At 39.8% G+C, this 140,000-nt stretch overlaps 7 protein-coding genes, 1 long non-coding RNA gene and 1 other non-coding gene across 9 annotated transcripts; 2 read left to right on the top strand and 7 right to left on the bottom strand.

Moving 5' to 3' along the window:
• The first annotated feature begins 5,640 nt into the window (after positions 1-5,640).
• LOC146314885 (uncharacterized) lies at positions 5,641-6,705 on the top strand. Its single transcript, XR_014771893.1, has 2 exons — positions 5,641-5,703; positions 5,928-6,705. It is a non-coding gene; the product is annotated as an uncharacterized LOC146314885 (long non-coding RNA).
• Positions 6,124-12,416, bottom strand: lgals8a (galectin 8a). The gene is made up of 9 exons (XM_084736799.1): positions 11,760-12,416; positions 9,538-9,626; positions 9,247-9,457; positions 8,481-8,600; positions 8,345-8,395; positions 7,781-7,807; positions 7,342-7,430; positions 7,031-7,199; positions 6,124-6,727 (listed from the first exon to the last, which is right to left on the bottom strand). Exons 1-9 carry the CDS (start codon positions 11,796-11,798, stop codon positions 6,578-6,580), a joined length of 945 nt encoding a protein of 314 aa, XP_084592925.1. The 5' UTR covers positions 11,799-12,416; the 3' UTR covers positions 6,124-6,577.
• A 493-nt stretch (positions 12,417-12,909) lies between these two features.
• Positions 12,910-19,714, bottom strand: LOC146314882 (ribonucleoside-diphosphate reductase subunit M2). The gene is made up of 10 exons (XM_084736795.1): positions 19,501-19,714; positions 19,191-19,259; positions 18,129-18,275; positions 17,502-17,618; positions 16,918-17,051; positions 16,736-16,830; positions 16,493-16,626; positions 16,284-16,388; positions 15,740-15,853; positions 12,910-13,487 (listed from the first exon to the last, which is right to left on the bottom strand). Exons 1-10 carry the CDS (start codon positions 19,588-19,590, stop codon positions 13,335-13,337), a joined length of 1,158 nt encoding a protein of 385 aa, XP_084592921.1. The 5' UTR covers positions 19,591-19,714; the 3' UTR covers positions 12,910-13,334.
• Positions 14,931-15,069, bottom strand: LOC146314883 (small nucleolar RNA SNORD94). The gene has a single exon (XR_014772000.1). It is a non-coding gene; the product is annotated as a small nucleolar RNA SNORD94 (small nucleolar RNA).
• Positions 19,715-27,915: 8,201 nt separating the features above from the next.
• LOC146314881 (palmitoyltransferase ZDHHC14-like) lies at positions 27,916-46,602 on the bottom strand. Its single transcript, XM_084736786.1, has 9 exons — positions 45,935-46,602; positions 42,353-42,513; positions 39,710-39,853; positions 38,507-38,644; positions 35,515-35,563; positions 33,552-33,654; positions 33,353-33,462; positions 29,907-30,051; positions 27,916-28,751 (listed from the first exon to the last, which is right to left on the bottom strand). Exons 1-9 carry the CDS (start codon positions 46,234-46,236, stop codon positions 28,314-28,316), a joined length of 1,590 nt encoding a protein of 529 aa, XP_084592912.1. The 5' UTR covers positions 46,237-46,602; the 3' UTR covers positions 27,916-28,313.
• Positions 46,603-47,752: 1,150 nt separating this feature from the next.
• Positions 47,753-51,921, top strand: tmem242 (transmembrane protein 242). Its single transcript, XM_084736805.1, has 4 exons — positions 47,753-47,869; positions 48,821-48,921; positions 50,836-50,973; positions 51,517-51,921. Exons 1-4 carry the CDS (start codon positions 47,785-47,787, stop codon positions 51,628-51,630), a joined length of 438 nt encoding a protein of 145 aa, XP_084592931.1. The 5' UTR covers positions 47,753-47,784; the 3' UTR covers positions 51,631-51,921.
• Positions 51,922-53,505: 1,584 nt separating this feature from the next.
• On the bottom strand, positions 53,506-99,632 carry arid1b (AT-rich interactive domain 1B). Its single transcript, XM_084736806.1, has 23 exons — positions 98,893-99,632; positions 91,619-91,810; positions 85,322-85,474; positions 83,723-83,836; positions 77,840-78,086; positions 77,643-77,729; positions 77,021-77,176; positions 76,581-76,938; positions 75,004-75,198; positions 73,125-73,270; positions 72,931-73,040; positions 69,744-69,884; positions 65,234-65,443; positions 64,705-64,924; positions 62,656-62,788; positions 61,747-61,934; positions 59,993-60,131; positions 59,259-59,372; positions 59,087-59,168; positions 58,057-58,852; positions 57,846-57,976; positions 55,956-56,661; positions 53,506-55,075 (listed from the first exon to the last, which is right to left on the bottom strand). The coding sequence occupies exons 1-23, from the start codon at positions 99,595-99,597 to the stop codon at positions 54,045-54,047; spliced, it is 6,354 nt and encodes a 2,117-aa protein (XP_084592932.1). The 5' UTR covers positions 99,598-99,632; the 3' UTR covers positions 53,506-54,044.
• A 10,937-nt stretch (positions 99,633-110,569) lies between these two features.
• Positions 110,570-118,499, bottom strand: LOC146314878 (interferon-induced protein 44-like). Its single transcript, XM_084736813.1, has 5 exons — positions 118,160-118,499; positions 113,394-113,552; positions 111,418-111,589; positions 111,202-111,302; positions 110,570-111,084 (listed from the first exon to the last, which is right to left on the bottom strand). The coding sequence occupies exons 1-5, from the start codon at positions 118,373-118,375 to the stop codon at positions 110,926-110,928; spliced, it is 807 nt and encodes a 268-aa protein (XP_084592939.1). The 5' UTR covers positions 118,376-118,499; the 3' UTR covers positions 110,570-110,925.
• Positions 118,500-133,856: 15,357 nt separating this feature from the next.
• Positions 133,857-135,938, bottom strand: LOC146314877 (claudin-20-like). The gene is made up of 2 exons (XM_084736800.1): positions 135,414-135,938; positions 133,857-135,266 (listed from the first exon to the last, which is right to left on the bottom strand). Exon 2 carries the CDS (start codon positions 134,982-134,984, stop codon positions 134,157-134,159), a length of 828 nt encoding a protein of 275 aa, XP_084592926.1. The 5' UTR covers positions 134,985-135,266; positions 135,414-135,938; the 3' UTR covers positions 133,857-134,156.
• Positions 135,939-140,000: the final 4,062 nt, after the last annotated feature.

Raw genomic sequence — 140,000 nt, 5'->3', positions numbered from 1 at the left:
TCTTTCATACATACATACATACATACATATATTCAGTGTCATACATACCATCATACATATATACATATCTTCATACATACTTTCATATATATGTACATACATACCTTCAAACATACATACATACATATGTCCACACATGCATATATATACATACATACCATCATACATACCTTCACACATTCTTTCACGTACCTTCATACATACATACAGAGATACCTTAATACATACATACCATCATACATACCTTCATACATACCTTCACACATCCACACCTTCAAACATACTTTCATACCTACATACATGCACACATACCTTCATTCATACATACTTTCATGAATACATACTATGATACATACATACCTTCAACCATATAAACCATCATACATACATACATACATACATACATACCTACATATATACATACATACATACATATATACCTACATGCATACATACATACATACATATATACATACATACATACATACATACATACCATCATACATACCGTCACACATTCTTTCATACATACATACATACATATATTCAGTGTCATACATACCATCATACATATATACATATCTTCATACATACTTTCATACATATGTACATACATACCTTCAAACATACATACATACATATGTCCACACATGCATATATATGCATACATACCATCATACATACCTTCACACATCCACACCTTCAAACATACTTTCATACCTACATACATGCACACATACCTTCATTCATACATACTTTTCATGAATACATACTATGATACATACATACCTTCAACCATATAAACCATCATACATACATACATACATACATACATACATACATACATACATACATACATAGATACATACATACATACATACATACATACCATCATACATACCTTCACACATTCTTTCATACATACATACATACATATATTCAGTGTCATACATACCATCATACATATATACATATCTTCATACATACTTTCATACATATGTACATACATACCTTCAAACATATGTACATACATATATCCACACATGCATATATATACATACATACCATCATACATACCTTCACACATTCTTTCACACATACCATCATACATACCTTCATACATACCTTCACACATCCACACCTTCAAACATACTTTCATACCTACATACATGCACACATACCTTCATTCATACATACTTTCATGAATACATACTATGATACATACATACCTTCAACCATATAAACCATCATACATACATACATACATACATACATACATATATACCTACATACATACATACATACATATATACATACATACATACATACCATCATACATACCTTCACACATTCTTTCATACATACATACATATATTCAGTGTCATACATACCATCATACATATATACATATCTTCATACATACTTTCATACATATGTACATACATACCTTCAAACATACATACATACATATGTCCACACATGCATATATATGCATACATACCATCATACATACTTTCACACATCCACACCTTCAAACATACTTTCATACCTACATACATGCACACATACCTTCATTCATACATACTTTTCATGAATACATACTATGATACATACATACCTTCAACCATATAAACCATCATACATACATACATACATACATACATACATACCTACATAGATAGATACATACATACATACATACATACATACTTACATATATACATACATACATACCATCATACATACCTTCACACATTCTTTCATACATACATACATATATTCAGTGTCATACATACCATCATACATATATACATATCTTCATACATACTTCCATACATATGTACATACATACCTTCAAACATACATACATACATATATCCACACATGCATATATATACATACATACCATCATACATACCTTCACACATTCTTTCACACATACCATCATACATACCTTCATACATACCTTCACACATCCACACCTTCAAACATACTTTCATACCTACATACATGCACACATACCTTCATTTATACATACTTTCATGAATACATACTATGATACATACATACCTTCAACCATATAAACCATCATACATACATACATACATACATATATACATACATACATACATACATATATACCTACATGCATACATACATACATACATATATACATACATACATACATACCATCATACATACCGTCACACATTCTTTCATACATACATACATATATTCAGTGTCATACATACTTTCATACATATGTACATACATACCTTGAAACATATTTCCATATATTCATACCATCATACATACATAGAAACATAAATAACTAACATTGTAAATACACACATACATACATTCAATCATACTTTCATGCATACATACATAGTTTCAAACATATTTTCATACATACATGACATCATACATACATACATGCCTTCATACATACATACCATCATGTATACCATCATACATACATACATACCATCATACATACTTTCATACATATGTACATACATACCTTCAAACATACATACATATATCCACACATGCATATATATACATACATACCATCATACATACATACATACATATATACCTACATACATACATACATACATACATATATACATACATACATACATACCATCATACATAACTTCACACATTCTTTCATACATACATACATACATACATATATTCAGTGTCATACATACCATCATACATATATACATATCTTCATACATACTTTCATACATATGTACATACATACCTTCAAACATACATACATACATATGTCCACACATGCATATATATACATACATACCATCATACATACCTTCACACATTCTTTCACATGTACCTTCATACATATATACAGAGATACCTTAATACATACATACCATCATACATACCTTCATACATACCTTCACACATCCACACCTTCAAACATACTTTCATACCTACATACATGCACACATACCTTCATTCATACATACTTTCATGAATACATACTATGATACATACATACCTTCAACCATATAAACCATCATACATACATACATACATACATACATACATACCATCATACATACCTTCACACATTCTTTCATACATACATACATACATATATTCAGTGTCATACATACCATCATACATATATACATATCTTCATACATACTTTCATACATATGTACATACATACCTTCAAACATATGTACATACATATATCCACACATGCATATATATACATACATACCATCATACATACCTTCACACATTCTTTCACACATACCATCATACATACCTTCATACATACCTTCACACATCCACAGCTTCAAACATACTTTCATACCTACATACATGCACACATACCTTCATTCATACATACTTTCATGAATACATACTATGATACATACATACCTTCAACCATATAAACCATCATACATACATACATACATACATACATATATACCTACATGCATACATACATACATACATATATACATACATACATACATACCATCATACATACCGTCACACATTCTTTCATACATACATACATATATTCAGTGTTATACATACCATCATACATATATACATATCTTCATACATACTTTCATACATATGTACATACATACCTTCAAACATACATACATACATATGTCCACACATGCATATATATGCATACATACCTTCATACATACCTTCACACATCCACACCTTCAAACATACTTTCATACCTACATACATGCACACATACCTTCATTCATACATACTTTCATGAATACATACTATGATACATACATACCTTCAACCATATAAACCATCATACATACATACATACATACATACATACATACATACATACATACATACATACATACATACATATATACATACGTACATACATACATACATATATACCTACATGCATACATACATACATACATACCATCATACATACCGTCACACATTCTTTCATACATATGTACATACATACCTTCAAACATACATACATACATATGTCCACACATGCATATATATACATACATACATACCATCATACATACCTTCACACATTCTTTCACATGTACCTTCATACATACATACAGAGATACCTTAATACATACATACCATCATACATACCTTCATACATACCTTCACACATCCACACCTTCAAACATACTTTCATACCTATATACATGCACACATACCTTCATTCATACATACTTTCATGAATACATACTATGATACATACATACCTTCAACCATATAAACCATCATACATACATACATACATACATACATACATATATACCTACCTACATACATACATACATACATACATATATACATACATATATAGATACCATTATACATACCTTCACACATTCTTTCATACATACATACATATATTCACTGTCATACATACCATCATACATATATACATATCTTCATACATACTTTCATACATATGTACATACATACCTTCAAACATACATACATACATATATCCACACATGCATATATATACATACATACCATCATACATACCTTCACACATTCTTTCACACGTACCTTCATACATACATACAGAGATACCTTAATACATACATACCATCATACATACCTTCATACATTCCTTCACACATCCACACCTTCAAACATAATTTCATACCTACATACATGCACACATACCTTCATTCATACATACTTTCATGAATACATACTATGATACATACATACCTTTAACCATATAAACCATCATACATACATACATACATACATACATACATACATACATACCATCATACATACCGTCACACATTCTTTCATACATACATACATACATATATTCAGTGTCATACATACCATCATACATATATACATATCTTCATACATACTTTCATACATATGTACATACATACCTTCAAACATACATACATACATATGTCCACACATGCATATATATACATACATACCATCATACATACCTTCACATACATGTGTACTGTATAACAGTGTAAATTTACTGTCCCCTCAAATAACTCAACACACAATTATTAATGTCTAAACTTCTGGCAACAAAAGTGAGAACACCAATAGGTGAAAATGTCAGAATTGGGCCCAATTAGCCATTTTCCCTTCCTGGTGTCATGTGACTCATTAGTGTTACAAGGTCTCAGGTGTGAATGGGGAGCAGGTGTGTTAAATTTGGTGTTAATCGCTCTCACACTCTCTCATACTGGTCACTGGAAATTCAACATGGCACCTCATGGCAAAGAACTCTCTGAGGATCTGAAAAAAAGAATTGTTGCTCTACATAAAGAAGGACGAGGCTATAAGAAGACTGCCAACACCCTGAAACTGAGCTGCAGCACGGTGGTCAAGAACATACAGCAGTTTAACAGGACAGGTTCCTGTATCTCACTTTTGTGAGATACTGTACGTATGTATGTATGTATGTATGTATGCATGATGGTATATATAAAGGTATGTATGTACAATGTTATCTGTCTGTCTGTCTGTCTGTCTGTCTGTCTGTCTGTCTGTCTGTCAATATGTTTGAAGGTTTGTATGTACGTATGGAAATATTTTTGACGATATGTGAATGATGGTATGTATGCATGAAAGTATGTATGTATATTTGAAGGTACTTATGTATATATGTATGTATGTATCGGAGTATGTTTGAAGGTACGTATGTATATATGTATGTATGTATCGGAGTATGTTTGAAGGTACGTATGTATATATGTATGTATGTATCGGAGTATGTTTGAAGGTACGTATGTATATATGTATGCATGTATCGGAGTATGTTTGAAGGTACGTATGTATATATGTATGTATGTATCGGAGTATGTTTGAAGGTACGTATGTATGTATATATGTATGTATGTATCGGAGTATGTTTGAAGGTACGTATGTATGAAGATATGCATGCAGATATGAAATAATACGTGAAGTTTCCATTCCATAAAGTTAGTTTGGCTTTTGAAAATCTTCATCTGAAAACTAACAATTAACTGTTGAATTACTGTAGTGGTATATAAATATACATACATCGTGTATAAACTATGTTCCCTTGTAGAAAAGAAGTCCAGCTGGTCCATGACAGGTTCACGTGGTTAGTTTATTTGATGTGGTTACAAATGAACATGCCAACTCTCCCATGATGCACTCTGTTTCCGTCTCTGAAAAGCCTTCACACAGCGATTAACATGAGCAAAGATTAATGAAGCACAGATTAATGAAGCACAAACAGTAAATATGATTCGCTCGTAGTCTGATGTGTTTCCAAACAGAAACTTGGTCCTGACTCGTTCATCAAACATTCATTTTACAGCTTCAGAGAGTTTGCGTGATAAAAAAAGTCACATCATGAACTCAGAGACGACGTAATGATCCAGATCCTTCACAACACCTTCAAACTCTTCTGGCTGCAGGAACATTAGATACAGTCTGTCTGATGTTGGCTAAACTGGTAACTGATGTCATTATTGAACTCTTGTAAATATGGATGTTAGGATCTTTGACATTTCATCTGTAGTGTGTTAGCAGTCAGACTTCAGAGGATGTGGACATCCTGCAGCGATACGTCTCCCTCCACCTCCACCTGTGTGATGCGGCTCAGGTCCTGGACTCTGTGTTTGTAGTCCAGCAGGTGTTCTCCGTTAACAGCAACTCTGAACTGCTGAGAGTCACACAGGACGATCACCTGCAGAGGACACACACCAACGTCATTATGATGACTATAATGATGATCATAACAATAATGTGTCGGGCAGGAGAAACTTAAGGCCTGGGGGACAAACACTTTCATACACTCTTTCATTTATCCATCATCCAATCAAAAGTCTGCCCTGTGATTGGTGGCCTTTCTGACCAACATGCTTTTATTTCCTATTTTTTTCTGCTGTACATTGACTGCATCGCTGCTCTGTGTGTGTGTGTGTGTGTGTGTGTGTGTGTGTGTGTGTGTGTGTGTGTGTGTGTGTGTGTGTGTGTGTGTGTGTGTTACCTCAAAGTACTGCCCTGTGGTGAAGGGGAAGGCGTGCGGGAGCTGCGTGTCCTCGGGGCCCCAGCACCCAGACAGGAAGGAGTTTCTGACGAAGACTCCTTTCTTCAGTCGAGGGTTCAGATGAAGGGCGATGTCGCTGCTGCCGGAGACTCGCAGGTTCACACAGAAACTGAAACACACAACATGAGTCTTAATGTTGTAATTTTACTGACCTCCGCCAGGACACCAGAACTGACAGCTTACTCTGGCAGACAGGTGTGTGTGTGTGTGTGTGTGTGTGTGTGTGTGTGTGTGTTGAGGTGTGTGTGTACCTCTGTGCTTCCTGATTGGTCTGTCCTTTAACAGTGATGCTGCGTCCGACGCTCAGTCCTTTAAGCAGCTCTCCTCTGAAGGGAACGCTCTGCACCAAACAAGATCTCATCAGAAACACTGTGAAGCAGGTTTCAGATCAGCTGAATAAAAAACACCAGAGAGGTAAAGACTGAACAAAGACAATATTCTCCTTCCCTCTTCAACTGAAAACACGAGTGCAACTAAACTGTCCTCTGATTAAAATTTACATTCTTCAGTTCATGTTTCTGCTCGTACTTTAATTTTATTCTCGTAAAATTTTAAAAACTGTTAATCATGAGGTCCACCTGTTTCAATCACATAAAAACAAACATTAAACTGTGATGTTTGAATCATGTGATCACACATTTACAATGTAAACCTGAACTACATCGACCATCATGCAACAGTCAAACTCACCAAGTCACCTGAAGAGGACATGATTGGCTGGAGGATGAGAAAAAAAACAAACAAACAAAAAACAATAATTAAAATTCATATCAATAAAAATCAATGGATTTCTCTGAGCTGTATGAAAGACCATTTCCAACAACGTGATGGAAAAAGAAAAGGTTCTCAAAATAATCAAAAATATATAAAAATAATGATTTCTTTTTCTAATTAATGACTTATTTCTATCAAAATAATCAGAAACTTTCTCAAAATGACTCACTATTTTAAAATTTTGCAAAAAATAGTGTAAATATCAAAATAAAGATGTTCTTTTTTTTTTTTTTTTTACTTCTATCAAATCAATCAGAAACCTCAAAATAAAAAGTTAGCGTCTGATAATAATAACTTGTTTATCTCAAAGTAAAATGATTTTTTTTTTTATCAAATTGGCTCCACATGTTTGCTGTTTGTCCTTGATAAATTATAATATTTCCTTGATAATTTATCAGTAATTATTTCTGCTCTGATGTCAGAATACGATTAAAGACTCTGATTGATAAATGTGATCAGACAGCAGGTTGTTGTTCTTACACTGATTTGTGAGTCCTGATTGGTCAGACTGGCTGCAGGAGAAACTGAACTCTGAAAACAACAACATCACAACATCACAAGTTTCATCACATGAAGAAGAAAAACCAACGTCCAGACGTCATGTGGAGGGACTCACGGAGCTCGGCAGGATGCCCACAGCCTGAACTTTGACCTTTCCAGACACACACAGAGTGTCGACTCGCTCCAGCTCCAGTCGGTGTTTGTACTCCAACACATGAGCTCCGTTCACCGCCACCTGAAGAACAAATACTCAACTACTTTACTCACCCAGAACTCTACAACAATGGAAAACAGAATATACATTTAAAAAAATCTGAAATGAGTCTATCAGCTGCAGAAAAAATAAATGTTAAAATATCAAACTTTAATTGTTTCTCTGATATTTTCCACAAGGATCCAGTTTAGATCCTCTGTTGTTGTTTGTTCATGTCCTCGTCCACATCAAATTTAATTAATGTGTTTTTTGTTTTATGTGTTTTATGTTGTTTATGTTATTCAGCTCTGTGTAAGCATAAAACCTTGCACTTATAAAACATCAAATATTTAAAAAAAGATTTTATTTACCTCGAAATAATGACTTAGTGTCTTAATAATGAGGAATAACAAGAAACTTTCTCAAAATAATGAGGATTTTCACAAAATAATGACTTAATTATCTCAATATAATTGCTTACTTATCTAAAATTAATGACTGAGTATCTCAAAAGAATGACACAATTACTCTAAAAACATTGATCACTTAGTATCTCAAAATAATGAAACTGTTGACTTTTTTTTTTAAATCAGAAATGTGACGTTGTCAGATTGTTGATTGTTGGAGCAGCGTGTTCCTGTCAGAGCTGCTCCAGGTGGAGTTTGTCCTGCAGAAGCTCGTCTCTCACCTTGAACGTGTCTTTCAGGATGAGGATGATGAGTTCAAAGACGGCTCCGGCAGTAAAAGGCATCTGGTAGAGGATCTCCTCGCGGCCCCAGCGCTCCTTCTGCAGCGTGTTGCACACGATGCACGGCGACCTGTAGAACCTCGGGTTGAAGTGGAACGCCACGTCAGCTCTCGGCTTCACGCTGCTGCCACACGTGAAATCCACCTGGAACCTGTAAGACAGCGCAGAGGGACGACAGGCGATTAAAAGACGACCTGTGCATCATTTCACAGGTGATCAGTCGGTCCTCACCTGTCGGCGTTAGACGGCACTGAGCCCTGAATGAGAACCATCTCCCCCGGCAACAAACCGCCCAGGATCGTCCCGGCGAACGGAATCGTCTGTGGGGACAAAAGTCATGAGACAGTCAGGAGACAAAACTGCACAGCTGGAAGCATCTGAAGAGAACAAGAGACAGTGAGGACACAAAGACAGAGACAGGGAAGACATCTTTTACATGAAAAATAATCAGCTGATACTGAAAACAGTCTTTAATTACATCCTCATCTGCTACATTAAAATTATTCCACTTTATTGAACTCTGACAGCTGATTATCATTAAAATGATTCTGTTAGAAGGACTGTAAAGATGAATTCTTCTTAAAAACAAAATTTAAAAAAATCACAGCTAAAAATGTGCTTTAATAAGAGAACAGATCAATATTTAATTCTGAGCATTTGTGACCAGTTTGTTAAACATTCCTTCGATGTTACAGTTTTATCAAAGTGATGAAGTCACTGCAGCGCCTCAAATCAAATACATCTGTAAAAGAGTAAGAAAATACATGTGGAAATATAAAGAGGAATAAATAAATATAAGAATAATTAGAAGCCATTTCATTTATTTTTCCCATTCATTTGACTTATTTCTGCATATACTGATTTATATTTTTGAAATACGTGTTTATTTTTGTCTTGCTTGAATGAAAACACGAATCCTGTCAGCATCGACCCGTCAACAAATAGCAAACGCAAAGGAGAAAGAAAAAAGTTACAAAGAAAAGAAAATAAATTACATAATCTATTTTTATGTAAAAATATACAATGTTAAAATAATTATATATATATATATATTATTTTAATATATCTTTTCAATTTTTAGTTTTTTGTCTTTTTTTTTTATTTATTCTACAGTGGACATAAAAATTAACTGATAAAAACAGAAGTAATGAAAGAGCATGTGAACTGAAAATACAGGAGTAAAATGGACATAAAGGACGTCACGGTGGTGCACTGGTTAACACTGGTTAACACTGGTTAACACACTGGTTAACACTGGTTAACACTGGTTAACACATTGCTTAACACTGCCGCCTCACAGCGAGAAGGTTCTGAGTTCGATCCCCCAGCTGGTTGGATCAGGACCTTTCTGTGTGGAGTTTGCGTGTTCTCCTCATGTCTGTGTGGGTTCTCTCCGGGTTCTCCGGGTTCCTCCCACAGCCCAAAGACATGCATGCAGGTTAATTGGTGACTCTAATTGTCAGTAGGTGTGAGTGTGAGTGGTTGTCTGTCTCTGTGTGTCAGTCCTGTGATGAACTGATGACTTGTCCAGGTTGAACCCCGCCTCTCGCCCAGTGTCAGCTGGGATAGACTCCACCCCCCCCTGACTCTTCGGGGAAAAGCGGTTACAGAAAATGGATGGATGGAAAATGGACGTGAAAAATGAAAAACAGTAAGAAATTAAATTATTTGATTCATTTAAAGCCAATTTGGTGAAAGCAAAGCAATGATTGATCAATGATCTTTTTTCCATCTTACATTCATCACACACAACATAAAATTATCATTTATTATTTAAGGAAAGTTGAGGGTCAAAGAAGAATTATTGGTGATGAAAATACATGTAAAATTAAAAAACAGAGTGATAAATTGTCAATAGACAAGTGGCAGTTCTGTAAGAAGGGCTTACATTTTTAAAATATTTTTGTCATTATATCATCATACCTAATTTCATTTCCGCCCCTCATAGTTTTGGCTCCACAGTGACTCAACATTTGAAAAAGCAGGAAGCGCCTACGACCGAAGGCGGCTTGTCGGACCAAACTCCATTAGATATTTCTAATGTTTTAAAATTTATTCGCGTATCTTTAAACGAAAACAAGAAAAATAACACAAACCAAGACTGAACACAAAGTACAATACGGCGTTTTTAAATACGGCTCCACTGAAACACGACAAACTGATCTCCTGTGCAAATAAAATGGAGTGTAATGAAATTACAGTTACTGTGTTGGACGAAACATCAGCAGAATTCATCAGGAACACCGCCGACATACCGGAAGTATTTTTGAACGTGTTTTATTAGTCACTTAAATGTCATATTAAAGATGAATTAACTGTCACTTTACGCAGCTGATGAGTGGAAATGAGCGCTGAGCTGAGATGTTGACCTACTTCACCAAATCATCGATAAGTCGATGACAACATGATGGAAACAATAAACTGATCTGAGATGAACACATGAAGCTTCTTACCGGGTTCATAAACGTCTGTCTCGGGTTAGAAACCGACATCTTGCTTGAGAGGAGCTGAACAGCTGCCGCGACCTGAGGCTGTTTGTTTGGAGTTTGTTTACTTCCTGGTTCTACGTCATCACGGCCGACGGCTACAAAGATTAAACAAACTGAAATATTCTGTCAACATTCACAGGATTAAATCTGTTCTCTGTTGAGTGTGAAAAAACTCAAACATTAGTTCACATCTACTACAGACTGTTTAAATCCTTCATATTAAAGTCAGATATTAACCCGTGGCGCAGTTTGATGACGCAACAGCTTGCAGCGGTTCAGGAAGGACAGGGAACAGTCAGTCTTATGATCCCAATCACGATTGATTAAATGAACCTCCGCCCTCACTGTTTACTCATGGTCACACACGAAGGCTGAATAATTATTAACTTATAACATAAAACAGCAAACTGAAATTACTCAGTCCAGAAGGCATGATGGGAAATGAAGGCCATGTTTTAACCTGGGCAATAAATTTTAAATGACATCACCTGCACCACTGATTTAATGGATTTGTGATTGATTTGATTTATATCAAAATTAAAGTTGTAGGTGAAATTAGAGTTCTCATTTCATCTCTTAAGGAACACAACAGTTATAAAGAGACAGTTGAATGTTTTGCTTCACATCTGAATGGAAAATATGAAGCTACAGTCAGCAACAGGTTAGCTTAGCTTAGCATAAAGACAAGAAACATCCAGTGCATTTCTGGTAACAAACATGACATTAACCTCAGAAGTCAGAGCTGAGAGTGATGTCACAGCCAAGTTGATGGTGTTCCAGTAAACAAGTTGGAAAGTCAAAAACAGAAAAGGTTAACCATCATTAGCAGGACTGGTCCACAGACTGGACAATCACTAGAACACGTCCACACATGAACTTTGACTGTTCTGTCTTCAACTGATTTAATGAAGACAGACAGACAGAAAGTTGAAGAACCTCAAGTCAAAATCAAAGAGTGTGTGTGTGTCTGAGTTCCAGTTGAAATTTCTGACTGGGAACATAGAAATTCAGATTTCCCAGTACAAAGTGAACGCACCATTAAGCTCATTAATATCTGGTTCTAAAATGTAGAAGTTCCACCTGATAAACTTCAACAGATGAACAGAACCAAAGATTTTACAAACAGTACTTCTGATTTTATTACAAAAAACTACATTACTGTACAAATCACAAACAACCTCAACACCACATTAGGTTTAGAAATTTATAAAACAAACTCTAAAAAGTTAGCTTACACAAAAAATAAAAATAAAAATCAGGTTCTGATCCAAACTTTCTGTTAACTGCTGACCTCAGCTCTGTTTGTTGCATATTGGACCGAGCAGTTATCACACTAGTCTCTGTGGACAGATCCCTGGACTGCAGTCTCCTGTCCCCACTGTCCCGACTCTGATTGGCTGAAAAGTTCATTATTATTCTTCCAACCATCCGTCAGATAAATAAAATAAAGTCTACAGGTGACCATCTCCACCTGTTGAGACACATTCAATGTTTCTGCTGGACACCAGCGTCCTCAAACCGCAGAGTCCACGTCTGTCCTCAGAAGTCGGCATCCAGCCTGAAGGTGTTGTCTGTGGAACCCGACATGACGCCCATCCTTTGGTACTCGCCCACCCGCTTCTCAAAGAAGTTGGTCTTTCCCTCCAGAGAGATGTTCTCCATGAAGTCAAAGGGGTTCTCCACCCGGTAGATCTGCAGACACACAGGACACAGAACCAAACTCAGGTCAGTGTCATGAAACAAGATCTGACTTCTGTTTTCTGTCCTAAAACGTCTTACAACAAAAGACATGTGCCTCATTTCTGGTGTCCTGCGGGAACATTCATGTCCTAAAGAACCTGAAATATTTAAACATTCAGTCGACTTTTGAGTAGAACATCTTTTTCTATCATTGAGTGATTTGTTTTTTAAAAACATCAGGAAGTATTAACAATTATAAAAATTACATTTGAAACTTTGTCTTATTTTCTTGTAGTTTGCAAGTTTTGTGCTGAACGACATTCAAATGAATCCTCAGATATCTGTATGATGATGTCATTATTTCCTTAGAACACTGTGGTTCCACCAACACTGTGGAACTTTCACTTCAGTTTTGAGACTTAGTTGGAACAAAACATTTCTGTTGACATGTCACAGTCCTGTGTGTTCAATGCAGCAAAGAAAAGAAAACGTTTCTATTATATTTACTGGCCATGAAATGACATTAAAGACTAGAAAAAAATGTCAAACTCAGACTTGAATGAATTTAAATGGAGTCCATCACGTCATTTTTATTTTTTTATTTTATTTTATTTTATTTAAAAGTTGTGGCATGTTGATTTACTCTGTCAGTTATGTGAAAATGTCACTGACCTGCAGTTAAACTACTTGACTTTTTGATCCAGCGTCGGTGCTGCCACATGTTCAATAATTATTGATCGTACAGTTAAGATTATGGCACAAATATGATAATTCCACACAAGGCTGAATGTAGAGCTCCTATATTCCTCCTCTGACAGTAATATCTTCATGTTTTGGACATAAGACTTTTGAGGATCTCACTGTGGGCAACAGTTTTAAACAGTTACAAAGACTCTTCACTGTTTTATGGACCACACCACTAATCGATTGATAATCAATTACTCGAGTAATCAACAGATTATTCAGTGATGTAAATAATCATTAGTTGCAGCCCTAGTTGAATCTACATTAATTTATGCATTTCCAGAAACCCACAATGAAGCCTTGTTTGAAAGCAGCCAATCCTATCAACAGTGCACCGATCGATCAGGTGGTAGAGCAGCGACAGTCTTTTATTTTGGCAGGTAAGAACAGAAGGATCAGCTCTGTGTGAAGTTTTAAACTGTCGTCTTGTTCAGATGTTGGAGTCTTGCTGTAATATGGAGCACGTGCTGTAGTTGTGTCATTCAGTGTTGTATCCTGCTCCTTCACAGGTCGTTTCTGGATGTACAATCTTTTTTTTTTTTTTTAAAGTCGCAGTACAACATTGCTGCATTTTACACAGAGTTCACAATAACTTACAGAGACACCAAAAAGTTTCCAAACTACTGACGTTAACGTGTGAAGCTGCTCGAGCTGATCTGAAGCGGCTCCAGTGGAGCCTGAATCATTCCATACACTCAGAGTTCAGTGAGGTCTGTTCAGTCAGGCGTCTGTCTCGTGCTGCTGTTGGTCTGTCAGTGAACCACTTGTCCTCCAATCAGAGCGTCAGCAGCAGCACTCAGCCCCCATCACTGGCTGAGGTCCGTACCCCTGCGCCTCTCATCACCACAGACCTGAACCTCACTACAGATCCAGGGCCTCGTTACGGAGAGACTTCAACTGTTTGTCCCATCTTAACCTTGTAACAGAAGCAGTTCCTAAACTCACGTCTGTCCAGTGTCAGACCTCTAAAACTATTTAAACAATCTTAACTAGAGCTGCAAACTTTTAAACAGTCACTCATCCTGTCACAACTGTCTGTGTTTAAAATGTACAGGAGGCTGCCTGTATCCATGACAACAGCTGTCTCACTTGTCAATGTTCAGCTGTTATGATGGACAAGAAAAGTCACGTGTCTGGTTTTAGCAATAAGGAGGGGAGACTTCTGTTTTGTTTTTGGGAAGTTTTCTCCATTATTCCAAAATAAAGATCTGATCAGACGACAAATCAATCAAAATTAATCATGTCATTTAAAGACACACCAACATATACTTTGAATCAATTCCTATGATTGAATGGACCCTAAATTCAGTCAGGAAGCTAAACCCCCATCCTAAGATAAGACAGGAGCTTTGTCCTAAAGAATCCCGTTTCTGTAACAGAAATCCTAAACTGAGATAAGAGAAGATTTGAGACTGAGGAAGTTTCTGTAATGAGGCCCCAGATCATCATCTAGACTTTAAAAACCATCTCCACCCATCCTGCAGCTTTACTGGGAGCACTGGTTTCACTGGGATGTTTACCTTGTTGAAGCCGAGCTCCAGCATCAGTCTGTCAGCTACGAACTCGATGTACTGCTTCATCAGCTCACAGTTCATCCCGATCAGCTTCACCGGCAGAGCCTTCGTCAGGAACTCCTGAACAACAACAAACACACATGTTCAAACCTCTGCACATCTGGCTTCAAACAGTTAAAATGCTGATATGACAGCTGAGTTTATCATTAATCAGCCACAAACTTCTGAGTGAAAATAAAGATTCATAACTATTAAAAACAGCTCATTGTGTCCAGACTGAAGCTGTGTTCTGGGAGATAAAGGACCGTTTTTATCATCATTAGCAGAGACATTTTGTTAGATTGTTTTATGGTTTGTGGAATTACTTGAGTAATTTCCGTATTAAATATCTGAGCACAAACACGCCCAATTCAACAGCAGAAATCAGGAAAGTGAACAAAAAGTCGTCAGTGGATTCAAATTAAATTCTAATGTTTAGATGTTTATTGTTCTGTACATGAGATCATAAATAACAGTTAGAAGGCTGTGATGTGACTTCACGATGACCAACCTGCTCGATCTCCACGGCGTTCTTGATGATGCTGGTGACGGTTTCTTTTGACGGCTTCTTCACCAGATGTTTGAACATCAGACACGCAAAGTCACAGTGAAGACCCTGAAACAAAGAGAGAGACACACTGTTAACACACTGAAACACACACACACACACACACAGTTACTCACAGTATCACACGGAGCTGATCAGCGATCAATAATCACCTCGTCTCTGCTGATGAGCTCGTTGGAGAAGGTCAGGCCAGGCATCAGGCCTCTCTTCTTCAGCCAGAAGATGGCAGCGAAGGAACCAGAGAAGAAGATTCCTTCCACGGCGGCGAAGGCCACCACACGTTCTCCTGGAGGAACCACAGAGTCACACCGTCAACACCCAATACAAGACCAATATACCCAATACAAGATCAATATTAGAGCTGACGAGCGGGAACACGGAGGTCAGGTGTTTACCGTAGTTTGCGTTCTTGTTGCCGATCCAGTTGAGCGCCCAGTCGGCCTTCTTCTTCACACACGGCAGAGTCTCGATGGCGTTGAACAGGTATTCTCTGAGGGTCAGTGAACACAACACCAGTCACACACCAGTACAGACCAGTAAGAGTCCAGTAAACCAGTGTCCCAGTCCAGTGTCTCACCTCTCTTTGGGCTCTCTGATGTAGGTGTCGATCAGGAGGCTGTACATCTCTGAGTGGATGTTCTCCATGGCGATCTGGAAACCATAGAAACACCTGGCCTCCGTCACCTGAACCTCCTGAGTGAAACGCTCCACCTGGTGGACACACAGAGAACGACAGAAACTGATCAGAGCAGATTCATTTAAGTTGGATGAAAACAAAAACAGGACTAAAACAATTATCTGATGATTGGCCTGATCAGCTGCTGCCAGTAATCAATACACACATTATTAAACCATTGATCAAATCAATAACAGCAGACAAACTGAGCAGACTGTAGCGGTTTCCTCAAGTTTCAGTCGTGGTGATAAAATAAACATCCCTGTACCAAACTCCCTTTAACAAATACGACATTTTAACAAATCATCGGGTGTCCATAAAAACACGTAACCATAGAAACACAAGATCAAAGACGTCACATGTCGACAGTCTTCTGATTAATTCAGCATCAATATAATCAATAAAGATTAGCTGTATTTCTGATCACCGACTCGAGTGACGCGAGTTCAATCTAAAGAACATCAGAACCCGCAGCCGTTCCTCACCAGGTTCTCGTTGACGATGCCGTCGCTGGCAGCAAAGAAGGCCAACACGTGAGAGATGAAGTACCGCTCCTCGTCCTTCAGAGACTCCCAGTGCTGCAGGTCCTTGGACAGATCCACCTGAAGACACAGAGGAGAGGTTCATATCCCATCAGCACCTCGTCTGATCATGTGATCATGTTTCATTCATCACAGCACATTAACACGTTCAGAAACATTTTACATTTAGAAACTCAACACTTCCTGGTAGATTTTTAAAATCCAGCTGTTAACATGTGGTGCAGTCGGAGCAGAGAGACGAAACCAAAAACTCAGGATACGATATTTATTATGATTGAAAAATGACGACTCCAGAGTCACAGCATTTCTATAGTTTTCCTTTTGTCTTCAAGTGCTTCTGCTTTTCTTTAATAAAACAAAAGTATCAGCTGTGACGTCAAGATGTGCAAAAAAATTGACATGAATAGTTTTTGATAATGAAGGTTTGAATTGTGTACGACTGCAGAACAAAACTACAGCAGTCCTTTTACAAAATAATCATGTCACAGTAATGTTGAGACCTTTTTTTTAATCATGATATAAAATTCTGTGTGTTTTATATTAGTATATATCAGGCTGGTGTCTCTTTACCTCCTCTGCGGTCCAGAAAGACGCCTCCGCCTTCTTGTACATCTGCCAGATGTCGTGGTACTGGATGGGGAAGATGACAAAGCGACGAGGGTTCTCCTTCAGCAGAGGCTCCTCCTCCTCACTGCTGCTCTTCTTCACAACTTTGGACTGAAACACAAGAAACACACACATCAGTACACATTTTACACACAGTTAGAGCTGGAATGATTAATGGGCGCATCACGGAAATTGATTATTAATCATTAATTAATTGATTGATTAATCACCAACTATTTTGGCAATCAGTTAATCGTTTGAGTAATTTTTTTTAAGGACAAAGTCAAAATTCTGTTTCTCTCCGACAGTAAACTGAATATCTTTGAGTTGTGGACAAAGTGAGACATTTGAGGACGTCATCTTGGACTTTGATCAACATTTTTCTGAACCAAACTACCAACACATTAAGTGAGAAAATAATTATTACTTGCAGCTCTAGAAATCCTACATCACACTCAACAATTTCACCATATTTCATATTGAGGTAATCCAAAACTAACAGTAATCCAAGTTACATTACTTTAACATGTGATACCTGGATTACATTAGTGATTACATATTTAAAGTAATCCTCCCAACCCTGCAAATGACTTTAACTGTGCATCATGCTGATGTTGTGTCTGATGGATCCAGATGTTAAAGATAAAATCACATTTACTGAAGCTCACGTTTAAAGCAGGAAGATGACGTCAAGAATCTAAACACTAACAGTTATGAACACGTCACAGGATGAAATTTATAACGTTCAACATTTTGGGTAAAAGTTACTTTAAAAATGCCACAAAGTCACATTAGTGCATAAATACGAGTTAAACACGAATCTGTCAGATATTCTGTCATGAAAGTATCGGGTGATATTAACAGTGACACAGTGACAGCTGATGGTCCATGTTGGCGCCAGAAGTGAACATTTTCGGCGCCACATGAGCTCAAACACCCCAACAGCTCATCACCGACCGGAACATCAACACTGATAATAACGTGTCTGTTACATGATGAAGGTTTGATCACATCTCATTCACTCACCGCAGGATCAGCGAAGATTTTACGCGCCGTTTTAGACGCCAGGATGCGGCTGTTGTTCAGACTCGGAGGCTGCAAGAGAAACCACCACAGAAGAAGAAATTAACTATCTCCTCAGTCAACAAAAACACTTTTTATACTGAATCAATAGGTTTGATTAGAGCTGAAATACACGTTTTATCAGAGTCAGACTGAACCGGCTCTGAACCGACTCTTTAATAACGTTAAACTGACACGTTAAACATCAGTTCAACATTTTATCTCGGTACTAACGTTAAAGTGACAGTTTGTCAGCTTTTCTTTCTGCTCTCACCGTGTTTTCTTTGTCCAGCGCCATCTTGTTCATCTCACTGCTGAGTGTCTTCTCGTTGTTGACGGACAGAGGAGAGCGGGCAGAAAGCATTTTCACACAAATAAAAGATAAGTTAACGAATAAAAGAGTAAAAAAGAAGAAGAAAGCGTAAACTAAGAGCGACGGACCGGACGGGCAGCAGAGACAGACTGAAGCGTCTTCTCTTGTCCGCTCGCCTTTTTATTGAAATCTTGGCGCTAGAACGCAGCGGGCCAATAGGAAAGCAGCTCGTGATGGCTCTTTAAACTGACGTTGCGACGGAGCCAATCGGGTTGCGAGCCGCGCTCATGTGCCGCCTGCACAGCTGCGGGAAATTCAAAAGGCTTTGTCTGTGCAGGGTTACAAAACTGTCCGAAACCGATGTTACAAAACTGTTAAAAATGAGCCTTTACACAACATCTCTCATTTAGACACAAAACACACAGTTATTTTACTTAAACCCCGTTAAACCGAGATCCTAAAACAGAGCAATACAGTTTAAAATAACAGCGAAAAGAAAAAGTGACTTCCGTAATGAAATATTAGCGCCATAACTGTTTCATTTTATTGAACATAAAATAAACATCACATGTTTGCGTCTCATCCGTCAAACATCCGTGACATGTTCAACAAAAACAAACCAAATACAAAATGACAGAACTAAAATCTAAAACTAGGATAAAATTACATAAAAGCATCTAAAACATCCAAATTATCACTTCTCATAACAAGTGTTGTTTCATTTGGATTTAAATCGCTGCACAGATTTGCGACACTGACAAAGAAAAACAAGTGGTCTTATTAGAGTAATTAAATGTTAATGGAATCAATTAGTGTTCATTAAAATGTTTATCTGTTGTATATTATAGTATAGATAGTTAAAACTGCTGCGAATATGAACATTATAACCGGTGTACAAACATGCATAACATACTGCACAACAACAACATACTGCATTAATAAATCTCAGGAGGCAGAGTATATTAAAGTGTTGTATGTAAGCCGTTATACATTTAAACAAAACTGTTGTCATATAAATATAAGGGCTGTAAATGTAAACAAGCAATGTAAACACAACAGCTGTACAGACATTGCAATACTAAATAACAGGAGCTACATCAATAAATAGACAGAATAAAGCGCTGCAAGCATAGCTACTATAAATGTTGACAAAAAAGGCGTCTAAATACTTCGTTGACTTTATTTAGAATTTAGTTAATTGCTGGTTTGTTTCCCGCTGCCGCGCTTTTTCCTTGTTTACTCTCCGAAGGCGTTGTCAGAGTAATAATTTGGCGCCAACAGTTATATGTCACATCACATTATTATTATAACTCAACATTTAAACGTGTCACGTGATGTCACCTATGAGAAACAGAATCAACAGTAACGATTTAACCGTAAAAACTGGCAAACTGTCAGACAACAAGGGCAAACATCCCGCCTTCGACAGAATAAACAGATGTAATGACAGAATTGTCGTGTTTTTCTGTTTCCTGTTTTATTTAACGAGTTGTACCTCACGTGTTCACGTTTCAGGACCTGAAGCAAAACTTTCAGCTTCATTTTCTCCTCTAAAATCAGACGTTTTTACATTCATCTCTTCTATTTCTTTTCTGTCTGCAGGATGACATTCACATAAACTATTTCCAGGTTACTGCTGCTGAAACAAGAGCTCTGATTGGCTGTTCGGGAAGACAACGACAAAAAACCTGTAAGTCTACGTCACTGTCAGAGACGCCACCTAGCGACCGGGATGATCACCTGTAACACCTGGGAGTGTTCAAAGGTCTTGTATTCCTTCCAAACAAGGGAAAATGGGATAGAATCAATAAATGCAATAAAAAGAAGAAATAAGAATAAGAAAATAAATACGGACAGATAAAGAAGAACAAATAAGAGAATAAATAATAAAAAGTGGATATATGAAGACAAAACAAACTAGAAAAAGAATAATTATAAGCATTTTTCATATTCTGTTCATTTATTTCTGTAGATAGTAAATATTTCTTTATTTTTTGAATATGACATTTTTTAATGTACACAATGTAATTTATTTATCTGTATCATTATCTTGTTCTCTCTTCTATTGCTTGTTCTTTTCTCAATTGAAATAATCCTGTCAGGATTTATTAAAGGAAAATCAACAAAGAAAAAAAAAAGAAATATTAAGATAAATACATAAATAATATATTAACAATATAAAAACTAAAAAACAAAATAGTAATTTATGAGGAATATGTGTGCACGTGTGTGTGTGAGTGTATGTGTGTGTGCTTTAATGGTATATAAGATACATGTTTATGTTCATTACATATAAATTACTCTGATTTTTCTGTACATTTTTTCATTTATATATTTTCATGTAATGCCAATTATTTTTATCCCTTTATTTTTCCCTATTTATAACAATTCAATGACATTACACAACAATAAATACTTTAAAAAAAAATTGAAAATTAAAAAAAGAAATATATATATATATATGTATATTCCCTTCGGGAATAAGCAGTTACAGAAAATGGATGGATGGATGGAGAGGTTTTTTTTTAAATTATTTGTTCATTTATTTATATTCATTCATTCATCTTCTCCATCATCCATCCATTTTCTGTAACCGCTTATTCCTGAAGGGTCACGGGGGGTGGAGTCTATCCCAGCTGACGTTGGGTGAGAGGCGGGGTTCAACCTGAACAAGTCATCAGTTCATCTCAGGGCTGACACACAGAGACAGACACACACTCACATTCACACCTACTGACAGTGAACCTATATGCATGAATAAAACTCTCATCATCATTATTATTCTTTTCTTTTCTTTCTTTTTTTTATGGCACTCATGTGACTCCATAACCTGAGTGAACCTTCACACTGAAAAAGACACAAAGAGACTCTTCCTTTAGTAAAATGTGTGTTTTACTGAAATCCACAGTTGTTGATGTGACAGCTGGAGGTGGAGGAGAAACTCTTGGCACAAAACCACAAACTGTGCACATTATGTTTTTTTTTGTTGTTATTATTAAACTGAATGCAAAGTGGCACACAGAATCAATCGTCCAATCAGCAGACACACGTCTCCCACACTGATTGGATAAAAATGTTCATTAATACATCATCACCAAAGTGAAGAAGACACAAAGTCCTGCAGCCGCCAGGCGTCCAAAGTCCACCTCTTCAGTCTTCAGCTGCACCTGAACTTTAAAGCTGTGCTGCAGTTTTACGCCTACATTTCCCAGATGGCAGCATTCAGGTGAACACTCATCACCTGTCATAAAGAAAAGATCACAACCGGTGTTTTGTCAAAAATCCAACATGTCAGTGATTATTTTCACTTTATCTGAGCTCCATTTATCGCTGCTGGGGGAAAAACACCTCATATCAAATCAATAGAAAATAACAAATAAGGCATTGATTGTTTTTACTGAAATCTCAGATCGCCGAGCTGCCACACAGTTTCTGCACAGAGAATTCAATTTAACACCTGGAACACAGGCAGGGACAGTAAGGCCTACAGTTATTTACTAAGTACACTCATTTCTTCTTATTTTTCACATTTTTGTAAGTATTTACCATCTAAACATGACAATAACTCATAGAAATATAATTAATCACTTAATGTGACCTGGATACAAGTAAATGGAGGGATGGGGAGATTAACTAATTAAAAAAATAATTAATTTAACTTGAAATGCAAACATTTATGAATCAGTGAGCTTCATAACTAATGTTACTGTCTAATATTAATATTCAAAAACAATTTTAACTACAGTTCAGTTTGACACCTGCTTGGTTTTTCTTTTTAGGGACCTGAATTCATTTTTTTTTAAAATAAGATTTTTAAGATCAGCAGATCTGCTGAGATCTCTTCAGATGTCACCTGTTTCCCATCAAATGTTCTTTAAATTAAATTTCCACACAACAAATGATCATTTTATTTTCTGACAAATCTGTTGATTACTTTATCAATAAATTCATGAATCTTTGAGATTAAGAAATGTTTAAAAATTGTGAAATATGACCAAAAATTGCCTCCATTTTGTTTTTATTTTTATATTTCCTCCTATTTTTAACTGTTAACTGTTCAATTATTGTCAGTATTTTGACAATTTTATGTCCCTATATGAGGATCTAACTGCAGTTTCTCACGCTGACAGGAGCTCAGTTCTGGTGGAGAAACACAGAATCATAAATTCATTAATTTCACTAAAAGTAGCAGAAAGTCATGGAGCCTCCTGGGGGTCAAATGTTAGAAAAAAACTACATCAGGAAATAACAAATTAAGACACCAGATAAACCAAAGCATCTTGAAATCTGATCTTCAGAATAAAAGCAGGGAATTCAAATTTTGCATCTCTGTTAGTGACGTCATGTCGTGCAGCATTTAACAGTCAAAGCAGAGAAATGAAAATAAACAGTCACAGTCTCCACTTCCTCCGGCTGAACAAAACTGAAGCCAAAATATTTTTATATCATCAAATAACTAATTAAAACCAAACTGAGGAGAAAAATGAACACTGGAACAAACATCAGCATGATAAGAGCAACCTAAACCGACAGAAAACATCTTTGGGAAACATTTATTTGATGTGAACTTTGATATTTTTTGCAGTTTGGTTCATGTCCCATCTGCTAACATAGAGGGGGCGGGGCTTATGAACTTTATTGTAGCCAGCCAGCAGGGGGCGATCCAGATGTTCTGACTTCATTCATGTTATCCATGTTTATATATGTCAGTGTTCTGCACTTCAAGTGAGATCTTTATTAGAATTTGAAATAAAGTTTTGTGGGTTTGAACAGTGTTGGATCCATCAGAGTAAAGGCCCGTTCACACCAGAAACTGAATTTAATCCATTTTAGTGAAACATTTGGTGTTGGACTTTGGTGACATAGTGACTCAGCCATGGATGTATTATAATGAACTATGCAAAGATGGCGCCCATTCAGTCCAATAAGAACTGTTTTCTAGTTACTTTACATTGTGATGTCACAGATTTTTTAAAAATTGCTTTTTAAGCCCTAGTTGAGTTTTACAAATATAAAAAGCCTCATGGTTCAAAAAGTCAGAATATAAGGAGTCATAACGTAACATTTTTTGTGGCAATACTGCGAGCGGCCACTGGGGAAAAGTGGAGGCAACAGTGAGGGGCAATATGCCCCATCTAGAGTTTTATAACACATCTAAGGACTAAACTCACAGGGCTGCTTAGTGAATGTCTGTGGCTGATGAGCTAAGCGCTAACTAGCACTGTTCAGTCACATCAGAAGCAGCTGTCTCCTACAAACTATGTATATACAGTACAAAACTGTTTCCCAGCTGTCCCTAACAAATAAAGGAGCCCCAAAAAATAATCTTAAAAAAAAAAAAAGATCATATTTTATGGAGAAACTACTTTCTGGTTTTCCCACCAATGTCCTCCGGCTGCTCCGCCTCAACGCTCAGTGATTTAATGACAGAGTTTCCTGATGGACAGTAGAGTTGGGAGTTTTTTTTGAAAATGTAAAATGTATTCCAGTACAGTTACTAATTGCCTGTTAATTCCCTGTGTAGCAAAAATGTAGCATTACAATAGTAATATAACGAAGGTAATGGAACTTGATTACTATCAGTTACATTTGGATTACCCAAATATAAAATATGGAGTAACTGTGTAGCCTAATATAATGTTTCATGTTTGTGGTTAAGTTTATTAGAAAAGTTGCGGTGTGAACGAGCCTTTACAGAGGTGAACTCCTGCTGAACATCTGGCAGTGTGGCTGCTTCGCTCCAAACAAACTGATGATCTCATTTCTGCAAATGTTTCTGAGTCACATGACCACCTGAAGACTGATCTCAGGTCAGGTCCTCCTCTGAAAATAACAGTCACTGTTCTTGTTATTCCACATTAACAGTGAAAAACATCACAAACAAGTTGCTTCAATCAGAGATCTGTTTCATCTGTAACAAAAAGAGTCGCTTTGACTTTGGTCCCGGCCCGACTGCAGCTGAAGGCGGACGTCCGTTTGGCACCGGAGTAGCTTATTCTGGATTAAACGTTTATAGTTTATAGCAGGCAAAAGAGTTTGACTTCATGGAAATCACAGAGGAGGGTGAAGTCGGGAGAAGGAGGAAGGATGGAGGAGGAGAAAATATGGCTTTGGTCCTGTAGAAATCGGTCAAAAAGAAAAGAGTTTTTTCTCACCACACCTTCTTAAAACAAAAAGAGAAAAATTAAATAAAAACACAGACTCACTCACAGCTCTGTTTTTGTGGACGTTCTTGTTTTACTGGGTTTGTTTCTTGTTTTTTTCTGAACGCTGGCGTCGACGTTTGTTCTATTTCTGTTTAAAACCCTCTGGAGTTCATGTGACTCTTTTATTTATAGCAACAGAACCTTATTTATAACTGCAGAGACAAACTGAGACAAACCAGTTCAAAGTGCTGATTTAAGATGCTCATTTATGTCTATTTCTAATCTCAAATGTTAAATTATTAATATTTTTCAGTGATTTACAGGCAGATGAAATTAATCTGGAATAAAATCACTTTATATGTTAATAGAAGAGTTGTTCCGAGTCCTAGGAGTAGCATAAAAAAGAAGAAAAATAATGAATTTTAATAAATATAAATATATTAGTATTTTTTGAAAACATTTATATTTTAATAGTAGGTTGATCTGAGTCATACTGAGTGCAATAAAAAGAAAATCCATCTGCAAAAGAATAAAAAAAAATATGGAAATATAAGGAGGGATCAAAAAAAGAATAAATAAGTGTGGAAATATAAAAAGAAATAGCAAAACATTAGATTAATTATAAGCATATTCATTTATTTTCACATGTATTTGTTCATTTATTTCTGCATATATTATTTTATGTATATTTGAAAATATGCATTTCTTTGTTTTTTGCAGATAAATTACTCTTTTTTAAAAAATCTTTTTGCATTTACTTGTATATAAAAATAAACATAAATAAATAAACATAAATAAATTACATTATATAATGTAATTTATTTATGTTTATCCATTGACTTCCCCTTATTCTTTTCTTGCTGCTTTTGCTTTTCTTTGGGGAAAAAATGATATTCTATTTTTTTTTCTAGTTTTGATCTCTTCTAAATAAAACAATATTTTTTGCAGCCTTGAATCTTTACAGCTGCCTGTGTGTCGTTCTTATGAAGTACTTATGACTGATTTTGTGCTAAAATGAGGACATTGTTCACAGGACGCTTTAAGATGTGATAAACAAAGACAAATGAAAGCAGAGAAACTCATCAAAAATTAAACAGAGAGAAGCTGAACTCCAGAGGGTTTTAAAAACCACCAGACTTTGTGTTTGTCACGCGGAGACGAATCCTTCGGACTCTCAAATATAAAACTGCACTTCTGTAGTCTGGAGTATTTTCATTTTTGAGACATTCAACCTTCCTTCAATCCCTCATCTGTATGTCAGAGAACATTTATATTTTACATTGACTGATATGTTTTACTGGTAACAAAAACAAAGAATCAGTCACTTGATTTGTGTGTGTGTATATATATACACACACACACACACACATATATATATATACATACATATATATATATATACATACATATATATATATATATATATATATATATATATATATATATATATATATATATATATATATATATATATGTATGTATATATATATATATATATATACACACATATATATATATGTATATATGTCATGCCGGGGGTCGGGGTGATATTCAGAGACACAAATCAGAATTTCTAAAATTAACTCATGGGGTTGTTCTTTGGTCAATTTGGTCACAATACAACAGATCATCCAATTAATTGATCTTTGAGTATTCTCTTGTTGATAAATCTGATTATAAACTATAATTTGATCGGGTCATCCTCTGCAGGTCTGTGGTGTGATGATGTCGATCAAACCTTGTAAAGTGAAGCGACGTGGCTCCTTCATCAAAAACATAGTAAATTTATGACTTAAATCTCAAGGAACATCCAGATTTTTTTCAAATAAATGTGTGTTTTTTATCGTAAATGTAAGACTTTATAATCTCAGAGGATATCCAAGTTTTTTCATGTAAATTTGTTATTTTTTTCTCGAAAATATACAACCTTATAATCTCTGGGATTTTTCTTTTTTTTCTCATAAACTTGTGTTTTTTTCTTATAAATGTATGAATTTATAATGACAGAGATTATCTGAGTTTTTTTCTTGTTTTTTTCTCAGACATTTCCGACTTCATAATCACAGAGAATATTCAAGTTTTTTTCTTGCAAATTTGAGGTTTTTCTTGTCAATTTATGACTTTACAATGTCAGAGAATATTTGAGTTCATTTAATGTAAATTTTAGAGTTTTTTTCTTGTAAATTTACGACTTTATAATGTCAAATAATATCAAAAACTTCTCTCAAAGTTTTTTCTTGAAATATTAGCCCCCTACCACGGTTCCATAATTATTGTTGTTTAAATCTATAGTAACTCTGATGCGTCATCATTACTTTCCATCTAAATGTCACACAAATTTTAACCAAATTCCAAGACAATCATCAAAAAGAAAATTCAGATCTGATGTTTTTTTGTCTCTTCAGTGGAAACCTGAGGGACATTTAAGTCACATGTTTTGTTCACGTCATCAAACCAACTTTTTACACAGATTTCGACATTTTAAAATATTTCTTGTGTTTCGACTCTTTCCTACGTGCTGATTAGAAAAACAGGTGCACGTAAACACGCTTCACGGCGATGAAGACGGCGGGTGTGAGGAGCTGAAGTCAGGTGGGTCATTAAATAAAGACACGGGTTGCTTTTGGTTCAGACGGAGCTGAGTTTGACCAGCCCTCTGACCGAGTCCTCGTGCAGGGCGTCCTGACTGGCGGGGTCGTATAGGGCGGCGGGGGCGGGGACGGATAGGTGCGGGTGGAGGTGCAGGTGGGCGGGGCAGGGCAGAGCACCCTGCGGCGTGGTGCAGGGCGTCTCCTCCGGGCTGACGAAGTGGTGGTGGTGGTGATGGTGGTGATGGTGGAGGTGGTGGTGGCAGTGGGAGTCGGCGGCGGCGTCCCTCAGGGTGAGGACGTCTCCCCCACAGGACGGCAGCGAGGGCTGGGACGGGGCCAGGTAGGCGCAGGGGCCCCCCAGCGTGGCGGCCTTCCCCGGCAGGGGGGCCAGGACGACGGGGTCGGAGTGGAGCAGAGGGGTGGCTGCAGCCTGGAGGACGAACTTGGTGCTCTGGATGCACTGATCCTGATCACACTGAGAACACAGAGAGAACTCAGATGAGTTCCTCACAGGAGAACACGTCTGCTCACAGAACACTGAGGCTCGAGTCCGTTAGGAAGTTTTAACTGATCTGAAGGTGATCTTTTATCTGAAAATCCTCTGCAGCTCACCCAAAACTGTAATCGCAACTCTGATCAACACACGAGCCGAAATATTTCTCTATTTCATGTTTCATAAACAGAACAGTTCTACGTGAACGTGGACAGAAGGTGGTGCTTATTGATCATCAACACACATAAATGTAACCATTTATAAACTAACATATTTTCCTTTTTAACTCTAATTCCACTGATGATGATGGCTTTGATTTATTAGTTCTTATTACAGTTTGAAAATATAAAACAGAAATCTTGTGAATTTGGACAAATCATATCCTACAAAGAAGTATTAATACCAACACTCTAATTCCCTCAAAAAATATTCTTTAAGGATTTATATATATATATAATATATGTAATTGGTGAGATGTATTAGTTTCCTTTAATGTTTTTAATTTCTAATATCTCTGTGACAGAAAACAGCCTTTTATCACACCAGAATTCACAACATTTTATCTAAAAATGTGTTAAAAACTCTCAAAATCTGTTTTAAAATCTTAATATATGTATTAAAATATATTTTTAAATGGAAATGTTGGCCCTTTAAAGTTGTGTGTGTGCTGAATAAATAACAAGATACATGAAGAAGACCAACTTCTGGTTTGGACTTCCGGTTTGGAGTGGAGTTATGGCGGCGTCCTTGTCCGCCATCTTCCCTGCAGACAGGTCTCTCTCGAAAAATTACAGTTTTAATTGAAAATATTACATTTGTAACATTTATTTTCACTTCAGTGATTTTTTTTTTTGAATAAAATGTTTTGAGTTTCTAAAATTCAAAGAATTGAACTTTATCTAAAGAAGAAAAGTAAATGATCTTAACTAAAGATAACAGTTTGGCAAAACTTTATTTCATAACTTCAGAGTTTAAGCTCAGTTCAAAACTCAAAACTCTGTTGTCATCCGCTGCTTTGAAATTTTTTTTTTCAACTTTTTTGTTTTTGATTTGACTGCATTTTCTCTTCAGTCCTGATGATTTATGTAACACATCAAGTGTCAGCATGAATCAGCAGTGATGTCATCATCCACCTACCATGTGACTGTGGAGCTGAGTGGAGGCATAGCCGCCGCCGCCGCCACCACCACTGCTGCTGCCGCCGCTGCCGCCGCTGGTCCCATTGGACTGGGAGACGGTCTGAGGTGTGTCAGACTGGATCAGACCTCTCCTGTCAATCAAACTGGGACACACAGAGACAGAACAACTACAGTTAATTCAAATTAAAGCTTTATCGACATCAAATCATTTCTACGCTTCGTGTGTGTGTGTGTGTGTGTGTGTGTGTGTGTGTGTGTGTGCACACGCACAGATGGATCACCGCCTGTCGTCCTGCATGTCAGCAGGTGGAACCAACATGTTAATAAGCTGTCAAACACACACACATACACAAACACACACACACACACACACACACACACACACACACACACACACACACACACACACACACACGCGCGGAGCAGCTGGTGGCGGTCTAACGAGCAGACCGTGTCATGAATCAGTCTCCATATGTTCAGTTCAGTCCTGGAAAACAAACATCTCCTCCTCCTTCCTCTTTTCATCACACACATCCTCCTCTTCCTCCCTGGCTCATACACGCTCTTATTTTGAAAATCCGTCTCTCTCCTCACTGTCTCCCCCGTCCTCCGTCATCATTCAGTCACTGGAGTATTTTATTCTCTCAGGTCACCTCAGGGAGCTCCTGCCACCCTCACTCAACCAATCAATCAATCAATCAATCAATGATCAATAATCAAACAATCTGTTTGTCAGGTCTGGACACAGCAGGCAGCTGTGACATGGGACTGTTTGGACCTCAGGACACAGGCTGAACTTAAATCAATATGACATACTGTCAGATGTAAATGTAAACACCATATGGCCAGAAGTATGTGGACAGCCTTAATCAAACTGATGCTGTCAGAGTGACACAATAATAAAGAAGAGAATCACAAAATTCACGGTTCAGATCATTTTTCAGATCAGCAAAAAACAACAGGTGAAAATTATTGTCGAATCATTTTAAAAAGACACTTGGCTTTGATGTCTGTCTGTCTGTAATTATTATCATAGTAATGTAATGTAATAATAATGATAATTATAATAATAAAATATATACAAAATAATTATATATAAAATACAAATTACACTGTAATAATAATAATAATAATAGACTTAAAATACTAGACTCTACTGTTTTATACAGTACTGTAGTATGTATATGCTGTAGTACATGTAATAGATATTATACACTGTACACCATAATACACTACTACACTCTGTAGTGTAAATGTCCCGCTAGCTGCACAGCTAACAGAGCTAACTAAGCTAACAGGACCTGATGCTGCACAGCTAACAGAGCTAACTAAGCTAACAGGACCTGATGCTGCACAGCTAACAGAGCTAACTAGCTAGCAAAAAGCAACAGTTTGTAGCATTTAGCTGATATGCTGCCACATATTTGTTTAGAGAACATATTGACATGAGGCCAAATCTTACATATTTACACCTTTAACACTAGAACAGCCAAGGAGGCTATTTCGACTATTTTCAAATTTCTGTGTGTGATAACTGTGTTGAATAAAAAACTACAAAGCTGCTGGTACCTGACTTTTCCTAAAAATATCTGTATTTTCATTTAAAATGTTTTTTCATTTAAACAAAAAGGTAATGATAAGACTTTCGTTCTCGCTGTCGCTCTGCTGCAAAGCTGACAGCGAGAACGAAACAGAGGCACCTGTAAACAAAATATAAATTTTTATTATCAAAATAGTAAAAGACTGATAATTTACACAATTACACAAATAATTTGTTTGCAATTTTCAAGTTTTACTGTTGAGATGACGGGCTATTTTCTTTTTGCTTCAGATAGTTTTATTCTCTCTGGTCTGCAGCTAACAATTATTTTAGTAGTTGAGCAATCTATTGATTTTATTGATTTTATTAACATTTTATTGCTTTATTGCTAACGTATTGTTGACGTTAGCTTGTTGTGTCCGGTCCGCTCTGTGGACTGGATGCACAGACCGAATGTTTTCTGTTGATGAAGATCTGTCCAGATGGCACTGTGTTTTCTTTATGTTTCAACTGATTTTGCAGTCCTCGCCTCACAACACGTTACACCTCACTGTGAAACAGAAATAACCATCTTTAACCATCAGTGCGGAGTTACTTTAGGATTTCTTTTCAGCCCGTTTCTCTCTCAAATTCTTATTTTTGTTTGATATTTTTGTTGCATTATATTGAAACAAAAATAATTCCTCAGCCCAACATGAGACGTTGAAGACGTGGCGCTGCCTCGAGGACAGAGAAACAAAGAAAGAGTTAGCATCAGTGTTGGTTTCTGCTGCTGGAACCAGCTGTTAATGAGTAAAGGGATGAAAGTTTGATGCTGAACTCGCAGCATTTCTTCCAGAGGGTGTCGGTAAACACATGCTAATACTGACAGTGGCTATATGTTGTTAGCTTATAAAGGAAGGGAGACGAAAGAAGGAAAGACCTGTGGGAGGGACTGTGCATTCTCTTGTTTCTTACTTGTTAATTTAACGTTCTGGTGACGTACTGTCAACCAAACCTCATTTATTTTTTTCTTAACTTTGGTCCCATTAAATCTGAGTGAAACTGTCTGAATCAGCTGCTCTCTGTTGTCACAGAGCATCAGAGCAGACGGATCATTTATCTCCTCTGGTTACATACGACAGAGGCTTTGTGGATGGAAGCAGGAGATCAGATGAGTTGTAGAAACTTCAGTGATCCAAACTCTGACTTTGATTGTTTTTTGATTAATTTTGCAGCTCAGGTTGTCAGCAGGGAGAAGGAAACGGTGATATCAGAGAGACTGTGATTACATCCAGGACGGTCTCAGCTGACATCTGTCCTCATTAAACACAGAAACACGTCGTCTACTGAGAGGAAGAGGAGGAGGAGGAGGAGGAGGAGGAGGAGGAGGAGGAGGAGGAGGATGAAAAGTCAGGACAGAGCTTTGAAGGAAGTGATGAATACCGTGGATTCAGTCCAGTCAGAGTTTCAGGTTTAATATCCTGGAACAGATGTGTGTGCATTTAGTTTTCTTAATGCAACTGACCCTTCGCTAAGCTCCGCCCTTCTTAGTTACTTTTGCTAAGCCTGCCAAACTTGACGATGGCGGATTTTGTTGGCTAAGATAATGACTCACAAGCAGTTTTCAGAAATGTAGCTGACTGATGTAAGCTAATGCTAATGCTAACTGGACCTGAGTCAGCTGAGAGTCTCCAGCTGATGTTTTAATGTTTCGATCACCACAGGAAGAGAGCGGGGATAAGAGCTAAGCTAACCTGGCTAACACCTGAGACAGCAGGGGTAAAGTTAAAGCTAGCATTAGTTAGCTGGACATGCTAATGTTCACAGCTTATGTTAGAGCAGATGAAGATGCTGCTAGTTTGTCATATTTATGAGGTGGGACTCAGAAAGTTGACAACTCTGCTGCAGAGGAAGTGACTGACCTGGGAGGCAGAGGTCCACACAGAGCGGCGCAGCAGTTGGTCAGGATGTTGCCGTAGCTGTATGGGTTGTAGTTGTCCTTCCCTCGCTTGGTGGACCAGGACCCTTTGATCTGGACCAGGACAGAAACAGAGAGGACTGTTGGTTGAGACAAATGTAAAAACCAAAACAGAACGAAACTTTTTATCTTTGTAGACTCACGTCCTCGTTGGTGGTCTGGTTGGAGCTGATCAGGTAGGTGTGGAACCCCGACAGACCGACAATCGACCAGACAGAGAAGAAACACACCACCACCTCCAGGACAGTGCAGCACAGAATCAAGGACAAACTAAAGACTTTAGTCAGACGTTACGATTGGCTCCATGACACTGACTAGCTTGCCGTTTGTAAATCAAAGTCAAAGCCAATTGGCCAACCTCAGCTTAGCTTAGCTTAGGTTACAGTTAGTTAGTAGTGTTTATGTTCATAAATTAGCATCATGGATCACATTACCTAGTGTTGAAGAAAAGATTCTTTCAGGTCCAAGATCTTTGGCTGGTTCTAGATCAGCTTTATTCACTGCGCAGCAGAGACAGACTCACAACACGGTGACATGGTGCTGTCTGCTGAGTCACGTTGTTTGCCAGGTTATGTACAGTTTTACAGGAAATCACAGGAGGTTTTGAATGCAAATTATATCAGAATGTGATTTAGGTGCTAAACCAGTGAGAGTGAGTCTGAGAAACCCAAAGTGAAAGTCTGTAATTATAACAGCAATGGGTTCTTGTGTTAAAGAAGGACACAAACTAAAAGGGGGGAGCAGTTGGGGTAAGTAAGGTGTGATGTCGGGGGAAAACTGGGCTCACCTCACAATACAACAAAAGCTATGCTTTGATGTATGCTAATAAATGTAAAAAGCTGACTCTCAGCGGACACACTCAAATTCACTCAACAGAACTATACAAAATAAGAATAAAATAGAAAGAAATAAAATATCTTCTTCCACATTAGTGAAAGCTCACAAATAACACATCCACTCAGATAGTAATTTGTTAGCAATAATAGCAAGCAAACTAAGGTTAGCCAGCTAGCTGTGACTTAGCTATGACGCTTTGTAATGTCAGCTGATGAAGTCATTAGCAAATGCCAAGCCAGCCAATCCACTGGCCAGATCAGCTCCAGAAGTCTGGATGAATTGGTTGATGTTATCCACTCAAGACAGTATTTTGCTAAATTAGCTGGCTAGCAATTCATCTGCATTAGCAAGAAAGCTAATGTGAGCTAACATTAGCCAGCAAAAAAGACAACATCACAATGAATTTCAAATGCTATACAGTGATGTTGGCTTTGACTTTGGACTCTGGGTTCCAGTTGTGTGTTGACATCATCAGGCTTCATTTTCTAAGCTAACGTTAGCTAGTGTTGCACACTGGTGGTGCTGTGGAGGAACTGAAGAGAAGCAGGAGCATAAACGTCACATTCTTTGGATTTTTACAGTGATTTTGTCTCGAGTCGTTGATACTGAAATCAGTCCGCAGGCTGGGGATGGTCTCATCTTTAAAGGAACAGTGTAAAGGATTTATAAACTTACCTGCCAAACTACGGTGGCTGCAAAACATGAAAAACACTAAAGGCCATATGTGGAGTGACTGTTTCAGTGTTTTGACTCTGGGCTGCTGTAGAAAGACAGTTTACATAAATAAAACCGTCTCTTTCTAAGGTGACGAAAACACAATTATTCTAATAAAAACATTTATATTGATATTATATTGATTCTCAGCTACAAGATCCTCTTAAATGTTTCACACTTCACCTTGAAGTTACGATACAATCTGAAAACACTAGAAGAGTTGAGCTGAATATAAACGAGGCCGTTGGAGCGTGTGACAGTCTGACCTTGGCAATGCATTGTGGGACATATTGGCCAGTGGTCGGTGAGTGCGTCAGTGATTGATTTATCAGAAACACACAGTATTAACCTACACAGAGGGAGTGTGTGTGTGGGAGGAGTGTATGAGGGGTAGTTAGTGTCTGTTGACTGTGTGTCAGCTGTGTGGTGACAAACAACATGAACACATATGATGTAACGTAAACATGTTTATGAGTGAACAGACGGATTATTTATGTGCATAAAGGTCTAAATGAAGTTTAAAGTCATGTGAGTCTTTGAGCAGTGGAAGGATATCTGGCTGGACTGTCTTTGAGCGCGCTCAGGAAACCCGTCCGGTTTGATCCTGCAGAGACGAGAGACAGTGATGAGAAGATATTTGTTTTTTAAAAATGTTTAGGAATAAGACAACATACAAGAAAAATAATGATCAATACTACAAATATTAACTCTGCAGAAAAAAAACTAATCTGGAGACGAGATATTTCATCTTCAAACTGATAAAATTTATTTTTTTTTTTACAATAAAGTAAATTGATCTATCACAATATTAAAGTAAAGTAACTTGATTACTTTTAGCTACTTTTGGATTACCTCAACACCAAATGGTGTATTTGTTTAACCTGATATACTGATCCATGTTTATTAGTTGTTTGTCCAAACGTTCCTTCTTTTGTTCTGTGAATGTGTTTAGATTAATAACTCATTTAAATGAACTTTGTTAATAAGCTTCATACTCAAACTTTAAATAACCTGCAAATCTTTTTCAGTAGCAGCATTGATATTTTAGCTACCTGGATTCCTGCGTAGTGAAAATTAGCTGTTAGCGGTTTGTTTGCAAAGCTAACGTTAGTGGTTTGTGTAACTAACGTGTGAACACTGCACATGGCAGTTTGTTGTTCTTTATTATAAAATTGTAATCCTGCTAAGTAATCCCATATTTACTAAATGTAACTAATCAGATAATGTCTTTTTTTCTGTAACTGTAATGGAATACAGTTCCCGTTATAAGTAATCCATTACAATATGGGCTCCAGATGGATTAAAATCACTGATCAGCGCAGGCGACGATGACATCACCTCCCCTACAGACACAAACACAGTGTGAATGAGACCACAGATAAATGTTCTCCTAAATATTGGAGAACAGGCTGTCAGTGGACTTAGAACCTCGTCTTGGACTAGAGTTCTACAGATTATTCCTGGAGGTAGAGAACATCTCGTCACTCAGAGTAAACGCACACACACACACGAGACTCGCAGTAATGAGCTGAACTGGAGTTCCACATCTCTAAATTTACATGTTTCAGATCAAAGTCACAACGTTCTGCGGGTTCTTTTTATAGCTCTGCTGCTAAAACAAGCATCGTAGTGTTGAGAGGAGACACGGGATGATCTCAGACAGGCTGCTGCTTGTTAGTCTGCAGCCGCCTGAGGTTCCACAGTCTGGCCTGTTTGGAACCTGCGGGGCTGGAAAACAACATCAGTTGCTCCAACGCACGGAATGAGGTCAGCGACGCGTGACGGCGAAGAACCGGCAGGCGAGTTTAGATCAATGATCTGTTCTACACGTCCTCCAGGCAGGACGAGGATTCAATAAACCTGCAGAGAGACACAGTGGAACCTCATCATACAGTACAGCTCAATTTAGGATGGTTCCACTGGAGCACTGGAACAGTGGAGCAGTGGAACATTAACAGGAGAACCCTGTTAGAACCTTTTATAAAGATTTCACATAGGTCCTTTTCACAGAGTTTTACGTAGAACCCAACATAAAGGTTATATACCTAGAACCATGTGTGACACTTTTCACTCAGAACCCACTATGAGAAGTTCCACAGAGAACCCTTCTATGGTGTAATGGTTTCACCCAGAACCCTTCTATGGTGGTTCTATCAGGAACATTTACACCCTCTAAGGGTGCCACAAAGAAGCCATGCAGGGGGTTCTATTGAGACCCCTTTTATATTCCAAAGGTTTTATCTAGAACACACCAAGGGGGTTCTACAGGGAACCTTTTTTTTAGATCAGATTAAATTTGGTGTTTTCAGGTTGTTGTGTGTTTCAGTCTGAAGCAGCAGAATCAGAACAAACTGATCGATCAATAACAGGAAACAGCAGCAGACTGCAGCCTCAGCCTCTCTCTGACAACCTGTCAATCACAGGACGGTGGGCGGGGCCGACCGGGGGCCGACCGGGGGCCGACCGGGGGCCGATGGCTCATCCATTAAACAGATGAGAAGCTGCTGCAGAACCACGACACACAAAGACCTCAGAACGAACCGACTGGAGACTCAGAGAGCAGAACTCTGTCTGCAGCTGCATAATTAATCCAGAGTTTATCAAAACCTAAACATGGATTTCTGCAAGTTTCAAATCACAGGAGGTGTAATATCTGTGTGCCTTTAAACTTTAAACAACTTAAATAAACATCTTAAAAAAAAAAGATTTCCTCTAATATTGCAAATCATATCACAACTGGTATTATCAGTCAAAACAATCACAATTAGATTCAAAATTGTTTAGATTAAATTCTGCCTGAGCATAAAATCATTTTATCCACTATTTAAAATAATAACATCAATGATTTTTATTTAAGTAAACGTCTGGGTCATAATCTGTCTCCACGTTAGGCAACGCAATGTTGACTGAGTCAGTGGTGCAGAGGAATATTAAAAAAATAATAAATCAGATGAGGAAAATTTCTCTTACTTTGCATTTTGAGAATTAAGCTGAAATGTTGAGGAAAATTTTTTGGGGGAAATATTTTGTATTGAGCTGCAACTATGATTGTTTTCATTATGGATTAATCAGCTGATTATTTTCTGCTTCAATCAACTGATGGTTTTGTTTGTAAAAAAAAATGTAATCATATAATCTCTTCAGTTTGGTGTGTAAAAGTCCTAATTTGCAGAAAGAGTTGTAGAGGCTAAGACAGCTGTTAAAGGAGCTATTAGCCCCAGGTTAAGATGCTAGCCGCTATGCAGCTGCGCCACTTTGAGAGGTTATTTCCCAAAATTCAACTAAACCCAGGGTCTTAATTTGTAGAGCATTTAAAGTTAAATGTAGTGAAGTAAACAGAACAATATTTCCCCCTGAGATGTTGGGGAGTAAAAGTAGAAAGTGGCATGAAAGAAAAACACTCATGTATCTTAAACATGTAAGTGCAGCACTGATCCCTGCAGAGAAACAGTGTGCAGCAGCTGAATCAATAAATGAATCACAGCAGAAACAGTGTGTGGAGGAGGAGGAGGAGGAAGAGGAGGTGTTGACGGGCAGCGTTACTCACTGAGGATGACGTGTGTGATGACGAAGGCGAAGATGAAGATGGTGAGGAAGGACAGGGAGAGAATGAACAGGTAGAAGAAGCGGTAGTTCCTCCGTCCCACGCAGTTCCCCACCCACGGACAGTGATGGTCGAAACGCTCTGAGGGAGGAAACATGAGAGCTTTTATTTTAATATAAAACTCATATTAAAATGGCGTTAGCTAGTTGCCGCCCTGCCTTACATCACTCTTGGCGAATAGAAAGTTTCCGTTAGTTAAACACCTTTAATTTGTACTGTCATTTACTGTTGCTGTAATCAACAGCAATCATGGATCATGTTAGCTGGTGAAGTCATCTGGCAAGTTAGCAACCAACATATCCACTCAGATGGCATTTTGTTGGTGATAATGTTAGCAAACTAAAGTTAGCTAGTCAGCTGCAACCCAGCCATCCTTCATATATCTGCTCCAGCTACCCTGCAACACCAGCTGACAAAGCAACCTGCAAACAGCAAGCGAAACAACCACCCAGATCAGCCCCAGTAGTCTGGATAAATTAGCAAGTTCAAGACAGTATTTTGCTACTATAGCTACTATAGCTAGCAATGTATCTGCCTTAATGATGTGAAACCCCCTTTTTATAGCATTGAACATCTAATTAAAATGACAGGAGCCATTTTTGGGAAACATTTACTTCATGTGTACTTTCGTTTGGCCCATGTCCCATCTGTAAGCATGGAGGGGGCAGGGTTTATGACCTATACTGCAGCCAGCCACCAGGGGGCGATCCAGATGTTCCCAGGCTAAGACAGCTGTTAGCTCCAGGCTAAGAGAGCTAAAAAAGCTTTTTCTCTGACAAAAACCTGGCAAATTTCACAGTGGGCTAACCCCGTCTACCTCCTGCACTTTGTGGGGTTATCTCCTGAAAATGGACTAAACTCAGGGCTAAAAGCTGCCAGTGTGAAATGGAGCAAAAAGATCAAATTAGTAGTAGTAGTTACAGAACATCGTGAAATGTTCACATTAGTTGCAGAACCAACAGTTCAACTAACATTTAATCCTGCAGGGCTTAAAGAAGTACAGTGTGAATCATAACATTTAACCCTGGGGTAAAAATGTGTGTGTGAAAGGGGGGTAAATTATCCCAGGGTTAACTCTTAGCCCTGGGCTAAGGATAGCTTGTGAAAATCCCTGGGATGTCAGTGGTCTAACGCTAACAAACTGACCGACACAGTTGTCACACAGGCTGCAGTGTGATGCTCGAGGAGGTCTGAAGATCTTGCAGGTGAAGCAGTACTTCAGTTTGACCGTCTGTCCGTTAATCAGAACCTCTCTGGTGCGAGGTGGCGGTCTGGAGCAGCCCGCTGAGTCTGAAAACACACAACAACAACAACATCAGCCCTGCAGAGTCTGTTTCTGCTCAGCCAGATAAACTGCAGTCTGTAAATTCTCTGCAGTTTCTCAGCTGACAGGATTTACAGCTGCAGAGCCTGCTGGGAATGAAACATGATGTTCACCTGCCTCAGTGTGGAGCCGTATCGCAAATCACACAACACACCCAGCATGAAGAGACTCTCAGACTAATTTTCTGTTTTTTCCTGAAGACACTGATGTGTTGATAAAAAAAATCTGAAGATAAAATATCACCAAATATTCAGAACAAAAACAGAGATGTTTGAAGAGGATATGGCTAATTATGGTTTCCTGCAGGAAAAACTGCTATAAAACTGAATAATCAGACAGAGAATCTTAAAAAGAGTGCAGCTAATGAGCAACATGCTCAGCCCAGGAGTTTGTCAGCTCACTTGGTTACTTTTGACTTTATATTCTGTTAATTCATGTCTGTTGTGGGGCTTTGCCAGGGCCTGAGAGGACTGGGCAGAGCTGAGACAGAGCTGAAATAGTTTACATTTCAAACTTTTGGGATTGAAAAGTTGATTTATTATCAGTCCTGCTTCATAGCCCTCTGCAGCAGCAACCCACGAAGAAATCGTGGCCCTGTGGACCAGCCAGATGAGAGCTCAGTGTTTGTTTTTTAAACTTTTGGGATTAAAAAGTGGATTTATTTTCACATTTGCTTGTAAACCTGTGTGCAGCAGCAACAAGGGAGGAGACAACTGCCCTGTTTACAGCATGATAATTAGCCTCTGTTCATGTTGACTGCTGACTGGTGGATAAATGTATTTGAAAGTCACATCGTGAGAGTAGAGACTGCTTTTATCGCGCTGAGACGTGCCTCAGATGGACTGATGCTGGAGCAGAGACAAAGTGAGCCTGACTCGCCTCCAAGCAGGCTGCAGTCACGTCGCGCTGACCACAGCCAAACCGTGACGAACCTCCTTTACTCGCCCTCAAACAAGCGAGTGTTGTGATACTGAGCTTGTGTGTGCAGGAGAGCAGAGAGAAAGTAAATTAGAATGAAATATAAATACTTGAATTAGAGGAGCTTTAATGTCTGATTTGTTAAATGTTTGGTGTCTCTGTGAAAACTTTCTTGTCTGTCTTCAGTTTTGTTTGTCCAACAGGAAGTGAGGATGTTGTTTCAGGCTGTGCGTCACTGAATAAACTCCTGACCACCATCACCAAACAAAACACAGTAAAAAATAACTGCCCTGTGTTTCCATCCTCTCTCCACATCTCACACACACGGAGCCGAGTGTGTTTAGCTTCCAGCTCCGTCTCCATATTTGGTTGTTCTATGAGACCCGGCTCTGCGGTGATTGACAGCTATGTCGCTCCACACACTGTATCCACCGCCGCCGCCGAGGAAGACGAGGAGGAGGAGGAAATATTTAAATAAATAAACAAACAAGAAAAATAATAAGAGGGTTCTGAAAATAGACCAGAGAGCTTTGACAGTGACGTTCAGTTTCTGTGGAAACGAATCGCGTTTCTGACAGAGCGGAGGTCTGAAACTGAAGAGATGACATGTGACTGAACACACACACACACACACACACACACACACACACACACACACACACACAAACACACACGCACACACACACACACGCACACTCTGTAATGACTCAGGATCATTATTGAAAAGATTATTCTGCAGTTCCTTACATGTGATAGAAGAAGGAAAACCTGCACAGACGTGAAGCTGAGCAGTGAGGAGACGAGGTGATAAAATCACTTGTGAGCGTTTCCATTTCATGCTACTTTACACTTCTACTCCACTACATTTCTTTGCCAACTTTAGTTACTTTACAAATTAAAGGGGTAGTTTGGATTATCTGTTGCACGCTAACAGTGGCTAACAGTTAGCTGTTAGCTAATTTAGCAACAAATAAAGCTATCAGTCCTTCAGTAAACGTTATAATCAGATCACAGAGAATTGAGGCAGAGTAGCCGGAGGACATCAGAGGGGAAAACAGGAAATATTTTCTCCATAAAGTCTGATCCACTTTCACACAAACCAGTGAATAAAGTTTTAAAGTTGTGCTTTTGTACAGTGAGGCTCCCAGAAACACTGCAGTTAGCTCCAGTGTAATCATAAGAAAGAAAGAGTTTCATCAGATACAAATTTAATTAGATGCAAATTTAATAATGTTGAGTGCAGGATGAGTCATTAAATTTTTTTAAACATTTTTGCAGGAAACGTGTATTTTGGTGTGTGAGTGTGTATTTTGGGAGCAGTAGACTTGTTCTTGAGATAGCAGACAAAAATCTTTAAAGAGTTGACACATCCCAAAATATTTTTGAAGCAGTAAGCGTCTGTGTGTAACTCATCACAGACAGAACAATAGTTACTCTTTGATGTTGAGTATTTTGTTCTTCTTGAAGATGCCTGTCAGTCGTCTGTTTTACAGAATACAGGTAAAAAAAAAGCATTCTAATATGTTTGTGTGTGTTTCCATGGTTACCAATTTGCCTCTCCAGGTCAGCGGCCTCATCCGGCGTGGCTCGGGGCAGAACACCAGGGTCGGTGAAACTCGCCCTGAACAGCATCCCCATGACGAAGATGAAGAGGACGCCGCCGACTGCCGGGATGGCCGGGGTCAAGTTGGAAGCCAGGAAGGGACAGCTGCGGGACGGGACAGGAGGACGGAGACAGATAAAAAGACACAGAAGGTCTCAGCCAATCACAGGAGGTCTCTGGTGTTCTCAGGAGAATACACCAGGGACCAAAAACAACTTGGAAACCCTGCATCTCCTGTCAGTTTTAAGTTTGGTTATTATAAACATTTGAGACGATCTTATTGGTTTAAAAAGTGTTGAGTCTGAGAGGTGAATAATAGTTTTTTTTAAAGAAGAAATAAAAATTGATCAACAGTCGTGTTAAACTACAGAACACCTTAAGCATGTGGTCAACTGAATGTCAGGTTTCTCTATCCTTCCCTTCTTCCTTCCTTTCTCCTTTCAGTCTCCTGCTGTTACCGTAGTGACACAAGCTGCAGGAAACGGTTGCTGTGGAAACGGGAAACACCGGGGCTGCTGTGTTTTGGAAGTTGCAGTGAAGAATGTGGGAGGAAAAAAAAATAAAAGAAATCCTTCAGACGTCTCTCTGGACTCTGAGATTCTGTTTTCAGTCTATTTTTGACATTTAAAGATTTTCATCACCAAAAACACAAATTCATCTGAGAAAAATAGAAGTTAGTCGTTTGAGTCTTTTGTTTTTATTTGTGAATCTATAATTCTTTTGCTGACTAAAATGTCAAAAAAGATAAAAAATATTAAAAACTCAAAAGTGACGTCTTCAAATGTCTTATTTTGTGACACACTGGAAAGGTTTGATGAATGATAAATGTAGAAGATTTATTTGTTGTTTTGTTTATTTGTTTAACTGTTTGATTTCTGTCTTTGTTGTTTAGTTTATTCACTGTATTTTTTGGTTTGGTAAGTAAGAATTGGGCAGGTTATAAACCCAGCAGAAAGCCCATCTTTGCAAGCAGCTCACTACGATACGTATTTACGTTTATTGTTAGGCGGCGACCTTTAGAGACTGTAGTTATTATAACACGAGAAGCAGAAGAGCGAGGAAGTCCACATATGTCAGAGTGGATGGATGGAAGACTTTCACCCAGCAGACTGAGGGTCACGTCCAAAAGTCAACCTAACCTGTAACTACAGTACGTAACTTTAACATAAATTAACTTATGCAACTTTATGTAACAGATGTGATGTGAGTTACTTTCATGTCCTGTGTATCTGTATCTGTATCTGTATCTGTATCTGTATGTAAACTGACTGAGCTGCTGTATTTGATGAGTTGGGGGTGAGAATGTGTTAGAAACTTGATTCTGATTCTGCACAATGAGTCACTACAGACTAAAAACATCATAAATGATCAAATTTGTTGATTAATTATCTGTTGATGGACTCATAGTGAACCTGAGGGTGAATCTGTTTTCTCTGTTTGTGGATTTAGACTCTGGATCGAGTCGTTGTCAGCGATGAGACACTTGAGGGGTAAATTTAGCTCTGATGAAGCTTCAGTGGCTGAAACTAACAACCTTTACCTGATCAGGATGCTCTCATTACAACAGCACACACACACACACACACACACACACACACACACACACACACACACACAAACACACGTGTCCTGTCAGCGTCGCTGTGTTTGTTGTGAGTAAATCCTCCGAGACGAATCAGAGAACTGAAGCACAGCGAGAGAAATCTGCAGAAAACAGCCTGAGGTTTGGTATAAAAAAAACTGCAGTCACATTCCTGTCAGAGCTGAAGTCTCCATGAGGACACAGAGATCATTTACTGTAGCGTATTTATACGTTTCTGAGAATTTAATGACCTGAAGAGGATTCTGAAAACTAAACAAACAAAAATTAAAGGGATTATGATCTGAACACCAGACCCTTCAAATTAAAATAAATCTGTTTGTGATCCATTATAACCAGTTAATCAGTTGTAATATTTTTCTTCTCAGGTTTCATTTAAAGAGACACAAGTCTTAAGTTAAATTAGATTCAATCCTCAATTCAACATCACTTCTCAACTTCTTATGTCTGTTACCAAGCAACCAACACAACTTTTTTCATCTCGCAGAGCGTAACGGTTTCATAACTGATGTTTTGTCTCAATGAAACTTTCTGAAATGTACAAATAATAATGAGCGAAAAAGGACTCATACTTATGAAACAAACGTCATGAACAGGACACTGAGCTCAAAACTAACAGAAAACTTCCAAGTCACGACACAGAAAATAAAACATGACGGGTCGCTGAGGCGGGTTCATCTCATAAACACATCCTGCACCAACCATTAACTACTGTTAACAAACACTGCTGTTAGCTAACACTGCTACTGTTAGCTTTACTGAACACTCCTTCTGTTAGCTACGGTAAGCTAACACTGCTACTGTTAGCTTTACTGAACACTCCTTCTGTTAGCTACTGTTAGCTAACACTGCTACTGTTAGCTTTACTGAACACTCCTTCTGTTAGCTACTGTTAGCTTTACTGAACACTCCTTCTGTTAGCTACGGTAAGCTAACACTGCTACTGTTAGCTTTACTGAACACTCCTTCTGTTAGCTACGGTTAGTGAGACCTGCAGTTAGCTATGTTTAGCTGGTTCATAAGTTAGCTGCTACTGCAGGTGGAAAAGTGAATGTTAAGATAAAGTTAAGGTTATTTATGTCAGGAGAGTTTGTTTAAGATTTAAGAGAAGTTAGGATGTTTGTGTAATACAGTTTTCTGTAGGATGGGAACATTAACTTAGGAACTGTTCATCTGTGATGGCTTCTGTCCTAAATCAGTCCTAACCCTGGTTACCCTGGTCACCAAGCAGTTAAGATAGGATCTATAAGTTAGGATGTTTCTGTAACTCAGCCCCTGAAGCATAAAGTTGACTGTACATTTAGTCAAGTACTGTATTTTCAATTTTAATCTACTTGAGTATTTACATTTTATTCAACTTTCTACTTTTACTGCACTGCAGTTCAGAGGGTAATATAGTACTTTTTACTAATCTACATCAGAGGTCGTCAATTGTTTTACCATTACAAATTAGAAAATAAACCAAGATCCACTCGTGTGTTTCTGGGCTGGTTCCTACCATTAAAGGGTGACATGAGCTGGACTGGTGAGAGGAAGATTTATATGTATATTTATTAAGAATTAAAGGTTAAATTAGCATGTAATCTATTAACTATATTAGGTTTCAAAAATTAAATATTACTCATAAAACAATGAAGCTTTTTGCAAATAAATACGTGAATATATACATATATATATATATATATATATATATATATATATATATATATATATATATGTATATATATATATATATTTATATATATATATATAGCTATAAACTAGTTAAATGTCCTCATCAGTAGGTCATGATCCAAAATTAAAGGTGTCAAAGGTCTTTCTTTTTCTTTTTTCTGGACTAAAACTTGTGGAGGAATTTTACAAAACTGGATCATTGTGTGTGTGTGTGTGTGTGTGTGTGTGTGTGTGTGTGTGTGTTGCACTCACTCGAAGGTGAAGAAGAGGCCGCTGGTGAGCAGGATGAGGACCAGGGTCAGGTAGAAGACCCCGGTCTGTCTCGCCATCATGATCCGTCCTCCGCAGTAGAAACGGTTCCTTCCCGGGAACACCTGCCACTTCCTGCGAGGGGAGCGGCTCCGGTGGCCCGGGCAGGACGGCTCCGGAGCCTCGGCGGTGCAGCCGCCGCCGCTGCTGCTGCTGCTGCGGGTGCAGATCTGGTTGTACTGGTTGTACTGGGCCGGCTGCTGCTGGTGCTGCTGGTCCAGAGTGGCATGTTGGATCTGAGACATGTGTCCTCACAGAGAAACAGACAGGTGAGTCCAGACAGGTGAACGACGGGACAATAAGGGAGCTGCCCTGCAGCTCAGTCAGCCCCCGACTGAACCGTCCTGTCCAGAAGCATATAAAAATTCCAAACCGACATCTTTAATCCAGATATTGACGCTTTTATTTCGTCATATTTCGTAAACAAACACCAACTCGTGGTCAGACGCACGCGCGTGGGGTCCAAAATCCTAAAAAACCGCCACAAACACCTCAAAACACCTCCGCTCCGCGTCACAGCAGCAGCCGGTGAATCCCGGGAAATAACGGGTCCACAGAGCGGGTATGAACCCGGTCCAGATCCGGAGACAGCAGGAGGCTCAGAGGGTCTGTGTCGGTGAGGAAGAAGAAGAGGAGGAGGAGGAGGAGGAGGAGGAGGCGGAGGAGGAGGAGGAGGAGGTGGACGTGAAGAGCATCCTGATCCTCCGCAGAACTGCTGGAGCTCCGATAGCCAGGCTGCACAGATCCTCTACTGAGAAGAGGAACCACTCTGTGGAGGAAAAACAAAACAAAAACAAAACACATCAGTGAGACCCCTGAAATAAATAAAAGTGTTCATTTATTTATTTTATTTCAGGGCCATGTTTATTTATTTATTTATTTATTCATTTGGGTCTCTATATATTTATTTATGTATTCATATATTAATTCATTTATTTTTATTCGCCCATTTATGCATTTATATGATTTATTTAATATTGACTTAAAAACATTAAAGCTATTACAAACACTGGGAAGGAAAAATTAAGCCCAGCTTTTCTTAAATCAAAAATCAATTAAGAATTATTAATCAGAAAAGGAAAATAAAGAAATGAAAAAAAATAATGTAAAACATATAAAGAATAAATCAGTTATTTAAATGCAATAAATACACATATTTTTGTTAAATATCTAAATTAATTAATTAATTAATACTAAAATAAATAAACTTATATATGTAGAAAAAGCAAAATGTTTATAATTGTTCTATTATATTTTATTTGTTCTTGAATCACCACATATATTTTTTCATTCTTTTACAGAGTTATTCGTTATGGCACTAATATGACTCCATACTTTTTGAGATACCTGTACTTAGTTTTTAATATTTACATTTTATACTGCTTCGTACTTCTACTTGACATTCATTTGCTGCTATAGTTAGTCGTTATTTAACTGATCAAGACGATGAATAATCTGACCCAATCTAATCACAATAGTTTTAGGAAATAGAGTGAAACCTCTTCATGTCTTCCTCTTGAGCGTTAGAATAATAGACGATCTTTGCTCCGGGAATCCGTTTCTGTGACTCTTTCCGCCTGAAAAAAAAAAAAAAAAGATATTCGACTTAAAAATGTAAAATAAAACTAAAAAACTGGTCTTTATTATAAGTTTTGTATATCATAATTTTCTGCCTGTATAAACCCATGTTTGATTTAAAAAAAGAAAAAAACGACAACAGAAAACAGGACGTTCTACCGTTCCTAGCTAGTATGTTTCTCTCCGGTCACTTTAGTCGGACGGACCGAAGCAACATGACAGCAGCGACAGAAGCTTCAGCTGTGGATGTTGGAGAAGGAGCACAAACTGATGAAGAGGCCAAGCTGCAGATGTTAAAAGGCGAGTTAGCAGTTAGCCTTTTAGCTCGTAGTTCATGATAACTGTAACTGTTAGTGGAGTTTGTACAGTAGTTTGTCGTTTGTTGTGATTTTCTATCTGAGGTCACAGCAATGTCGACCTGCGTGCTGCTGTGTTTTTCTCATACTAAACAAAACTCCAAAATCAGGCTTTTTTTTTTTTAAATCTAACCCTATTTATTCAGAAACTCGAACACCCCGTTAATATGATTCATGGCCGCTGCTGAGTTTGTAGTTTCCTCCGGCACGGGGACTTTGTTTTTCCAGTCGTGCAATAAGAGCGCGACACCAGACTTCTTTCAGGACTTGTACGATTTAATGTTTCCGTGATTATCACGTATTCCTCACAAGACATAAATTATTATTAAACGTTGTTTCTAAAACACTCAGGTCTTATGTTCAATTCGTCTGGATTTATATGTTAATTTTGTTCATGTAAACGTTGCTACCATATTTTTTTTTCCAAAATTGCCAAAAGATAAAACGGACATATATATAAATAATTCAATAAATTAATTGATATGCCATTGATTTAACCAAAAATAGCATTTAAATCATGTAGGTATTTATCAATTTCTGAATATATACTGTTTTAATTTATTTCTGTATTATTTTCCCTTTGTATCACGTATAGTCAATCACATAATCAGTGAAAAGAATTAAAACAAATAGCAATTTGTCACATTTTTATAAATTCAGTCATGCCTACATTTATTTTTAATATTATTTTTGGTGCATTTAATGGCATATTAATTTACTTATCGAGTCATTTATTAATACAGTTTGTCTGAGTGTTTTTTTTTAACCTTTAAAAACACATTTATATAAAGTGTTTTTAAAGTTGAACATTTTGGATTTCTGAAGCTTCCAGAGCAAACAGTTTTCCTCTTGGTGAACCTGCCTCTGAACGTCTCACCTGACTTCCTGTGTGCAGGTGCAGCGTTTCTGACCACGGTGGCGTCTGCAGGGATGATCGCAGGATTTGGCTCCACGGTGGCGCTCGCCAAGAAGAAAAGTCCTGACTGGTTTAATAAGGTTCTGGTCTCCAGCCTGTGAATGTTGTCACGTCTGTTTTAACCTCCTTTATAATCTTCACATTATTTTAAGCCCTGAGTTTGTCCTACAGGCACCAAGAAGAACTTATGTTTAATAGGTTGTTTTCCAGCGCCTTTTGATTTTCTAACAAAGAACTGTGAACTGTTGTGATGTCTTACTCTAATTTAACCAGTGTTGTTTTTACAGTGTCTCTGATTTAATGAAGTACAGAGCAGAGATCAGCTCGTTCCAGCTCACATCCTGTTTGTTTGGTGATGAGATCTCAGAATCTTCATCTCTTCAGAAAAGATGCTTAGTGATGATATCCAACATGTTATTTATCTTTTTTACTTTTATCCTCTAACCGAGCCTGAGTTGGCCCCGAACATCTTGTTTTTTTCTGTCTTGTTACGTCTTTTTCTTTTTTGTCTTGTTGTCTCGTTATGTCTTTTATGTTGTTTTCATCTTTTCTGTCTCGTCCCGTCTGTCCTGTGTGATGTCCTCTGATGGATCCTCCAGTCAATCGTTTTTTCTATGTCTTATTGTTTCGTCCCTTTAGTTTAAAATCAGTCTTGATGTTTGAAGGCGGCGCACAAAGATGCAAAATGACAATAATCAATAATTCACCTCAAAGTCATTTAAACTAAAGTAAGGAGTCTGTTTAGAAAATGTGAGAAAGTTCAGATATTTGTGTTCAGATGTCAGAAAAATAAATGTTCAAGTAAAGTACAGATACCTGAAAAATCTAAGTACAGTAACAGTATTTGTACTTAGTTACTTCCGTCGTCTGCTGACGGTTGATTTAGCAGGTAGCTCAGTTTTTTTCTTGTGCGTGTGAGAAGCTAACGATGCTAACAGCAGGTTGTTGAAATGTCGTGACGGAGAGTTTAAAGCGGTTTCTGCCGTCTTTCTGACTGTGATTCAGTTTGTGTTGTTTTTCTCTCATTTATAATCTGATCAGTTTCCTCTGCTGTCACTTTAATTTTTTCCCTCCTGACTGGATTACGTGACGAAAACATCCCGACACATTCCTCCAGAGGTCGACCTGAAAATAGTCCACGGAACAAACTCAGCGTGAAATCTCAGTTTTCGATGACACGGCCTCTAAACTGCTCCTGTTAACTGGAACTGCGTGCTGATTGGCCGCTCACAGGATCTGATTAAACATGACGCACATGGACACTTGTGTGTGAGATAAACTTGGCGTGGACGAACAATCGACCGCTTGTTCCTCGACTCTTTTTCTGTCACAGACTCGTCTTTGTCGTCTCCATCGAGGTCTCGGCTGCGCGGGACAGAGAGGAGCGAAACAAAAGACAGAAAAATTAGATTAAACTTCATGTGGTGACGAGAATGTTTGTTTCATGCCAAACTGCTGCTCTTTGCCGAGTTTGAACAAGAACAACAAACTTCATATTATTTTCAAATGTGGTTGTATGAGGGACTTAATCTGCATCAGTTTAAGTGTACACTATATTTCTGACCTCTTAACCTTTTTGTCAGATAGACTTTTATGACAGGAAACCACCGTTACATATGACCACAAACCAACCAAACTCCATTGATAAAATCATTAATTTTACCTCACAGAACACAGGAGTTGTTGGTCTGCTGCTGCCTCGATTTCTTAGTTAGTTTGTGTTATTGTGCGACTCTGGCGAATCAGAATTAACACTGAAGTCTCACAACAATACAAACAACCTAACAGATGGAGGCAGCAGCAGACCAACAACTGCTGTGTTCTGTGAGTTTAAATTACTAATTTTGTCACTGGAGTTTGGTCTGTCTCTTGTGAGCTTTAAATCCTGTTTATTACATATAAAATGTCATTTTGAATTTTAATTTCATTTTATTTCTGCATATAGAGTTTGTGATCAGTGTGGTGTTTGTCTGACTCTGGTTCTGTCTCTGCAGGGCATCGTAGCGACGGCGGCGGCCCCTGAGAGCGGGGCCTCTCTGGCCCTCAGGGCTCTGGGTTGGGGCTCTCTGTACGCCTGCTGTGGAGTCGGTCTGCTCAGTTTCACCGTGTGGAAAATCCTCGGAGTTCACAGCGTACGAATCTTCATCACTACGACTCACAGTCACACGTTAACGTACAAATAATTAACTTCACATATGAATATTAACGACTCGTCTACAGTTTGATCTCTGAGGTCAGTCGACAGATTCATGGTCCCAAAAACATTAACTCAGTCTCATCTGAACTGACAGGAAGTGTTGAGAATAAAGAAAAAATATTTTGAGGAAAATGAAGTTGTAAAATTTCTAGAATTATTTCAAAAAGAATAAACTTGTTAAAATGTTTTAATTAGTTCAGTGACCCTGAACCGTCGGACAGCGTCACGTATTAAAGGATCAGTTCAAATCATTCAGATTATTTGTTGAATTTTTGGAGGATTTTAAATTTTTTAGTTTGTCTTTTTACAGCTAAAACCTGCAGTTTGTTTGTGTATCTGAGTCCAAACACTACATCAAATTATTATAAAGTTATTACGTCAGACATGTTATTACTCTGCTGTGTTAAAACAGATCAGAAACACGAGTCTGTCTCAGCGTTACCAGTTTGTCTCTGAACTTCTTCTTCTTCCCTTCCAGCTGTCAGAGTTCAGACTGAAGCTTCAGTCCTTCTTCCCGTCCATCCCAAAGAACCCTGAGTCTGCAGCTGGATCTGAACCGCTGGACTGGGACTCTGTCTTCAAGTCCAAGTGACCCGCAGCTGCTGGACGACCAATCAGACGAGACGACACAGAGACTGAAAAAAACTGACTGTGCCCAGTCTGTTTCCCAGCAGCCGTCCTGGTTCACATGTTGTGTATATTTGTAAAGACGTGTTTGTTTCTGTGAATATGAAGTTGTGTTTTTTTCAGAATTTCTTGTTCTGAAAACGGGAAAACTGTCACATGATGGTTGTAACATGCTTGGCTCATAAAGGTCAGAGGTCACAGTGTCTGGGTAGGTAGTGGGCGGAGTCAGAACTAAAATAAAGGGCAGAAATGAAAAGGGTCAGTTATTCTTTTGTTTCACAGCAGCTGCAGCCGACTGAAGAATAACCTGCAGGAGGAAATATATAGGACATGTTAGCATGCTAACATGTATTTAACATGATAGCATTCAACGGTTAGTTTAAAATATGTAACGATTTAAATGTCAGCATGATCACAAAACTGTTGTAACATTATCATGGTAACATCAGAGTCTCAGCACACAGCTAACTGTTGGTGCTACTTCAGGACAGTTTTGACGTACTTGTATTTCCACTTTATGCTGCTTTACAGTTTAACTTGACTACAGTTCAGAGGGAAGTATTTGACTCTTTACTGTGTATTTCACAGCTGGAGTTTCTTTTCAGAGTAAGATGAATAAACAAACAGTTTTAGGAGTGTTTACATTTTCCTGCGACAGAAAATCTCCTGTGATTATAAAGTTTCTGCTGGCAGACTTAAAAAAACAAAACTTGATTTTTACTCAATAAACTTTGCTTGTTCACACGCTAACAACTACAACCTTTAAACATGAATGTTATGCTAACTATAACACTCTTAGCTAACGTTAGCATGTGACTGTGTTGAACTGTTTGACAAAATCAAAACGGTTACTGTAACTGTTAATGTTAGCCATATAACATATCCAATGTGACAATATGTAAAATGCCACTATTAGCACTTAGCATGCTGAAGGCTAACATTAATGCATCAACTGATACTATGGAAGAATGCTAATATTAGCCTTTAGCATGTGAAAATACTAACATTCTGCTACTAAGGACAAATGCTAACCCTACAGAAAAATACTGCTCTGAAAATGAATCATGGTTTAGTACATGTGATAGCTGCATATTGATAAATATGTAAATACTAAATTTACACTTTTGTATTATTTCATTTTTAAAAAGATAAACTAACAGAATAAACAATCTGTCAGTCTGGTGTTTATCATGAGAGATAATAGAGTCTGGAAGACAAAGTTCGGAGTTCTAGCACTTCTCAAGTTCATCCTCAAATTATTATGACTTTGTTTTCAAAACTTTATGACTTTATTGTGATTATTGAATTAAAACTTTGTCCTGCTCTTTAAGTAACATCGTGACCACCGGGTTTAGTCACAAACCTGTGGTGAGAAAACGAGCCGTGCGCTGCGTTCACAGTGCTCAACCAGAGTTCATGTACGTTTATTCTTGTTGTGGAACATAAAGATCTCATACTGAAGAAACAACGTCTGTCAAATCAAACAGGAGACGTTCTGGATGTAGAGATTTTCTTTTTTTTCTCTCTTTACATTGTTATAACTGTTTCTGAAGTTGTGTCAGTTAGCAACATGATGAGTACAGTCCCCGCCCCCCGCCCCTCCCGACCTTCTGTACACACAGTCTGTCAAATCAAACGCACCCTCCCAGTTCAGACACCCCCCCCCCCCCCCCCCCACCCGCCGACACCTCCTGAAACTTAAAACACAGAAACACGTTTTCAGCTGCGGGAGAGAAACCGTCACGTGAACGTCGTCTATTTACAGGAGGATGATGACGGTGGAGGGAAGCTTGGATCTGATTGGTGGAGGACACGTACAAAGTTCTTAAAAAACAGGAAGTGATTTTTGATACTGTTGTGGTTCGGCTGAATACTGATGGTCAAACTGCAGATGGTCCAATGATTCACATTTAAAGTAAAAAAAAAAACAAACCTATTGCACCGAAACAAAGAACATGACTGAACATCAGAGAGTTTATCTACAACATGAGTCACTATTTAAATTAATCTGACCCCGCCTCCAAAATCTAACTAACCCCGCCCCCCAAACAGAACCAAACCACCAAGTCGGTTTAAAAACGTCAAAGAGAGGCAGAGCCGAGCGTTCTCCACCGTCACACTTTGGTTCAAACGAAACAAAACAACAAACTGAATAAAAAATTAAAAATACAAGTATTAAATATTTTGTATTAAAATTACTTAAAAATCCCAAATAAACACTTTGATGGAGCCGCGGAGCTTTTATAGATTCTATATAGATTCATTTATGTAAAAACATTTCTGTTCTGTTCTTTAAATAAAAATAGAATAGGAGCCACTTCGTCACATGGCCGGAGCTGCTTCTGGCGCCACTGAGCGTGCTCCGTGGCGGTGTTCGTGTCACGAGCGGCCGATCTTAAAAAGTACTTCGCACATGATGGCCGCCACTGAGGTGTTGAGGGCGGCCGACAGCGAGATGTCCAGGAGCCGGCTCTCGTACAGAACGAACTCCGTCCGGTTCTCCTCCACCCTCGCCATGGCCAGCAGTGCCTTGGCGGCGCGGCACATCATGTTGATGCTGGGCGGCTCCGATGGCGCGGTGGCGGCGTGCAGCAAGCCATGTGAGCTCTGCTGATACTGAGCCATTGCCACGCTGTCCTCCAGGAAGCCAATCAGAGTTGCCACACTGCCCTTCTGCAGTGCGATGATGCGCGCCGCCGTGGGGTCACCCTGCGCCAGGTTGGACAGCACGGCCACCGCCATCTCCCGACACACCTGGCTCTTCCTCTCGCCCACAAGGCGAACCAGTGTGGCGTAGAGCTTCTGCTGGCGGCTGAAGGGCGGCGTGGCGAGCAGCAGGTCCACGTTGCAGTCCTGGATGCTCAGCTTGCACAGACATTCTAGCACGAGTCTCTGCGGCGTGAGCGAGGAGAAGCCGCCCGCCGCGGAGAACGGGTCCTGCGCCTCGGCGGACGGACACACCATCCAGTGCAGCAGCCCGTCCAGGACGGGCAGGCAGATGCTCTCTGGGTACCGCGACAGGTCCAGCTGGCCCGCCATGTTGGCAAGCGTCACCAGCGTGTTCTCCCGCAGCGCCGCCAGGCAGTCCCACCACCACTCGTCCCTGCTGCACGCCAGCCCCTGCTCCTCCTCGCGCTGGTAGCTGGGCGGCGTCCGTTTCCGGCGCGGGTGGTGGTGGTGCAGCAGCACCAGCCGGCCCAGGATCAGCACCAGGCCTGGGTGTCGCGACATGTCGGCGTCATTGCCGGGGACGAAGGAGAGGCCGCGCACGATGTTAGAGATGCAGACGCAACGTTTGGCCAGAGAGTCCTGCCACGACTCGGCGGTGGACAGAGGAGCCTCGTCCCAGCAGCGAGGCTCGTCCTCCAGGGGGCTGATGGGACTCCGACCTCTGACCTCTGACAGGCCGCCTGCAGACCAGAAACAGAGCGTTAATGTCAATAAAGTTATTTAAATCTGTGCTATTTCATTGTTATTTTACTCTTAAAGTTTCATGTCATTACCAAGATTCAGTTTATTTCATTTTGTTTCACTTTATTCCATTTCTTTTTAATTAAATTTCATTTCATTTTATATTCAGGTCTCATATGTAAACAAGAAAGTGACTTCCTGGTTAATAAAGTTTATTTAAGGACAGACCTGCAGTGAGCAGCTGATCATTAAAGGGACAGTTCATGTGTTCTAACAGAGTTCCTGATGATAATAAACTTCATCAGGCTGTTCAGGATGAATTAAACAGAAAGAGAGCCACCTGCTGGTAGAACACCAGTATGACGCCGACAGTTTAACTCCAGAATAAATCTGATTGAAGCAGAAATAATCAGCATGTCATCCCTCACTGTTTGTATTTAGTGTTCTGATTCTAATAACTTTATTAACACGTTAATTAACACAGTGGCAACAGTAGTTTAAATAAAAACCCAGACAGTTCAGAGCTGAGCTCAACAGGTCTGAGGGGTCCTGGAGTGCAACCTTGTTTTGGTGAATACTTATTCTTTAAGGATTTATATTTATGGAATATAAGTACTTTATGAAATGTTTTGGTTTGTTTTCATTGATTTAATGTGTAAACTGTCTCTGGGTCAACAAGAATTCACAACTTCAAACTATTTAAAAATTTTAAAAATGGTGAAAAATTAATCCTGTTATAATCTTGTCATTAGGTTCAAACGTGAAAACAGGTGAAGCGAACGTTCGTATATATGAACACACACACACCCTCGAGTCTACGTTACCCATAATGCATTTCAGTGAACTCCTTATGCCAGCCCTCCTCGTCCTCCTATTTACCTTCTTGTGTCTCCAGTGGCGTCTCCTCTCCGGGTGGCAGGCTCCTCCTCTCCGCCTCTTCCTGCCTGTCAGCAGCTTCTCCCATTCCATCCTGACTCCTCCCCTCACCCCCTCCCCCTCGCTCCTCCCTCTGGGCGGGGCGGTTCAGAGGAGTGGTGTCTCCTGTTTGGATGTGGGCCGTGGAGTCTCCTCCTCCGGCCTTCCAGTGCAGAAGGCCGCTGATGAATCCGTTGGGTCGGCTGAGTTCGGCCCAGCGCTCCTCCACCTCCTCCCACTCCTCCCCCGTCTCCTCCACCCTGATTGGCAGCTTGTCGTACTTGCTGGTCTGTGGTGGGCGGGGCTCTGCCTGCTCCTGCTGCTCCTCAAGCAGCTCCGCCTCCTGTTTGACGTCAGCCTCCCCGTCTTTCACCTCCTCCTTGGCATCGGTGGCATTTACAGCCGTGAGAATCGGCGGTGTCGTCTCTGCCTCCTCCTCTGACCTCCTCGGTGTCCTCTGCTCTTCAGCTGATTGGCTGTTAGACTCAGAGACGGCAGCGGCAGCTGGCAGCTCCTTCTGCACCTCCTCCTCCTCCTTGGGGGGGTCAGGCAGGGGCCCCAGCAGGGTCCTCTGACCCTCCGTCCCCACCTCATACTCCTCCAGGATACCGAAGATCTGGATGAGGCAGCGGCGGTAATACTCCACGATGAGCTCCAGGAAACCCGGCAGCTGCAGGAGGACAGGAGACCAGGGAGGAGGAGGACACGAGGAAGACAGGAGGAGGAGGACACGAGGAAGACAGGAGGAAGACAGGAGGAGGAGGACAGGAGGAAGACAGGAGGAAGACAGGAGGAGGACAGGAGGAAGACAGGAGGAAGACAGGAGGAAGACAGGAGGAGGAGGAGGACACGAGGAAGACAGGAGGAGGAGGACAGGAGGAAGACAGGAGGAGGAGGACACGAGGAAGACAGGAGGAAGACAGGAGGAAGACAGGAGGAAGACAGGAGGAGGAGGACACGAGGAAGACAGGAGGAGGAGGACGCGAGGAAGACAGGAGGAAGACAGGAGGAGGAGGACACGAGGAAGACAGGAGGAAGACAGGAGGAGGAGGACACGAGGAAGACAGGAGGAAGACAGGAGGAGGAGGACACGAGGAAGACAGGAGGAAGACAGGAGGAGGAGGAAGACAGGAGGAGGAGGACAGAATCAACATACAGATCTCCATAAAATCTCTAAAAGTGATTTTATTTAACTCAAGGCTTTTATTTTGAAACAGGTTTACATTAGAAGCAGGCTTTTAATTTTAAATGCTCCAGTTTTATAAGGTCCTCACACTTTTCTGTCTTTGCACCTGTATTTTATGATTCATTTTTTAATTTACTATTGTAATAAACTGAACTATGACAGTGAAAAAAATGTTACTGTGGCAAAAAAGAAAGAAACACAAAAGAACATAAAGGAAAAATGAGAATATTAAGGTCACAAATTATGAAAAAAAGGATATACTTCATGATTAAGGACACAACTTTATGAGAAATGAAAAAGGAGGGTATTCTTTGAGATTAAAATGAACAAATTATGAGAAAAAGACTAGTATAGACTATATTCTCTGAAACAAATTGTGAGAGAAAAACTCAGATTGCTGAGAAAAGACCCCAAAGATATTCTCTGAAATTATAAAGCTGTAAATTTGAGAGAAAAAAAAACTGCAGTATTTTCTGATATTAAAAACAAATTTATGAGATTAACGTCCCAAATTCACAAGAAAATAAACTGATCTCAGACAAAACTATGAGGTTCTGTAAGACAAATCAAAAATGTATTAGAACATTTACAACAAAGTCGTACAGAAGGTATGAATCCAGTGTGTGTGTGTGTGTGTGTGTGTGTGTGTGTGTGTGTGTGTGTCTGACCTGTGTGAGGCTGAAGGAGCCCACTGTGCTGTCATCATACAGCAGGATGTTGATGGTGTCCAGAGCCCAGGTGCTCTCTGCTAATAGGCCCGACTTCAGTGACATCATCACACGCCACGCCTCCGGGGTTCCTGATTGGATGAGTTTGATTACAGAATATCTGAGGGACAGATCTACAGTGTGTGTGTGTGTGTGTGTGTCGTCTTTTTACCTGTGTCCTTGGCTGTGAGGCGCCGTCGTGGTTTCAGTTTGGGGGGCGTGGCCTCCACAGAGCCCAGGGGGAAGCTGACTTCTCTGTGGAGAAGGTGGAGGCTCTGGGCGGGCGGGGGGCCGGGTGGGACACCGGGGGGCCCCGGCTTCTTTAAGGAGGGCAGGAAGGGGGCGCTGTTGGGGGACAAAGAGCCGCCCAGGGGACGGGGGAACGAGGAGGGGCTATGGGAGCGGGTCACATGGTTTGGGACGGGGGGCGTGGCCTGGAAGGAGGTGGGGGGCTGTCTGGAGGGAAGGGGGGGGATGGAGGGGGAGGAAGAGGAGGAGGAGGAGGAAGAAGAGTGGGGGGGGTATGGGGGCTGGCGTTGGCCTGGATGACTGGGGGGCCACTGGCTGTCCTGGGGGCCCCTGGGGGCCTCCTGCTCATCTACCCGGCCCAGGCCGGGGTAGGGGGGCCCCTGGCCCTGCCGACTGTACGTGTAGCCCACGTCTGTCCTGGGGTGCCACATGTTGGCTTGCGGCCCCTCCCCGGGGCCCCCGGACACTGCCGCCGGCCCGGAGCCCATCATGCCATGCTGCGGCGGTCCCTGCCGGTCCCGCGGGTACGGATATGGGTACTGGCCCTGAACTGGCCGCCGCTCAGGGCCCATGTAGCCCCCACCTCCCCCTCCGCCCCCACCGCCGCCGTAGGGGCCGAACATGTCGGGCTGCTGGGAGCCAAACTGCTGCAGGCCAAACGCTTCGCCTTCATGACGCTTCGCCGGAGGATACAGAGACTCCATTGGACGCTTGTAACCCTGCACACACCACAAAGACACGCTCTGTTACCTAGCAACAAGCCAAACTGAGACCATGATTGGACAGGATGTGTGTGTGAGTGTGTGTGTGTGTGAGTGTGTGTGTGTGTGTGTGGGCGGGGGGGGGGTTATTTACAGAAAAGTTTAAAAAAATATTTACTGTCAGTGGTTTGAAAAACATTTACAAAGAAAAAATATTTGGTTTAGTATTTTTACAGGATTCAGAGCGCTCACCTGCTGCTGAGGGTACAGGGACTGATGGGAAGTGTAGGCCATGCTGTGAGGATACTGCTGACTGTAACCATCGTGTCCATGTCTGAAGAGACGGAACAGAGTTTATTCACACACAAACATCAGATGAACACCTAACAACACCTTTAAACTCGTGTGTGTTCTGTTGTCTGACCTCTGGTGGGGGTATCTGCTGGGGTACATGCCCGCCTCGTTTCCTGAAGGACCCAGGCTGTTCTGACCTCCAGGGGGCGCCATGCCTCCTTCAGGCCCCATCACATGATCCGGCCTGCAGAACGGAAACAGACAGCAGACACACTGAGGAACACCAACGAGAGAAACATCAGAATAGAACCAGTCCTGTAACACAAACATGATCAATGTTTTTATGATCAAAAAAGCCAAAAAGAAAAAGTAAATGGAATTAAATTTTCTAAATGATTGATTTTCCAGTACAGTTGTGACTCTGTTCAGATACTAATCAGAAAATCATCTTTATTGGACAGTTTTATTGGTTTTGTTGTGAGTCCTACACACAGGATCCACCAAATGGAGATCATGTTCATCAACTCCTGTTCTGTTCAAACTTCTACAAACTGAATAAAACACAGAGCCTGAGGGAGAAGAAGAAGAAGAAGAGGAGGAGGAGCAAGCAGAAGAGGAAGATTAAGAAGAAAAAGAAGATGGTGATGATAAAGAAGAAGAAAAATGAGAGGCAGAAAACGAAGAAAAGGATGAGGATGAAGAAGTCAGAAGACGAAGAGGAGGAAGTGAAAGAAGAAGAAGAAGAAGAAGAAGAAGACATCTTTCATCGTATCCATAATGATGATAATCATTAACAGATGTATCTAAATGTTCATGTATACAGATGTATAATGAACCACAGCGGCCCCTCAGACCGTCTCTCACCTGCGCTCGTAGCCGGGGCCGTAGGGGTACTGTGGTCGGGGGCCCATCCCTGCCAGGGGCCCAGATGGTGGCCCGCGGGGGTACATGTCCTGCATGGCACCGCTGGGCATCTGACCGGGGCCAAAGGCCTCTCCGGGCCCTGAGGAGGGACAGACAGAAACATCCTGTTTATTTTGGTGAAAATAAAAACGGCCAATCATTAAAATGATTCATTTATTCAATTATTTATTTTATCAGCTCGTCTTTACCCAGAACACACTGCTGCTCAGCGCCCGGAGGAGGAAAATCTGGAGACTGACTGAGGGTTTGTGGTGATGTAATGTGTGTGCAACATGAGCTAACAGGCTCACACAGGAAATAACACTGAGAACAACCAGCAGGGGGCAGCAGAGCAACACAGAGTAATGACACACACCACCGATCCTGCTCTCTGCTGGTTTCAAACTGGTTTAACTGGTTTTACTTTGTGTCCTCGGTGGAGACCGGTCCTGATGAGACGGGCAGAGGAGAGAGCAGCAGGAGTCTGTCCCTCAGTGTCCCGGTTTGAAACCACAACATCACCAGATCAAACTTTAAACTGACCACAGAGCGACGGAGACATCTCTGATGAATGTCCAGAGACAGGAAGTCACTGTCCTCCGAGCTCAGTGCATCAGGAGGACATTGACCTCTGTGTGTGATTGGCTGCTGTTGTTTTGACACATCTTTGTTTTATAGTTTATTTCTCCTTCAGGAAAACAAAACAAGGTTGTTTTCATCAGTTACTGAAACGGAATTTGTCCTACAGACGTGTCAAAATGAACGTCTTACAGGTTTTCATCTCACGGCGTCGTCGTAGTGAGCAGCCATTTAATTTTTTAAAGCGTCTCAGAGTCTCTTAATGTTAATCAGACACATTTTAAACCATAATTCTTATTGATCTTTGATTTAGAAGGACTACAGAGTCGACATGTTATGACTGAGACACATCTGATAGAAATATCATTGAATTTGTCTAAAAATAGAAAGTTTACCAGAGTTTGAGGAGTATTCACACATTTTTTAAACCAGGAAGTGAGACAGGGGTCCTTTAAGTATAGCTGACCCTTTTAATGCCTGATTAAATCATCTGGGACACAACTTTAACTTTAAAGGACCAACATGTTCATAAAAATATAGATTTTAAAACAAAGATTATTATAACAGCACATTTTGACACCTCTGTTATCAGCAGGTCTTGTCTGAATTCTTCTCTGAGACAAAAGTTTTCAGACACAGATAGTTTAGGAAAAAAAAGGCAAACAAACATTTAATAAATTACGTATATTTCATATATTATATTTCATTTTTAAAGTTTATTTTTAGAAGGACATGATTTGTCTCAGTTCTTAGGAAATGGGTGAACTAAAAATAGAAACGTACAGTAGGTGAGTGTATGAAAATATCCTTCAGATTAAAGGAATAATCTTGGTGCATTAAATCAGTCAAAGGTGATCATGGACTGGATTTTTCTGAATAATAATTACTAACTTCAGATCACAGATAGTCCAGTTTGGGTAAATCCCTACAAATCACCATGGAAACATGAACACTGCTTGTTCAGGAAACATTAATGTGTAAGAGTTTCTGTCAGAAAACATCTGTTCGGTTTTAAAATCACAGCTGGAGTAAAGAGTGAAAGTGTTAAAGGATATATTAGTTCGATCGATGTGGACATGGAGTCATTAATAAAAAAACTCATCATCATGTTTTCAGCAGTGGGTTTCTCTCCTCACCTTTCCTCGCTCCTCCGTACGGGTCTTTGTTGGCGTCGTACTGCATCCTCATCGTGGGGTCTGCTGGTCCTCCTCCCTGCTGGTAGGGGGCGCCGCCGGGTCCCGGGCCTCGCTTGCTGTGAAAGGCTGGATCGCTGCCTTCAGAGAACGGGTCCTGGATGCTCACTCCTCCTCCTCCCGCCACGTTCCTGAGAGACAGACGTCACATAAACACACACATCCTTTACTAAACATACTCGTGTACAAAAAGACTTTTTGCGTCTTTTATGTTGTTTTTGTCTCGTTCCGTCTTTTATACCTTTATCATCCCTTTAAGTATCTTTTGTCTTTATGTCTTATGTCATTTTTACATCTTTTACATCTTTTGTCTGTTATGTCGTCGTGTTTTCGGACGTTACATCTTTTATGTCTTTTTCTTCTCTTTTATCTTGTTACATCTTTTACCTCACTTTTGTCTTGTTACATCATTAACAACGCTTGTCATGTTATGTCTTTTATGTAATTTTTGTTGTTACATCATTTTTGTCTTGTCCTCTGATGGATCCTCCAGTGAATCGTCTTGTCTTTGTCTTATTGTTTCGTCCATTCAGGTTGAAATCAGTCTTCATGTTGGATGTTTGCAATGATGCAAAATAAAAACAATCAAGTCATTAAAACTAAAGTAACGAGTCTGTTTAGAAACTGTGAGGAGGAGAAAGTTCAGATATTTGTGTTCAGATGTCAGAAAAATAAATACTCAAGTAAAGTACAGATACCTGAAAACATTACTGAAGTACAGTAACTAAGTATTTGTACTTAGTTACTTCCCTCCTCTGCTGAGAGATGAACCACAGCAGAAAGTGTTTTAAACTTGTAACAAACCCAGGTTACATGTTGCTGTACAGGTAAAAACACCTGACTGAATCCTACCTGCTCCCCGGCTGGGGGCCCATCTGGCTGTGCGGGGTGGAGGCCGGGGTCGGGGGCTTCAGGTCGGGGGCCTCGGTCAGGGAGCTGCTGCTGGACTGAGGGGTGTTGGGGCCCTGCAGGGAGCCTGAGTTGGCTGCAGAGATACAGACCAGACAGAAAACCTGCTGAGAACAAGGGTCACGTGTCATCATGTGACATCACAGCGCTGCAGATATTCAGACATGATTGAAACAGGACAGGTGGAACCACTGTGGAACACAAACAGAACTGGGAACAATTAAACTAATAATAAAACGAGACCAAGCAGGTCGCATGTTGTTAAGAAGCACTGGACACACATATGCATCAGTTTGACCCTTTGACCTCTGGGTCCCCTGAGAAGACGACCTACAGACCGGACCACTGAGGAGACGAGGTTTCTACACACTTCCTATAGGCTGAGGCAGTGACATCACATGTACAAACCAGACATTTTAGTCTGATAAAACTTAAAAACGCTTACAGAAAGATAAAATTCAGAAAAGACTCACATCATTCTGCTGGTTTCAGAGGTTTTGTCAAATATTTTAGTGACATTTGATCAAATACTGAGTAAAAAAAAAAGACAGCGAGATATTAAATATCACTACAGACTGAACATGATTCATAAAACAGATCATAAAACTCACGTCACAGTTTGGAGTCACAGATCGGATCATTTTTCAGATCAGCAAAAAAAAAAAGGGGGGGGCATTAGAGGTAATTTTAGGGCAGTACCTAACAATTACTTTTTCAATTAATCAATTCTTCAATACAAAATCAGAGAGAGAGAGAGAGAGAGAGAGAGAGAGAGAGAGAGAGAGAGGGAGGGAGGGAGGGAGGGGGAGAGAGAGAGAGAGAGGGAGGGAGGGAGGGAGAGAGAGAGAGAGAGAGAGGGAGGGAGGGAGGGAGAGAGAGAGAGAGAGAGAGGGAGGGAGGTAGGGAGAGAGAGAGAGAGAGAGAGAGAGAGAGAGAGGAAGGGAGGAGGGAGGTAGGGGGAGAGAGAGAGAGAGAGAGAGAGAGAGAGCGAGAGAGAGAGAGAGAGGCATCGTGGGAATTAGGTCAGATTGAGGTCACTGATGTTTACATTCACACTCTCCTCCCCCGCCTGACAACTCACTCTGCTTCTGTTACATAATCATGCCACTGTGTGTGCGTGTGTGTGTGTGTGTGTGTGTGTGTGTGTGTGTGTGTGTGAAGCAGTAATCTCACACAGAGAACCTGGAACATTTCTGGCTTCATCTGTCTCACAGTGATGACGCCACGTTCACACTGCAGACCAAAGTGGCTCAAATCTGGTTTCATGACAGTGTGAACAGCTCAAATCAGCTGGAATCTGATCTGTTTAATTCGGATTTGGGCCTCGTTCATACGGTACGTGGTCCTAAACCAGATCTGAGTATCTGTAATGCGACCTCAGGCCCCGTTCACACCTGGTACTTAGTTACTTCTCATCTTTGAATAAGTGTCGAACCTCTGTCCTGTCTGCTGTTCATAGCAACACAATGGGGTTTTTTAACAGGAAAATAAACCAAATGTTTTGCATTTCATACAAAATTTACAACAAAACACAAATGATAAAAAATTCACTGTAGCTGTTTTACTCAAATAAACACGTTCAAAAAGTGTTTTCTAACCAGCAGATGGTTAAAAACAACGGGCAGAATTATTTTTACACAAAGTGGAAATAATTTAATGTTGACTATTTGCTGAATTTACAAGAAAGCCCAGATAATTAAGAATATGTTGTAGATGATGTTTCACGGTGTTAATAAAGTTCCTCCTCAATCAACAATTCACAAAATTGTGTAACTTTCCGGTGGAGTCGTTCTGAGACGTCCACTGAAGGTGAGAGAAACAAAACGAAATGAAGCAAACGATGAACCGGACCACGTCTGAATGCGTCTTGTTGTTTACAGATGTGGTTGCAGTGGCCCTCACGCCACCATCACGTCAAACAAAACTTCAGGTTATGACCAGCCTCAGGTTACAGGTTGTTAAAGGTTTAAGAGAAAACAGGTGATTCCTCACCTGGGGACGGCGGCTGGATCTTGGCCTGGAGTGACGGAGGTTTTTTGGCGTCTCCGGTGGGTCCCAGGGCCTCGGGCGGAGGCTCCTCCCCTCGCTCAACCTTACACTCGTAGGCGAACAGGTACTGGATGTACTGCTTCTTCAGAGAGCTGGCCGAGCTGCTGGACGTCCCCACGTTCAACTGGGACGACAACTCCCTCCACTTCTTGTTCTTATTAACCTGAGGAAGAGGAGAACAGGTTCATGCACTAAATTCATCACTGAGTTTTTATTTTATGAACCAAACAACTGATCGATTAGTGGAAATATTATTGCCAGATTGATCCCTAGTTGAAAAATAGGTCCAAACAGGTGCAAACATGTGGAGCGCCTGGATGTACGTCCGTGCGCTCCACATGTTTGCACCTATTTTTCAACTGACAGGATTGTTGTGTGTGTGGTTTTTTCATATAATGTTCAAACTGATTCAGTGTTAAACCTTCAGACGAGGAGATAATGGACAAAAACCAGGATGAGGGTGTCGTCTCACCATGGCGAGTCCTCCGATCTCCCTGACGGCCAGGTACAGTCTGCACAGGTCCAGAGGTTTCTTCCCCACGGCGGGAAGGTTTGGGACGGGCGTCCCCCTCTCCTCCATGAAGGACAGGTAGCGGTCCACCCACAGCCTCCTCTCCGGCTCAGAGCCCATCTCGTACAGCCGAGTGATCTTCTCGTTGGTCATCGTGGCCACGCTGGGCTTCTGGAGACACCGAGACACAGAGAGGACGGTCAGAACAACAAAACATCACTCCTGTCACAGCAGACTCACCGACCAGACAAAAAACAGCTGGATGTAATTTGTTTTCCTCCAAATTTGTCGCAGTATTTGTCAAATTAAGTGTTAAGTTTAGATATATTTTTAAAACAATATTGATCAGAGATCCTCGATTTCAGTTCCTGATCCATTTGAACCACTGACTGTATACAAAGATGGATGACATCACAGCTCTCTAGAAGTGAGGCTAGAACATCTGGATGGCCCCCTGGTGGCTGGCAGCAGTATAGGTCATAAACCCCGCCCCCTCCATGTTAGCAGATGGGGCATGGACCCTAAACAAATCAAGGGACACATCAAATAAATGTTTCCCAAAGATGGTTTCTGTCATTTTATAAATGGAGGGTTCTACATCATGATTGACAGCTGATCTCTGCTCGCCATTGATTTGGCTGGCTGTGTGGGCGGGACCTTTATAACGCGGCTCCACCACTGCACAGACTCCGACTTCAAATGATGTCGCAAGACTGCAGTACTCGAATCAGAGATATTTTGGTTTTATTTTTGTACAGTGAGAGCAGAGCAGACTGAGTTTGGGTATCTTTTCTATTTAACGATTGCGATTCCAGTCCCACTCATCGATTCTCAGTTTCAGTTCTTTGAGGGGACGGTTCTAAACAGGTCACATGCTCATTTCATTTTAATTTTAGCCAGCAAAAATGAGTAAAATAAGGAGTCGTGAAGCGCCATCGAATTCTTAATGATTCATTTGAAATTGTTATTTTGGAAGTGAATATCATTTAGAGGCAGTTCTCACTGCCCGACCCTGGTGGAGACACGGCGTCCATCTTTATGTCTGTCAATGGTTTGAACCATAAAGCACAGGTGTTGAAAACTGATCCAGTTCAGTGTCTGTAAACATCTGAGGAGGCCGGGCGGCACTGAGTCAGACAATCAGCACTAAAAACACGACCAGAGGTTTGACCGCTGTGTTCGCCACAGCTGAATGAAGTCAGACAGAAACAAAGATGGCCGACGACACAGTCACAGCTCACAGAATGAGACTTTCTCATTAAAAAAAGGACATTTTGTGTATCTCCTGAGTTTTCACACTTTAGGTCAGTTAGTTAATTCATGTGGCGTCTTTAAGTTTGTCTTCATCTTTTTTCAAAGTGCACAAAATATCAAATTTCTGGAACTTCCACCAAATAGTGGTGAGCTGCTTTGATTTGATTTGATGACATAATGATAGCCAGTACATATAAATAAACAGTGATGTAAACCTGGCCCCTTATTTGTTTGGTCTTTTTTGGTGATTTTCACTTTCTTTCCAACAAAAAAATCTATAAAACTTTACTGAGAGGCCAAGATGAAGTCAAAGTCTTCAATGACAAAGTTAAATCTGTGTTAACCTTTCATGATGCTGATAAACTGTCCTAAACCTAAAACTGGATAATCTGTGACATCAATATGCAGATGATGTTGCCTTTCATCTGAAAGATTTTCTAAACCCCCTCACTGAAATTTAAACGAGAAAGTCTCACAGTAAACATGTAGAAATTCATACGTAAAACATTTACAATAAAAAAGAAGCTTTTAGACTTCAATATTTACAAAAAGAATTTAAAAAATTAATAGTACAGATCAGATGCAAACCCAATGCTGCTCTGTCCAATGAAAACCCTTTATCTCCAAAAAGTCACATTTTGTAAAACCTGTCCAATAGAGGAAACGTACTTATTTAATGGGTTTGTTTATGAGAATGAAAAAACAGTAAACTAATCATGAGTGAAAAAAGCCGCATTTCCATCCAAAGTAACTGCAACTTTTAGGCCATGGAACAACTTTTTAAGAAACTAAAAGGTTCCAGCAGCCTGTTCTTGTCTGTTTCCACCACAGTTTAAAGACCCCCAAAGTTTAGGCATATTATTCCACTGACATGTGAAAGAACCAGCTCATTTTTAACATCCTTTTTGTGCACGACTAGGAAACAACGATGACAGAGTGGTTAGGATTAATGACTGGTACAGGTGAGAATCTCGGATTCAGAGGACAATGATTCGATTATAAAACCATTAAGGATGCATCTTGGTTAAGTTCATGGCCCCAGTGCATTTAGGGCGTGTCCAACTGCATTTTGCTGTTTAAACGGTGCATAACTTGGGTACAGAGAGGTTGTAATTAGTCTGTTAATGAGTAATAGGTGGGTTTGTGGTGTAACATGAATTAAACCAATCAGAATGTCACCCTCCATTCCCTTTAAGAGTCAGGCGCCACTTGTAGTTGTGCAGATACTACGGTGAACCCATGGGGCATAAAAATAACAACTGTGATCAACAGCAGTTGGTTGCAGGTGGGTGAAATAGCATGGAGCGTCTCCCCATAAAGACAAACGCTGTGTGACATTACTGCATGCATGGAAACATCACTTTGTTAATGACTGAAAGCAGCCTCTCTAATCATTAAAGAAAACACTCAGACATCAACACAACACACTATAAAGAAATCACCTGGAAAGCTCTCGCAGCTCAACATCACTTCAATGATGACTTAATGATTAGAGAGGCTGCATTCAGTTTCATTTCCATGTGTGCAGTAATGTCACTGCAGCAAAAACTAAAAACTGTAGGTATAAACCTGACAACAGAGGGAATGATTTGTTAGACAGCCCAGATTGAAGTCAGGATCTATACAGCTGCTTTACTCCAAATTATTTCACTGTATGAACTTTGAATGTGTGTGAAGAACACAGAACATTAACAGATCCTGACCTGTTCTGTTGGATTTAATCAGTGAAGTTACAGCTGCTGTGCCATAAGCATCAATGTACACAGTGCCTCAGTCCTTTGTTTCTAAATATATTAATTTAAACTTTATTTGACAGGACAGCTTCAAACAGACAAGGAACAGGGGAGAGAGAGCAGGGAAGTCAAGAAACAAAAGGCCACAGGCTGGAACTGAACTTATGGCTGCTGCTGAGGACTGTGACACTTCCCCCTTTTTCTTCCACCTGCAACTCATCACAATATTCATTTTATGACCCGTGGATTAACTGCACTTCCCCCGAAGCAGAGTGTACGCGCCTACATACACACATCTCACTATCTGGATAAAGCGTCCTTTAAATAGCAGGAAAATTCTGTACCATAGAGTTTAAACCAGGTTTTCATTGGTTAATGGCACAATTGGCAACGCGCCAACAATGATCCTGACCACAACTTATTTTAAGACCGCTTTGATTTGATTTGATTTGATGAGAGCTTTAAGGCGCACAACAATTTCTACCAATACACCATGGGTTGTCACCAAGAAAATGACAACGCGTCAGTCAGAAAATAGCAATGACAGCTGCACTGTGCATCGCTTTAGACCCTTAGTGACCTGACAATACGGTATATTTGTAATAATCTATAATTCGATTTGAGAGATGAATTTACTTCCATTATCTTTGAAATACTTTAAGCCAGGGAGTGCTGGATAGACTGCATCCACCTGCAGCTGCTCACATTCAGGCACCCTCATCATAACTGGCCTCAAATGTGTCCTCGCTTATAATGTAAACGTGATACATGTGTTTATGTCAGTTGCGTTTCACGTTCAGTTGGTTCAGCCTGGTCTTCCAAAACAAGCAATCATAAGGCCCAGATTTGGGGTTTAAATTTCAAATTATTAATCTTTCATGGAAGAACTGAGATGCACCTACAAATCGATTTTTTCTACCACCTCTCGTGGTTGGTGTTAGCATGTAGCTAACATTAGTATTTGTTTATATGGCCTGAACTTGGTTGCTCCTCCCATCGTCTGCTTTCTTCTGTCACTCCATCTTGATGTGTCACAGTAATGTGAACAAAAAAAAAACAAACTAGTTTGTGGCTGCAGGATTTAAAAATGGTGGCTAAAACGCTGCGAGAAATGTTCAGTGCTGCAAGCTCCACCCCCAAAGTTCAGCAGGGACTTTTCTGGGGTAAAATACCTTCCCTCCAATTTAATTCAGATTTTGGTTGGTGTGGTGGAAACACACTGTGTCTGTCCAAAGGTTCCTGCTTTCTGGGGAAAAGTTCCTGCAGTGGAAACGAGGCCATAAAAAAAAGTGATAGACTCTGGAGTTTTTAGGTTTTCACACATCAGCAGCAGCAGCAGCAGGGCTTTATGGTGATGAAGGTGCAGAGTCAAACGTCAAAAACATCAAATTAAAAAAAGGTAGCATGATGCGACATTTACACACAGTAGAACCGTCAAAAATACAAAAAATACAGACAAAACTGTGCGTTTGTTTTGAACTTACAGGGCTGGTGGACGTCTTGGGCCAGGCGGGGCTGCTAATGCTATCACTGTCCTCCCCGTGACAGGAGGACAGACTAGCTGAGCTGGGGGACATGGGGGAGGGGGTGGGGGGCTTGGACACACACTGAGAGCTGTAGCTGTCCTGTGATACAAAACACACACATCATTCAACCAAACACACACATCATTCAACCACACACAAACACACACACACACACACAGAACAGAGCCATGTGGTGAGGGGACGTCAGGACGGCCGGTTAGAAATTAAAAAGTTAGAGTTTGTTTGGTTTTTTTTTGTTTTTTTTATATTTCTGAGAGAACAAACAGAAGTGGACATTCACAGCGCCGACAGGCAGAAGCTCAGGAGTGAAACCTCCCTGCAGACATTAGTGTTAGCATTTAGCAGACGGACAGTCAGGTTAAATCACACAATGATTGTTAATATCCGTCTTTTCTGCTCAAGTTCTTCTCAAAATGTGACTAATAACCCTCTGAAGACCAAACATTTAGAAACAGTCACACATCTAAACAAATGGATATAATTTGCCACAAGTGCAGAATCTGTGATGATTTTCGGGTCTCTGTTCCACTGTAACATTTAATCCACTTAGTTTTGGTTTTCTGTTATGCAAACACATGAAAGAACTCGTATATGAGTCTGTATACTTGACACTGATTGGTTTGTAGAGTGTGAGGTAGGTGTGAAAGGACCCTTGAATTTAATAAACCCCTGCAAACGCAGACTTTACTTGAAAATTATTTATTTGGTTCACACTCTGCCTTGATCTTACAGCTGTAATACTAAGTTTTCTTCTTTAATGGGGAGTTGAAATTGGAGTTTAATAATCAAATATCAAAAATACAAAACAGGAAGGTCTTCCGCTTCAGTCTGCAGGTTTCAGTGATTCTCCCTCGAAAAATCTAAATAACTGGGAAAAAAGTGGAATATTTGTGAATTTTAACAGCCACCTGAGCTCCTAGATTTTAAAGTTTCCACCCTGTTGTCTCACATCTATTCTGAAGTCTCTCTGACAGCTGACATGAAGAAAACACACCGAACCTGCGGAGCGTCAAAATGTGAGCAAACTGCTTCAGCACAAAACAAAAAGCAGCAGAAATTAGCAGCAGCGTCTCTCTGGAGCTCTGCAGAAACATGCAGACCTGCTGTTGTAACTCCTCGACAAACTGCAGACACTCCTCATCAAGCGAACCCGAGTCAAAGCAGAGACAAAGACGAGTCGTCTCACGTAACCCCGACCGCCAGATCTACATCCTACACAGATCTGTGATCAAGGCCGACTCTTCACGATTGGATAATGAGGCAAGGCAAGTCAAAGGAGAGCAGCGAGGAGGAGAAGTCAGAGCTTTCAAAACTCTCCAGCTGCTGAGCCGAGAGTGAACTAAACAAGAGGGGAAAAACAAGATGAAACGAGCGGGAGAAGAAGAAGAAGCTGCGTCGGAGGGAAGTCTGGCTCGTGTTGGCAGGAACTGGTTATTTTGGGTTTTCTGCATCACTTCCAAAACAGCCAAACCTAGATGAAATAATGACAAGAGTAACGAGCGCCATGCTGCTGGAAACAAACTGATCAATACTGTCGAATAAAACGAGGAGTGCCGACGAAGAAGATGGGGGGGGAAAAGCACCGGGGAATCATTTTCTTTGTGAAACCTCTCCTGTTTGGAACAAACAGACTGAACTTAACATCCGACATGTCAACTGATTCACAGGTTTCTTCGACAAGTTGCCTGCAGAGTCTGACAGCTGCTGTTGTTCAGGGTCACGTTGATCTCTCTGCCCACAGTTTCCTGCTGTGTTCCCCAAATTCAATTCTTTATGAGGTGATTTTTACTTAGTAATAAACTACATTTATCTAAACCACTGGAAAGTCAAATACACAACAGCCTTCTAAAGATGTAATTTAGTTTCTTGTGTCGCTCATTCTTGAGAACTGGGATAAAACTGTATTTTACTCTTCAGTGATGCTGGAACATATATTTTAAAAGACCAAACTCCTGGTTACTAAACCTTATAAAGGGCCAACCTCCTATTTTTTTTTTTATTAAATATAGATGTTGATCTAAAATCCGATGAGTTAACGTCTTTCAGTCGACAAAATGTTCCACGTTTGAATTTCACAGTACAGTCATAGTGAGCAGCCATTTTATTTTAAAGCTGCTCAGAGTTCTGTTAATGCTAATCAAAAAACACATTTTGATTTATGCCTCAGTTCTCGTCCTTCTGTACTTCCACCTTCTGTTTCTGGTGCACACGTGTGTTCACATCGACATTTACAGCAAAATGAAGCGCGCTGTTCGTACCTGGACATTGTGATGAAAATGTAGAAAACTGGACAATTCTCACTTCTTCAGCTGCGGTGAATAATACAGACATAAGTCCTGTATGTATTCATATCAATAAGCACCAATATACTGTTGTCAGATTGAAGCCACCATTGCTTCAACCGTCCCATTGACGATGATCTGTACTTTTCACTTGTGACGCCTAGAAATATTTCGACTGACACTGAAGGGACTGAACAAAGTAGTACAACAGACACAGCAACTCTTCTTCATGCAAGGACGTTATTTTGATTTCATCTGTAGTGCACATATGCAGAATATTTCTTCCTATAGATCGGTGGTTCTCAGACTGTGGGGAATATGGGACATCAATGACAAGGAGAAAAATATGGAATGAAACTAAGTTAAATGAGTTTGCTGATGCGACCGCGCTGAGCTTCTAAAGTTTGAGAACCACTGTTGTAGACGACAATCTACTGCATGCAGATCCAGAGTTCTCTATTCTCAGACCTGAGAACGTCTCAGGACCAATCAGTAGGAGCTAACGGACAAACCTGAACACCAGAACACAGATAAACCCCGAGTCGATTCATGGATTCTCATTTGACTCTGCACAACCATGTAAGAATATTTCTCATGAACTAAAACATCAGTGGAGCTGAAACATTTTTTCAACACTGCAGCTTTGCATGAAAGGTGCAACACATACTGAATGTCGTCCTTCAGAACCTTCAGCAGTGCTGATAAGATGCATTCTTGCATTAAGCTCAGCACACATGCATCAGTTAGAGCATGCCAGCAGAGCATAACGGCGCTGTGGAGAGCTGGTGTGATTGGCAGAGCAAACAGCCACTGTGATTGGTTAATAAAGCCAAAGGATGTACCTTGGGTTTGGGTGGTTCAGTAGCGGGGCAGATGCCCTCTTTGCTGAGCTCCACCCTTTGCTTGGCATCTGGATGAGCCCCCATTGCCTCTGCTGGCATCATCACGGGGCCTAGAAGATCAATAATGATGTCAGCGACAAAAATATTCCAAAAATACTCCTGAACCCGACAAACTCCAGGATCTACGGTCCTACCTGAGGGTGGGGTGTTGTACGGGGGTCCCTGCGGTGTCATCCTCCCAGAGTTGCTGCCTGGTTGCTGGCTGTAGGGACCTCCAGGACCTCCAGGGCCCCCAGGGCCCAGTCCTCCTATTGGGGCCATGCCCAGGTAGCTGCCCTGCCTGGACACCACAGAAAAGGAGAGTTTTAATCATCATTACAACATGTGATCAGACTGAGGTGGCAGCTGGCATGCAGGAGGTTACGCTGAGGCATAAGACGTCGGTCTCTGGGAGTGGTGCAGTTAGTGGAGACAAAAACAGAAGAAGAAGAAGTGAAAGATTCCTGAAGATCAGTTCTCGTCTTTTGCAGCTCAGCGGCAGGTTAGATCAGCACTTCTCCAGCTTGCTGTCTCAGGTTCTCTCTACCATTTTGTTCTCTTGTGCTTTATGTCTATGAGGCAGAATTTATTGCATCCATTTGTTTTACACCAACTTTTGATCAGTTATCCTTAAAAAATTTTCCTGTTTAATAGGATGTAACAACTTGATCGCACCGACCACAGCTACATGACAGCGCTCGTTTAACCTGCTCAGATTTTATTGACTGGGAATCTATGCAGGAAGTCTTATTTTGAAAATTTACTGACTTCTCTGTGCTGTTCCCGTGTCTGACTTCCTGCCCGGCTCATTCCACTCTGTGCAGATTGACACGACTTCCATAAAAAACAGACTCAAAGTAAAAAAAAAAACTTCAGAGGACACAGCACAGCTTACTGGCTTCTCCGTCACACTGATACACAATATTTGTTCTAGTTTCCTGCCACAACACAATCTGCCATTATGTGAAATAAAGCTGACAAGACGTCATCATCAGTGTGTAACTGTACATGTTTATCTCTGTGGTGGGTGAACCAGTAGAACCAGCAGAGTGAAATCACTTCACCATCCTGTTACTGACATCTAACTGTGACCTTTCACCTTTCATCAAGAGACAGCTGATTAGAGATTCACTAACAGAGCAGCTGTAAATATGAAAAGTTTAAGTTTAGTTTATTTTCTGATGATCAGCAGCAGCAGCCCCTCTGAAGCCATGCAGGAGCCAGGAGGGACAGGAGGGACAGGAGGGGCAGGAGGGACAGGAGGGACAGGAGCGACAGGAGGGACAAGAGGGACAGGAGCCAGGAGGGACAGGAGGGACAACAGGGACAGGAGGGACAGGAGGGACAGGAGCGACAGGAGCGACAGGAGCGACAGGAGGGACAGGAGCCAGGAGGGACAGGAGGGACAGGAGGGACAAGAGGGACAGGAGGGACAGGAGGGGCAGGAAGGACAGGAAGGACAGGAGGGACAGGAGGGACAGGAGCCAGGAGGGACAGTTCGGACAGGAGGGACAGGAGGTGGTCTGGTGAGAAAAACATCCCATAACCTCTCTGTGAGCAGCAGAGCCTGACACAGACTGTACATACATAAACAGCTTCAGGTGTCTTTTTTGACAGAATAAGCCAAATGTCTGAAAATATCTGGGTAGGAGCGTTTCCTGGACTCAAATTGAGTTTGTTTGAGGCGCTCTTTAGATAAAGACAACAACTCCAAGGCACACCTTTATGAAACAATTAAAATGTCTTTATTGTCGCAGCACGGTCATGTTAGACCTTAAAATGAACAAACTGGAAGCAGTCAAACCAAACTCTGTCCCTGATGAAGGCTTGAAGCCACAACACGCTGGAGTTTGTTCATTTTAAGGTCTAACGTCCGAACCGTGATAGAAGAAGCCATTTTAATTGACATTTATTGGACTTTTGTGAGATAAACAAAAGCCAAATTCTGGATTTTGGACGACACAGCAGATAACAGTAATCCAATGAGGAAGACATCCTGTTTCTGTACATGTCAGGCTCTGGTACCAAACCTACCCATAATGCTCAGGGGGGGTCTGCACGGTGGGTTGGGGCTGAGGATAGGTTCCCTGCTGGGACTGGTGAGGAGGGTGAGGATGGTGGTGGGGGTGAGGGTGAGGAGGATGAGAGGGGTGAAGGGTGGGAGAGAGGGCAGGTCGACCCCCGGGCCAGGACTGGTTGTGGAAGGCCGGGGAGCGAGCGAAGGGAGGCCTGGAGGGACGGAGGGACGGGACGGAGGAGAGGCAACAAAAACTGTGATTTGGTCCAAACTGTCAACTCGCTGCAGCCAGGTGGCGTTTCCAGATGTTTATGACCGGGGCGGAACTGGATTATGCCGTTTAGATTACAGTATTTTATAAGTTTATATATAAAATATTCCAGTTTCTCTCTTTTTTTTTCAAAAGATAAATAGTACCAACAAATTACAACAGAGACACCAAAAAAATATATCATCAAGCTTCTATACTTTAAGTCCTCAAAAAGAAAGTGAACCTCCACTGTGCCTCTTTCTTCAGGCTGTGAGACTCCATCATGAAAAACTTTTTCAACTTAAATTTATCATTTATTATTTAAGTAAATTTACCATGTTGAAAAAAATTAAACGTAGGCTACACACAAAACAATCCAAAAACATACAAAACTACTGAAACAGATCAAACTAAGGCCCCGCCTCTCACTGGACAGATAACCAATCAGATTTGAGGATAATGGGGTGGCACCTGGTGTGGCCAATCAGAAATGCCCCTGACTGCAGCTTCAAACAATGAAAAATATCAGTACCAACTAGAGCCAGACAGATTTATTGGTTTTCCAATATTACTGGCCTGATATTGACCCAGCACAGTTATATCAGCTTATATCAGTATCGGTGTATATCTGTATCTATATATATATTTTTTTCTTTTTACAGAACATAATGTATTTAATTTTTTTTCATTTAAATGTTTTGCAAATGGGATGCTGTGTAAAAATGATTTGCACAAACATTTCAACCCAAATTCTGTTGAATTCAGAACAAAGACAGATATTTATCACTGAAACTGATCAACTTTACAGTTTGTTGTAAATATCCAGGATCCTGTTTCTCTCTGTGATCCATCATCTTTTCTTCTAACACTCAGTCAGTGTTTGTGAACTGAGACACTAACTGTTGAAGTTTTCTTGTTTCATATACGACTTTTCTTGAATCAGACTTGTACAGTCAGTTAAACAGATGAATATTGGCCAGTATATTGTTATTGGAATTTCTTTACTCCATAATATCGGAAAAAAAAAATCTTCAATAAAACTGTTCCTAAATCAAACAAGAAAGAAGAACTGGGTGATTTCAGTGTCTTAAAATTAATCTGAAAACTGCATCAATGTTTCTGAAACCCTGAAAAATCTGAGACCTGACAGTCAGCTGCTGAGAAGAAATAAAATGATCAAATTAAACCTTTAAGACAAACGATTACAGACATGGATCTTTAGTTTGACGTAAAGGCTAAATTCAGTCACTTACTGTTTTTATAAAGTTTCTGTTCAGCAGAAAATTGTCAAACGTCATTTAGGAATTTAAAGAGTAAAATGAAAGACACTAAACTCAGACTCACCTGCTCTGAGCGACAGCGGCGGCAGACGTCGAGGACGATGACGAGTTGGCACTTGGCCCTGCATTGGGGCCGACCTCAGGCGGTTTGCGGCTGGCATTGGGCCCCGGGGGCCCCATGCCCTGCCCGGCTGGCTGTGGCATGCCAGGTGAGGTGGGGGCCATGGCGCTCCCCCCCGCAGGGTAAGGTCGGCCCCCGGGGCCGGGCCCAGGGCCACGGCCCGCTGGGGTGGACGGGCCCTGACCGTGCATCGGACTGCTGGCGTTTAACCCCAGGCTGTTGGCCAAGCCAGGGCCCGGGCCAGGGCCACTGTAGTTGGCACTGGGGGCCCCGCCATAGTGTGGGGGCCGAGGGTAGTTACCTGCAGAGGGCGAGGAGGAACATTCGTTTAAAGTTTTACTTTTTGTTTCTTAAATCAAAGTGTTTGAGGTCACAGTGGTTACCTGGGGGTCCATACTGGCCGTATGAGCCGCCCTGCTGGTAGGAGCCGTGATGCATGGGCCCCCCTGACGCTGAGTGAGGGGACATAGATGGTGGTGCTGATTGCTGGGGGCCAAACTGAGGCCCCTGGGTGCTACGCTGCATGGAGGGAGGGAAACCTGAAAAGATAGAGACAATTAAGGGGACGGTGAGATTTTAAATAACTAGCACTTAATCAGTTAGCTTGATGCTAACACATAACAAGAATTCCCATTAACATGCTACAAAACGATGTGAGCGCTCAGACTTTCAGGTCAGGTGGAAATATTTTATTTATGATCACTACTTGATGCTCAGAAACAGATAAATGTAGCCGTTTACTTCAAAAAGAAAAAACAACAAGAACACACTGAGGCAGCAGCAGACCAACAACTCCTGTGTCCTGTCAAGTAAAATGACTGATTTTATGAATGGAGTTTGGTTGGTTTGGTGACTTCAGTCTCCTGTTTGAAAGTCTGTCTAACAGCAAAGTAAAGTGGTGAAATATTGTAAATATATACATACACTAACACTGATACTGATCAGGTTTTCTAATAGTTTAATCCACATTTCCAGAGACTTTAACAGTGAGAGAATGAGCAGCACCTCTGTTGTCCTGAGTCATGGCCGACTGGGAGGGATGAGGACCAACATCCGGTCCAGCACCAGAGACCTGAGGGGTCAGCTGAGAGCCTGACAGGGACACACACACACACACACACACACACACACACACACACAGGGTTAGTACCCCCACACTGAGTCTGACTGAGCTGAAACAGGAAGTGACATCACCACCCTACCTGGTCCACTGGCGGCGGGAGACATCGGTCCGGATCGTGATTGGCTGCTGGACCCAGCGGGGGAAGGTGAGGGGGAGGGCGAGGGCCCGGTGCGAGCTGGCGGGGGGAGTCGAGGCGAGACGTGGGGGGAGAACGGTGACCGGGCTGGGGTACCCTGGTCGCCCTGAGTGCTGCCGGAGCCTGACGCCCCTGAACTCACCGCCGCCTCGGTGCCGGTGGGCAGGTCGTCGATGGAGCCGGACAGATCCTGAAGTACACATGGAGCAAACACAGCTGAGACTTTTATTCAGTTTTTATCCGGATATACAGAATTCAAGTTTTTGATACTATTTCCAAAAATATGTTACGTTCACTTGTCTGTAGGTTTGTGTCAGAGCTGCAACGATCGACACAGTCCACGTCTGCTTTTTCTGTTTTTTCATGTAGTTGTTAATAAACTTATAGCCTGACCTAAAAGTTATTGTGCATGTTCAGTAAGTCATAAATAATGCTTAATAAGCATTAACTACTGTTAACTAATGGACCCTTATTGTAAAGTGTCACCAAATTCTCTGATTTCTGGTGTCTTTACTTCTCTCTGATAGTAAACTGACAAACTACATGATCAATAATTATTGATATCTGAACTGATATTGAACTTCACTATGGTGAGACCCTGACAGACAAAAATAAATTTCATGAGGAGATCAGGATCAAACACACGACCTTCATACACAACTGTCCACAACTGACTGTTAGGTAGTCAGGAAGAGTGGAGACGAGCAGCTCAGATAAAACAAGAAAAGACAAAGAAAGAAAGAAAGAGGCAAACAGACTGATGGAGTGAACAAGAAGAGAAGGAGATGAGCACAGACAGAAGGAAGGAAAGAAGGAAGGAAGGAGAAGAAGAACAAGTGAGAGGAGGACAAAGAGGGACAGAGCAGAGGAGGAAAAGAAGGACAGCAGAGAGGATGAGGATGGAGAGACGATGATGAGGGAAGGAAGGAAAGACAACATGGAGGGGTAGAAGAGAAGAAAAGAGAAAAAGATGATGAAGAGGAGGAAAAGATGGAGAGAAAAGAGAGACGAGGATGAGAGAAGAACAGGAACGAGGAGGAGAAGCACTGCACTGAAATCTCCCATCTGCCCCTGGGCCTCGAGCCAGCCAATCACAGCGCAGCAACCCAACCTCCCTCCTTCCCTCCACCCCTTGCCAACAGCTCAGCCAATCAGCTGCTGCACTGCATCACACACACACACACACACACACACACACTCCTGGTGTGTGTTCTAATTATAAAGAGTGAGAGTGTTTGTCTGAAGCCTTGCTCAACCTTCCTCTCCTCCTCCTCCTCCTCCTCTTCTTCTTTTTCACCTCCTCCTCCTCTTCCTCTTCCTCTTCCTCCTCCTCCTCCTCCTCCTCCTCCTCCTCCTCCTCCTCCTCCTCCTCTGCTCTCCTCCTTTCCTCTCATCTCATTTCCTCTTATTACCTCATGCTTTACAGCGACATCGATGGCGATGATGATGTCACTCCATCCCAAAACGACCGAGCAAACTTATCTGTCTGTTTTTTTGGGTCATTTAGATTTAAAGGTTTTGTTCTAAACAGTTTTTTGCACAAAAGTCTCGATGTAAAGATCCAGTGTGTGTGTCTATTTCTCAGGATCATGACTGAATAAAATACTGAAATATTCATGAATAAATGATCATTACTTTAAATTGATAGATTAATCGATTTATCGAAAAAATAATGGCTACATTAATCGTTTAAAGAATAATTGTTAGGTGCAGCCCTGAATGTAATGAGATCAGACAAAACGACGACGTAATCAGAGGAAAACAATGTAAAACATGTAACAAGATAAAAACAAGATTAAAAGATGCAACAGGATGAAACAAAATGGAAATTACATAAAAAAAATCTAACAACAAAAACGCCATAAAAACAAAGCAGACAGGGAGGGAGACTCTGGTGCAAAGTAGAAATGTCTTTCAGAGGACGACTTTTTACTTTTACACTTTTACTGCAGTAAACAAGTTGAATCAGTACTTCTATACAAGTATCTGTACTTCTACTGCAGTAAAGACTGAGATGACTCTTACCACCTCTAGTTATTAATAACAATTTAAGAAAGTTTAACACTGCAGCAGACAGCAAACTGAACGCATCACAACGCATGAGAAGTGCACAAAGAAGAAGACGGAGACGGGATACAGGAGACGAACAGGAACATCTCAGATCTCTCAGTCTGTGGACAGAGACTCCAGTCTGCAGTGTAGCTCAGACGCTTCATGCTGCAGAATCAGACAGTTTTTATATCATGTCGACATTTCTGTCTACACATGCGTCCGCTCTCTGATGTTCTCTGACGCTCTCTGACGTTCTCTGACACTCTGACGTTCTCTGACGTTCTCTGGCCCGCTCTGGTGCGAGTTTGCATCACAAAATAAGATGTCTGACTTTTTTAAGACTGAATGCAAGAAGACCTATTTCATGTTCATAGTGGCAAAGAAAGTATGTTATTTAATCTTTTAATGAAATCCAGATTGTATAATGTAAGACTTATCCTCTCACACTGAAAGTTAGACATGAAGCAGGATTTTTGGTTATTGGTCCAATGTTTGGTTTCATTTTTTCAAGATCAAAACAAATATTTCTCAACAACACATTTAAAGTGAGTCAGGAGTTAATGCAACTTTCCAAAAATAACGTTAAATAAAATAATCGATATTTGTCTGTCAAACTTGGATTTAAGAAATTTTGAGGCCTAAAATTCTGATTATTGGATTTTAGATGTTATAAGGATCTGCAGAAGCTCTTTTACTTTTCTTGTCACGTTTCGCAGCCACTGTGTGTTCCCCTTCATGACTGGAAGGAAAAAGTGAGATGAGGTGTTTGCAATATGCAAGCTAACCACTAGAGGTCCTGAAATCCTCACACTGGTCCTTTAACTTACTGAAATTTTAGAAAAGTGAGGTTTAAACGTTGAATTTTATATTTTTTCTTTTTTTTCAGTGAGATGAAGATTAAGATGTAATGTTTGTTTCCGAACAGCAGAGCTGCTTCAATTTGAGGTTAAACCTTAAAAACAATTAACGTTCTATCTTATTAATATGAAACTGCAGAGATGAGACAATGGGAGAGGGAGCTGACTAAAATAAACTAACAGAGAATCAGGTTTTAGTCTCAGCCGACAGTTTAAACAGGAGCAAATAAAACATATCATCAAGTCAACTTATTAAAGAGCCTGCGAGGCCTTCAGCTGCAGCTGATTTCTGCTCCTTTTTTTTTCTCTTCCTGCAATGGAGCCGTCTCCCCTCCGCCTGTCGCCATGGCAACTGCATCAGCACCCCTGACTTCAAAAGGAGGCTCCGAAGAGAGAGAGAGAGAGAGAGAGGAAGAGGACAGAAAGCAGGCTAACGCAGGGAGGAAAAGAGAAATAAGAAACGAGAGGAAGAGAGAGAGGAAGAAATAAAGGGGATGGTGAAGGAGGAGAAGGGGAAGACGTGAAAGAGACAGAGGGACAGAGGTGGAGATGGAGAGATGGGAATGAGAAATAATTAAAGGGGGAGCAGGGAGAGGGGGAGCAGTGGGCAGACAGAAAGAACGAGGAGCGTTCACAGTCACAGCCGTGGAGCTGAAAGTGATTTCAAGCAGCTTTAAATCGGTTTTCCAACAGAGTGAAATGTCTGCAGTCCAAATGTGACGGAGACGTGAAACTGACCCACTGAAAATATTCTACTGAAGTCTGCTGACGTTTCCTTTTTCACACCTGAAGCTCTGAAAACAGGCTTCACGTTGATCCCGTTAGTTTTAGCTTCACGTTGAGATTATGTGAGCGCGCTACACGACAAACCCACGACCTGTCGTCATCACCTGCGTGAGCTGCGTCTCTCTGTTCCTCACACCGATTGGTTTGTAGACGGGCGTGTGTCTTGATGTCAGCATGTCGTCAGTTCAGTTCCTGTCTCTGATCCTCTTGGAAAATGAAGAGTCTGAATTTTGGCAATTTTTTCCAACTCAGTCTAGTTGCTGTTGTTATTTCATAACTGCTAATAAATAAATCAATTTGTTCAGCGGTGAGTAAAACCTGGCTTCGGGCAAGTAAAGTTCTGACCCACCTGAGTCAGTTAAAAATAAAAACGTTAACACTGAACCCTGACGTGTACTGTATATATATTTTAGTGAGCTAGTATTGGCTGATACACAAAGTTCGGGTGTCAGAACTTCTCTAAAACCCGACCTCTTTAAACCTGCAAATCAAAAAAAAAAATCAGTGCTGACAGATGATAATATTATATATTTAGACTTCTCAGAATAAATGATAAATTAAAACAACAGGTGAATAAAATCACAATAATGACTTGAACCATGTCTTAAATAACAGTCGTGTTCATGAGGACGGGTCTTTATTTCAGGTGTGTGTCAGCAGGAGGTATCAGGCGCTCAGAGCGTGAGACCTGTCGGGCTCAGGTCCAGAGAAAAGAGGACGCCGCCATTATCTCCAACGACAACAATCAGACAGCAGGGAGGCTCTGAAACACGCCTGAACCACGACCACCGAGTCTGACTCGACAAACTGTTCGTCCTCTCACACAGCGGAGCTCCGTCTGTCAGCCTTTATGATCATAATCAAGACAGGAAGTCAGTATCTCACCGCTGCTTCATCTCAAGACTCAGCCGTACTTTTTCAATCAAACAGGAGTGTAAATAGAGTTTGATGTGATGAAGAAACTCTCTGGACCAAACTGTCACTTCACGTCTCACTTGTTAATGATGTGAAGCAGCACAGTTGTGGGTCAGGAGGGGATCTGTTAACACGTACCGGAGGGCGTCCCGTCCTCACACAACCTCCACAAACTATCAGCTGTTTTCAGATCCTCCTGTCATCAAAGTGACAACAGCAGCTGGTTTTACAACCAGACTGACGACAGAACCAAACACACTTCTTCTGTCGTTTATGAAGACAGAAATCAGTTGATGTAAACTCAGCTCCATTTTCACAGTAAGAGTTCAACTAATAAAAAACTCCTGCACTGTTAGTCTTAAAGCAAGTTTCCCTCCAGAAAAATCCAGAAAAAGACTGATGTTGACACAAATGCTGCTGCTGAAACACTATTTGCTGACTTTACAACTGACCCCAGCAGCTAACATTTTGAAAAACAAATGCCAGATCCATGCAACGTAGCTAAACTACAGCTCGCTGACTAATCTTAGCTTGCTTGTTAAGATAATTGCTATATTGGGGTGGGAATCTCCTGGTACCTCATGATTTGATTCTGCTGCTCCATTAACATCTTAATGTTACTCTCTAGCTGATAGCATAAAAACTTCTCACAACGCACTTGATGTTCATCTCGCAAATGCAATTATTTAGACACATAATGAAAAGATTTGCAGCTGCTGCCTTTAGAGAAGATGGAGAACGTCTCTCCCTGTTAACTGGCTGTTGCTTGACTTCACACTGTTGATATGCTGTCGGTTGATTTGTGGCGTTGGCTAACGGGGTGATTTGCAAACAGGAAGCTAGTTAGCATCATGGAGCCGATGGTCCAAATAAATGACGGTAACATCCCAGATAGTAACGTTGTTCTAAATGTGATTCATTTATTTTCCAGCAGTAATCAGGATGACACTCATTCTCACTTACAGAGTCTCAGTGTGAGTCCAAGCAACAAGACGCTGACTGCATCATTAATAACAAGGATTTTCTGAATTTCCTTGCAGAAATATCCCATAAAATCCTGTTCTTGTACCTTTTTAAGTGTCTCTGACAAATTAAACATCTTTTTAAATAAACTGATGGAGTTTTGTTGATTTTTATCAAATCACCTGATATTTTACAGCTCTGATCGTCTCTAACATGATTTCTCTGTCTGACATCCCGTACTGTTCAGACTTACCGGCAGGCTGGACGGCCTCTCCTGTTGGCTCAGACTCATCTCCTCATGGTTTGGTTTCCCAGGAGTCATAGCAGCAGACTGGCCACGCCCCCCGTATGCCTCCTGCGGAACCTCCTGAATTGAGACACACGAAGATGCAAAGTTGAAACGCCAAGTAAAAATTCGCTTTCCTCTCCTACAGTTGGAGAAAGTGGAGACACGTCGGCCATCTTTGTTTACAGTCTGAATTTTTCCTACAAACTTCTGCAGCTGCTGAACATTATGAGAACAGAAACATGGCTGCACAAACTGATGTAATGTTGTCATTTTGAAGCACAGAGGTCTTTGAAATGTGAGCAGAGTTAATTCAAACTATCTCACAGGAAGTCCCACTTTACTTCACTGTGACTGGACTTCTTTCTTCTCGCACACCTGACAGTTTCTCCTTGATGCTGATTACATTCAGCTGAGTTGTTCTGTTAAACGTTACTTTCAGCTCAAAGTTTAGTTTTTTCTGTCTGCAGTTTGTCTGTGAGACGACACTGAAGCTTTAAAGCTTCATAGTGTGAGTTGTTTTGAATCATTTTTTGATAAAAGAAAAGTCCTATTTCTCTGATTTCAGCTTCTCAAATATGAATATTTTCTGGTTTCTTTACTGCTCTCTGACAGTAAACTGAGTATCTTTGAGTTGTGGATAAAATGAGACACTTCAAGACGTCATCTTGGACTTTGATCAACATTTTCTGACATTTAATTGGCAAACAACTATTACTTGATCGTCTAAACGACCGATTAATGGACTATGAAGATAAGTTGCAGCCCTCCTCAGAATCGTCTAAGAATTGATTTTTCCTCCAGTCCTTGTTGTTTTTTCTTTAAAGACAATAATCCACAGACGCTGAATCAACAAAGTAAACGTCCCTGTCTCAGTTTCTGATGTCCACATTATTCAGCTGATCCACTGAACTCTGTGTCTCTGAGGTTACATCAGAATCTTCCTTCAGCCTGGTGGCTCCTTAAAATAAAATAAAATAAAAATCTCTTCATTTGTGGACTCGACTCAGTTAGTTTGTTCTCTGTTCAATTGATCTGATTTAATTGAATATTTCCACATAAAAATCAAATGTTTGAGGCTGAAGTAAAGTCGACCCACTAGTACAGTCTGGTTCTTGTCTTAAGAAGACAACGATCGGAGACACAGTGTTTTGCAGAACCGTCAGGGAGGTGTTGACCTTCCTGAAGCCTGTGTAGCTTCACGATGATGGTGATGATGATGAGGATGATGATGATGACACGCATCCTGACAGTCTCACCAGCAGAAACTTTAAGCTCTCAGGAAGCTTTGAATAAGCCGCTTCGCTCATGCTTTTAATAAGTTCGATCCAGAAAGACGCACAAACTCAGGACGAAGACGACCAGACAGACTGGGGACAGGATCAGCCGGATAAGAAACCTCCCTGCACTCACATCTCGTTTGTTGTCATGGTGATTTACTGCTGACATTCATACAAACTCAAAACTTTCTCTTTAACAATCTTCTGTCACATGACATATCAGATCTATTAGAGTCGATCAGAGTCAAAGAATCAGCCAGATCTCCGTCAGCGTCGTGGTTCTCACCTGTTGTGGCAGTGGGCGGGGCTGCATGTACGGCGGCTGGCTCGGGGCGGCGGGCTGCTGCTGCGGGGGGCTGAAGTATGGCGGCTGACCCGGCTGACAGTAACCGCCCACGTTCTGCTGTTGCTGCTGCTGCTGACTATACTGAGAACCCATCTGAGAACACAAGAAGAAGAAGAAAAGTCATCACCACGTAACAGTGACGCTGATTCAGTTTAGATCCAACTGTTTTTATATTTCTACAAAAAAAACTGACTAAAAAAACTTGAGACTAAAAACACTGAAAACGCTCCAAGTCACAGCCTGCAGGATTAAACCACAGACTCCTAATAGAACTGGACAGGGAACACTCAGGGAACACTCAGGGTTCACTCAGGGTTCCCTCAGGGTTCCCTCAGGGAACACTCAGGGTACACTCAGGGTATACTGGCTCAGTGCTGCCACCAGTTCTCACTAGTGGCCATTTGGGGTACTGCAGTAAAAACTCGTGTGCCATTATAAAAAATGATTACATGTATGAACCACTTTGCGTTGACAAGGTGATGTAAAAAAAAACAAAAAACTGAGACCTTCCCTGATTGTCTGGAAAAGGTGTCCAGTTATATCCTGACGTACGTCTGTGTCCTCCACATGTTTGGACCTTCTATCAATGATTTTTAATGGTGAAAAACTGATCCTGTCACGATCTCGTTAATTGAAAAATAGGTCCAAACGTGAAAACAGGTGGAGTGCACGGACCTGAAGTAAAATAATCCTGTTCACATGTTTGGATCTACTTTTCAACCAGTTATCAATCTGGCAATAATTTTTCCACTAATCAATTTGTTGTCCGGTTCAGAAAATGTCAGAAAATGTTGATCAAAGTCCAAGATGACGTCCTCAAATGTCTGGTTTTATATTCAGTTTACTGTCAGAGAGGAGTAAAGAAACCAGAAAATATTCACATTTAAGAAGCTGAAATCACAGGATTTTCTGATTTCTTTCGTTCTTTCAGAGAAATCAGAGAATCTTGAGGGTTTTTTTGGGGATTATTAAATTAATCCTTGCAGCCTGAGTGATGTAGGATTTGGAGCCGTCTGTCGTGACAAAGTGACGGACAAAGAATGATTTTCAGAAATGAGGATGAAATAATGAAGAGTGGATAATAATCCTGGAGTAAACAGTTTAATGTGTGTGTGCAGCCTCAGATGAGATCCAACACTCTGACTGTTGTTTCTCAGTCTGGTTTCTTTCTGCTCAACACGTGAAACAAACTGAAAAAAGAAACTCTCTCTGCTGTGTTCCTGGAAAGTGACCTATATATTTAAATTCATCCTCCTGACAATTCAACACTGCAATAAAACTCCCACAATTCCACAAAACAGTAAGACCGCAGATTATCCTTCAGTCCAGTGCAGGACACCTGGCCTCTGTCCTCCTGACTGTCCCCGTCTCTGACGTCTCCGATGTGTCTGCAGTTTGTTGTTTGACTGCAGTCACAGGAGAATCACATGATGATCGTCACTGCGAGCGAACGCTGCAGCAACATTTATGATTTTTAACGCATTCCTGCCGACTTCAGAGCAGCTCAGAGACAAACCACAGATCAGACACTCAGAGAACTTTCCATCCACTTTATCTTACAAACAAACAAACAATAAAAACACCATGTAAATAAATACAAATATAATAAATAAATAATAAACAGTCCAATGAAGCGGAATTTACATCAGTACAATTTTAGAGGCTCAGCTGACAGAAAAATAACCAGACTGACAGTCGACATGTTAGTAGCTCTGAGGCTGGACTCTGACACAGCGGTGCTTTGAGCTAAAGGCTAACATCAGTATGCTAACATGTTGACATTCAGCTGGTGGGGATTATTGATCCACGATATTTATTGATATCCAATATACAATCACACATGTTATTATCCATCTAATGCCAGAGAACATCAAGTCTGTCCTGCAGTGAATCAACACATTACTCTGCACACTTTAATCATGACACAGACATAGAATACAACGCTTTTCAAAATAAAACATAACATTTTTCAAAATAAAACAATGCTTTCCAAAATAGAACACAATTCTTTTCAAAATAAAATACAAATGTTTCCAAAATAAAATACAATGCTTTTTACCTACCAACAAACATTTATACCATCTTAAAAAAAATGTACACCACCTTATAAAAACATCTATACAACCTTAAAAAAACATTTCTACCACCATAAAAAGCATTTAAAACCCCTTTAAAAAACACACACATTTATACCACCTTATAAAAACATGTATACCACCTTAAAAAGGTGCAGAGACTGTGTAAGATTGAATCAGTAGTGAAGAGCAGCGTAACGCCTCCACCGCAGATCATTCTCCTCTAACAGTACTTCCTGTTCTCGGGAGTAAAACGCCACAAAATGCAATCAGACGTAACCTCTGTGCAATCACACACACACACACACACACACACACACACACACACACACACACACACACACACACACACACACACACAGAGAGAGAGAGACGGGGAGAGAGAGAGAGAGAGAGAGAGAGGGAGCAGGAGATGATGCGTGATGATGTAGGTACCAGTAGTGATGTCGGACAAACAAAGTGCAGCTGAGACACGATCAGCTGATCAACAGAAAAATTTGATTTTGAATAAAACAAAAATTATTAAGGCGATATGGTGGAAATCTGTTGCTTTGAATGAAACCACGCGGTGATAAAAAGAGAATTTAAAATGTTTTTTATTTTAGTTAAATGGAGTCAAACCTGTGAAGATTGTTGCCGCTGTACGTTGTCATGTGACCATTTGGCTCATAATTAAAAACCTGAGATCAATCAAACATTTAGATCAGTGTTTCCTAAACTTTTTATCTGAGTCCCACTTTTTAAACGTGACATGATCCGGTTCACAACATCATCAATAAATCTGAGGAGAGTTAGTTTGTGCATAAATGATTGTTCCTGATCATTTCTACTGACGTTTCCACCTCACTGAATATTATCTCGACTCAATACTTTATGAATGAGACATAAATGCATTTATTCTGAGTTAACAGGTCATCTCATTGTTTTCATTTCCTCTCATCAAATAAACAAAACTGAAAAAAGTTGAGACAACTCATGATTTAAAGGCAACTCACTATGATAAACAAACCCAAACTCTTCAAATATTCACGGTGAGCTGGTTCGTCATGTGGGTGCTTGAAAACTAAATGATTTTAATTTAAAATATTAAAATATTATTCATTATTTACTTTCACTTAAATAGGTGTACTCAGTAATTTTTGAAATATATATATTTTTGGGGGGTTTCTAAAACTCCAAGTTTATCCAAAGAAGAAAAGTAAAAACTGCATGGAAATTAATAATGTTTTCTTTTTTTGTTTTACAATTTAATTTTACTTTATCATTGTAGGCCTGAAGTGATTCTTCAAAAACGTTGTGTAAACACATCATTTCAAGGTAACGGCATTCATTCTTTTTAAACCAAACTCTAAACTCTTGAAATAAACTAAAAAAAAAAAAAGTTTTGCTGACCTATAATCTTTTGTTGAGATAGTTTAATTTCCTTCTTTAGATAAACTTGAACTTGGAGAAACCCCCAAAAATCTGAATTTCAAAAATTATGATTTGTCATTATTTGGGTGCCTGAAAATTAAATGGGTGCAGCTGCAAATATTAAACTATTAACCTTTATTTACTTTCACTTCGGTGAGATTACTAACGGAACAAAACATCATTATTTGGTTAGACTTTTTTAAACTGAAGAGTTTGTGTTGGGTTGTCTTGAGTTTTTTTTTTTTTATAGTGCAGGACATTTTAGTTGACTTTATAAACGATGCAAAATGAGTGCACTCAGGTGGAATTAATAAGCTCTTGTTTTTCATCTCATCAGTCAAATACTATACTCATTTTAAATGCGTTATAAAAGCTGTACTGCAGATATAAAGCTTAAATTTCTTCCACAGTCTTTTATTTATTTGGTGACCCAAATAACATCTCCTTTGACCCACCTGAGGGTCACGACCCAGTGTTTGGAGATGACTGATTCAGAGTCTGTTTTTAAGGTGTCAGGAAGTCGACTGTGAAGCAGAAACCTCCTGAAACCAGCATCAATCTGAGCAGCAGGACTGGGGGGAAGCTGCCTGGTCGACATCCAATTTCATGTGGAATCAGAGAGTTAATAAAGGAAGAGTCCCGGGGCCACCTGGGGCCCCGCTCACATAAAAGTCATTACATTTCCTCCCTGAGCCTCGGCGTCTTCATCCGAGTGTCAGCGAGCACAGATGACAACGCTGACACAAGTTCCCTCAGGCTGAACAAAAAGAAAACGTCTGTCAGCCTGTAATGATGTAATAACGTCACCGTCACTCCGTGATGACAATCTGAGTCTCAGAGGCTTCTGGGAGCCCGACGACATCAGAGGGAAAAACTCAGCGGGAGGAAAACTGTGATCGGAGTAATCTACGACCTCGGAGAATGGAGACGAAGACAGGAAATAAATAGATATAAAAAAAAAAAACTGAAATCTTCAGCAATCAGGCGCCTTTCCACAAATTATAGTGATTCAATCTGAGTTCATACCCAGAACAACGAGGAAACATGTGTGATCAGCCAATCAGCTGACAGAAATGATGCATTTCACCACAATTCAACCCCCAACAGTTCAGCATTTAAAAAGTAGTGACATCACATCACTCATTCCCAAACACTGGGTCGTGACCCTCAAGTGGGTCACAGCAGATCTGAAAGAAATAAAACACATATCTGCAGTGCAGCTTTTATAAAGCATTTAAAATAAGTAGACTGTTTAAGTGACGAGAGTAAAAAACAATGTTGAAATGAAATAAAAGAAGCTGAAATCAGAGAAATTTCACTTCTTTCTTTAAAAAATAAATATTCATACTGATCAATTGATTAACAAAATTGTTGGTGATTAATTTAATAATTGAGTAATAATTAGGGATACACCAATCGAACGACTAGCGATGGGAACTGGAACAGTCGACGTCACATATCTGATTCTGTCCCGGTCAGATTCACACGGCTGGGTTAAAAAAACAATTGTTTTGAATCGATTTTCCTTTGTTCTGATATTCCTTCATAAAATCCAAAAATCAATCACTTAATAATAGTGTGTGTTGGTCAGGTCATGTTTAATAAAAAGAACATGACTGATGTAACTGCTTCGAGGTCAATTCTTCATGTAAACATGAATATTTTTAATAATGCATCAGGTCACAGGGCTCTGTGTACAATTTACAGCATCAGTTTTATGAGAATCTCTTTCCTGTCAAAATTGATCCTGTAACTGAAATATCCCAAACTGAGTAAAGATCAAACTGAATCGAATCAATCTGGGAAATCTGATCGACACCCAGTCCTGCTCCTCACGATGGTCACATCCTGCTCACAGTGACACCGACAGTAACGTCACAGCCACAAACACTCAGACAGATACTGGCAGATGTCCATATGTGTGTGTGTGTGTGTGTGTGTGTGTGTGTGTGTGTGTGTGTGTATATAGTTTTATTTAAATTTATACAATATGTGATCCAACAACAACGACTTCATTACAATACTGTTTTATCACATCATTTATTTGGATTTTGCACATACAGAAAGTTAGATTATTTTGAGAATTAGTTACGTCACGTCTCTCAGCCCTGACGGAGACACGCTTTGGCCAAATGCTGGTGATCATACAGACAGAGAGCAGAGAGTCGGACCGTGCTGCAGCTGTCGTTTGGACAGGTTTTACAGATGTTTTAATATCTTTTCCTCAGTTCTGAAAACTTGTTCCTCACTGTAACTGAGTAAAGTCTGCCTGTCTACTCTGTGCTCTGATTCCAGCGACAGCAGCCAAACGCTGACATTATTTAATGTTCTTGTTTATGATGTATCAGAGGCAGCGTCAGTCATCACTGAACCCAAACCAGCAGTCTGAATCTAAAAATAAACTGAGCCCAGTCTGCACCAGAAATAGTCTGACCTGACCCGGGCCGGCTCGCTCTGCGACCGCCATGTGGTCCAACATCAACAGCTCTGTTGTCCACGGTGATGAGAAGAGGTGACAGTGCACATGAATCAGCAGGACGAGTCCACGAACAAACAACCAGCTCAAACTCTGGACAAGTCAAACCATAAAAAAATACACGAACCACTTCAACTGTTTCATCAGGATGAGACACAGAGACACAAAAACCTCTGATGGTTGAGGGAAAATCTGCCTCAGAGCTTCATGATGTTCAGGGACGGAGATTTTTCATCGTTTTTGTGTTATGGTGGTGGGCGGAGCGTCTCCTACCTGCTGCTGAGGGTACTGCATCCCTGCCATCCCCATCTGCCCCCTGCTGGGCATCCCCATCGGGTATCTGTGGGCAGAGGGCGAGCTGTAGGGCTGGCCGGAGTACGGCGCCCCCTGCTGCTGGGAGTACGGGTTGTTGCTCATCCCGTACAGCTGAGAGCGCTTCATCGTCATTGGGTCCATGGGCGGCACCTGGGGGACAGATGTGATTGGTTAATGAGACATTTTTAGCTTTAGCTCTCTGACTGCAGGTTTACTGTGAGCTGAAAGTTTGTTTATCAGAGTTTAAAAAGGCCAAGAATGAACTTCAACCTTCAATTGATGAAACACTCTTAAAGCAAAGAAAAAATTTAATTTGAACATCTACAATTCTGTGACATTTACTGATGACGTGATATCGTCCAAAGCTTCAGAGCAGATAAATGGACTTTGTGTTGAGACAGTTAATCAGTGAAATCAAGCATGTTTGATACAAACTGAAGAAAGACAATTAATTGTCAGATACTTTGATAATTGATTGATTTGTTTCAGTAATTTTTCAAGTAAATATGTCAAACATTTCCAGCTTCTTAAATGTGAGGATTTGCCTCTTTGTCACTTAAACATAAATGTCGCTGTTTGCCCCGAGCAGTTAGGGGTTCGGTGCCTTGCTCAAGGGCAGAGCCCAGGAGACGAACTGGCACCATTCTCTGCTAGTCTGGTCCATGCTGGAGCAACGTCCCTCCAGTCCACAAACCAAGTCCTTACGGACTGAGCTACTGCCGCCCCAGACCCGAACCTACACAAACATTATTGAATTAAAAAGGCATCAGATAGAGCTGCTGAAGGACACCTTGTGTTTCAGCATCAAACACTGAGGGGCAGTGATATCAAACAGCAGCCTCTTTTACTGTGGACCATAAGCACGAACGTCCCAGTGGTCCAGGAAACCACAGATGTTTTTATCAGCAACGTTGGACACATGACAGCTCGTAAAACCAGCATGGTTTGACAATGTTTTGATATAGAAAATGGAAATAATGTTGAATGTGGACTGTGACAGAATAAACTGGTATGTATCCACTTGACTAGAGCCACATTTGACCACATTCAGCGCAGACAGGGACATTAACCTGCAAGCAGAGCAGCTGCTGCTGCAGTTAGCACTGCTAACGTTAGCCACACTGAGTAGCAGGCTGGCAGATAACGTCAGCTCCTGGTCATTTACCCAAAGACAACGTGATCCTTCACTTCCTTCACTGAACCAAAAAAATGACAACTGAGACTAAACTGTGAAGTCAGAGCAGATTGAAGTGAAGCAGCACTCAGACTGAATGTGAGCAATGCAAACGCCTGGGAGGCCACTTTACACTGGAGTCAACAGTCACGCCTGGCTACGCTTTAATATATGCACGCACACGCGCGCGCGCGCGCGCACACACACACACACACACACACACACACAGTATTTGACACACTGACATAATAGTAGGTGAGAGAAGTGACTCAGTGAGAACAGATGTTTCACTGCTGCTCAGACTAAAAGGATAAAAATAGAAAGCATTTATGGATTTTACTCTGTGAACATGATCCAGACATTTAATCCCGTTCTTTAATCTTTCCTTTGGATGACACGTCTCCGTCAGTCAGCTGAGCAGAGAAAACAAACACACAAACACTGGAGCTCTGCCAAGTCCATACAGCTGGCTGTAGCTACGCCAGAAAAAAAACAGCTGATCAATAATCCAGATGTAAACAGAGGGACGGTCAGGTTCTCATAAAGCTCCACCATCAGCTCCAATCAGCTCACTGATTAACTTCAATACATCAAACTGCAGCAATTTAAGTTTTCCAAACTGCAAAGAAAACTGGACACTAAAATCTTCAAGAAATTCACCTTAATGATAATTTATATTATGAGATAATCAGATTTTGCTTTGCTGTAAATATCCAAGTTGTTCAGGAGGGTGTTGATTGTAAATTGTGGCAAAACAATTTTGAAAGAATAAGACTGATATGGCAACCGCAATATGATTTTGCAATGTATATATAAAATATAGAAGTAATTATAATTTTTTACAGCTACAGGCCTCCGGCTGCAGGGCCGAAGCTGCAGGCTCCCACCGCCACCAGCCGGGCTGCTGCTGCTGGAGGAGGAGGAGGAGGAGCATGACGAATGTTTAGCTCCAGTGTTATGCCGCTGGTTACGGCCACATGGCTAATCTGCATGTGTGAAGGTCAGGGCTCTTGTGTAGAGATGGGGCCATAACGGGCTCCCTGCCAACTAAAGTAGAGGCAGGATCCCAAGCTGAGAGGAGCAACACACACACACACACACACACTGCTGATACAACTCCAGTCCTCTCTGTGCACTGGTCTATTATCATAACAGAGACGCCAACAAAGGCTGTGGAAACACCAACATAATGACCAGTGACACCTCCGATCACTTCAAAAGACGTCATTAGCACACGTGAAGCAATCAGCTAATGTCAGACGTCAGACTGTCCGGTCACCGTGTCTCAATGCTCTCTAACTTTATTTCACAGTTTGACAGCGATGAATGTAATAACTGTGTGTATCTCCATCCTCACAGTCAGCTGCCTTCTAACAGCCAGTGTTTTAGCCCTAAGTGTTCGTTGATGTTCTTTTATTTCATGAGTTGTGGCACACGGTGGGCTTAACAGTCGTGGACCACTGAGGCTTCAACCATCGTAACATCATGATTTAAAAGTGCATTAGACCTGATGAACATGTATTTTAAGGAGCGTGAGCCAGAAAGCACAAAAATGAAGGATGACTGAATTATAATAGCATCTTGTGCAGGATTTGCTAAAAAAAAAGCATAAAGTTTTGCCCAATTTGTAATAAATATCCAACATGTATAAATATAAAAAGTAGAGCTGTGTGTTGGCAAGAATCTGGCGATACGATATGAATCACGATACAAGGGTTACAATTCAATATACTGCCATATACTGTGATACCGGGAGCAAGATGATATATTGCATTATAACCACCATATGTATAAAGTTAACCTTTTTATTATAATATTATTGATTTAGTAGTCATGAGTCTAAACACAACACAAAATGAACCACCGCTGCATGATACTAGGGGTGGGGGAAATTTCCGATTCTTAGATGCATCGCGATTCGGACGTGGACGAATCTGAATCGATTCACAAACGTCCAAATTTCGATTATTTAAATCTGTTAATTAAAGTGATACAGAACCTTCTAAATAATGTGGAACTAAGAAGCGCGGTACGCGTCATCGCCGGGACACTTTGGGAGGCGCACCTGGAGCGACACGCGCACAGCGGAAAACAAACATGGCCGACCGGCAGCCACCTCGCCATGAGGTCCGAACAGCTCCTTCTAACTTAAAAGCAGCCGTGTGGAAACACTTCGGCTTCTACAACGTCGACGGCGGAAGCGAACTGGACAAGAGCCACGTTATATGTAAGCTGTGTCGAGCTAAAATAAAATACTTTGGCAACACAACAAACATGAGAAGCCGTAACTCGATTCCACCCGACGGAGGAGTCGGGGAGACGGCAGGCTGCTGTTGCTGCGGCTACTAGTGGCTACTGTTGGTACTTTCCAGTTTGCACATATTTCCAATAGTTTAATAAAATATAATCGAAATGAATTCTTATTACAAATGCGCTGTTTTTAAAAATTGCAAGTGACGAATGCTTATTCAGTGAGACAAAAAGAAATGTGTTTGTGAAAAAGTGCATCAATATACATAAAGATGCATCAATAATCGTTTTATAATCGAATCGTAGCCCCTGAATCGTAATCGTAATCGAATCGGCAGGTGCCCAAAGATTCCCACCCCTACATGATACTGTATTGATTTTCAAAACACTGTATCACAAAATATAGTACTGCAATACTAGATATTTTCTTACACACCTAATAAAAAGTATAAAACAAAGTATATAAAAATGATTGTGGCTGCAACCAACAATTAATTTCATTATCAATCAATCTCTTGATTATTTTCTCAATTAATCGATTACTTATTTGGTCCATAAAATGTCAGAAAATGGTGAAAAATGTTAATCAATGTCCAAGATGACGTCCTCAAATGTCTAGTTTTGCCCAAAACTCAAAGATATTTAGTTTACTGTCAGAGGGGAGCAAAGAAAACCAGAAAATATTCACGTTTAAGAAACTGAAATCAGAGAATTTTTATTAAAAAGTGCCTAAAACGATTAATATATTAATTAATCTTGTCACTTGAAAAACAGTAATAGCAGTATGTCTGTGTGCTCCACATGTTTGGAGCTATTTTTCAAGTCTTTCCTATAACATTCATTTTCATTATTGATTAATCTTTTCATTATTTTCTGGATCAATCGATTCATCCTTTGATATATAAAATGACAAAATGTTGATGCAAGTCAGAGTTCATCATTCCCAATGAGGAGGGGGCACCTTATGGATTAAAGATGTGCAGAAAAAGCACAAAAGGCACCTGAAAACACACCGTCCTACAGCGTCTGTCAAGGTAAATATCAGTTATTTAAGTTGACTGATTCAATAACGTGGATGTTAATGCGATGTTCATGTTGCTCAAAGTAGTGCATGAATTTGGGGCATGTTACCGAGCTCTGTTAATATTGAGCTGAACTCACAGCAAACATCTTCTCCTTCTAGTCCGGATGGAAAAAATGCCAAAAACTCACAGTACAATAATACCATGATAAAAACTCCACAGTATGATATTTATCATAATATTACAAAAACAATGCATAATGACGACTTGAGAAAATTTATCACATAATAAATCTCATGTGTACAGCATTTTTCTCATATGTAATTAAAATATTTCTGCTTTCCCTCTTTAATAAAATAATGTAAAAATAGCCAGTCATGACCCTAACATTTGCAAAAACTCAACTTTGGCAATGAATGTTTGAATTGTGCACAACTGAAACACAAAACAGCAGCCAGTCATGGTCCCTTTATGAGATAAAATAAAGATGGGCTGACTCCATAAAGATTTTCTTTCATCAAATCAGATTTGACCGTCCTACATGAATATTCAATCATTCATCCTTTTATATTTTCACAATTTAGCGCGCCACGCTTAACTCATACATGAGTCTACACAAGAATGTTTTACCAGTTACACTCGCATTAATGTTGTCAGACACTAACAAGAACAATCTGAGCCTGTCAGAGACAAAAACAAGCGTCAGCTGACCTGCGCTCCGCGGTGCGCTCTGGTGAAGTGTCTGACGGCGCGTCAGCTGCGCTCCATTTCTATCTGCTTCCATCACTGTTAGTTTTGTGGTTTGTGGTGATTTAGAGACTCGGTTTGTAAAGTTTACAGCCTGTCATGATGTTGCATTGATCTGTGTACAATGAGGCCAGTTGAAATGGAGCAGACCATCAGCTTAGATTTTGGGTATCTTTACATCTCGACATGCTGTCACCTTCATGAGTTGTTGAAAGTGTTTTGCTGATTTTAAAGTGATGTCATTTACTTATCTTACCAGATTGTTCTGTTATTTGTCTTTGTCCACTTAAGTCATATTCACATTACTGATGAAAAATCTCATTATGTTGATAATTTGTGAAAGCACCTCAGTCATCCCTACAATATTGTCACAGTATCGATGTACTTTGTGAAGAATATTGAATATTGATATGTATCATAAATATCAATATTCATAAATATCAACAAGAAAATTGTTTAAAAAGTTTGTTCAAAAGTTTAACTTTAATGCAGACAATGCAAACCCCTATGACAGCTCATAACAAATGCAGCCTGGCTCATAAACAGTCGATCATATCCCTTGATAAGGGAGCGTGGTACAAGTTACACACAGAAATTGAGAGGTTAAATTTAGTTAGTTAGTTAAGCGGTTTCTTTTTGTGGCTGAACTCAATTTTCTTTGTCCTGGTCTTTATATTAAATAAATTTATTAAACATTATCAATAATCACTGGTAGTTACTGTAATGAAACATTTTATTTAAATATATTTTTTAATTATATTTGCCAACCCCAGTACAGTCCCAAATAAATGTTACACTATCACGATTTAAAAATTTTTTGATGAAAATTATAATGCAAAACTTATCTACTAATCTCGCACTACGAGTCAAAATAATCACAAGATTTCTTTTTCCATATCATGTAGGCCCAGTTTGAACCAACTGAGAATTCATGGCATTTCGACAAAATGTGTTTATTGAGACACAAATCTTACGTAGAACAGCCTAAAAAAACCCAATATTATTTATGAACTGCATCACAAGGCCCTGCGTGTTAAATGTTGTATATAGTCTTTAAAATGTAAAAGCATTTACAAAACAAAGTGTTATTTGTAAAGTTATTAAATTCAGTTAAGTATCTGATTTATTTGTCAATGTTTGCACTAATTTGTTCCATGAGTGAAGTTAATAATCAGTTAATTTGAAAATAAAGGATTTTTAAAAAAATGAGTTATAGGCCTGTTACTGTTTATTGACTTTACCTGATAAATAACGTTATTCTTAAAGATGTTTACTGACTGGCCCCTGTCATTCTGAGATTGTCCCCCGAGCAAAACAAGTTCCCTGTTTCAGTCCTTACTGGACGCGACCTGTCTTCACACAGTCTCCTCAGGCCTTGCACGGCGGTCGAACCTAGACGGGAACTCTTAATTTGAAAAACTCTCGCGAGATTTGTCAGCGTTGTTTCATCGTTGTGTCCATTGTACAAACTAATTCTGTTTGATCACGTAAGAATACTGGTGTTAAAATCTTAGTATATTTGGGGGATAAACGATAGTTGGATATGATTCAGGAAAGATAATAATTTGGGTTAAAATAATCACTCTCGCGATATCTTTCGCGAGTCTGGGGTTCCCTTCTCCAGAGAAGCCCGCACAGCTCGGTTACGAGAGGCTAAATTTGCTAATGTTAGCCTAGCCTAGCAAGCTAAAAACGGAGTCACCTTGGACACAGAATCGAAACACTGTCTTTACTAACTACTGTTTACTCATGTGGTTGTTATTTAATGTTTAATGTGTAATTAATTAAGTCGGGACGAATATTTATGTATATTATTGTCAAAAATGTCCAAATGTATGTGTCCAGTTGAATAAATGACGTCTATCTGCAGTGGAAATAAAAAAAAAAACACACCTAGCTCAGCAGCTAACTGACGTTAGCACAGCGGCTAACTGGGTGATATAACGAATGCTAGCGGGTTAGCTGTAATAACAGGACTATCAGACCGGTTTATTAGCAGCTAACAGCCGTGCACCGTAGCTTAATACCGGGTTATTCACCTGGGACCTGCCGCTGCCCTGCCCGTTGTTTCCCGGGCTCATGCTCGGGTGACTTCTTTGTTGTCCTCCCCAGCCGCCGCCGTACTGGGAGCTCATGTCTTTAGACAGCCCGATGTTCGGCTGCTGCTGTGCGGGAGGATTATTATAATCTGAATATCCACCTCCATAACCCCGCATCATGGTGCTGGGAGACGTCAATAACTGGTTCAGAGTCGGTGTGGCTCCGGACGGGTGCAGCTGCTGCTGGTTCTGCCCGGGGAACCGCTGAAATCCTCCGCTGCCAGCCGCCCCTGCAGCCGCTCCTCCGGCCGGGGAGCTGGTCGCAGTCATGGCCGCCTTGCTGTGGTTAGCAGCGGCCGAGCCGCTGCCGCTGCTGCCCGGGCCCAGCAGGCTGTTCCCCTGCCGGGAGGGACTCATCATTCCTCCGTATCCACCGCTGCCATAGCCGGGCCGGTAGTTCGGGTAGTGGTTATACGGGCTGTTGTTGTTGTAGCCTTCGTGGGAGTTCTGAACCTGATCCATGGTGCTGAGTACCGACTGATCCGCCGCTGTTACCCCAGTCCCTGCGCTTTGTTGTCCGCCATGTTGATCAAAGCTGGGCCCTCCTCTTCCATTCCCATAATAATGATTAAACTCGGAGCTGGTCCCACTCGGAGGAGGGTTGTTGTTGGTGGTGTTGGTGGCTGATCCCAGACTGGCATCCATCCGCTCCTCCTCCTCCTCCTCCTCCTCCTCCTCCTCCTCTTCCTCCTCCTCCTCTTCCTCCTTTAGTGATGGGCAAAGCAGTTCTTTTCAGTGTCCTGAATCATTTGAATCAGTTCATTCAAAAGATTTGTTCAAGAGATTCGTTCACTGACTCGTTCACTGCTTGACTGGAGATCATAGCTGTCAACCCTCAGATTTAACAAATAAAACAACAGTTGACTTTTATTTTGAAGTCCTCACAGGAAATGCAAAGACTTTGTCAGTATGCTAAGCTTTGCTGCTATCGTCATAAGTTTGTCTACAAAACAAGACAAGACAACTTTAGTCACTTTTCAAGGAAAAATCCCCAAACTTTGATAGTTCTATGTTCTCATATGTTAAAGTTTTCTGCTTTTGTTGGTATTAAATTGTAGCTGACTGAGTATTTTTGAGTTTTTGACTGTTTGTCAAAAGACAAGACAGTTAATGACTTCTCCTTGTGCTCTAGGATTAGTGAAGGGCAACACGTTCTTCTCAGTGTCCTGAATCATTAGAACCAGATTTGTTCAAAAGATTCATTCACAGACTCATTTGGTGCCTTTTATTATTCACTCCTGAACTGAGATCAGTCGTTCATGAAGGATAATAAACCAGTGAGCTGAGAATTCAGTTGCATGAAGATCAGTCCCTCCAGGAAGCTGCAAAGTTGTGCAGCAGTTCTTTCAAGTTCAACCAATCCTTGTAAATTCTGTGCAATCGTACAATTTTGTTGAAATTCTGCAACTTTTCTGCAAATTTGATCAGTCACTGTTGCCTCCAGTGAGTTCTACCAATCACAGCAGTCCCCTGCACAAATATAACACATGCTCATCTCAGTGAACTGACTCAGTGTTTTGTTTTAGTATTCATCATATAAAAATAAAAAATATATAAATGCAAAAGCATTTATATATTTTTTTTTATTTTGTCACAGGTACCGAAAATAACACATGGTTTGTCATGTGTTGTGGTGGTTCATGCACTTTTCTATTTTATAATTTTGTACTGACTGAGCTCCAGAAAGATTTTTCTTCTTCGCTGAATCCCCCCAGGCGATCTTCTTTATTGACTAATAAAGCAGATTTTGTTGCACATTGCAGTTTTATTCTCCCTGGAACAAGCTGCCTTTGATTTTAATAAATTATGCAAAAAGAAATCACGCCTTTCTTTTGAAAATTTCATTGCAAGATACACCTGGAAACACTGCAACACACATCACAATTTTGAAGAAAAGCTGTTGTGAAATCAGGCATTTTAGGCCACAAGAATCCCAAAAACAGCCTGAGAAATCCTGGAGGGACTGAAGGCTGCTGTCCTGTCCTAGTATGTACAACAGAGAGTCTGCTACACTACAAAGCTGATCTTCTTGCTGAGTTTGGCTCCTGAGCCACAACTAAGTGAACTAACTCCAGTTAGTGGTTATCTAAGTCACTATAGCAACAAGTGAAGTTATTTTTCCAAGAGCAAACTCTGTAAACGACCTCAGTGCTGCCTTCCCTGTCGCTCTAGGACGCTGTTTGTCCTGATGACTAGTCGTATTTACTGAGAGGCTGCTGAGCCTGATTCTGTTGCCAGCTAACGGCAGCTAACAGTCATGGTTAGCTACTTTAACAACAAGCTAAAGCTATCTGTCCATCAGGAAACTGTTTTAAATCAGTGAGAGTTGAACTCGAGCAGCTGAAGGACAGCAGAAAATATCCAAGAATACCTGCATAATCTGTCATTGTTGAGCCAGACAGCGGCGTAGAGTTGATGTGTAACACAATATATATATGATAAAAACACTTAAACATTGATTTTGACTTTAAAGACGTGAGGTTTGAGTGACTCAGTGACTGTGATTCAGTCAGGGTTCTCCTTTGCTGTGTTCCCTCACAGTGAAAACATCAGCAGCTTTTGTGGACTCAGAAACGTGGTCTCGTCTCACTGTCTCTGAACGTTTACTCACAGCTGACGGAGGAATGAGGACGGATCGTCACTGGAAGTGATTCAGTTCAGTTCACTCACCCAAAAGATTTGTTATTTTGAACCAATCATTTGAGAACGACACAGAACCCTCCTCCTCCTCCTCCTCCTCCTCCTCCTCCTCACTGTTGTTCAGTTCAGTGCTGGTGATGGTGCTGCTCCGCTCGGCTGATGCTTCCTCTCCTCCATGATGCTGTGCCGTCTCCCTCCTGGTGTTGTTGTTGGTTTTCTGCTGCTGGATGAGTTGGCTGCACGATCGAGGTGTGTGGTGGGATGATGATGATGATGATGATGATGATGATGATGATGATGATGTTGATGATGGAGGAGGAGGAGGTCCAACGTTACCCAGCAGCAGCTCCTCCACTGCTGCCGAGGTTTTTCACTTAATGTCTGCTGAGCATCTCGGTCACAAAGGATTCTGTTACCCCCAGCGCCGGTGTTTCTGCCCCCGGAGGGTTTGGATCCGCTCCCACAGGATTCATGCTGATGGTGCGGCTCCACCAGTTCTCCCAGTGAGAAGTTGGGAATCTCTTGATAACATTAACAACTTCATCTTCCTCTTGCCATCTGTTGGCAGATGCTCTGGTGGACTGGAGACAGGGACCTCAGACGTCCTCAGAGGAGGACAGCTGGAGGAGAATTTGATGTAGAGTGTAACTTTTTTAGTTTATAGTCAGTAACACGTTCACATACATGCAGTATCTGTGTGTCATATGTAAACAGCCCCTATAAAACCCAGGATAAGGTTATATTAGTCCCATATCAGGGAAATCTGTAGCAGCACACTGAACAGCAAAAATATAAAGAAGCATCAATAAATAATCAACAAGCAATATAAACAAGGAAAGATAAAAAAAAAATAGGACCGATATAAACATAAAAATTTAAAATATTAACAATAAACAAGTTGAATTTACACTGCTTGAAATACTGATATTGCAAATTTTACCCGAGTGAAATATTCAATAGTGGAAAGAACACTGAAAATCTGTACTCAAGTAAAAATACTGTTACATTACTATAAAGTCATTAAATTACAAGTAAAAGTACTGGTGTGAAAAATATGCTTGATTAACAGTACAAGGTATTCTTCTCAAAAACTACTAGTTACTTTTTTAGCCACTGATGTTTAGTCCCTCCAGGAAGCTGCGTTGCTGATTCAGCCAATCTCCATGAATTCTGGATGACCTTGCAATTTTTGTCCAATCACCACAACTTTGCTGTAAATTTGACCCACTGATCATAGAAGCAAACGTCACACATGTAGGTATCAATGAACCGACACAAGGCTTCTTAATTTATTATTTTTTGTATTTTTTTTTAATTTTGTCACAATACTGCAAATAACACAAGCTGTGTCTTTATTAGTGACTTCAGTTCTCTGAGCTTTTAACTGAGTTTGAGCTCCAAAGTTTTTCTTTGCTTCTTTTTGAAATAAAGCAGATTTTGTTAGAATTTTTCTAATCCTGACAACTTTTGGTTACTGAGAACACAGAATATAGTGTGATTTTACTCTCAAATAGATTTTTAAATCACACACACACACACACACACACACACACACACACACACACACACGCATTTTAGACCAAAACCACTCGTCCACAAAAACCTGTGAAATCCTGGAGGGAACAACAGTCCTTCAATCAAAACAGCTTCTATTGCTTCAAATTTTCAGCCACTTCCTGCTCTGTTCTGATTGGTGGTCACTGTCACCACTACACACCTGAACATGCTGCAGCATTTTGTTTTAAATCCGTATATCCTGGTTTTCATCAGGCTGCGTGTAATCAGGTAGCATTAATGGCTACAAAAATGCAGATGAAAGGTTCGGATATTAATTCAAATTGTACTCAGTATATTCTATTATGATTTTAAAAGTAAATAAGTAGATTACATAGTGAAATAGTACAAGTAAAAGTACAGCCTTGAAAAAACAGTCCAACAAAAAAACTACTTACAGTAATCTGAATATTTGTACTTAGTTAATTCCACCCCTGGAAATATTGCATACTCATAATTAACACAAGGCCTGCAACTAAATATGAATATTAAATATTATATAAATTAATTAAGCAATTAATTAATGGTGAAAATAGTTGCTCTCTAATTTTATATCAGTTCATTAATGGAGCTGAAAAGTGACCGTCCACATATTTCATAACTAAATTTCAGTCGTTTCATCGATAAGATAAAACTCAACACACACACACACTACAGGAGAGTTAATGAGTAAAAAGGAAAAAGTTGCCTTGTGTGTGTGTGTGTGTGTGTGTGTGTGTGTGTGTGTGTGTGTGTGTGTGTGTGTGTGTGTGTGTGTGTGTGTGAGGGGGACCCAGCAGGGACCTCCCACAGCAGCACTGGAAACAACCCAGTCAAGTCAGGCAGGGAAACTGGGTCAGAAAGCAGCAGCAGCTCCCAGAAACCCTCTGATGGAAACACAGCGTTCTGCTGAAGACGCCACGCACACACCACACACACCTCACACACCTCACACACACCCCACACACACCCCACACACACCCCACACACACCTCACACACACTAAACAAGCAGCAGACAGGTTGGTCATATCTGCAGATCCTCGAGTCTCGTCATCAGTCCATCACGAGTTCTCGAGCTCGCTGGTTATGATCAGGTTTCTGGATCATCACCTGTTATATGTTGCCCAGAGGCTGAGGGAGTAACAGATTACATGTGACAGCATTATGTAATTGGGATACAAAAAAGATAACTGTATTCCATTACAGTTATAGAAAAATAGGATGTAATCAGATTACAGTTACATTTAGTAAAAATGGGGATTATCAACAGGATTAGAATTTTAAAATTACTTCAAACATTAGCTTCACAGACCAGCTGTCTGTTAGCAAATAATTTATTCTTGATTAATCTGTTGATTATTTTCTCAAATGATTGATTAGTTGTCTGGTCTGTAAAATGTCAGAAAATGGTGAAAAATGTAAAGTTTCCTGTCAGAGAGGAGTAAGAAACCAGAAAATTTATCACTTTTTTCTTTAAAAAACGTCTTAAATCAATAAATCGATCATCAGAATAGTTGGTGAGTAACTTAATAATCGATTCATAATCGATCGTTGCAGCTCTGCTGTCTTTTAACTAATTTAAACCTGTAAACTCGGGGATCATCAGAATTTCCCATGACTCGACTTGAGACTTGCTTGATTCTCACTACAGTAACTCGGGACTCGAAGGTTAAGACTTGTGACTTGTTTGTGACTTAGTGCCACCTGTGATAAAAACACTAACAACACATTTAAAGAAACATGTGGACAGAACGTGACGTCAGTTAGAATATTTGACCTTAATTGATGGGTTTAAAGGATATGATAGAAAACTGTGATTGCACTTTTGAAATGTGAATGAATTAAATCCTGACAGGAAGCAGCAGCAGCATGTGACCATCAGAAAATAAGAGCATGCTGCCCCCTGCTGGAGGCCTCTGATGATACATCCTGCTCCTGTTCTCCACTCACAGCTGATGAACTTGACTATAGATGATGGCGAAGCATTTTCGTGATAAAACATTTTGCAGCATGTGGTTCTGGTGATTTCTGACAATCATTGAAATTTTTGAGTGCAGGTGATACACCAACTTCACTGTTAACTTCTGTGGAGAGCAGATCCATCGTCAGGTGACCTTCGTTCATGGTTAACCTGAGACAGTCACATTTTGGTTTGGTCAGGTTTAGGCAACAAAAATAATCATATAGGTTTAAAAAAAGATTGTGATTTGGACGACCTCTAATGAAAAAATACTTCACTCTGTAAAAATTTCATCATTTCTTGTCTTTAGATCAATCAATTAATTAATTGAGTACAACAAAGGAATAAACAGTTGGGCAAACTAACAAACCCAACAACAAACATAAAACAGCAATAATTAATTTATTATTTATTGACTATTAAATTAATTCAGATCTATTTGTGATAATCGATTAATCATTTTGAGTCATCTTCTTCAATGTGAATATCTTCTGGTTTCTTTACCAAACAACTAACTGATTAACTGAGAAAATAAGACTTTTAGTTGCAGCCTCATATTTCACCATATTTTATATTGAGGTAATCCAAAGTAACAGGAAGTCAGTTGACATGTTTTTTTTCATGCAGATGACATTTTAAACCTTCGTCTGCTATTAAAGTTTTTCAGATGTAGAGATTTTTTTGGGGTATAAAGAGAAGAATAACCTGAGCTCCTCCAGCATCTTCACCCTCAGAAAGATGGAAACCAGAAGCTGCAGCAACATCTGATAAACAGACTTAATGATGAGATTAGATCCAATACATTCATTATAAAACTAACCCTCAAATAATTTACCACAGCGGAGAAAACAATCATTTAACTATGACTTGAGAAATTTGTAAAAATGTATCTGTTTTGAACATGATAAAGTTTAATATTGACGTTTATTAACCTGTTGACCTTGAGCTGTAATGATGTCATCCGGCCTGTGGGAGGCGCTGTGACCATACGACGAGCAGGAAACACTGTTCATGGAACAGCAGAGGTTGTTTGAGCTTCACAGATTTAAAGATTTATTTTCATAATTTCTTTATTTGCAGCTCGGTGAATAAAAAGTGCCACAGATGCATTTTCATATCAGTTCTTTGCAATATTTTATCATATCAATTAAAAATATTTTATTTTTCTAGACATGTAATCATTACAAGAGCTGTAATGTGACATCATGAATCAAACATCATGACCACTGACAGGTGAAGTGAATAACACTGATTTTCTCTTCATCATGGCTCCTGTTACTGGCTGGGATATATCAGGCAGCAAGTGAACATTTTGTCCGAAAAGTTGATATGTTAGAAGCAGGAAAAATGGACAAGTGTAAGGATTTGAGGGAGTTTGACAAGGGACAAATTGTGATGGTTAGATGACTGGGTCAGATCTCCAGAACTGCAGCTCTTGTGGGGTGTTCCTGGTCTGCAGTGGTCAGTATCTATCAAAGGTGGTCCAAGGGAGGAACAGTGGTGAATCGGTGACAGGATCACGGGCGACCAAGACTCACCGATGCACGTGGGGAGTGAAGGCTGGTCCATGTGGTCCGATCCAACAGACGAGCTACAGTTGCTCAAATTGTTGAAGAAGTTAAAGCTGGTTCTGATAGAAAGGTGTCAGAACACACAGTGCATCAGTTTGTTGTGTATGGAGCTGCAGACCAGTCAGGGTGTCCATGTTGACCCCTGTGCACCGACGAACGCCCCAACAATGGACACATGAGCATCAGAACTGGACCACTGAGCAACGGAAGAAGGTGGCCTGGTCTGATGAATCACACTTTCTTTTACATCACGTGGACAATCACACATATGGATAGGTGTGTGTGCGTCACTTACCTGGGGAACACATGGCACCAGGATGCACTATGGGAAGAAGGCGAGCCGGCGGAGGCACTGTGATGCTTTGGACAATGTTCTGCTGGGAAACCTTGGGTCCTCCCATCCATGTGGATGTTACTTTGACATGTACCACCTACCTAAGCATTGTTGCAGACCATGAACACCCCTTCATGGAAACAGTGTTCCCTGATGGCTGTGGACTCTTTCAGCAGGATGATGCTCCGTGCCACAAAGCAAAAATGGTTCAGGAATGGTTTGAGGAGCACAACAACGAGTTTGAGGTGTTGACTTGGCCTCTAAATTCCCCAGATCTCAATCCAATCAAGCATCTGTGGGACGTGCTGGACAAACAAGTCCGATCCATGGAGGCCCCACCTCACAACTTACAGGACTTAAAGGGTCTGCTGCTAACATCTTGGTGTCAGATACCACAGCAGACCTTCAGGGGTCTAGTGGAGTCCATGACTCGATGGATCAGGGCTGTTTAGGCAGCAAAAGAGTGACCAACACAATATTAGGCAGGTGGTCATAATGTTATGCCTGATGGGTGTAGGAATCTGTATTAGATTGGTTCTTTTAGTTTTATATTCACTACAACACATCACCAAGACAGAATGAAGGTGAAAAGTTTGTAGTTTGCCTAAATATTCTTCATACCTCTTAAGATATTGTGAAAGATGTTCCCACCATAGCTTCTTTGCACATTTGGCTTTTGAAGAATCTACTGTTAAAGGTGGGCTAAACGATTCTGGAGATAGACAGTTGATTGTTGAGTCTCACTCGCAGGTAGTCGAATACCAACGCTTTGTGTTGGTGGCTTGAACCAAAACATTTAACAAACAACAATCAACAATCAACCCAATGCATTGGAATTTGACAACCTTGGAATGAGACTCACAATCTACTGCCTTCCTACAATCACTTACTTGAGGTTTGTAGCTGTTCACATGCTGCAGAGTGCTTAGTTTGTCTCTGCTCAGGAAAGAACACATGGATTTCATTAGACTTTAACAACAACAAAGACATCAAACAGAGAAGTGCACTCAGCAAAGAGCAGATCCTACTGCAATGCCACCACAACTGCCAGATGCAGCTAGCAGAGATTTGCAAATTTACACCATTAACCCAACACACACACTGTTGATTATGTCACACTGAAGTTGACCTTTGACATTTTGTATATAATGTCATGTGTAATTTTTCCATAATTAGAGCTGTAGAGATTAAAAAATCAGACAAAATCAGCTTTTGTCAGCTCAGACTGCTGATGGGCCGTGTCACTGGTGCTGACATGGAGTATTACTTTCATACTTGTTGGGAAAGAGTCTGGTGGTTTTAGCTCCAGGAAATCAGCACCTGATTGTATTTGTGAAATGGATGCTTTGGACCATGAAGTTTCAGAGACAGACTTTGGACGAGTGTTGCTGGCTTATGCAAGCGGTTGGAACTGGGAGTTACCGATCTGCTCAGGAACCCAGAAGGATCATGCACAGCAGCAGGAGTTGTTTCGGTTGGAACAGGGTCCAGCCCCACCGCTGCAGCAGCTGTCCCAGCTGAAGCAGAATCTGGTTCCATGTGGGAAGGAGAAGCGTTTGCCATGTTGACATCCATAGGACGAACTGTGGTGTCGGCCAGTAATATGGAAAAGCCATTTGCAAGGTGTTTGGACAGAGGCGAGGCAGCTCAGATTCTTCCTCTGGTCTTTTACAAACTTTTAAATAGTTGCTGTTTTATGCAGACAAGTGTGTGACACACCTTAGGTACTTTATATAAACCTGTGAAAGACATTTAACCAAAGAGTCACTGAGACATTTACATGTCTCAGGGAGAATTTATGTACAAGAAGTAATTTTTATTTTATTTTTTAATGAAATTAATTTATTTATGCTTAAATCCTGTTATTTTCTAATAGGTTTTAGTGTGTTTATAATTTTCCTCCATTGTTTGAAGGTTTGTGGTCTCAGTTTTCTTTCATACTTATTGAGGTACTTTTTACTGACTTTGGTCTTTCAGCATAAATTGTTAAATAAAATATAATTATTATAAAGGATTTGCACAAATTAAGCAAGTTCCATCAGGTTATAAAACATGTTCATTTAGTTCTATAAGTACAAATAAAGGCCCTTTTCATATATTAAAATACACCGATACCTTACGATGTTTGTCTGATTTTCGCCTCGAGAAAAATTCACCAGAATATGGGAGCAGCACAAAACCAAACCCTAAGGTGACAAGAAAGACAACAAATTCTATAGACACAACATGGATATGAAGAGTTAATGTGCTGAGATTAAACCAAAGAAACAATGTGGGTCAATAACTATCAACAACAAACCAGAACCCAAGGAACATCACTCCAGGCCTGCAGCCAGGAGACAAACCAACTCAACTAAATCAAGGCTGGCAGACACAATGCCAGTAACACACACTATAAACACACACCACAGGAAAACTATATGCATGCATACATTACAACTGCTGGGAAGCCTGATTGTAAAATATCACAGCTTCTAAACCAGGAACACAAACCTCACATGGAAGCCAGGTTCCAGGAATGCTTAACAGCGCTGTCCAGTATGTATGGCAGCAGCGAATCATTGAATATGGCCTGGTGACAATTTCATGGGTGGGAAAGGAGAAAGACCCAATGTGCAACAATAAGTTATGCAATCATAACAAATGCCTGTGTACAGCTGTCCATATTTATGACAGTCAAGCCACAAAAAAAAAAAAAAGGATTGGATCATAAATAATACATGATCATACATCAAACATGTTTGACACCCTGCTAATCTCACACTCTGCTTTAAGTGCTGTTAAAGTAACAAAGTTAAAACTACTTCAGTGTTTTTTTTTTTTTACAGGGTGTACCACCTCATAAAATATTGAACTCTCCAAGAACCACCTGCCTGTTTTTGTTTGGTCTTGGTGCTGTGGACACTTCACTAGGACTTCCTGAATAGCCAGCAGGCCCTTGTGCTTGTTTCACCGTCATTCCTCATGTTATATTTGAAATACTCTCCTCCTGATCTGCCCTTCTTTTTGTAGTAATTCAACTTTGGAGCCACAGTTGGTGTTTTTGAACCCTTAATTTTCAGTGTCTTCATTTTCCTTCCACCTACTGTCTGACCATCACAGCTCAGCTCGAAAATACAGGTAATTAAGGTGATTTTTAAATGACAATATAGGAAAGTCAGCACTTATTTTAAATGATTATTCTTTTCAATTGCATTTCAGGGATCTCATATTTTATGTATTTTCATTTAAAATGTTTTTTGTCAAAATGAATTTTGAAAGTGTTTTAGGTTTCTAAATCTAAATTATGATCCATGTTCAGTTCACGTCGGTATTTGCCTCTGTCCTTTGCTTGTTTCTTACCAGTCGATGGCATGACTCTTGGATCTTAACAGTTTGAGCATTATGCATATCATGCTTTATCTTTTGGCTGACTTTTCTCTTCTTATAAACGGGTCAGGTTTGGTGTGGAGGTCCCTGCTACAGTCAAAGCAGTCACAGTAACCTGCTCACAGGTGTGATTAGATTTTACAGACATGATACCACACACAGTTCAGTGAAGCACATGTCTGCAGAAGACTCAAAAACAGTCTGCTTGTTCCACATCTTTATTAAAGCTGTATAATGTTTACACTGTTTTGGGAAGTTTATTTCTAGTAGTACTCTGAACTCTAATGGTTTAAACACACACACACACCCACACACACACACACACCCACACACCCACATAAAGCTGCTAACAGAAATTAAAAATCATTTTCTGGTGTTGAATATTATAGAATGTTTTTTTATACACCATGAAATTTAGCCAGAGTTGTTCATACACATCTGTCTGAACTTCATGCACATCTGTCTGAACTACATGCACATCTGTCTGAACTTCATGCACATCTGTCTGAACTTCATGCACATCTGTCTGAACTTCATGCACATCTGTCTGAACTTCATGCACAGTTATTGTTGGTGGACGGCCTCCGCGGCTTTGATGATGTGTGTCAGTGTGTTCAAGATCAGTGCATCAGTGTCACTGTTGAGTGCACTTTCTTCATGGTAGTTCTTCACAGGGAAGATGCAGTTCATGGGAATACCCACCTCTGCACTGAACTTCTCCATCTAGGTTTGAAAAATTACAACAGAGCTCAGAACAGATGAATCAAATACTGAGTGTTTTGACAGTATTAAAATATATTTCCTCTCTGTGTAAACTCTAAATTGTTAATAATAATGTACCCTTTCTTTTAGCAGTTTGCTCTTGTAGACGTTCTTTACATCTTCTTTTATTTCAGGAAAGGCCTCATCGATTTTGGTGAAAATGGCCACTTGAGGAATCCCTGCCAGGAGAAAAGAAACGTTAATATGAATCCATTATTAATTCAAACTGACCACAGCTGATGTTCTTGGTGTGGAAGTGTGTAAAAAGAGAAACAAGGTGATTTCTGCTCTCACCCAGATCAGTGGCTTCTTCTCTGATGTCCAGCATTGTGTCCAAAGATTCTTTTGTCATCAGAACTTGTTTGTTGGAATCAATGACAAAAACCAGAACATGCACTTTGTCATTGGCACATGGAGTTCTGTTGTAGTGTCGATCATCCTTTGATATCTTAGATTCAGGATTGAACTGAAAGACAAGTTAATGTATTTAAATGATGACAATAGATCCTTTTTCAGCCGACGTCATTGAAAAGCTGCGTGCACATTTTGTCAACAGAAGCAGTGGTTTTCCTGAGTCATCCAGACGAGTTATCAAGCTGCAACGGTTTAATTAAACATTTCACCAGCTTCAGAATTGATATTCCAGTGGTCGATATAAGGTGTCCAAAATTCAGACAGGATCATGACTGTCTCAGAGCGACTGGTGGCACCTACAGGTGCAAGCTACTAATTGTGTTGACTTGACAGAGGATGTGATCAAAACTGCTCGTGTTTGCAGCGGCTGTTGTGGTCTGAGATACTTCTGCTGCCAAAATGCACGTGCAGCTTTCTCATAGTTTACAAACTGTAAAAGGGTCTGTAACCAAGATTAAAGCTACTTCAAGGAGCTTTCACATTTTGCTGATGTTGGAGCCCCCTGTGGATTAGTGATGGGCGGATCCATCTTATCTTATCTTATGGTATCGATACCAACATTGGTATCTGTATTGATCAATACTTGCGTGATGAGATCGATACTTAAAATTTAGTTTCTCCTCTCTACATTCGGTACACAACTACTGTTACATCATAGTGTTTGTGCAAACACAGCTCATGGTCACTTTGCCCCTCCCCCTCCTCCCCTGCTATGCTGTGAGTTGTTGCCTGCGTGCAGCCACATGACTCAGCTGCTGGCTGTACGATGGCAGAGAGGAAGAAGAGCGCCGTTTGGAGTTATTTTACAGCTGCAGACAAAAATACTGCAAGCTGAAAGAATTTTCTCAAAGGCAGGACAGAGAAGAAGTGCAATAAAAGGGAAAAATGTAAACATGTTATTATTTCTGAACAAAAACCTATAAATCTGTGGTTCTCAACATGGGGACGGGGCCCAAAAGGAGACCTCAGGGAATAATTCCTTGGACACAGGAGGGCTTTGGGGGTTTGGGGGTCGTGAATGAGAGCCAATAATAGTTTTTGCTTTTCTTTAGTTATTTGCACTTTTTTGAATTTGTACTATTCTCCAGTAATAATTTTATGTTTGCAAATTGAATTTGTTAAAATTGCAAATATTGAGTTACTTAATACAAAGTATTTTTTATTTGCCTAAAATCTTTGTCCTGTGTTTTATTATGATCATAATCATGATCAACAAATTAAAGGAAAAATCACAAATTCATTCAATGATCATGAAAATTTTAAAGTTTCATTCAAATTGCACATTGATGATGCATTCACTTCATAAACTATGACACATTACTCTCCCCTACACCAAAGTAAATAAGCTGCTTTTCTAAGTAAAAATATCGGTATCAGCAATACTGGCCCTGTATTTACTTGGTATCGGATCGATACCAAATTTTGCAGTATCGCACACCCCTACTGTGGATAAAAGTGGTAGTGTCTCCACCACCAAAACTAAAATATATAATGTCAAAAATAAACTAAAATAAAAATCTCCTCCCTCTTCCCTTCAACTGGTGATGCTTCACTTGGAACAAAGGCAGACAAAGGAATTTTAAAGATGTGTCATAGAAACGAAAGTCATGTGACATGTTTGTTTTGCCTTCACAGATGCTTCATCCCAGCAGTCTGCAGGACCCTCCCAGTGCCTTTCTGCCAGACAAAACCACTATGTGGACACAGGAGTTTATGTATTCAAAAAGAGGCATCAGTAATAGAGTCTGTTCCATAATCAGTTAACTCCTTGTAGCAGCTTTAATGCAACGGAAAACAAACAGATAAATGTTTTGAATCTAAAGAATATCATACTTTTAAAGATGCAGTAACTGTACCGTGTAACCATCTTTGACGTTTCCCTTCATCACCCGTTTGAGATCCTTCACATAGACTTTTCCGTGTCTGCGGCTCTGGGCGTTCAGGCCCATGATGTCATTGAGGACAAAAGGGTAAAAGGTGTCCGTGCTTCTTTTTTTGATCTTGAAGGTTGAGTACTGTGAATCATACATGGACAAAAACACATCACATTATTACGTTTGTTCTGTCTGGTTAAACTTGTGATTTTATTTACAACACAAAATACACAAAGACACCTCAACATTTATCTAAAGTGCTGTAACCTGTAGTGGTCAGCACTTCCTCTTAGAGGATGACTCAGGAGTGGATTTTCACTCCTGTCCCACCCCACTCCCACAAAAATCATCCCATCAATCCACAGTCCACAAAAATATAGAATAAAGAACATATGTTTATTCATAGTACAACTGCATATTTAAAAAAAACTGGGACATTGTGCGAGACGTAAATAAAAACAGAATTGTTGGTGATTTGCAAATACTTTCCAATTTGTATTCAACTGAATGCAGGACAAAGACAATATATTTAATGTTCAGTACCTGAACTCTTTTACTACAAAGACACACTGTTGGAAAACGTCCACATGTCTTGGCATAATCTCTCTGAAATAAACAGGATCATCTCTGACAGTGTATATTTTAGGGCTGCAGCTATTGATTCTTTTAGTAATCGAGTAATCTATCATTTATTCTAGTGACTAATGGAGTAATGGTATAAAAAATATAGTATTGTTCAGCAGTTTTTTCTATTACATTCTTTGGCTTTATTTAGGAGCAATGATGACATAAAAAAGAAAATAAGACAGATCTCTGCAGTGAACAAGTAAAAGTACAAAGTAAAGTAACCTTACTTTTACTGTAGTATTTTGCTTAGTACTTTTTACTGAAGTACAAAACTAAAAATAAAAGTATTAATGTCTGCAGAAACCACGAACATGAGAGTAACTCACTCTTTTAACTGAAACAGTCACCAGAACGTTTTGTTAACATGTTAAAATCATATTTTTCTTCTGGAGCAGGACAGACGCTCCCAGACCCCCAGAGGACAGAGGACAGGGGACTGGTTTACCAACATGACACCTTTTTCTCCTCTTATGAGTTTGCAGGTCTGTATTTAGTCATCAAAAACTACCAACAAAAGTACCATTAAAGTACACCAGAAGCAATAAAAATGTTGTTTTCCAAAAAAACAATTACATGCAAGATTTTTATTTGTAACAAGGTATTTTTACATTGTGGTATCACTACTTTTACTGAAGTAAAAGATCTGAGCATGTTTTCCATCACAGCAGGTCAGTGATCAGTGTCTCAGTGACTCTCTGTGGATCAGTGAATTCAGTGTTTTATTTATGGCGGCACGCCACATTAAAAACTGCACACCTTTCTCAGCCGTGTCTAGAAGGGAACTCTTTATTTGCAAAACACTCATGAGATTTGTTTCTGTTGTCTATTAAGGGGCCTTCACATGACAAGAAATTTGCTATACGCTCACCGCCAGGTAGGGCGCAGAGGCGCCGAACGGACGAGGTGGAGCTCAGGTATACATCATCAACAAGTGCGAGCTATTCACCGTTGCTAGGCAACACAAAATAGTACTTTTCACTCCGGAAAAAAAAAGGACGAGGAGGAAAAAGCAGACTTCTCTTCTGCAAAAACTAACCACAGCTCTATGTAACAACATGATAGGATTTACTGTTGCTGAGCTAAAGGACAGTTTATATCTATGAAGCACTGATCCTGACTAACGTTAGCATTGTATTTAGCTTAACGGTACTTTGTAAACTCTGCCTAATCACAAGCCTGGTAGCCCGATCTGACTACTGACATTTGCCAAGCAATACTCTTCCTGCCGAGATCGTGGTGTGATTTTAATGTGGTGTTATACAGTTGGGGGAACTGTATAACACACGCAGCTGCTCTGCTGCTGTTAAAACTGAATCATGGGTGAATTTACACGTGGAAAAACCCCAAAACACAAACTGGGTTTAGGGGAGACTTCATAAAACATCCTGTGGATGAAGAAAGACAACAGATCAGATACAGACAGGGTCAGAGAATCACACTGACCTCCTGTGTGTGTCTGTACTGTATGTGTGTGTGGAGGAGCTGCTCTGACACACAGAGGAGAGACGCTGCAGCCAGGTGATAATAAATTACATCAGAACTTAAATGTCAGAGCTTATCAACACTCTGGTCTTTAATTATTCAGCTGTTCAATACCAAATTTCAGTACCCACCCCTACATGCAAAACAGTTGTTGGGATTTAAGTGAGGCCTCGAGGCAAAGGATTTGCTTTGGCATTTTAGTAATTAAATTACTCAAGGAATTGTTTTAGCCCCTGTATATTTCCAAAAAAAAACCCCAAAAACAATTAAGTTAATCAGTTTGAAAAGTAAATATCTTGTCTCTGTACTGCATTCAGCTGACGATAGGTTGAAATGTTTTTGCAAATCACTGCATTATGTTTTTATTTGTTTCCCACGACATCCCAACACTTTAGGTGGTCTTTTAACAAAACATCAAATTTGAGCGATTACTACTTTGATTCTGGTACCCAACAACACAGCAAGATGATGTATCTAGTAGAAACAGGGTTCTCCATGCATCTTCCAGAAAAATGCAGCTGAATCAGGTGTTTTCTAGCTTAAGAACAGTAAACTTGGGAAGAAAAGGGGCTGTGGCACACTGATTCATTTACAGCCTTTAATTATGTGAACAGACTTAAGTTTCAACACTACTGTGTCTTCATCAGAGTCAACAAAATGACACTGTGGCTACTATATGTGGCTGATTACTTCATGTTTGGCTCTAGTTTTTCTCTTGTTTTACTTCTAGCTAACCTCTTAATATAATTATGACGCTGGCTCAGAAAGGGTCTGTGGGTCAGTGAACGGGTTATCTGCCCCTGAAAGTACAGGAATACAATCCTAAATTGGTTTTTGGTTTTATGTGCATAACCACATTGGTTAGGTGCTGAGCTCTGAGCACTGCCAAAGTTCAGGTGACCTACAATACAGAGTACTAATACTGAGTCTGTGTCTATGACTGAAGCTGCTCTGCTTTCACTATCTGTTCAGCTGCATCATTATTACTTATCTGACCAGGACAGACGCAGCCACCTCAAACTTCCTGTTCCTCCCTGGCAGAGCCTGGCAGATCTGTGGTGGGTCCCTGCTGTGACCTGGCCCAGCTTGTGGCTGTAATGAGATCCCCCATGATGACACAGAGAACATGGGGCCAACTCGTAACACACCTGAATTCAACTGAACCAACCAGGTGCAGTGGTCCATCTGTCCACTAAGAGGAACAGTGAGTGTGGAGACTGAAGCACTTTACTGCAGCAGGTATTACTGTAGTATATCTTAGGTATATTTAATGAGGGAGTGTGCTTCTCACAGAGCATATTTAATGATTATCAGGCTATCATATCATAAGGTCATAAATATTATGCTTCAGCTTTTTGTTATTCAGAAATATTGCATGAAAATTAAAGTAATATGGCTGGGAACTGAGTGATATATGGTAAGAAAAAAACTGTTTGCAGCACTGGTGTGAGCCGCTGACTTTATCTGCAGTGGTACTATGATGAATTATAATGTATATCAATACTGTGTCTATTAAAATGTAATTTATGGTGCTGTTAGATAGACCACCCATTTACAGTATGTGTATAAGCTGAGGTCAAACTTATATTTTAACCTCAGCGCAAGTGTTGTTTTTCAAAGACTAAACACCAACAAATACAGACTGATTTATTTATCACCTCATTAGCATCACGATATACGAATGTGTGAATGTGCCTTTCAGACAGGTTTCCCAGCCCTCACACAGATCATCACTGACTCAACTGTTCACACTTCTGATGCAAACGTTCAACAACACATCGTCACTGTCGACGTCTGAACTACCTTAAAACAGTGACATTTTACAATTTTTCATATTACAAACTAAACAATGATGTCTCTTAAAATAATGAGCAACTTTTTCAAAATGACTTAAGTAGTTATTTTCAGGCACAAAGTTATTTTCAAAAGGTTTCACATTATTCTGAAAGACTAACTCAATATTTTGAGATAGGGGAGACCTGGGGCAATGGTAACATTTTACATTTTCTTTAATAACTAATGTATTCATACATTCATGTTGCAGCAGGTAAAGGTGGATTTTAATAACGTATACTGCTGAGTGGTTTATTATAACCTATGATAATGACTGGACAAAATTTAGATTATTGATACAAAATATAAATAAATTAAGCACTGTAACTAATAAGCCAAACTAAATCCTCAAAATAAAAGTAGTGCAATAAAACTGTAATATTTGCCTCTGAGATAGTGGAGTAGATTAATAATGTAGCACAGTATGGAAATATTAATGTAAATTACCTCAGAAATGCTAGTTACATTCTACCACTGAAAATCATTGTTTCAGCGTCCTTCACTCTGTTGGTTTCTGTGTTTCTGTGAGTGAAGCACCATCTCCTGGTGACATCAGTACCTGTACTTGAATAAACAGGTGTGTTACAGTGGAATCTAGGCACACTGCCAGAGGGGTGAGGGAGGTGAGAGGAAACTGGCTGAAAACTGGACGGAAAGCCGTAGATTTCTGAAAGCTTTTAGGAAGGGAGGAGAAATCTGAAGTGGCTGCATTTGTACTTGAGTTATTCGGGGGATTAGAACTAATTTTCAAAGCTTCACATGTGACAAATCAACAGTGTTCCAACACGATTAAACTTTCTGCGTACCTTTTTGGTGCAAGAATGTTGATTGGTGTTAGCCACAAAAGTCCTGTTGCTGATTTCGCCATGCAAGACACTTGTAACAGAGTTGATGAAACTGGATTTTCCAGTGCCAAGTGGCCCATGAAGGAGGATCCTGAGCTGCTGACCTTGAGTCTTTGGTTTGTAGTTGTCAACAAACGTCTGCTCACTCAGTTTGTCTCTGCTCAGGGAAGGAAACATTACATCATACTGAGTTAAATTGGATGTTACTGAATGAGGAAAGAAGACAAAGATAAATCATTTTGTGCTTTTTTTTAGTTTTCTGAAAAATATGTTAAACAATGTCATATTTGGGATGCAAACACACTCAATGTATTATAATGAGGGCCACTCGTACGCTGTAATGGTGGACATGATGTCATGTTTACACAATGAACACATCAGCTTGAAGTCACTGAAAAGCAAACTGAATGAAGCCGGGTTATACTGCAGAAAGGATTACTCCTCTACAAACATGATAATTAGGGCCATCTGACTGAAACTTCGTGGACCTGGACAACGGTTTGGTTACCACATGATGTGACAGGTACTCAAACAAAAGTACAATCTGTGAGTGAAGAGGGGTGAATGTGATGAAGGAGATATCAGTTTTCCTTCAGACTAAATAATCTTCAAATGTGTATCCATACAGTGATGGAAAAACATCCAAACCTTTTACTCAGGTACTCTACTTAAATACAAATTCAAAGTACTAACTGAATATTTCCATTTTATGTAACTTTACACTTCTATCCCACCACATTTCAGAGGTACACATTGTACTTTTCACTCCTGTTCAGTTTTGAATGCAGACCTTGTCCTGGTAGTGGAGTATTTTCAGTGTGGTATGAGTACTTTTACTTCAGTAAAAGGTCAGAATACAGAGGAGAGCGAGTTTTGGATCAAGTCAAACCTGTCACTGCTGCACAGCTCCGGGAGTGTTTAACACTTAAGATTAATATATTTAACAATACAGATTAAACGATACACACCAAATATTTTTTAGGAGATTAAGATCACAGAAGTGAGAGTTTAGGTCCAGAGATATTTTTGAACATTTGCATGTTTTGTTATTTTGGCTCCGTACTTACTTACTTTTTACAGAGTTTTTATTTTCTGTTTCACACATCAACCAAGTCTGTGTTTGGAATCACATTCTAACATTCTGCCTCTAAATGAACTACAACAAGTTAAAGGTCCAGTGTTCAGGATTTAGTCACATCTAGTGGTGAGCTTGTGTATTACTGCACACAGTAATCTGTATGTTGAACCAGTGGTTGGTTTGTCCACTCTGGGCCTCTGTAGACACATGGCAGGTTAACAAGACAAGTGATTACACACTGATGAAAACATACTGATATGAATATTATATTTGATTCTGTCATATTGTGAGAAAATAATCTGACACACTGCACCTTTAACTTGTGCTGAGAAAGATTTGTTGAAAGTTTGTTGAAGGTCCAGACACTCACCCCCAGTTTACTGTCCTCCATGGTCTGCTGAGAACTGACAAAACATGACACACGAACACAGAAGACAAAAACAAACAAACAAGCAAAAAACCAGTCAACATCAAGCAACAATCTGTAATCTTCTATAAATGAAAAACAAGAATTATGTTTTATAAAAGTATCTCACGTGGAGGTGCAGGTTTTGGTGCAGGGTGTGGTTTGGAATTTCCTCCTCCCATAGCTGTAGAATAATAAAGTTATAGAGTCAAACTCTGAGCTCATATTTGAATTAATTCCTCAGTTTTTGTCTGAATGGATTCTTTGGTAGAATGATGTACAGTTAATGAGGAACATTTCAACACAACATGTGATTCAGTTCACAGCGACTGCAGCAGGAACTTTTTATACTTATTACTGACTCAGTGTCTTACAACAACAACAACAACAACAACAACAACATGTGATTTCTTTCATCTCTCTTTTGTGATCAGAGACAGCAGACTGACTGGCTGTTGTCCTGTTATTTCAGCTGTGTGAGAGGCTGTTAGATCCATATCAAGTGAAAACTACCACCTGCTGGCATAGTTCTGATACTGAACCCCATTACCACCACTGCAAAGAAAACCATTTATGGGATCAAACAAACTACTTCAGTTCTTATTTCCACATTTAATTTCTTATTGTTTTATTCATGAATGAATTAACTCTGCTTTTTATGGCCCTCTGATCACTACAGTAAGAATCTGTGAAAATATTCTGATCAAATCACTTAAGAAGGCCATAATTCCTGCTTTTAGTCATTAAAAATGTCCTGTTTTTGTGAAATATGTCAGTGTTAGCGATGTGTTTTCATTTGTCTATCGCACTGATTACAATGACAAATTATCTGATCTGAATTCATCTAAACATTTTAATCCCTCTGACATGAGCACATTAATCACTCTGTTAATTAAACACACTATAAATGTGACAAATTATTAATAAGATTATTATTAGTTATGATGGCCTTGATTTTTTGACACAAAATTTGATCACAGAAGAATAAGAGAGTTTATTTTGACTGATCAGACAAACGTTACTTTGCAAAAGTTGAAAAAACTTTGTATAAAAGTTGATTAATAGCTACAGTTAAAATAAAGTAAAAATCCACATGTTGCTATTTTTCATTTCTGTTGGGTGAAATCAAAGCGTAGTAACGTCGGCCCACCTACAGTGAAGACCTGCTGATTGTGACACACGTCTCCCACAGTTTGTTCATTTATGCATAAGAAGAACTACAATCACTTCTTTAAAACATCACGTTATAACACTAAGGTTTACGTGGGTTTTCAAGAAACTTCATGTCACATTTACAACCAAGAAAAGTAAAAGCACACAGAAAATAAAGGCTTACCTTCTCGTGGAAAGTCCCCAACCAAAAGAGAAAGTAAAGTCAATGGAAGTGCTGGAAGTTTTTGTTCTTTGTTTTTTTGAATCCGCCTCGTGTGTTTTTTTTAAATCTTTCTTGAACAAATTGTAGATCACATTGGACACATCAAAAACAGTGAAAAAAAATTTGAAACATGCCAGGGAACAACTGAGGTGAGATAAATAAATTTAAAGAAACCATAAATACTTTAAAATTTTGTTGTTTTTAAAAAAGAAGGCAGTTAATAAAAAGGACAAAAAATATTACAAGCACAATATGTAAACACAAATGCTTTATGATAACACATTACCAAAAAAAAACACAGAGGCCTTTGGCTTGTAAACATATTGAATTTAGTCTGAATAATCACTATACTGATTATTGACCAGACATATTTTATAGCAGGTGAAAATGAAAGAAGTCTCTCTTATCAAGTTATCTCTTGTCCTGTAGTTCTTTACTATTCACTATAGTTCTCCTTGGTAAACACTGCTGGTCTGTTATTTACCCTGATTTAGCAGTTTATTAGGTAAATCTATACAAACAAATGAGATACAAACTGTTTTGTCTCTTGTTATATCTGTTTAAATAGAAAAGGAACAGTAGAAATATCAGTAGAATATCAGAAATGTCACATCTCTTTATTGCTGTCATTTGAACTCTTTATTATAAATCTATTAATTAATGTTGAATTTAATTTTTTTTTTTTTTTTTTTGCCACTTTCTGTCTTTGAAATATGACATCAAGTCACGTCATATTTAAACAACTTATATTGACCAAAGTGCTGTACATTTCAGAAATACAAGAAAACTGCTGAAACAAAAAGGCACAGAACTTCATAACTTGAAGGCACAAATAATCACACAGGGCTGTAGTTACAGAGTATGTCAGAAGAATTCAAACACACCTGTTGGTTTCATGGGAAACAATCTTTGACAGTGTGAAGGTTTGGACGCAGTCCAGCTTCAGTGAACAAGCCAGTGAGACGGGTTCGTCATGGGGGGGGGGGTGAAATGTTCATCCTGATAGTGTCAGCTTGGCTGATGAAAAAATGTAAGAACTGATCACATGTTGCAGGGGACACATCAAGGCTGGTATCAGTGTCGGGACAGATGACAGAATTTATAGTGTTCAACAGGACCTTGGAATTAAAAATGATGATAATAAATAATAATAAACTTCATTTGTATAACAGCATTCATACAAGAAATGCAGCTCAAAATGATTTACAAGAAAGAAGTTACATGTACCAAGTTCTTCACATTTACACCAAAGTTATGGCAGTTTCACGTTTCATGGCGAGACATCAAAATTTGACACGACGCCAGGGCCACGCCCTTCAATGCTGACTAAATCTTTTCACAATTTTTGATCACAAAGTAATCTAGATCAGTGTTTCCCCTAGCTTTTTTGCTTTGGCAGGGCGGGCAGTACGGCCGGGGGGGGGGGGGAATGAGCGAGGACCCTCTCGCGCTCTCTCTCTCCTGTTAGAAGTCACTGTAGCTCACCCATTATTCTGATCGCTTAGTTTCTCTCTCTCCTTACAATCAATTTAAAGAGTAATCCAGCCAGATCAAATGAAAATGCATTAAAAGGAATAAAATGACAGTTTTCTTAATGAACTGATATACTGATCTACATGATCCATAGTGAAAACATAGATAAGGAGATATCCTGTGCCATTTGAAATAAATATAAACTAGAAACTGAAACTGTTCAAAAGATTTTAAAAGTGTCATAATCAACTGGTGGGGGGGCTGAACAGGTGTGTTTGGGTCTAGTCGTGGCGACGTTAACAGGGGCAGGAGATTAATAACCGCTGTGGTCGGGGCCGGGAGAGATGCTCTTATTTTGGTTAACACTGGCCGCAGAGCTACCTGTGCTCCCCGCCTCGCCACGTACGGTTCGTTTAAAAAACGCCAATATTTTTGCGAACAGTTGGGGAACCTCCGGTCGTTCATTTACATTTTTGGTTTGTTAGTTGGTGTTTTTTTTACCTTAACGGTCTGAAACCGTCTCTCCTCGGCTCTCTGAGTGTGGGTGGGTGAGTCTGTACCGGTGCATCGGTGTGTGCTGTGAGAGAGGAGCGGAGAAATGTGTTGTAATGAATGTAATGAAACGATAGAAAAGCATCCGACTCTGAAATTGCACAAATTAGAGTTAGCTTTTTTTATTTGATAAAAAGAACACATGTTATAGGCCATTTTAAAATATAAATTAAATAATGGAATTTAAAAAAAAAAAAAACCTACAACTTGAATTTCTGTGTGGGCGTCCTGTTGGGGGGGCGGGGTGCCCTGCCAAATACACTATAGGGGAAACACTGTAGATGGTACACACAAAATTCGAAATGGCTGACTTCCTGTTGGGTTCAGGCGAGGAGTCCAGGAGACTATCTTGTGCATCTGTACATGATACATGTGTGTAACGATTTTCACACAAATAAGTGAAACGGGATGCAGGGGCTGCTCTGTTGAAACTGTTGAAACTTAGGAGGGGCTATCGAGCAAATTTGCAGCACTGACCGAACACTGGTCTGTAGTCGTCTTCAAGCCTGGACTGTTATCCAACATGTAAAGTTTCAGGCAGACTTGATAATGTACACTAAAGTTAAAGCAACTTCCTGTGTAATGGTGAAATATCAATGTTCGCCGTGCTGTCATGACAACACCGTTTGACGACGTCACAATCTTGACAATACAGCATATCTTAAGGTACCATCTTCTTCTCCCATGCTGTTCTCATGATCCTCCAGAGAAACCTCAAGACATCTGGTGGGTTCTTCTACACTTTACATAAAGTAAATCAGCAGCACTGTGTACTTTACATAACATTAAAGTAATAACAGATGTTGACCTAAACTTTATGTAAACACATGAAAACATTATGTGTCCTGTGTATTAACATTAAAGATGGCACCTTGTGACCCTAAAATAAAACCAGCACATAAATACATTACTAATGCAAGACTAACTTATAAATAATCTCAGATAAAAACCACATACAAACCAGTCTCACCAGTAGTTACCAGTATTTTTATGTAATCATTCTCCACTCACTCATACACTGTCTATTTTATGTGTTAAGGCCTGTCTGCAGTGTTAAAGTTCAGGGATTTTCAGGTTTGGACTAAAATGCAGACCACTCAGACAGAGGAGAGCATTTTAAATGATATTTAATAAACAAACAAAAAAACAAAAGCTTACATAAATATAATACAGGGAGAGTCCTCAGTCAAGGCAGGGAAAAAAAAATCTGTTCATGGGAAAACCAAAAATGACGAGCAAACAGAATTCAAAGAACACACGAGGAAAATCCAAACCAAACGAGTATGAAGCAGCAACTGAGGAGAAAAAGACACAGGGTTAAATACACAAGGGAGAGGGAGGATAACAAGACACAGGTGAGGGCAGTGAAGGACAGGTGAAAATAATCAGTGACCAAAAAGAGCAGGAAGAAGACAAAAAAACAACAAAGACACACAAAAGAAGACACACCAGAAACAAACAGGAAGTGACTGTGAAAAACCTAAACCATGACATGCAGTGAAATTACTTCATGTCTCATACTGACCAGCTAACACCATCAAAATGATCATGTGAATTTGTTTCTTTCTCACAGAAATGTGTTCTGACTGCTCGCTGGTTAAAAGGAAAATGAAAGACAAATTTATTTACTTCATACTGACTCCTGTTCCTGAACACTGAAATACCCAACATGAACTCAAACGTAACACACAGAATGTAACAACAACCTGAAATCAAAGTTACAGATCTAAGATCAGTTTCTCACAGACTGACAGAGCTCACAGGGAGAACAGCACAATGAACAACCAGAAACCTGTGACCCTGAAGCAGCCAACAAACACATTCTGCTGCTTCATGGAAGGAGAATCAGTTGGCATCAAATACAAATACACTGCAGCAGATGATCAAACTGGTCCCTGCCCGTCACAATCAGACGATATAAAACAGAATGAATGAAAGAAGTGAAAGCATGCAGCTTTAAAACAACCAGCAACAGTGAAATGCACTGAACAGCTGATGGTGACATGAAATGATTACAAGGAAAAACAGACTGTGGTGGAACAGAGGAGGAGTCAGCAAGACTCAGAGCAGTTTACTTAGAGGATGTGGTGATGGGGAACCATAACAGATTCAAACATAATCACTGTCAGTTCATCTTATATCCTATAAAAACTAACAGGTGAGAGAGCACCTTCACACACAAAAACACAGTGAGCTATAACAGGTGACGACAAACCTTCACTATGACACTATGATGAGCATTAGACAAAAAATCAATCATAGAAGTGTGTAGGTTGGTTATTAGTCAAATAAAATAATAAATAAATTCGACCTCTATCATAGGTGCACTCTCCTTCATACATCCATAGAACAACTTGTGATCACTGTTTCATCAATCTGAAACTTTATGAAAGAAAACTTCTGAAACTTTCTTTTTGTGTTTGTATTTTGCATGTTTCTCACTAACCTGCTGTCTTGACATTTCACTAGATAACTTTTCTGTGTTAATTTACCCTCGTGGTAATATTGTTCACGTCCATAACTGCAATAACCCAGAATTCCATGCAGGCACACTTTGTACGGTTCTGACCATCAAATCAAATGAATTCAGAAACGTGACATAGATGGATGAGTCAATAAACTACATACTTGTCAGTGTAAAACTTCTTTTGTGTTATTGTGATGTTATTTATTTGCTGAATGACACTGAGTATGTGACACCATGAAGTACTGAATAAACAATAAATCTCTTCCACACTCCTTCATGGAAACCAGCAGACACATGTTTGCCCAGAACAAGGCAACAAAAACATTCATGTTTCACATCCAGCAGAGAAATTAAACAAGTTACTGGACAGTAACTCATTAATGAAAGTAACTTTAGAGAAGAACTGCAGCTCCAAACAAACAAAAAACAATACAGTATATTTTTTCTTCATATAGCATCATGTCTAAAGCTCTGTGTCCAACCCTGAGTTACTGCAGTGGAAGCTGCAGCACACAGGCAGCTTTTCAATAACAAGGCTGCCTGAAAACTGAAGTAAGACCCCCACCTAGTGGACAAACTGGAAACTGCTCTAGTTAGGGATGGCTAATATATTTATACAGTATTATATCAATATCATGACATGAGACTGTTAAAATTTTTTTCCCAGTCCAGAATTCAAATCGTGAAAATGATAATTTCCTCTAATCGTGAATCACATCACAATCACAACATCTGTCAAAATAATCACTAAATGATTTTCTTTTTTTCTTTGATCAAACTGTGGATCCCTATATAAGACTGGATATAGTCTTAGATTTTGGATATTATTATATTTTGATATAAGTGTTGTCTTTTCCTGCTTTTAAAAGCTGTGTGATGTCATCTTCTGAACTTATCAGACTGTTCTAACTGTTCTCTTATTTGTCTTTATCCACTTAGTCATTATATCCACATCACTGATGATTATTTCTTGATGTATTTAATGACATTTGTGCTTTGTAAATGCTAATCATCATATTTTTGGGACTGTAATGTAATTCATACATTGACAGGACATACATACGGTTATCAAGACTGAACTTGATATTAAGATTCCATATAAGTTTGATGTATTATATTTAGGTTCAGTTAGCTATATTACAAGACTTTATTGAAATGATGAAATATATTTATGTGATGGAGAAGCTGACATTTTCTTTAAAGCTACAGTTGATACACTCCTCTCATACCACAGAATACAGTTAATTTATTCTGTTTTGTTTGTGAGAAAAATCATTTCCTATCAGTCCTCTAATGTAAATGAATGAAAACTGGAAACAGGAGATTTTTAAAAAAAATAATCTGATTAATTCTGAATGTGGTTGAATGTTTTACTTTGTTACTGAGATTAATGATGAAAAATGGTCGATGCTGTAAAACAGAAAACGTGTCCATCAAGATATCATATATAACTGAATAGACAAAAAATATCATGGTATTATTTATTAGTCACATGACCCAGCCTGAACTCTAGTCACTGAACCATAATGTAATTTAACATGTAGCCTGTTCATTACAACAAAAACCAACACAACAATCAGCTGTACTAACAGTTACACCTGTGAACAGGAATTTATGATCTGCTAATATCAGTTAAAACTCTGCAAGAAAACAATATTAAAATAAAGAAATGTGAGCAATTCAAAAACATCTGGAGCTGAACAATTCATTTAAATTTCATCAGATCATAATATGGCCTAATGCAATTTTTAAATCATAAATAAATTAAATTAAAGTTTGTCATGCTGCAGAGACATCCTGGTCAACACATCATATTCTACAGACTTAAAAAAACATCTTTGTTTGGAACAGATACCCACAAAAAAACACACAATAATCATTTTAATGTTTTTCAAAATGAGAATATTGGTGGAAAATCAAAAGTAAAATCATAATGCACTTGCATTATCGGCTTAAAAAGAAAAATCACAATATTTTTTTCCAATCACTCAGCACTAAAAACATCACATCATAAACATCATCATCATCATCAAGTAAAAATGTATTAACCAGCCCTCTGTTCTGGAGCAGCGACCAGAAAGTTAGCTGCAAATATTTTATAGTCAATTAATCGATTAGTTGTTTGGTGGTTCCCAAAGCCCAAGATGACGCCTTTAAATGTCTTCTTTCATCTACAACGTAAAAAATATTGAGTTTGCAGTCAAAAGGAGGAAAGAAACAAGAAAATATTCACATTTAAGAATCAGGAATCAAGTATTTAGCATTTTTCTTCATAAAAAAAGACTAAAACCAATTATTAAATTATCATAATAGTTTACAATTAATTTAGTAATTGATTGCATATTGCAGCAATAGCGCATATAAAGGTCATAAAGTCATATAATACCAATACTTTGAGCAGCAATGATTGATCCATTATTAAATTAATAGTCAACTATTCTGATAATCAATTAATCGTTCTGAGTCTTTTTTTTTTAAATAAAAATGTCCAAATTCTCTGATTTCATCCTCTCAGATGTGGATATTTTCTAGTTTCTTATGAGAGTAAACTTCATATCTTTGTGTTTTGGACATAAGACATTTGAGGACGTCAACTTGGGATCTGGAAAACCGGGGTCAGCATTTTTCACCATTTTATGTCACTTTACGCTCCAAACCACTAATCAATTAATTGTAAAAATAATTGACAGATTAATCATTGATTGAAGTAATCGTTAGTTGCAGCTCCACTAATATGATATGTATCCAGTCTAGTTTGTTTTGTTTTTTTTTTATAACAGTTTGTCTCCCAGTTTAAAACTCTGGTGTCTGACAAGTTCACTGTAAAAAAACAATAATCTACTGTTTAAACCTCATAATGCAGCTCCTAATGTCACTCAATCACTTACAGTCACACAATCATAACTTAAAATGGCACAAATTCTGCATAATGTCAAGACTGAATCAGAAGAGAAAAGATGAGAGAAAATTAATGAAAAAAAAAAGAGTACTCACCAAATAAGAAGCCGTTAATAAAACTGAAGTCCATCCCGTGATCCTTTTTAACAAAATGAAGGATCATCGGTCCGTACAGTTTGATTTAACCTCCGTGATAAAAAGAGAAAAAGTAAACGGTCCCATCAGACACGGTTCCAGCTCGTTTGTTGGTGGACTGATCGTTACACCTGAGCAGGTATCTGTGGCTAACAGCTGCTGCTAGCTTGAAAACGCCTCTGGTAGCTCCTGCTAGCTTACACTGATCCTGGACCGGCAGGTAACGGTCGACCTTTCCGGGTCAGAACAGACAGTGTGGAACATTAAGAGTCCATTAATCAAACCACACAGTGATTTTACTGTTTTCTGACATTTCCTGAGCTTTAAATCCATCCTCTTCTCTCCCACTCGTCTTCTTTTTCTCCTTCTTAACTCACTGACAACTTTCAACTTTCGCGGGTCGATCTTGTCGTCTTAGGTTCAACGTACTCGTTAAAGTCCGGATGATGTCGGCAATTGGTCCCGCCCACAACTTAAGAAGATGTGATTGGTTAAGACATCTGTCAAATCAGATTCATGCCACTGAAGGCCCTGCCTGCTGGGAGAACTGATTTAATCGAACTGATTTACCCAGATACCATCAGAAGGAAAACTGTGATTGGTTCATTTCTCCATTCTGTTATATTATACAGGAAAGGCTGTATCTAGAGTCAGTGTTATAAACCATTGTTTCTCAACCCTGGTCCTCAGAGACCCCTGCCCTGCATGTTTTAGATGTTTTAGATGTTTCTGCTCCAACACACCTGATTCAAATGATCAGCTCGTCATCCAGCCTCTGCAGAAGCCTGATAACAACCTGATTTCTCTTCTCCATTTTTTTGTCTTTAGATGGAGCCAGATAAACAGTCTCAGATCGATCTCTGTCCAGGATACAGACTAACATTGGTGGGTGATGGAGTCATATCTTTCACTTTTATAAAAGTTGCTGTAACACAGATATATATATAAGATAGACAGATATAAGACTCTACTATAAATAAAAAAGTCCTGTAATAAAATAAAATAAAAGTGTCAATGGTATCAGGCCACAAATGTTCAAAACAGTCTGGGAGAAAACATATTTTGTTTTATTTCAGTCCAGTCTGTGAAGGTTTCAGTTCAGACATGTTTTTATTTGTCGACAGATAAAAACAGTCATCATTAATTATCTGAAACATGACCATCAAGACTCAGTTACATTCAGATTTTTAAAAAGTTCAGTTTGAGAATTTTGTTCCAAGATGATAAATAAACAACTGAAATGTGACTCTCCCTCAAATTCTTTTACTTTTTATCATTAATCAGTGACATAATTATATTTGTATTGAGTAAATTTTATCAAAGAAACTTATAGAAACAGTGACCACAACAAAATATGAGCAAGAGCTAAAATATGAAAAGCAAAGAAAAATGATTTAATTCGACTGAAATGACAGTTTCTGTGAAGTTGTATTGCCTATCATTTGTCAATTCACCAAAATAATTTTTATTAAAAATACATCCAGTTAGTTTTCATTAATAAACCTTAGCGTTGAAGACAGAGGAGCTTCTAACCAGCAGGTTAAGACTCAGACCACTTCAAGTTATTTATGGCTAATGATAGCAAGCTAGCTAGTTAGCTGACTGCTCATTAAAAACATCACTCATATTCCCAAAATTAACTCCATGTTTGTTTTTACTGAGTAAATAGACTGAGTATGACATTGTGAACTTCTATAGCTCTTGTTAGTTTTTATCTTCAACAGGAGCTGTAAACTTTAATTTGACCAAATTTAAAATCTAATTTGAGATCACATGTTTTCTTTTAGAGCTCACTGTGATCTCAAGAGTAGATTATTAAAATTATTAAGACAAATTGAGGAGGCTGTTTCTCAGGAGCCGAATGTAAGAAGTATGAAAAAACAGTCAACGTCTCATATTGGTCTTTAATTGAGCTCTGAGATGCAGTCTAGACAAAGAACAGATCTTATTTTGAACTTTTCCTCTCCTCTCAGTAGCCAAAAATGTAGAGGAAACCGTGCCGAGCCATAGACGATCCCCAGCTGCAACATTTCAGAATCTTTATATCTTTTGTTGATCTTGCAATGACCAGTCAGCCTGTGATAGCATGAGAGGACACACTTGGTCAGTTTTGCATTTACTAATCAATAGTCATACCCACCAAAATGCCTTTTGTCCTGTTGGCATCCTGAGACAGATCTTTGTTTGTCTCTAAAACATCCCTGGGACAGTGGGATGTCGTTAGTCTCAAGCCCTGTCTGTAGTGCATAAAATATTAATCAAATAAAGCTGTTTGACATAAAAAAATAAAATAAAATAAAATTCAAGTGCTCTGGATTTGGTCTGAAAAAATGTCACCTTTGTATCAAGAAAGTGTTTTAAACCATCAAACTGTCCAGTTGTCTGTCTTCCAAATGTTTCTCTAATTGAATAGGCGTGAAGTTTAAGTACAAAAGCAGCAAAAACAGAAACACTGACAGAATACATCAGTTATTCTGTTGGTCCTCTTGTTGTCCTTGTGCCATGCTTTGATTTGAGTTTTCTAGCTGCTTGTGATTGATTGTGTCCTGTTCTTTTTACGTTAACTGTCAGGTTGGACGGTGAAAATGAAAATGTTGTTGCAGCATCGATGAACCGACTCTATTTTCCTGTTTAAATTGTTTTTTTTGGGGGTTTTTTGCAGGTGTGAAGGTTTCCTGAGAGGCAGCGTTGGCGTTCAGCTCAGCAGTTTCTTTCCTTTTTATTCCCGAGACGTAGTGACAGGTTTGATTGACAGCTCACCTCCAAATGGACACAACACTGTGGACTGTCCAGTCTCCATCAGGCTTTATGTTACATCCTATAAATGACTGGATGTCCTTTTCATACAGCTGAAGGAGGGTGGTGGAGGTGTGTGTGTGTGTGTGTGTGTGTGTCTGTGTGTGTGTGTGTGTGTGTGTGTGTGCAGTGTGCATCCAACCGTGGTGAGAGGATAATGGGAAAGCAAAGAGCATCATTACCTCTCTCTCCACGCTGCTCTGCACCCCTCGCCTCCCTCTGAGCCGCTGGGAAAAGACGGAGCGGACACCGCCGTTTTGAGGCCTTGGATCTGGACTCGTTTTCATCTTCGATAACACCATGAATTTTAAAAGATCAACAATGTTTTTATTGCTTCAAGCAACGACAGCAGCTTTGGCTAAATTCAAGCTTTAAGCAGCATCTGCAGCACGGACAGCATGCAGCGAGGCTCGGGAAGGTTTTCCAAAAACTCAGTCCAGAACCGGCCCAAAGAGACGTGACACAGGTGACTTCATCAAAGACAAAACAGGTAACATGTGAACAGTTGTTGGGTTTCTCTCGTGATGTTCTATCACAAGTTAAGATACACTAGAAAGAAAAACATGTTTTCTGCAGGTCTACTTTTTCAAAACATACATTCTGTGATTTATCAGCTGATTATAACTCAAGTTAAAGTGAATTAGTCACAAAATTTAATGTATAGATTTGTGTACAGACCCAAAACTGCTTTTTTCCCCTGTGACACTTAGTACTAATGTGAATAAATGTAGTACTTTCACACAGGAGACTGGGGTTTAGTTGTGTAGAAAGTTATTGTTTGTTTTAAGGAAGCAGTTATTTTAACTGAAACCATCATCATTTCTTAAATTTAACCAAGTAGTTTTGGTGAATAATGACGACCGATCTTCAAATGTTTCTCAGCGAGCTTTACTTTGAAAGTTTAGTTTCTATTTTTATTTACTTTCTACTTATTGACTGTGACTTATTTTGTCACAAAAAAAAGGGAAATTCATCACCATGTACATGAATCTAATAGATCAATTAAACCAAATCAAATTAAGATGAAATCAAATCTGATTATACTAACCTAACCAATATTAACGTCATTTGATTTTAGGTATATTTTGTGAAAGTGAACTTTAAAATCTCATCAGTTTACATAATTATTTTACAGGATTTTGATGAGCTGTACTGTCACCTATCTTAATTTAAACAGGTGAAATATTAGCAAACTAGTCAGTTATGAATGACTGTCTTGAGTATTAAAGGGACAGTTCACCCCAAAATCAAGGTCATGTATTTTTCCTCTTTCCTTTAGTGCTGTTTATCCATCCAGATAGTTTTGGTGTGAGTTGCAGAATTTTGGAGATATCAGCCACAGAGATGTTGGCCTTCTTTCCAGTATAATGGAACTAAATGGCACTCAGCTGGAACTCAGCAGAAAGTATTTCCTCCGTGAAACTGCTCACAACAAGGTCTGTGGATTATCTTGAGTAACCAGGTCAGGATTTTTGGAAAGAAAAAGAATACATGGATGAACATTTCAGGCCAGACGATTTTGGGTGAACTGCCCCTTTAAGATACACTATGTGATTTTTTTTTTTAACGTAGTGCTCAAATGTAAAACAAGGTTTACATTAAAGGTGCCACTGACAAAATATATCCCCTGATCCCTTCCTCACATCATATACAGACCCATAAAAAGTTTTTATTTTCTTAATTTTATTTTACATGTTGGAGATAAAATCTAATTATGATAACCCTCTTCAGTAAATTAATATTAGTAATTAATGACAGTTAATATCATGTTAAATATTTTGTCACAGATATCTGCTGTCAGGTTTGAACCTCCATCCTCAAAACATTTTTCAGAATTGTGGGACTCAGTATCAAAGTTTGGGTTTTGATTTGGGTTTTTTGAAGTGTATCTTAAATATCTGAATGTGATCTCATGGGACGGCGCCACTTTAAAAGACATTTTGGTGTAAATAACTTATTTAATTTCAAATATGGATGTGTATATATAGATATTATTAATGTAATTTGCAAGCAAAATAAGTTCACAGAAGCAGCGGACAAAAAGGTGGAGGTTTTTGTTTTTTTTTGCTTTTGTTTATGACATCACCTGACATCTTTTCTCTAAAACATTTTTATGTAAAACGACACGCCGTCTCTGTGTGAGTCAGCACAGACTAAATGGAGTGAAAAAAAAAAGGCATTGAGATAACACGGAAAATAAATTAAGACATTACTGTGTTATTCAACAGTGAACAGGCTGCACATTCTCTGTTTTTGTATTTTTAATCTTATTTTATTATTATATTTTTTCATAAAATAACTCTATAATTCAGCTGTTGTTGTTGTTGATCATGTTTTTTTTTATTTTGGGTGTATAAATCCTGCTTCCAGCCTCAGAAAGCTTTGGACCGGCCCTGTGTGAGCGCTAGTTAATCTCAGGTGACAGAATCTACAGCTGGAAAATGATGGCTTTCAATATCAGGCAGATTCTTTTTTTTTTTTTTTATGATCAGCAGGTTCAGCTCTTGATTTTTCTTTAGACCTTTGGTGTGGAAAAGCTGCTGCAGTTTTTAAAGGATTTACAGCGTTTGGTGCCTGTGCAGTGTTTTTAAAGCACCTCTTGTCCTCACAGAGCTTGTGTCCTCTGGTTTTCGGCTCATTTCTCATCTACAATCTGTCTTTTCCAACATTTGGTAATTATTCCCCGTCGCACAGACCTCCCCCTGCCCACCTCCCCCTTTTCAATGAGCCAGAAAGCCTCAGCTGAAAACTCCACATTTCCCCTCTCAGCTGTGAGGATTACACGTACTCCTGGAGGCTGTAGCTGTCCTTGATGTCTTTTGGAGGGAGTTTGGACGGAGACGAGTACAGCTTCTGCCCCTGATCCTGTCCAGGTTTCTCCTGAGGAGCTTTCTCCTGCTTCACGTCATCCAGCTGCAGCTGAACTGTCTTGTTTTGCCTGTTTTTCGGTTCCGTCTTCAGCTCCCGCCTCCGCCGCTCGTCTCCGTACATCAGAAGTCTGTCGGGGTCGGAGGGGGAGGCGTATTCCGGCCGTCCCGTTCTCTTTCCGGGACACGACAAACAAAAAATGACCCCTCCAGCTAGGAGGAAGCCGGCGGAGATGAAGGTGACGCACAGAGCTCCTCCGGGCTGATATTTACTGCTGTCCGGCAGGTCCGTGGTCAGGAAGGCGGTGATGACCTCATTGGTGAACCAGGACGCCGGGACGAGGCAGAGGAAGCTGGCCAGGACGAAGCAGCCCCCAGCAGCGATGGCCGTGTGCCCCTTCGCTCGGTGGCTGCCCCCCCAGCGGGTACATTTCAGCCCCAGGGAGGCAAGGCAGAGTCCGAACGCCGCCACCATGCAGGACAGAACCATGGCAGCCCGTGTGGTCTGCAGATACGCCGGCAGCGACAGCACCGAGTTCTTCATGGTGCAGCTGAAGACGCCGGAGCTGTACCACACGCAGTCCATCCACAGACCCTGCATCTGCGAGATGGGCGTCATGATGCTGGACCAGCCGTTGATGCTCACCTTCCAGTTGGGGAGCAGAGTGGCCACGGTGGTGCCGAGGACGCCCAGGAGGGCCAGGGCGAACGCCAGGATCTGAATGGCGGCGGACAGCATGGCTCAGCCCCTGGCGACGGCGGCGTCCCGGGCGGGTCCTGACAGCAGATAATTCCTCAGCGGGCTCCAGTGGGCTGCGACCAGAGGAGAAATGAGAAGTGAAGTGAGCGTGGGAGCGTGACGGACGCACAGCTGAGGCTGCTGATGGGACGGACGTGTTTCTCTCCCAGTTTTCTGATTTGGAGCTCGCTGATTGTCTGCATTAGTTACTCTGCAGCTGATGTGGTGATCATTGACACTCAATTATGTCCTTTTAAAGCTGCAGCGTCCCCCGGGGTTTTACTGCAGGAGACATGACCAGAGAGGAAAAACTCAAAGCTCAGACAGACTGAAGTTATTTCTTCTCATTTATTCAATAGTCTCACTTCAACATCTGCAACACCAGGAGGAATCTTCGTCTTTTAAAGTGAAGTCAAATCTGGATCTTACCTGTGCTGTTGTGTCTGTGGCAGCGTCTCCTGAACTGATTCCTGAGGACGCAGCAGAGAGAAGAGCAGTGTGAATGAAAACACAGGGTGTGTGGGTTAACAGCCTCTAACTACCCCTCTGCCTGCTGTCTCCTTGGCAACTGTACATACAGTTTCATCCCATTCTGGAAAAGATGCACCAGGCGTCCTTTTCTTTCTTTTCTTTTTGTTTTTTTCTCCTGCAAGCTCACTCTGAATGGAAGAAACCATCGTACGTACTAAACTAACCGGGTTCGGGGACCAGGTTTTCTAACCTGAAGGTCACCGTCTCTGCTGAAGGAGCCGCAGAGCAGCGTTCTTATCTGATGGTTTGATTGCGGGGTACGCAACGCTGCAGAAATGGCTCTATTTGACCACACAAAAGCACCTGAAAATGATTGTTTCTGAGTGTTTTCTTTGCATGGCGCCGCTTGCTTGGTGAGATAACAGTGACAGAAAGAGTTTACGAGCATTTAAAAAATACGGTATACCCCTTTATTTCTGATTCCTGATTATTACTGATGATATCTGCTGGTCAGAGTCCTTCGCCTTCCGTCACATTTCAGCTGACTGACGGGATCATTTGTGCTTTTAAAACAATCAACGTGCCCCATCGACTCGTCATCTTCGCTCTGGTTTGGTGATAAAAAGCGCTGAGCTGTTCTTTGTCCAGCTGCAGTGTGAATCAAGGTGTCGGCCGTCATGTGACTGCGTGAAGAATCGCCCACTGCAACGCGGTGATAAGCGTCCGCAGCCCGCCCACCCACCCGTCCGGCTGTGATGGGACCCAGCAGCCAGTGGCAGCCTGTTATTACCATAATCCTCCAGTCTGGGTCTTATCAGCCTCAGACCTGCACAGACTCGAGCTGCTTCCACCAAACTGCAAACAATAAACACACATTTTCTCCAACCAGCCTCCCTGTGGGAAAATATCACGTTAAAGTCCCTGAGAGCGTCGCTGAAACCATCAACACGGCTTAATGAATGTTGTGGTGTCGGTAGAATCACTCATAACAAATAGAAACACAGTAGAGACGACTCAGTTTCCCACCACAGATACACACCGACAGGTCATCCTGTTCACCAAACCAGGAGATACTGAAGATTTAAAACAGGCAAGTTTCTAATGGAGGTTTTGTATCGTGGTCAAGATTTTTTAAAGGCCTGAAGAGGTGAAGATGTACAGTAAGTTCCAAGAAAAACTGCAGAATTTACAGAAAAATCCTTAACACAAAATAATAAATAAATGAAAATGAATGAATATTGTGTCGACTCAGATTTATCTTTACAGTTTATTTACCTTCACGTTACACAGATTTTATTTTAGTCTGCAAGAAGAAATTAGTTCGGTATAAATAGTTTAAATCTACAAAAAAACACACAGCCTCTCGCAAAATGTGGCAGATACTTAATGACACAGTTGAGAACATCACAATTAAGTAACTTCACAAAACTAATAAACAAAAGGTTCATTAAAACGAAAAGAAGGATTATAATATAATTAATTAATTAACTTCCGATGCAACTTGTGATGCAAATAAACTGACATCAGCAGAACAAAATACAATAAACTGACACAAAAACAAATAAAAATGTATTTACTTACTTTAACTTTGTTCTCCAAATTTGCACTTTTATACTGAGGATTTTGCTGCAAGACAATAATTGATGCATTAATCTACAAATTCATGAACATAAAACAAAAAAGTGTCAGATACACAAATGAAATCATCACAATAAAGTAACACAACTTTCTAACATAAATTTCTGCGTTCACATAAAAAAGACGTCAAATATAAAAACACACTCAGAATAAAAACAGAGTGACTGAAGATCTTTTCATCCACGTTTGATTATATTCAGATAAAAAATTTATACTCTGAGAGGAACAATTGTGAATTAAATTTTTATTTTAAAGATGATTTTATCTCTGATAAGACAGCTGTCATTTAAAGTTATTATTGATACATAATTCAAAAATGTTGCACCAACAAAAGAAAATATCTCAAAATAATACGATGATTCTTGAAACTAATTTAACTAAGAAATTTAAAACTATTGGTTCAAAATGAATTTAAAAACATACTTTTATTAAAATTTTCCTGAAAGAAAATAAATGAAGTCAGTGAATCTGCTGTAAAGACGACACTTTACACATTATGAACGATAATATCGGTACGTTATGTATCGGCTGCTAAAGGCTTTAAAATAAATATTATATTATATATTACAATATGACAATATGAATATAGTATCATCCTGAAATGAGGAGGATAGAATGACACTTTAACGTGAATCAAATCACGTTCCTTCAATACAACAATTTAATTCATTTGTCTTTATGAGAAAATTCTGTTGTAGCCGTAGTTTTCTCATTTTGTCCAGTAGATTTAATTCACACGTTGGTACTGGAATCTGCAAAAATGAGTCAGAAAATATCTGCATACAATTAGAGATGTCCTACAACTAATTTTGTGTTTTTATTACTGTCAGTGTCTTTTCACTTATGACATAAAAATAATATATTTTTTTAAATAAATGCACTAAACAATCTGGCTCTTGTTTCTGTGGAGGTTCGTTGCTGTGCAAAAGTGCAAATTGATGTAATGTATTTTAATAAGAAGTTATTTTGTGTTAAAAAGTCCAGTCATTTCTTTGTTGCATTAAGTGAAGGAGAAACGTGTTCGACGTCAGCAGTAAAATTTGATCCAGAGGACAAACGTGAAACATCTCTCTGGTTGTTTCTTGTGTTTAAAAGGTTTCAGAACTCTTAAATCTCAGATGTCAGAGCGTCCTTGAATGCACCAACAGGGAGAGTTTTCCCAGCAGCCCCTGCTCTCAGCTGCATTATGGCAATAATAATTATGTAATTTTGACAAAAGAAAAGAATTATAACACGTGTGAGCAGTGATGGATGATCTGTCTGCAGGCCAAGTCTCACTGAAGTGACGTGAAGTAAAATAAATCTACAAACTGACGGAGGATTCAGAAAACAATCTGCAGTTATTGATTAAATATTATTTTCCCTGAAGCTATTATTTTTGATAAAGTGATTAATCTTAATAATACAGCTCTTTCATTTAAAGAAAGATCATATTGTATTTTTTTTGTCATATCTTATTTTCAGTTTTTCTGTTTGTGTTTCTTGACCTGCAGAACTGCAGAAGAGAATTTTAATTTATATGTTTTTCATTCTTTGTTGATGAACCAACAAACTGCAGCAAATATCTCATACCTGAAACCTATGTGACTATAAAACCTGATTCTGGTTTGCTATAATTAGAATTATTAGGATTAATTTTCTATAAATTGTAAGAAAATAGATCAAATGTTTGCAGAGCCTGAGGTGGCATCTTCAAAGAAAAAGATTTCAGAAGCTGTTTCACAATTTTTTTTGTTAAATTATTTAAAAAAGAAATTAATTTAAAAAAATGATTGATTCACCAAGAGATCAATCGACTTATCAGCATTGATCTGCAGGGTGGAGGTGTTTAAACAGACGTATAAAACCAGCCGTATGTTCCTTTAAGCTGTGTGTGTGTGTGTGTGTGTGTGTGTGTGTGTGTGTGCATGTGTGCGGGAGTGCGTGTGTGTGTGTGTGTGCGTGTGTGTGCATGTGTGTGTGTGTGTGTGTGTGTGTAGCAGCTCCTGTCGAGGTGCTGCTGTGGTGTGTTCGTGGTCAGATGTGATGTGTTCATGGTCCCACAGAATGAACAGTTTGAATTAAGATGCAGCTGCTCTGTTCACTCATGTGAGACCTGCTGCAGGACACACACACACACACACACACACACACACACACACACACACACACACACACACACACACACACACACAGTCAGAGGACAAACAGAACATTCAGATGTTTTCACGTCGTTCTCTGTGGCTCTCAGATTTATTCTGGTTATATTTTGACTCTTTGCTCTTTTGGTTTTTAATGTTACTGTTTGATTTAATTATATTCATGTGATATTTATTTTTTAAACTGTTTAATGTGTTCTTGAGTGTTTTGAAAGGTGCTATGAATAAAATGTATTTTCTGTTTGACTTATTTATTTTGTAATTTTTTTTGTTGGAGTGTTTTGTTTCATGTTTTGTGTATTTTTGTTTTGTTTTGGTGTTGATTGATTATTGATTGTGTTTTTAATTTAATGATATTTGGTGGAATATTCAGTCTAATTGTGTTAAAATTCAACTGATGATGATTTTAGCTTTTGTTATTTTTATATATTACAGCTTTGATTTTCTTTATATGAACCTTTCAGGGCGTATTATTTTTTAACACAATATGAAAAGATGTGAAAAGATTGTACGCAGTCTTGTTTTGTTTTCGTTTTGATCTCTTTGTTTGTTTTTGTCATATGTTCTCGTCTCATAAACACATGATGTTTGTACCTGTCAGGTTCAACAACCAGAGAGACGCTCTGATTAAAGGAGGAATCTGCGGAAAATTCACCTTCATCAGTCTGCAGAGAAAAATCCAATCAAACAGTGAGAAGCTCAGACTGGACGCTGTTCGTACTGTGATGTAATCACAGAATATATGATGAACAAACATCTGAATTTCAAC

Source organism: Lutjanus erythropterus, chromosome 15, assembly GCF_056507025.1.
Source record: "Lutjanus erythropterus isolate fLutEry1 chromosome 15, fLutEry1.hap2, whole genome shotgun sequence".
NCBI lineage: Eukaryota > Metazoa > Chordata > Actinopteri > Lutjaniformes > Lutjanidae > Lutjanus > Lutjanus erythropterus.
This window is presented reverse-complemented; position numbering and strand designations above follow the sequence as displayed.

Coding starts and splice junctions, on each gene's coding strand:
- LOC146314877 (XM_084736800.1), bottom strand. CDS start 134,984: ATGCTGTCCGCCGCCATTCAGATCCTGGCGTTCGCCCTGGCCCTCCTG.
- LOC146314878 (XM_084736813.1), bottom strand. CDS start 118,375: ATGTTTCCTTCCCTGAGCAGAGACAAACTGAGTGAGCAGACGTTTGTT. Junction 113,553..118,159: donor AACATTCTTGCACCAAAAAG/GTACGCAGAAAG, acceptor TATGATTCACAG/TACTCAACCTTCAAGATCAA. Junction 111,590..113,393: donor ACGTCAAAGATGGTTACACG/GTACAGTTACTG, acceptor CTTGTCTTTCAG/TTCAATCCTGAATCTAAGAT.
- LOC146314881 (XM_084736786.1), bottom strand. CDS start 46,236: ATGTCTCAGATCCAACATGCCACTCTGGACCAGCAGCACCAGCAGCAG. Junction 42,514..45,934: donor GGCCTCTTCTTCACCTTCGA/GTGAGTGCAACA, acceptor CCCGTCCCGCAG/CTGTCCCTTCCTGGCTTCCA. Junction 33,655..35,514: donor CTCAAAGACAGTCCAGCCAG/ATATCCTTCCAC, acceptor TCTGTGCTGCAC/TGTCCTGGAGGTGGTGGTGT.
- LOC146314882 (XM_084736795.1), bottom strand. CDS start 19,590: ATGCTTTCTGCCCGCTCTCCTCTGTCCGTCAACAACGAGAAGACACTC. Junction 16,627..16,735: donor CAACAAGAACGCAAACTACG/GTAAACACCTGA, acceptor TGGTTCCTCCAG/GAGAACGTGTGGTGGCCTTC. Junction 13,488..15,739: donor TGGAGCTCGGCTTCAACAAG/GTAAACATCCCA, acceptor GTGTGTCTGCAG/ATCTACCGGGTGGAGAACCC.
- arid1b (XM_084736806.1), bottom strand. CDS start 99,597: ATGGATGCCAGTCTGGGATCAGCCACCAACACCACCAACAACAACCCT. Junction 73,271..75,003: donor ACCCCCCCTGAGCATTATGG/GTAGGTTTGGTA, acceptor TGTGGTGTCCAG/GCAGGGCAGCTACCTGGGCA. Junction 57,977..58,056: donor CCTCACAGCCAAGGACACAG/GTAAAAAGACGA, acceptor TCATCCAATCAG/GAACCCCGGAGGCGTGGCGT.
- lgals8a (XM_084736799.1), bottom strand. CDS start 11,798: ATGTCGGTTTCTAACCCGAGACAGACGTTTATGAACCCG. Junction 8,396..8,480: donor TGGGCATCCTGCCGAGCTCC/GTGAGTCCCTCC, acceptor TGTTGTTTTCAG/AGTTCAGTTTCTCCTGCAGC. Junction 6,728..7,030: donor CCACAGGGCAGTACTTTGAG/GTAACACACACA, acceptor TGTCCTCTGCAG/GTGATCGTCCTGTGTGACTC.
- tmem242 (XM_084736805.1), top strand. CDS start 47,785: ATGACAGCAGCGACAGAAGCTTCAGCTGTGGATGTTGGAGAAGGAGCA. Junction 47,870..48,820: donor CAAGCTGCAGATGTTAAAAG/GCGAGTTAGCAG, acceptor TCCTGTGTGCAG/GTGCAGCGTTTCTGACCACG. Junction 50,974..51,516: donor AAATCCTCGGAGTTCACAGC/GTACGAATCTTC, acceptor CTTCCCTTCCAG/CTGTCAGAGTTCAGACTGAA.